Source organism: Pongo pygmaeus, chromosome 2 (genome assembly GCF_028885625.2).
Source record: "Pongo pygmaeus isolate AG05252 chromosome 2, NHGRI_mPonPyg2-v2.0_pri, whole genome shotgun sequence".
NCBI classification, from domain to species: Eukaryota; Metazoa; Chordata; class Mammalia; order Primates; family Hominidae; genus Pongo; species Pongo pygmaeus.
In genome coordinates this window covers 186993821-187137999 of record NC_085930.1, presented here as the reverse complement: position 1 = coordinate 187137999, position 144179 = coordinate 186993821, and the positions used below count along the sequence as shown (strand labels likewise).

At 38.1% G+C, this 144179-nt stretch overlaps 1 long non-coding RNA gene across 1 annotated transcript; it reads right to left on the bottom strand.

The window, feature by feature from the left end:
* Positions 1 to 57572: 57572 nt before the first annotated feature.
* On the bottom strand, positions 57573 to 138393 carry LOC129033948 (uncharacterized). Its single transcript, XR_008501715.1, has 3 exons — positions 138261 to 138393; positions 61008 to 61171; positions 57573 to 60221 (listed from the first exon to the last, which is right to left on the bottom strand). It is a non-coding gene; the product is annotated as an uncharacterized LOC129033948 (long non-coding RNA).
* Positions 138394 to 144179: the final 5786 nt, after the last annotated feature.

Here is a 144179-nt window from a genome sequence, read left to right as displayed (position 1 = left end):
GGAGGAGACCTAGGTTACACTTTCAGAGATCCAAGGAGGAAGGCAGAGCTGGAGGTCAGGGCAGCACAGGACTGCAATGCAGCAAGATCGATTACAGAAATATCTGCAGAATATCTTAGTCCTAACGGGGAACATGGACAAGAGGCATGAGTGAGGAGGGTGCATCTCTACTTTGAGCTGGCACTGATGACAGAAAGAGCCAGCCATGTGAGGAGGGAACCCACCTAGGGGCTCTATCCACTGTACAGTGATGGCTTAGCCTGTGTTAATGGCCTAAAGCCATACTTCTGCAGACTTCCTCATGTCATCCTCAGGTCAATGTCCTTTGGGTAGCATTTGAGAGGCCACCTCAAGGAAAAGAACCCAATGAACAAAATGTGTCCTCAACAACATGAGCCTTTCTTCTGTGTCCTTCTGTCCCTACTCTGAGATGCTTCCATTTGTCTTTCATGTAATCACAGTATCCAACCACCCGCATAAAATATGGGCTCAGAAACGAGATAGTCATGTATACCCCAATGTCCACATTTTCCACCTTTTGCAAGCTCTGCCTCCTGGGTTCACACCATTCTCCTGCCTCAGCCTCCCGAGTAGCTGGGGCCACAGGTGCCCGCCACCACGCCTGGCTAATTTTTTGTATTTTTAGTAGAGATGGGGTTTCACCATGTTCACCAGGATGGTCTCAATCTCCTGACCTCGTAATCTGCCTGCCTTGGCCTCCCAAAGTGCTGGGATTACAGGTGTGAGCCACCACACCCAGCTTATTTTCCTCCTTTTGGTAAGAGTGTCAAAAGGCTTCATCACCCAATCAGAGAGATCAGGAAATACTTTGGAAAAGCAAAAGATCCACACTTGGTAGGATATCCCCTAGAAGCCTAGTCCCAGATTTAATTTTTTTTTTTAATAGAACCTGCCTTTCTCAAAACTATTCCTGCCCCTAATCTGTCACTGGTTTGCATGAGTTTGGCTCCCTTTTGGTTGAAAACATTGAACTTCCCAGAAAGGAACACATCAAGCCACCATCACCGAGCCCTATCTTAGCTTAAATTGTTCTGTCACCATGTAGGCAAACTCATAGTCAGTGGAGACAGTCATATCAGTAAAAGGGTGGAAAGAAATGTCTAGCATCATGATTTTCACCTTGGCTGTATGGTAAAATTCCCTAGGGAAGAGTGAAAAATACAGTTCCCTGACCTGACTCCAGACCAACTGAATCACAATCTTTTATGGTGGGTCCTCAGCATTTCGTTTGTTAAAAGATCTGTGGATAATTTGATGCACAATCTAGTTTTGGGAACTCGACATGGGATAAAAGAGCTTGAGTAGAAATTGCAGCAGCTAGAAAATCATAAGCATATTGGTCTGTAATTCAACGTAAGCCATACTATTTTCAGTGCTGGAGGGGTGAGGCAAGGCCACTCGATGTGCAATGCCAGCACAAAATGTGTGCATCTTAGGATGTCTGCGGAGCCCCAACTTCATCTTCCATGAGCATAGGCAAGAGACAGAACCGCAGATAGAGAATCTTATTTCTTATTCCAAGTCTGCAAATAAGGTTTTGAATGTAAATAAAAAGCTAGAAATAGTAAAATAGTCAAACAAAATTGAAAAAAACCACTTAAATATCCTGCAGTGGGGAGGAGTTGATTTAGTTACAGTGTTTCCATACAATGAGAATAGTTTAGGTGATAGTGAATAAATACATTTATATACTAAAAGATGTTATAATATATAATACACTGTTGATGAAAAAATGTTATAAATATGACATAAACATTATATATGCTATCACTGATATATGCTTAAAATTATACATACACGCACACATGGCAATATAGCTAAAAAGATTACAAACATTTTTATTAAAATATTTCCAAATGTTTGCTGTGGTGATCAAGGGTGATTTCTGTTTATTTTTTTACATTGTTTTCTGATGTGCTTGCAAGGAACATGCATTTTTTTATAGTTGACTTAATTAAAGAAAATAGCACAATGACATTTTAAAGGCTCTGCAATGAGCTCATGCTCTCAGCATCTTTCACCTAAACTACCACAATAGCTTCCCCTCAGTTCTCTTCACTTTTGATCTTGACTGTTTTCAGTGAACTTCATCAACATCTTAAAATGCAGGCCAACTGGTATTCATCTTCTCCAAATTCAGTGACTTCACATCGGCTACCAAACCAAGTCTAGCCTCTTCACAGGTCATTCCAGTTTAGTCATGATCTTTCTTCAATTCTGTTTCTCACTTTCATTGCTCCATCCATCTCCCCACTGTGCTAGGGCTCTAATCCCATCAGAATACCCCTGGTGCACCCAGCACACAAAATATTTTGAATGTTAAATGCCTTTTGCACTTTCTTTCTTTACTTTTAAAATTATATTTATTCTTCAAACACTGCTCAGAGATTACTACCTACATCAGGCCTCAGCAGCCACACCCTCAGAATTCCTGAACTTTACTTATTTTTTAAATTGTATTGAGTTTAATCAATTATAATTGTATCTATTTATGAGGCAAAAAGTGATACTGTGATATATGTATACAATGTAGCATGATTGAATCAAGCTAATTAGCATATCCATTATTTCAAATACTTAGCATTTCCACTGTGCCTACACTGCAGATTGGTTGAATGTACATGTACCACCCATGTTTATTATTTTTTGTTCAACATTTACAGGCCTGCTTCCACTGAGGGACTGAAGGCTCCTTGAGCAAAATTATCTACCTCTTCACCTTTGGATCTTTCACAGTTCCCAGTTCAGTGTACTACAGATTGTACTTGCTAAGTAAAAAATCATTGTCATGGTTTACCTAAATGCCTGAAGTGTTAATAATCCAAATAACCCCTTTATTCCCTCCCATACACTTTATAAATCTACAGGATCAGAGAAACAGAATCACCTAGACATTTCTGGTGGTAATGGAAAATTGTTCAACCACTCTGGAAAATTGTTTGGCATTTTCCTATAAAACTAAACATGAAATTACCATATGATCCAGAAATTGCACTCCTGGGCATTTATCCCAGAGAACTGAAAACTTAAGTTCACACAAAAAACTTGTATTATCCGTGTTTTCATGTTTCTGTATCTGATGTTTTGACTTCTTAGGCCTTGTTAGTAGGAAGGGACTGCCCCTCCCACAGGTTTAGCAGTTGGAATTCCTAGAGTTAGCAGAAGGCTTTTTGACTCTCATTAGAGTGTGCCTTTGTGTGTTAGTCCATTTTCACGCTGCTATTTTCTGTATCAGCCCATATCACGCTGCTATAAAGAATATCTGAGACTAGGTAATTTACAAAGGAAACAGGATTGACTCACAGTTCCGCATGGCTGGGGAGGCCTCAGGAAGCTTACAATCATGGTGGAAGGTGAAAGGAAGCAAGGCATTTCTTATACAGTGGAAGGAAAGGGAGCGTGAACAATGCAAGTACCACACTTTAAAACCATCAGATCTCATGACAATTCACTCGCTATCACAAGAATAGCATGGGAGAAATCACTCCCATGATCCAATCACCTCCCATCCAGACCCACCCTCAACTCGTGGGGATTACAATTTGAGATGAGATTTGGGTGGGGACACAGAGCCAAACCATATCAATATGTAAACAAACCAATCCAAAATCCACACCCCTGACCTGCCTGTTCTTTCAGGGGTTCTTACTCTTGTAAGACACTATTCCCCACCCTAATCACCCCAAGGCCAAGCATCAGCCAGCTTCAACACCCTGAAGCATACTGAAATTATTCATATTGGCCAATTCTAAACTTGCTTAGCCCATTTGCTTTAGAGCAAATGACCCATTTCTTCCAAGAAAACTATAGTAAAAGATTTCCCGAAGTTTCCCTTGCTCTCTCTTTGCCTCCAACTGATGTTGTTGTTCCCTAGTATGGTCCTGCAAGGAATGACACGCTACCCTCCTCTTGGGAACTTTGAATAATAAACTTTCTAATGGCACTCTCTCCTGATCTGTTGGGCTCATCGTACCTGAATAAAGACAAAACCCCAGGTGTATTTTAATATAAATCTGCACATGAATCTTCACAGTAACTTTATTCATAGTAGCCATAAAACTGGAAATAACTCAGATATCCTTCAAAGACTGAATGGTTAAGCAAACCACCATATCCAGCCATGGATTATTACTCAGCAATAAAAAGGAACAAACTATTGATACATGTAACAATTTGAGTGAATTTCCAGAATTACTCTGAGTGAAAAAAAAAAGCCAAATCTAAAAGGCTACATGCTGTATGATTCCCTTTACATAACATTCTTGAAGGGACAAAATTATAGAAAAGAAGAGATTAGTGGTTGCCAGGGCATAGGCAGGGCAGAAAAGAGGTGGATGTAAACATAAAGAGCAGCATGAGGGATTTTTGTGGTGATAAAACTGTTCTGTATCTTGACTGTATCAACACCAAGATCCTAGGTATAATATTGTATTATATCCTGGAGAAATGTTACCATTGGGTGAAATTGAGCAAAGGGCACACAATTGTACATGAATCTGCAATTATTTCAAAATAAAAATTGTAATTAATATAAAGCATGAAACTGTTCAAGAAATAGCTCATGACTGTGACTATTAGTATCTTTTAATAAACATAATCATGTATCCAACATCGTCCACCTAACAGATAAAATCTGCTCCTGGTTACAACATTAGACCAAATAATAGCTATTCAATTAAAACATATGCATATAAATATACACACAAATCCACACACACACACACACGCATTTTAAAATACTGCTTATCATAGATCTTCATATGGCAAGGAGAAGAAAGATGATGGAAATTATCTATAACCCATGTCATAGTATCTGATCTTGAAGAAAACTTAAGAATAATATATATAAGTGATTAATAGTATTAGTATCAGAGTGATTATTTATTATCCCTTTTTTTAGAAAGAATCATTAAGATGAGACTAATATAGTCAACCAAAGATTTTAATCACAAAAGGATATAATTGCTATAACTGTATAATCAAGAGACCAAGTAAGACTATGACGCAGTAAGGAGTTACAAACCAGAGTCAAGGGCACAATTATGTACAGGAAGACAGTACTTACACACTGAACAGTTCGTCAAAGTCATGACCAAAGCAAAACGCGTGCTTGTATCAGTCAAAGCAAATTCAAGTGGATGCTAGATGCTTAAAAAAACTGAAGAGGAAAAAGAGATCTGTTCAGAAAGTGGTGATAAGTCTACCAAACAATCAGAGACAAATAGGAGTCTGAAGTATGTAAAGGGCGAGGATGGGATGCTTACAGACATGGCTCTCTGGAATGGGAAAGATGAAGGCCTTGGGAATCAATTAATGGGACATGGAAACAGTAGAAAACATGGAACAAAATAATGTAGTGTTAACTAGGCAATAAGTGACCTTACTGACCATTAATCAGAAATGGGAAGGTGGGTGCAGGACAGGTACTCAAATACTGAAAAATAGGTTCAGCAATGGCTGCTCTGGCTGTGGCTGCATCTTCCTTGGGAGGAGGGACTTTTTACCGATTGTTAGAAGTTTGGCTGGCTCCCTTGGGCTATGAGAGGGCCAAGGTGTGACATGCTTGTTAAAGAAAAATATTTCTTAATGCTTATTTCCCACCTGCAGTCTATTATTCCAATCTTGGATTTATTTAGGGATAATAGTAAAATGTCTCAGGTTTTTATTTGCAGTGGATCTAGGCTACCATAAGGGAGCTTTGGCCTCTTGGGGATATTTTCTTGGAGAAAGTCAAGCTCCCATTGTATATTACTTTGCAAAGACTGCTGTAACAAGGTACTACAAACCGGGTGGCTTCAACAACAACAGTGTATTATTTCCTGGTTGTGGGGACTAGAAGAAGTCCAAAAATCAAGGTTTTGGCAGGGTTGTTCCTTCCAAGTTCTGTGAGAGAAGGATCCATTCCATGCCTCTCTCCTTTGCTTAGAGTTGGCTGCCTTCTCCCTGTCTCTTTATATCATTGTCCCTGTATGTGTGTTTGCCTCTGTGTCTACATTTCCCCTTTTATAAGAACACCAGTCCCATTAAATTGGACCCTCCTCTGATAGGCTGATTTTAACTTGATTATCCCCATAAATACCCTGTCTTCAAATAAGGTCACATTCAGAGGTCCTGGAGGTTAGGGCTTCAACATATGAATTTGGAATTCAAATCATAACACATGGGAAACCACAGATTAGGCATTAACAATTATTTAGGCACTTAGTGTTCTAGATTGAGTTAATAGTGTTGATGAAGATAACCTGCTAGATAATAAGAAACTGACCCAAAGATTGGGGAAGCAAGGGGCTCAAACTACATTAACTCAATTTCAGACAGGCAAGCAAGTTACTGTCCTACCAGACACTTGGAAATAAAATCCACCTGGATTCTGCTAATGGAGTATTGGGTGGTTTTACAGTGGGGAAGGGAAGCTAAGGTGGCCTTGTGGGTGTGACCTTTTAAAAATGTAATGCACTATTGCTTTTGCTTCTACATCTGAATGCGGAGGAATCAATGTGTTACATGTTTTGCTGCTCCATATATTCCAGAGGGGACTCTTTAATTCAGGAAGACCCACAGGTAGAGAAGTAGCAGTGTGACATATAAATTGCCCCCTAACTCCCATTTATGACAAGGTGCTCCCCAAGATGCACTTTCTTTGCTACCAGTAAGTCACTCACTGTCTTTTTCTACCAGAGAGTCAGTCTGGATTTAGTACGAGTAGCCCTACCCAAAGCTTTCATTCCAATAACACCCCGTTGATTGGTGAATCAGAAGTCTTGGTCACCACAGCCTAAACTGTGGTGTTACCAAACCTCCACCAACAGTGGGGGGACCTGATGGGTGGTGACCTGCTTGCTGATATAAACAAACAGTCCTTAGGGACACACTTACAAAATAAAGCTTCTTGAAACCATGTGGGTAGATTTACAATGCTGAGTCCCTCTGGGAGTCAAGAAAAAATGCTCTCTCTATAAACCTCCACCATCCAAAACGAAGCTGAGTACCTTATTACACTTGTCGGGTATTGAAGAGACAGCATATGCCTCATTTGGGCTTTCTATTTTGTCTTTTACATCAACTAACCTGCATATCAACATCTTTTGAGAATAGACCCAAAGCTGCAAGAAGCCATGTGGGGAGTTGTGCAAGCTATGGCACGTGTTCCACTCTTGAGACCCAAAGCCCTAATGACCCTATTGTGCTGAACGTCTTTGTGACTGATGATTTCACCAACTCAGGCCTCAGGCAAAAGGAGGCACCCTCCATCTGGAGGTTCCCCTTAGGGCTGCTTCCCTGACAGGGCTACTAGGTAGTTCTAATAGGTTTTGTAGCTATTAGTTTTTTTCTGTGGTTTTCTGGACATCTGACATCCGAACATCTAAAAAACGGAGGCCTTGTGACTCCAGCTTGATATTCTTGTTTTGGGGGCTGAACTCAAACTCACTAATGGCATAGGAAGGGCCCAGTAAAACTTCTTGGTCAAGTGGAAATGGTACCAGTGTTATAACTTGGCTTTACATGAAAATGTGGCAGCTATCTCTTTGAAGGAAGAAGTTTTTCTACAAACTTGGGCTTAGTTCCCTGACAGCTGAGCAAAGCTAAAACTTGATGGTATGCACTGGCTGACTGTGGCTGTTTAACCTCAGCACCAGCTATGAAGAACAGAAAATGGAAGTGGTCCCTCTACTCTGTGAGTGGAACTCAAGAGTCGCTCTTTGAACTCTAGGCAATACTCCCCTTGATGAGCTTTGTTTTATTTTTACTAACTCTTGTAATGTTGTCAATAGTCTAGCTCTTTAAATTGTCACTTAGAAAGCTAAGACTGGCAGGTTAAAGACACCCCTCTTTGAGAGTGAAAAGTGTGGAAGTAAATCACAGCTGCTAAGCAACTGTGTAGGTCACTCGTATAGATGACCACAGTGAACAGCTGTTCTCTGATGAGACTGACTGGAATCAAGCTGCCAAATAAGCCAGTACCATTTTCACTGCTATAGCTGCTACCTGACCATCATCATAACGGGCATGGAAATATATCCATCACCATAGGTTACCACAAAGTAAAGGACTTGATGTTTCTGATGCAGAGGCTGCTGTTGCATGTATGACGAGACTCCTTCCAAAATTGACCTGTTTGCCTTGGGGTGAAGGGAGTCACATTGCATGAGATATAATCCCTGCCTGGTCCTGGTAGCTCTATTACATGAGACTTTTGACCCTCTTTCAAGGCTATCAGTGATGCTCCACCACTTAAGTTTGTGGCTTGCCTTTCACACTCTTAAAGCATCTATTGATGAGTAAAAGTGTTCAGATTCAATTAACTCCAATTTATTAATTTTTCACGGTTAGCACTTTTTGTATGTTGTTTATTCAAATGGTTTTATAACCACAAAATCAACAATTTTGTATGGTTCAACCTAATACATACATTACTTAATTTTTATAATAAACCTATAGGGTAGGTTTCCCCATTTTGCAGATGATGAAACTGAGGGAAAAAAATAAAGTAATTCCCTAAGGTCACATAGTAAATGACAGTGGAATTCAAACATAGGCAATCTGGCTCTGAAGTCTGTGCTCAATCATGATGTTATATTGTGTGTTCCACTTGGCGCTGATGTATCAATTTATGTTTCCTTCTCTAGTGTATGTGTTCCTTAGGGGCAAAACTGCTTTCCTGTCTTTGTAACCATTGCATCCAGCACAGCACCTTACACATGGTAGATGTCAATTAATACTTGAGGAATGAATAGATGAATGACTAGGGAAGTCTCCACCACTGTCATCACCAGGGAATGCTGGTTTGACATTGCAGGGGCAATGGTCATCTTCTTTCAACCTGGATATATTCGCACAGTGCACCTGCAGATCTTTGAACATATATCAGGTTTTCTGAAACTCTCCCCTTTCAGAGCCTCACTCTTTAATTAACTATCATAATATTGATGTTTATAAGTAATGTGGTCACTGGAAGTGGGGATCTCTGACCTACATGGGTGAAAAGAATTCTATTGCAAAAGATCCCAGGTATTTAAAAAAAAATTATCTCAAGGATAGAAAAATGATGCATATAAAAGATAACAAAATTAAATCTTGTTTTTCCAATTCCACTGGAGAATCATTTCCACTTCCTCAAAAAAATCTGCATGATCTATTATTATATCTAGAAAAAAATGTTATGTATATAAATAAAATGCAATCCAGCCACAAAAAAATTAGTTCGTGATGTATTTGAAGTGTTATCAAATTCATCAAATAAATTTAGAAGAATACCACCATCTCCCTTTATATTTGAAAACATTGGTCTTATTTACCCTTGTTATTGTTTCATGCTATATTAGCAGACTTATTTAGGGAAGAAAATTTATGTGAGTTTCCCTAGGCAGTTCAGTGACAATTCAGATGAGTTATGTTATAATTTTTTGTAATTAGCATTTGTAAAAACAGAAACAACCTTTACATACAGTCAAAGTATAAAACTCCTTCCTAGATTTAAAACCACTAAATAAATCACCTCTAGTTTGTACCTTATAGTTGAATGCCCATTGTGATTTACTAATTCTAATTCATGTCAGTCTGGGTACAAATAATAGTTTGCAGAAACTTTAGCTTCGTCATCCAACTTAAATATCACTATAAGTGGAGTTTACTGAAGTCAGATCTGATTATTTTGCAATAACACAATTTCACTTATTCTTAGTAGTGCTTGCCAAAGTATTTCACAATTATTGGATCTGATATAAAATAAAGCCCTTTCCCTAACTTTCTAATTTGTATTCGGCTTTGAGAGAATAATTTTGTCATCACACAAGTAGCTTGTATGTGAATATGTTTCTCATAAATAAGTAAATGGTGGTGGCTTACTAGAAAAACACTCAGAAAATACTTTTAAAGACACAACTCATTTTTTTTTCATTCTATTTGGACTCTTTTAAAAAAGATGCTTTGAAAATTTCAGATGTTGCTGTTATTATTATAGTCATTTAAATGATTGATAGTAGTATATCATATTAATTGCTCTTAATGGGGATAATAAATAATAAAATAATTACAATAATAATGATTAAAAGTAATTAGAGTGAGTTGTATTTTGTAATACTTCTGAATAAGTATGTTTGGTAACATGATTAAATTTCTCCAGTATGCAATAAAAACATATTTTTGAGTAGACTACTAGAATGTACTGCAGCCAAAAATTTCATATGCACAATACAACCCCCAGACAAATTCAGGGGTGATATCTTATGAACGGCTCTGCTAAAAAAGAAATATATAAGTATTGTACTATATTACACTACTCCAAAAGTCAGAATAATAATAATAATGAAAATAATCAGAAATATCAGATACAAAGAGATTAAGGGATTCCAGAATTTCCAGATTAGAGAAGCTGAGGACTCTGCAAAACAACTTGACTGTTCACTTATTTTTAAATACACTTCTTGGACTCCAGCCCTAAGGATTCTGATTCAATAGGTCTGGGTGCAAGCTCATTACTGGCATTTTTTTGACAGGCACCTTTGAAGATCCTGGTGAAGGATGTCCCATACCACACTGAGAAGTGTGATCTGGGAAAACTGAGGTATCAGGCAGGTTGCCGAGATAAAGACTCTGACGTGTAGAGAAGTGCTGAAACCTAGTTATCAGAGTCAGGTCACGATATCTCCAGCCTGGGAGTGATGCCCCCGAAGTTGTGTAAAGACCATCATGTCCAAGATTAGGTTGGTCTTAAGGAGTAGGGTGGGGCTGAAGCTACAGGCAGGAGTGCAAGAGGTTCGGGCTAAGAACAGTCCAAGAGGCTGAGACAGGCAGCGTCTGCCTCTCAGTGCTTTTTCCTATTTCATCTCCTAGATACTCTACAGCCAAGGGAAGTATTGTTCTCCCCTCTCAAATGAGCCCAGATTTGGGGTGTGGGAGAAGCCATTCTCTTTCTTCTCAAACTTGTTGGATTAGGCCCTAGTTTTTATAAAGAGGTGTCAATTGTAACTAATGAAGAATGAGGAGGGCAGAAGAGCCTGGGCTGGGACTATGGGGACACATTGATGGGTAACTCTCCGGACTTATCAGTGAAGTGTACTTCTAATCTGCCAGTGTCACATCTGTGAGCAAAATGACTTCCTGGAGTTCACTTAAAGGAAAGAGTAGAGCTGTAATAGAAATAAGTGATTTCTAGTTTAGCAGAGCATCACTATCATTTGGGAGAACATTAAAATCTCTCTTCCTCAAAATCAAAATCAAATATTATATAAAATTCCTCTCCCAAAGATCCTCATTCAGTAGGTCTTGGGAAGAGTTTAAGAACCTGGGTGTTTTTAAATAGTTACTTAGTTAATTCTTATAGTCAGTCAGAATTGGGAACCACTATACTAAAATATGTCAGAAAGTTAACATATGCCTAAAGACTGTCTTTGGTTTATGAGGACCTTATACCTTGAAAATTCTGATAATTAATTCTATGCTTATTAATTACTACAGCCAAGTGTGTAATTTTCCAGGAGCATCTGAAATGTTGCTTCATGTTTTCATGCCTCCAATCATAATTCAAGTTAAGATGTTTTAGCTAGAGTCCACCAACAATTATTAAATTAGTGTTTTGGGGTCGTGTTGCTACTTCTGCTTTACCTAATGCTCTACGGAAGGCAACTAGAGTGTGACTAAAATTTTAGCATCAAACAATGGTTTTCAGAAAGGGAAAGGTCAAGGCCTACTTAAGCACACAAAATCAAAGGGAAGAACCTCTGGTATTCTCAAGGTCCAGATAAAGCATAATCTTTAGCAAAATGCCAAAAGTGCAAAATGTAGATTTAACATAATATATTCTCTTTTGGATAATGAAGCATTCATTAGGAGGGGGAATTTAGCATAGAGTGACATCATGTAATTATGACAGGCTGTGACACAGTGGCAAGACTGACACCGAGTAATGACCATCAGGGTTACTTAGAATTTTTCCTCAATTAAGGGGAGATGGCAAAGCAGATGGAGAGAGAGAGGCATCCAGAAAACTTGGTATTGTTGTTCTCTCTAAAAAGAGTAAAAAAATGCTAGCTGAGAAAGCTACGTTCTTGAGCTAATTATGAGAGCTGAAGACATAAAAAATAACATTTCACTTTCAAAAGGCAAGATAGATGTTAAAAAGCTTACCAGCAGGGATTCAAGGGAAAATGGCATAAAACCACTGGTTTTTGGCCGCTTTCGGCACAGACTGTAAAGTCCTATGATTCTTGAGGAAATGATGTAGCAAGCAGTGAGAAGAAAAAGTGTCATAGAGGTCTGTTCTAAAGGGCACAGAATCTACTCTGAGACTGCCTCATCTTTTGTCTGGAAACTACAGTTACTCTTCAACCCCTCAAATCCATCTATATCTATATGGTTACTATAGGGCTTCCCTAAGAGTATAATGTGACTCCATCTGCTTGTTACAGTCATTGGCCTTCGGATGGGCATCTGGCTCAGGCTAAGCAAATCACACTTCTCTGAGAATTTGGAACGGACCCAAAAGTTCCTGCTTGCTTTGGCAGCTTTCTTAAAAGGAAGTGGTGAATTTGGGGGGAATGAATTCAAAAACCACTTCCCGTCATAACTATAAAACAGAGAAGTCAAGTCTGCAATTTGAGAGAAGAAAGAAATAGAGTGAAAGAGAAGCAGAGAAAAGAGAAAGAATGTTGGTGGTATTGTGTGTCTCTGTAGCAATTATTCCTTGGGCCTGGATGCAATGTGCTCTACTCCAAGTTAGTCTAAATTGGGCATTCATTATTTCAATCAAAAGAGTTCTAAATACTGTGGAGACAGAATGCCATAAGACTGCCCAAACAAGACCAAGGCCAAATATCCAGAAAAGAAAAAGGAATCGGAAGTAACTAAAGAATTGCACTCTGGGCATGATGGCTCATGCCTGTAATCCCAGCACTTTGGGAGGCGGAGGTGGGCGGATCACGAAGTCAAGAGATCGAGACCATCCTGGCCAACATGGTGAAACCCCGTCTCTACTAAAAATACAAAAATTAGCTGGATGTGATGGTGTGCCTCTGTAGTCCCAGCTACCTGGGAGGCTGAGGCAGGAGAATCGCTTGAACCCGGGAGATGGAGGTTGCAGTGAGCTGAGATTGTGCCACTGCACTCCAGCCTGGGCGGCAGAGCGAGATTCCATCTAAAAAAAAAAAAAAAAAAAGGAAAAAAAGAATTGCACTCCAAAATAAAGCCTACTGGGCAGGGCTGAAAGCAAACTATGAGTAAAGCTGTCACCAGACACCAGAAAGCAAAAAGGAATAATCAGGCTCAAGCCTTGATCCAAGAAGTAGGGGTATGGGTGTCAAGTCCTAAGAAGTTTGGTTACAAGTGGATTGGCCAGATTGAAAATGTTTAAAATAGCTTTAGTTGACTGAGGTTGGCAAGGTTCAGCATCCACATCTGAAAAGTCAACCTCTAATTTCTAACTGAAATAGAGAAAGAAATGTTATGTTCACTTTTTAGAAGATCTTGATTTCAGTAAAGAAAAGAGAGACTCCCCTACGTGGTATAACTGCTATCTTTGCTGTTGTTACTATCTTCTAGTGGATCTGTCTCTATTAGATATTATGAAGTTTTTCCATATAAAAAAGGAAGTACATTTAGTTGTATCATTCATATGAATTTTTCAATGATCTCTGTTTTCAAGACTGAGTTAAGTCTAATCATTGAACATGGTGATGCTCACCTAAATTACAAGAATAAAGAAAGTATAGGAATTATTAACAGTCTTCTAGCAATGGGACTTGAAAATTCAGCCTATTAATTGATGACATATGTTTCTGACGACATACGTCATAGATTGTCTAATTTTACTCTTGTCACATAAATTTATCTAGTGCTAAGCATACAAAAATGGTTCTGTGAAGTATGGCCGATTTTAACATAGACGTATATTTAACCTTAACTTTCTACAGATTATTATTATTTTAATCACTGTGCTGATGTTTTAAAAATACCTAAAGAGACCAGCTGTGTTGACAAATAAATTAAATTAATACACTATTGAAACTTAGACAAATAGATCTTAGTCTGTTGATGGACATGAACATTGCTTAGGTTTTAAGTGAAATAAGGCCAGTGTAATAAAGAGTTATTCAACCAGGCCATTCCATCATGTCTAATTCTGTGTACTTGACCTTTAAGTAACTGAGAAAATATCCTAAGACAATGACATGCTGCGTAAAGTTTTATATTATAAGAGGGTACTGAATTTGGGAAATGAAGAGAAGTGATAAGAATTCTGGTTTTTCATTCTTAGTGAGTTCAAGCAGCTCAGACTCTCTGAACTTTCATTTTTAAAAACTGAAATCATGTTACTATTATCTTTCCTGCTACCTTAAAAAGGAAAAGGTGGCAGTAAGGAAGCCAAATAGTGCTGGGAAAAGCTCTTTGTTCCAAAAAAAAAAAAAAAAAAAAAAAAAGAAGGAAAAGGAAAAAAAAAAAAAAAGAACAAATAAAAATAAAAGAAACAAAAAAGACCACCCCCCACCTGCCTACACACTCCCACGCATTACTGACCCCTTTAAGTTTCCAGCAAATAACCAAGAATGAAACTGTTGGAAAGTGAGATTGGAAACAAAAAACTCAGAAATACATAGAAGTCTTCAGAGGTAGGAAAAGAGGGAAGGTATTTTTGTGATGTGACTTTCGATATGCTGAAATGGCTCCTACGATTAAAGACAAAAATAAGACTCAAGTTGTCTCCATACTTACTAATGTTCAAAATTCTCCAAAACAAAATTTATACTTTTGTAGTATAAAGTTTATTTCTGGACATCTACACTTGTTGCAATGCATTAGGAATAAAAAGGATGATTTTTATTACTCATTACACCTTATTCTAAATAAGTTAGCATGTATTGAGTACCTACTATGTGCTATGAACATAACTAAGCTACAAAGAGTAATAACGTACAGTTCTTGCTTTCAAGGAGCTCACTGGCTAATGGCAGATCAAATTTGTTTGTCAAAAGCTGCAATGCATAATGCAATAAACTCCCAAACTCATTGAAGTGCAAACTTCAATGAGAAGAAACAGAAAGGAGGTGGAGTTGGGAAAGGCTTTTTTAGGAACAGTCTTTCTTGCTTGAAGATGAGAGAAAATAATTAGCATGAGAAGATTAGGTACCTATGAAAAAAAATTCATAAAATGTAGGACAATCACAGAAATGGAAAACAAAGTTTAAGAAAAAATAGACTGCTTTGCTAGCAGTCATATGACTGGTAATCTAGGCACAAATTCTGGGACGCTTGAGTCATAATCTATTCAAGAGTTATTTTTTAAGTCCTATTACTACCTAATCAATTATAAAAGAAAAAACAATGGCAACAGAAGATGCCAAAAAGAGAATGAGCAAATTTGGGGTGATGGTACTCCTGAAAGCTGAAAATCTTAGTTGGATTAAAGAAATCCAACAGGAAATGGATACCCAGCTAATAAGGAAAAAAAGAAGAATCTAATACCATGGTAATTTCCCTGACATAAAGGGGCCCTATGTGCCTCAAGTGGTATCATATGCCCAGATCTCTTTTTGTTTTAAATACTTCCAAGTATATATTGTCAGATCAGGAAAATAATATTTATAAATCAAAAAATAGGATGATAATAAACACTTTTGCTTTATTCTTCTTGACTGTCTTGAAAGAATAACTATCATTTTTTTCCAGAATCATTTGCAGGTCATTTTCACATCAGGTAATAGTGACTGGCATCATCTCCTTTTGACAGTTGATCAAATGTAGTCCTGTCACTATCACAGACTAGCTGAGAACTCATGAAACGTCTCCTTAGTGGTCAAAATGCAAATGTCCTGATTCTTAGACTTTTATAATCATTTCTTTCGTGAGTTGCCAGATTTTTACCTCCTTGCCTTTCAATTTCATATATAAATTTTGTGGATAAAAAAGGGAAACCCCTGTAGGATTTGTCCTTGTTCTCTACTGCCTCGAGAGAATGGAATTTTGAAAGAATTTACCCAATAAAAAGAAATAAGAGTAACTTACAGTTACAGCTCCTCTAAACATCCTAGCAGTGTCCTTATTATTTGCATTCAGGTTTTTAAAAAGGGTACAGAGCAAATATAAACTAGATCCATCTGAGGTAAAACATTTCATTATATTTTATTATCCCCAAATCAATTCCTAAAGCAATGTGTGAATTCAAATGTTTTATCCAGCATTTTCAAGAAACCAATTTAAAATCACAAAGCTTAGAACAAATTGCCAGAAATGTTGCAAGCAGTCATTAATTTACTCCAAACCAATTAAACTCTACGTTTATACATGCAGTAATACACATGCACTTGCTCCTAATTTCCTTTTGTAATTAAGCATGTATACAGAGGTATAGCCTTACTTGAAAAATAATTTTAATCCTCTTGTTTAGTCTTTTTCCTGTTCTCTCTGGCCCCTGCTACCAAGTGGCAACAGTCATTGTGTCTAGCATTGCCCTTCTTTTATCATGTATGAGACCAGTTTCTTTTAAATACGCATATATACTATGTAGTGAGTTTCTAGGCATTCTGAAATTGCATTATATTTGGGAGATATTTCATTCCCAAATCTATGGAGAGATACTCCCAGAAGGTTATTCAAACATAACCCAGATGTAAGTGTTCCAAAATTTAGTGTCAATGATATATGGGAAATGAACACAAATTGCACTCGTTTATAGTCAACATTAGCTAAAATGCAACACTGCTAGATATACATTTTTGTTTACAGAAATTAACCTCCAACCGAAGATATTTAATACTGTTCTGAAATCTATTCAAATGTAAAGATTATTGACCAATTATAGGAGAATTATCACATTAATTAATAGAGTCTTGTCTGTTAGAAATTCTTGCATGGGTCAAAAACAACGACATTGAAATTTCTATAAAAATCAGTCAATTTGAACAAAACTTTTTAAACCAAGGAAGTCTCAGGTATTTAGTAAAGGGAAAGGGAAATAATGGCATTGAGCTTCTACTATGTCCTAGACTCTTAAAGTGGCTTTGCTTAACACACACACACAACTTGCTAATAAGGAAATAGATATCCAGAGAGGATTAATAATTTGCAAGTGTCACATAGCTTATGGAAGAACTGGAATTTAAATCTAGCTCTAATTCTAAACTCATGTTTTTTATACAATGCAAACTGCCTACCCAGTAAAATAAGTCTTTGCTGTTGGGGAATGTTAGCATTCATATACATATGAACATTTCACATACTTGTGTACAAATATCGCATTAAGCTTTTCCAAAAAAAACATTTTTCTATATATTTGTCTAAGCTCTAAAGTGCTAAATGTTAACATCTTTCTAATGTGTTTTCTTGCTAGTATAATTTATTTAAGCATTTCTAATATTGGGCATCCAAATTGTTTCCAAGTTCCTTTTATCATCAATAAGTCACAAATAAATTCATTCCTTCCTTAAGATTTTTGTTTCTTACGTGAACTATTTTTTTTTAAGATATAGTTTTAGGCCAGGCATGGTGGCTCATTTCTGTAATCCCAGCACTTTGGGAGGCCGAGGCAGGTGGTTCACCTGAGGTCAGGAGTTCAAGACCAGCTTGGCCAACGTGGTGAAACCCCATCTCTACTAAAAATACAAACATTAGCTGGGTGCGGTGGTGGGCACCTGTAATCCCAGCTACTCAGGAGACTGAGGCAAGGGAATCGCTTGAGCCCAGGAGGCAGAGGCTGCAGTGAGCCGAAATTGTGCCACTGCATTTCAGCCTGGGTAACAGAGTGGGACTCCATTTCAAACAAACAAAAAAACAAGATATAGTTTTAGTTGTGAAATTTATGGGACTAAAGGATATGACACCTATATAGGTACACACTGCTCCCTTTTTCCCTCAAACAGATGAGCTAATTTAAAATAAAGTATTGTTATTTTTAAAAGACCTTGTCAGCACTCACATTGTATAACGGTGAGGAGAACATCAAGCTTCAGGAATCTATCATGCAAAGTGTTGTTGTGAATTCCCCTTGAAAAAGATAGCGATGGACCTCCTCCTCTCCCCTGAATTATGTTGCATCCCAGCAGACTAGAATGGTTATTAATTTTTAATATTATCCTTATGAATGGAGACCATGATAAATGTTCTTTTGTATATTCTTGTACAGTTTGAAATCCTAGAAATGCTAAGATCTCAGGACATCTATGCTAAGCCCAGAAAACACTGACGAGCTTTTACGTTCCTGGAGGAGGGTATGTACCAGAAGTAAGAGTAATTATTAAATTACCTGAAACATCAATTCTAATCATAATAACAACTACTAATGTTTCTACAATGCTTTCCTGTTTAGATAGTGTTTTCCCATATGTCTGATGCTGAGTAGATTATACTGTGCTGGAGTTTGCGAGATACAGAGAACTGTGTGCCAGAAATAAAGGTAGTATCTCTGCCCTTATTGATGTTAACGGTTTCATTGGATTAAAAAGACATCATCACACTAAAAATAAACTATTTATTCTCAAAAGAGTAGTATTAAATATCTCGTAAGTGATATATATATGTATCAGAATGTGAAAGAAGGAAAATGTAATTACTCTGGACTTGAATATTCAAAGTAGTTAATATTGCTAAGGTGCGGAAAAAACTTTTCAGAAAAATCATATATGAGTGTTCTGGGAAGTTAAATCTTAGTTACATTCTGGCCATTTTCCTGACCTCCCATCATCACCTCAGTGTGCCTGATCCAGGTCTTTGAGCACATCCTGAGGGCTTTTCTTTAGGAAAATCAGCTGAGTGCTAGAGTCCCAAACTTTCTTGGCCATCTCTGGAAGTAGGCCCTTCTAGCAATTCAAGAGCAGAGGGTTGTGCCCAGTGATCCTCTACCACTCTGTAGCAAAATATTTCACCTGCATCAAAAACATCCATGTTTAAATACTTTGCTTAAGTCTAGGTGTGGAAAATATCAAGCTTTAATAATGGAGTGTTAAAGGAGCTATTGATCCAGGCAGACAACTAAGTACATCCATTCACTCAACAAATACTTATTGAACACTTAGAATGTATCTGGCCCTGGGTGCTTATACACATTATTGAAGTATGAAGGAAAAACTAGTATTTGATTCTGAATACAGGACAGAAAAAATCCATATAATTTAGCCGTAGTAGGAACAAAGAAATTCATTTTTTCCAAACTCTGTGTGGTGAATATCAAGAGACAAAGATCACCAAAAAGGGAAGTAACTTACTCAGTCAATAGATGGCTAGTTTTAAGGTCAGATCTTAGAACCCAGGTCATCCAATTCTTTGCCAATTTATGTTACCCAAGGGTCTCATGAAGACACTTCCATCACCTTTGCCTTATTGGAATTTTCAATTCTCTTCTCTGAAAGAAACTGTGAAAAACATCTCTGAGGGCAAATGTAATTTTTTATTGTTATTATATACTGAGACTGTAAGTTCTTCATCATCTTACATTTATTCTTCAATGAAATAAACTTGAGTAACTGGGTAAACATCTACAATGCTTCACAAACTATTAAAATGGTCTTAACAATGCTAAGACTATTAAGGCTGTGTTGTCCAATATGATAGCCACTAGTCACATGTGGTTTAATTGATTTAAATTTAAGTTACATAAAATTTTTTATTCAGTTTCTCAGTTACATGAGTCACATTTCATGTGTTCAATAGCCACATGTAGCTGGTGGCTACCATGTTGAACAGTTCAATTATAGAACATTTCCACCATTGCAAAAAGTTCTGTTGCAAAATGCTATACCATATTAAAAGAATGAGCCTACTTTCCACCTGGCACTGCAAAGAATGAATTAACCTGCAAAGTGCATTTATTCAACATTTCTGCCATGAATAATAAGATATTAACATAAGGATATGGAGAAAGAGAGATTTTACTGAGAAGTACAAGACAGATACAATCATCCTGTGTTCTTCCACTTCCCTATTTGCAAAACTAGATGCTTAAACAGCATTATTTGAATGCCTCAGATGCTCAAGTGTTTCTCTCCATATGACCGTAGTCGGAAAGATTTTTCATAAGTCCCGTGAAATTGTTTATGTAGAAATAGTATCAGTATTCACTATAGTACTCATTCCATTGTACATGTTACATATAAAACAAATGACATGTCTTGAAGAAAACACAAGAGATTATTTGAGAAGGAAAATTATTTCCAAGTGAGTATTCAAATGAAAAACCGTAAAAGACTATAGTTTTAACTATACCATTAAACTGAGCACATCTTTTTTTCCCAAATTAGAGTATTTTGGAGAAAATAAAGGAAACATAAATAACATACTATATATAATTATATTTTTACATAATAATATTTATAATAGTGAAAAAAACTTAAAAATCTGAATTGCTATTCATACAATATTACCAAACAAAATAATCATTTCCATAAAAGGTGATAAAACAATAAAAAATGTAGTCTTCTCCCAAGCAGAAACAGTGTGATTTTATATAAGGAAAATAAAAAGTGGGCATCTATCAAAAAAAAGATAAACACAAAGGTATTAATGTTGTTTACTTCTAGTCAATAGTATTTTTGATGTCTGCTATTCCATTTCTCTTTCTTGCCTGTCTTTGCCAATTGTCTTTTCTATATTGAATATGTACTACTATTATAATGGAAATGTACAGTATATCCTTTTAACTAAACAAGCAACAACATTTTTCCTACCTGGATGCCATTATCATACAGAGTTTAAATGTATGAATGCATGAGCAAATGAATAAACACATTTATTTCAAATGTAACTAACTTTTCTAACACACTTATATTTTATTTCAATACTTTTGAGGTACTTCTAGTAAATAACATAGAGTTTGTTCTTGAACTTTTTATGCAAACAAATCTGTAAGGAATCAAGTTTCACTTAGTTATTAGCCTTGATGGTATAAAAGGGCCAATGAAAAGAGCAAGGTTTAAATGGAACCTATGATATATAGATTTATACCATACCAATGTGTCCTGATGGTTATAGAACTATTCCCAAAGTTTGAGTTTTAATTAATTTTTTAAAAAACCTTAGAAGGTGAAACTTAAATGAATCAATAATGCTAAACACAGCAGTCTGCATTTCTATTAGTCTGGTTCCGGCTTCTCCTATCTCTTTAAAAAAAATATTTACTGTGCAAACTACAGGCAAAGTGAATTTTCTAAAGGACACCATTTTTAAAGAAACTGAAAAAATGTAAATTTTTCTCTTCTTTCACTTTGCACCTTAATGAGATCAGGTTCATATGGTTACTACAAATATGGGAGGGAAAAAAGAATAGATGAAGGGGCAGTGAGGGGAGGAAAAGTTCTAAACCATTTCAGTGGGGTAAAGATCAAGTTCATTTTAATATAATTTTTAATGGTTGTTCAAACTCCTATAATGTACCACACAAAAGGCTTCAGTTAATGTGTGTGTGTATTTTGAGCAGTTCCCCTCTTCGACCCTCGAGTTTAATTTCCGTCCTTCAAATGAGATGAATGGAGCGTGAAGCAGGTCATATCTCAATGCTGACACATGGGTTGCAGATAGAACTCACAGCCTGGAGAAGCAGCCAGTTTGGAGATTAAATCAAAGCAGCTCTGAATAGATGGGAGGTCAGCCAGGGCCAGCTTTGACATTTGATAGGACCTTGTGATCAATCAGGCCTTTCTTCACTCTTCCAGGCATCCTTATGACAGTGGCCCTAAAAAAACAGACGGGATATGTTACAAAGTGCAGGAGAAGCACTAGATCGTGAAGGAGATAGGTGTCAATATTATCAAAGGGACAACCGTTATTTGAAGCAGCCAGCAAATAACAAGGCCCTGCCTTGCCGCAATTGCTCCACCAAAGTGTGCCTTTCACGATGTGAAATCTGAACCTTGAGAACAGTGAAATAATTTTTTAAACTGATTTTTAAAATTTCTTACCTCCTGTGTAAACTTTGAACATTCCTGATGTCATAAGATTACATTTTAGCCAACATTCACTCTGTGGATAAACTGTATTTCCAACAAGGTCAAGCTTAGTTTGTGCTGTCTGTTTCTTTGCCTGCTAGGAAAGACACACACACACACACACACACACACACACACACCACGCACACACACACACCCCACAGGACATGATAACCTTTGGAAGAGAAGAATTAAGGGATGCTAACGCGGAGCGCTTGCTGGGCAGGGACCTGTGCGTGGTTTCAGGAAATCCCAGTCACGTCGCCAAGAAGGTCATGAAAAATGAATGGCCCCAGAGCACCACTGTGACAGACTGTTTTAGTGAGTGGTAATGCGCCATCTCTAGAATGAAAGGCTGTGTATTTATAACTGTGCAGGCCGCCGGGTATCACACCATTCATTATGCCTGCCTGATTTAAGGGAGATGCCTTTTCCGGGGGTGACATGGGAGCAAATTATTTCCAGGAATATCACAGCTCTCTTCTCCCCCTCCACCTGCCTCTCTATATGGCTCACCTCATCCCAGCAGTAAAACACACTCTCGTGGTCACACAAGCACATCCTCTGAATTTTTCTTGTCATAGAGCATTTCATAAACAGAGCTTATCTCACCCCAGCTTGTATTGGGATGAGAGAGCTGGAATGAGGGAGCTTTGCCTAAGGAGGGCTTAGACAAGGGGGGATACCACATTCTCACTCTGCTGTCTTTCCTCTATCAAGTTTCTTACTGGGAGGCTGTGGGCCGATGCCAGGTGACATGATAGACAACTACTGGGCTAATTTGCAAAGCGAATTTCTGAAGTCAGATATTTTTCTTGATATGGATTCCATCTTCAGAGAAGGTAGCATCTGATTCACACTTTGTTTCTTGTTTACAGTGGTCTGGCATTAGTTAACTGCAAAATTACTCAACCTCTCAGGAGTTTTTCTGATTAGAAATTAACCAATTGCACAAAATTTTGTCTAAGTCATTTTCCAACAAGAATGCTTTAGGAATGCTTGAAATTCTAATAAGATAGGCACATGAAACAACCACAAATTCCAACCAGCATATCACGTTATTAAAATTAATTATTAAGAATAATTTCAGGAAATATGTTGATGTAGCTATCTCACTTAATAGAAATATGCAAAGTCTCATATTATAAAAAGAGTATTTAAATCTGTCAGAAGAGTTATCATAAGGTAAGTTGTTTTAAATAAAGGATTTAGATCATTTAAGGAGTTACACAAAAAAAATAAGCTTTACATTTCACACTGGTCTGTTGAGGAAAAGATACATATAACATACTTGGTTTTCAACCAAGTTAATTCAGCTGCCACTTTAACAGAGCTGTAATACATCAGTGGTTAAAATAAGATTTCTACAACAGTGTTTTCATGGTCCGTGTCACAGGCGCTTTTTTGAAGAGATGGTACAGTTATTTTGATGATACTTTACAGAGGGGTCAAAACACATCTGAGAGACTTTTGGATTATCAAATGTGTGTGTGTGTTTAATTTACGCAAATTGTGCCCTGATTCTGGCCCCCAAGAGCTCAGATGTTTGTGAGACTTTAGAGACTATTTACAGAGAGGCACTTTTTTTCTGAATAATTTTGTCATTGAAATGTGGCAAAAATCTTTCAAAATGGTAATTCTCCCTAGCAAGCTAATCCTTCAAGAGGTTGTTTTTTTTTTATGTCTCAGAGAAAGCTGTGTGTAATCAAAAGACTCTACAAAATACATGTTGGTTTTAGTCACTCTCTATAATTCCATTTAACTATTGCCAACTCCAAATACAGCCACAATTTTCCTGTATCTTGTTCACATCAGATAAAGAATGCAGAAACAATTGGCAGTTGGCAGTTCAGTAGCCAAAAGAGGAAGGAAAAAAGCTTTGCTAGTGTTTTCCAATTAATTTCTTTTCAAGTGAAAGTTTGAAAAGAAAAAAAAATAAGAAAACTGGAAATGACCTAAAAACTCTGGTGTGATAAGATAAACTTTGGCCTGACCATCACCCTGCTTGACCGAATACATAGTCTAGGTATGAGAAACATGACCAGGAAAACATGGAATGTATTTTCAACAATTTGCAAAATTATGCTGAAACTTTAAGAAATATAAAGGATTCGATTTTGAAGAAATTAAGTCTGTTGGAAAATTAGTGAGGGAAGAAAGCAAATAAAAATAAATATTTCATTAATAACTTTGACCACAATTGTATTTTTAAAAATTGTGCTAATGCCAAATTCTTTTTTTAATCTGATTTCTCAAATAGAACAAAGACAGTTATTAATATCAGGAATTTCACCATATTTTATATTTCAATTGTCCTTTTTAAATAACGAACAAATGAATCAATGTTTGTCAGAATGACCTGAATGCATAAAGCATTTAGTGAACGCTCTGGCATGTAACAGTTTACCAAACATGCTAGTCCCTGTTTTCCCTTAGCGGGAAACAAACAGTGATAGTCTTGGTCACAGGCATAGCCAGGGAGTTTTTGTTCCTCTCATCCAAATGCCTCTTGAAACCCTCTGATTTCTCTCTTAGAATTCATGCACTCTTGATCCTGAAAAATCAGTATAACTGACCACTTCAAGTATCTCCCACATTCTGAGTAACGTTTAAGATTGCCCAAAGTTTTCTTAAAGGCAGAGGCTATAACCTGGTGACAGAGTTTATTTCAGATTGGGCGTAGACTTCTCTCTTCAAAAATGTCCTGGGCTCACATGTGACAAAACGGCTTCTCTGGATTCAAAATCCCTCATAGGCTGCATCCAGGAGGACATGAAATGGGCTTGCACAGGTTCTGTTTTGTAACCGCTGGGCCAGGGAGCAAATCCACTTATCACAGCTTATTAATTCATGCAAAGAGGCACAGGACATCTTCTTTGCCTAAAGTGATTAAGAGCTCAGGATTTCTTGAAGATAGGCAGATCTGGGTTCAAATCTCAGATCCACCTCTCACCGATGTATGACACTGGGCAACTCTCTTTAAAGGAGGAATAATAATGATGCCCGATTCAAACAATTGGTATGAGAATTGTCTAAAATGATTACAGAAAGCAAGTTTCAAAGTTCCTGGTACAGATAAGCATTCCATAAAGGTAACTTATTATTATATATAAACATAGCCTATCTTTGAGCACTCTAACCTGGGATAATTCCAAGGACCAAGGGAACACCATGCCCTCATGCCATTTTAAGCTATTGTTTTGTAATTAAAGAAAAGAATTAATCAAAAGATCAGTTAAGACAGTGGAGAGGTAGGAGACCAAACTTTATATTTCACAATATTTGAGAAATCAGATTAAAAAAAGAATTTGGAATTAGCACAATTTTTAAAAATAAAATTGTGGTCAAAGTTGGCACTCTTCAAATAGTGACTAAATAGTGACTAGAAGATTTATTGACAATGTCATCCTCTTAAAGACAGTGGAATTGCCTTTTCACAAAATGTTGAATAATAGTAATTAGAGCATTATAGCATAGTGTATCCTCTAGAATATGAGTGTATTTTTATCCATTTCTGCATAACAAATTATCTCAACATTTAGAGGCTGAAAATAGCAAACAATTATTTTTCAAAAGTTTCTGTAGATCACGAATCAAGAGCAGCTTAGCTGTGTCATTTTGGCATAGGTTCTTTCATGGGCTACAATCAAGGTTTTGGCTGAGGCTACGGTTATCTTAAGGATATCTGCTTCCAAGCCCATTCACATAGCTATGGGCAGGTCTCAGAAAGTCTATTTTCAAGTCCATTCCCATGGGACTTGCCACAGGGCTGCCTTATGCTTTATGGCATGGCAGCTGGCTTCCCCAGGGTAAGTCATTCAAAAGAGAGTGAGAGAGAGCCTCCAAGATGAAAACTGCAGCCTTTTATAACCTAATCCCTCAATTACTGTCCTATCACTTCTGAGGTATTCTATTTGTTATATGTGAGTCAATAAGCCCAGCCCACACTCAGCAAGAAGGTATTACAAAACGATGTTAATACCAGAAGGCAAGGATCACTGGGAGCCACCTTAGAGGCTGCCCACCACAGTGTATCCTCTGGTGCCCAATGATTTATTTACCTCTCAAATGCAAAATGTACTCACTGCCCCCAAAGACTTCAAAATTCTCATTCCACTGCAATATCAGCTTCAAGTCCATAATCTCGTCATCTAAATCAGGTCCAAGTATGAATGTGGTTTCTCAAGTGTAGTTCTTTAAGCACAGCTCTTCAAGTACAATTCCTTGTTATTTTTAAACCTGTAAAACAAGAGCAAATTATGTCTCCCTCTGCCAACATGCAACAGTGGGACAGATATAAGATAAGCACTTACATGACCCTGTTCAAAGAAGGGGCGGGGAATGGAAGACATAGGGGTTAGGGGTCCATGGCTGTTCTAAAATTCAGCCAGGCAAATGTTGGCAGATCCTTGATTAGGTCTCATGTCTGAAATAATTCTTCAGTTTCTCCACTCTGTCCTCTGAGCTCTTGGTTTCACCCTCTTAGTCTTCTTTCTAGTTCTGCAAAATATAGCAGGTGTTAAAATTCTGGACCTTCAAAGCCCTGTCTTCATTCTATACTGTTCTGTATTGTCCCATTCCATCCAAGTAGTAATGTTTCTGTATGTATCTCTTTTGAGAACTTTATGGGTTTCCTGTGAAACTTATCCAGGTTAAATCCACCAGGCAAAAGCCCCACCCACATACCTCTTACAGATAATCTCCCTTCCACCTTGGGCTTCTGCTGAGATGACTGGGGACAATGCCCTTAGGCTTCTTAGAAGCTCTACTCTTTGGCTGAGAGAATCTGTGTGGCACGCTCTTAATCTCCTTAAGGGGCTCTTTAGTCTGACTGAAGGTTCTCTGAGGTACCAGAGAATTGTGAAGAACTTAATAAAAAGATTTATGGCCACACCCTAGACATTATCTCCCTTTTAGCATCTCTGACTTTCTGAATAGTGTGAGAGCTTTCAGAACCATCAAGATCTAGCTTTTTGTTTAACAGTCCTTCCCTTAGTTTAACTCTCTCTCATCTCATATTTTACTATAAGCAGCAAGAAAAAAAAAAATGGTTGGTAACTAACTGTTCTGCTTGGAAATCTCAGCTACATCCCCTAGTTTATCAAGCACATTTTCTACTTTCCACGTTCCTGCAGACAAGCATATTGTTAAGTTTCTGCCCTTCCCTCCAGTTTCCAATAAGATTTTTCTCCCATTCCTTTAAGACCTCACTGCCAGCTTCCTCATAATTCAAAATGGTATGCACAACGGGTTCAAGGTACTTGATCTTTCACCAATACTCTCCTCAAAATTCTCAGTTTCCACCTTCTACACACCACCTATTTCCAAAACCACTGTCTCATTTTAGATTTTGCTATGAGAGCACTTTACTTCCACGTTCCAAAATCTGTCAGTCAGGAGTTAGAGTTCATTCAGCAGTCAGACAAGTAGAACCACTAGCAAAGTGAGTCAGTGACCGTGTTCCATTCTTGCGTTATTCCATTCAATACTCACATTCATAGGAAAACATCTCACTGTCCCAGCCTGGTTCACATGGTCATCCACTCACTGGCCAGAAGGAAGGCAGGACAGTTGGACTGACAGTGCCATCAAAATGACATGTAATAAGAATGGTTAGTTTTTCAAAAGAAAAGGATATGTTACTATCAAATGAAGCAGAAAGAGATACTGGTTGGGTGAAAGTAAAAGATGTCCACCACCTCTATCAAAAGTCTTTGTAACTGGCTGATGGTCTGCTATTTGCAAACAGTGGATAAAAAGATTACCTAGAGTGTATGGTTCCCAAAGATGTCAGGGTGCTTTACAAAAAAAAAAAAAAAAAAAAAAAAAAAAGATACGATTTTTAATTCTGTCTACAGCTCCAGGGCCATCTCCTATATCCAGGTCAGTTCATGCTTTGCTTGGTTTGTAATGTTGCATGGGAACAGGAAGTAAAAGGTACGGAAGGAAAAAAATGTCTTGACCCAGACAGAATGATTAGGGATCTCCTACAGACGTAGCCTGGGGGAGGAATTATGACTGAGACCACACAAAAGTCTGAGTGCATTGTAAACAGGATAAACATTCAGACTTTGAAATGACCATCAATTTCTGTCTTTTCTATTATTAACATTTCTTTGCCTGTATATTTAAAAAATATTAATTCAGAACATCAATCTTTGCTTTCTCCCAAAAATGTCTCGGGCTATGTGATATTTTCACACAAAGGAGCTATTTTTGGAGTTCAAAAATTGCTTTTCTTCCTGCTGGCAAAGAGAATTCACTCACTACCTACTAGTGCATAACGCTTATTTTGCTTAAAAAAAGAGAAAAAGGAAAAAGGCACTTCCTCCAAATGATATAGGAGAAAAGAGAAGATATTAAATTTGTAAAGGACAAAATTACTCCTCCTCTTTGAACATTTTCTGGAACAACACCCTGCTGCTTGTCTATTGTTTCAGAGGCTAATAGTTATATAAAGCCTCTTTAACAGCTTCTATTCCACGACATTACTATCTCTGCCATGAAAGGAGTAGGCAATGGAATAATGACTCACTCTAAAACCACACCCTTATTTATATTCAGGGCTTGTCATGGGAGAGAGTACCCCATTCTTTTTTATTTCTTATTTTTTCCTTGTTTGGCTCTTACTTCCTTTTTTAATCCTTCTGAAGTTTTGTTTCAATGTCTACCTGGGACCCCTATGTTCATACTGAAAATGAAAGTAGAAAATTAGGCTGAGAATCGAAAGATTAGAATTCTCTTTGGTCTATTAACTTACTGAGTGCTCTGAAGCCAATATTTTATTTAAAGAGAGAAACAAAAGTAGAACTTTGCAAATAAGTTTTGCCCAATTTGATGCTTAAATGGATATTATAGGTCATTATTAAATAATGAACATTTTTAACTAGATGGTTATTTTAATAAACAAAAATGTTGTTTTATTTAATCTCTCCCTTTAAGTTTTAGGTTGCATGGTAATTTAGGGCATACCACTTGTATTAGTCCATTCTCACACTGCTATAAAGAAATACCTGAGACTGGGTAACTTATTAGGAAAAGAGGTTTAATTGGCTCATGATTCCACAGGCTGTACAAGAAGCACGGCTGGGAAGACCTTGGGAAACTTACAATCATGGTGGAAGGTGAAGGGGAAGCAGGCACAACTTCACATGGCCAGAGCAGAAGGAAGCGAGAGAGGGGAGAAGTGCCACACACTTTTAAACAAACAAATCTCATGAGCACTCACTCACTATCACTGAGCATCACTGAGGGGCAAACTGCCCCCATGAGCCAATCCCTTCCCACCAGGCCCCACCTCCAACACTGGGGATTACAATTTGACATGAGATTTGGGCAGGGATGCAGACTCAGACTATATCACCACTCTTTGTTAGGAAACTCTGTAAACTTAACTATTTGGGAAAAATAAATGTATTCAATTTCTTTCACTGAACATAAGCATAGAATGACATATCATTTTTATGAGCATTTCTGTTAAATTTTCTTGGGACTTAAATTTAAAAATTCTCCAAGCCATCTTAGTTTTAAAATTAAAAGAGTAACTATCATTTATAGCACTCACTCCTGGGATACTAATTAGTGAACAATTCATCTGGAAAATTAAAGATGTTCCAGAAAGTGCTACTAAAATAGGTGGGTTTTTTTTTTAAGTCTTTATATGAGGAAAACTAGACTCAACTAATGAGCAGCTGAAAGAATACATTCTTATTCTGTAAGATTATATATTTATAACAGAAAATAAAAAGTATGCTAGTAGGGATGGCATTGCAATACGGTAATACAGTAGACAAAATCCTGCAGGGAATATGTAGTTCCCAGTTGCCTGATGCCTTCCACTAGCATGATGAGGTGATCTGGTATTATATCGAACCACGGGAAAGGATTGAAAAGACCTAGCCCTGAGGAAATCATGCATTGCCTTATATCCCCCAGAATCTCTATTTTCTCTTATGGTAGATAAAGAATTTAGAGTAATATGATTCTTCCAATGCTACAGGTTTATAGCTCTGGCAGGTCCTACCTCCATGTGGACATTCCATATTGCCCTGCTATTCCCACTACAAATCTTTCCTTTTCTTCTTTCACTTACTGGTTACTTACTACTTTTTTTTCTTTTTTCTTTCTTTCTTTCTTTTTTTTTTTTTTTTTTTTTTTGAGACAGAGTTTCACTCTTGTTGCCCAGGCTGGAGTACAGTGGCGCGATCTCAACTCACTGCAGCCTCCACCTTCCCAGTTCATGCGATTCTCCTGCCTCTCAGACTCCCAAGTAGCTGGGATTACAGGCGTGCGCCACTATGCCCGAATAATTTTGTATTTTTAGTAGAGATGGGGTTTCACCATGTTGGTCAGGCTGGTCTCAAACTCCTGACCTCAAGTGATCCACCTGCCTGGGCCTCTCAAAGTGCTGAGATTACAGGTGTGAGCCACTGCGTCCAGCCTGCAAACTCTTTTTCTTATCCTCATTCCTAACACCTCATCTCGGCCTCTTACTTCAGACCCTTGATGACCAGACCCGTTTAGACCAAAAATCATGCCTTATTATAATTAGCACCTCTAGCACTAGCACTTAGCCAAATGCCCAGTATATAGTAGAAATTAGATAAGTGCTTGGTGAATGAACGATGTATAAATAAAGAACTGGATGAATATTAAAGGGCTGAAAGATAAATGTCTGGGATAAACAATTTTTCCTTCATATCACTGAAAAAGTAGAAGATAGGTTTTTGACGAAAATTCCATTTTCAATGATAACATAGTACTATATAGAAAGCTACTACATTTTTAAAAATTAATGTATTACTCTACCTCACAAACAACATGGATAAAGTAAGCTTTTGTGGGCCTGTTTGTTCCTGTTGTGATACCTTGACACTTTGAAAATTCTGAGTTGCGCTCTCATCTTGAAAACCCTGACTAGTCCATGGCTTGTATATCTGCTTTTTGTGTTTATGAATTGGAGAATATCCGAAAGATAAAGTAGAAATTAACTTTCGGTACTATAAGTCTAACATGACTTGTAATGTTTTATGGAGATTTTAAATGCTGACAATCATGGGCTAACAAACAGAATGCAGATCTCCACCTTATCTAGGTATAGAACATGCTGTTTAGAGAAGTGTTGCTGTATGTTAAAAGGAAGAAAATTGTTCTGTGACTCCAAAGATACAGTCACGAGGGTCAAGATTTCAGGACCTAAGGTAGCAGTTGCCAGGGTCAAGATTTCAGTTCAACTTAAAGAAAGCCAAGCCTTGCAACAATGGAATGAGGCTCCTCCTGAAGTAGCCAGCTCAGCCACCATTGCCCATATTCAAGAAACAGAGATATTTGGTATTTGTACAAAAGTTTAAAATAAAACTGACCAAAAAACTTACATGTTAAACCTGAAGAATTCTGGGTCACCCTGAGGCCTTCTCTTCCCATTGAACAGCCACCCTAAAGGAGATTTTGATTGACGGTTTTCTTTACAGGGTGGTTCAGGGGCTTACCTAGTCCATTCATCCATCCTACCATTTAACCAACCATCCATTTGTCCATCCAACATCTAACCATTCATTCATTCATTATCCTTATAAAAAAAATTCCCTCTGAACCCCTCTTTCCCAGAAGCACCATCCTCATGGTTCCCATGACATTCCCTTTCCCTGTGTTCTCCCTTCCTTGCTGCTGCTCAGACATTATTGTCCTCATTTAGCACCCTCCCCTGCACACACCGTAGGATGTGCATATTCTACAAAGTCTGACCATTCATTCTGACTTCTTTCCTCTCTATGAGACAAACTCCTCAGAAATCTCTGGAATATGTTTCTTCAGCTGTCACTCACATTTATTATTTTATTTTTATAACACCCTGAGAAGAAGGCAACGTTAATATTAGTATCCCCATTTTGCAGATGTGGAAACTGAGACCCAGAGAAATTCTCTTACCTGCCCATGCTCACATGATGACAATGACCCAAACCTGGACCCTCTGGTTCCAAGCTTGGTGCTCTTTCCACCACCACAGGTGAGACAACTAGGTCCTGAGGGTTTAAATGGGGAATTTCTTTTTGAGCTAGAAGTCTCCTTCTACTTTACATATGATTCAAATTTTTAAATGTTATTTATCTATCAATAAAACTAATACGGGGCTCTGTAAATGTTCTTAACACCAATTTCTTTTTATGGAGTACACTGCAGCAGTCATAAACTCAGGGTACTATTATTTAAGTTAGTTAAGTTACTTTAAGATTATACAAAGAGGCCAATTTTATCACACCGTTATAGCTATTTTGTCACTTTAACATAGACAGGTTAATTTAAGAAAAGAAAGTAATTTCAAAGGCAGTAAGCCACAATGGTATAGAAAAGGCTTTGCCAGCTGGCTGTAATGCTCTGAAAATTAATGAAATCATCACCCCTTAAAATTTTCTCTAGAGCTGCATTGTCAGGAACATATTCTTTCTAAATTTAGCTATTGGCAAACAGTCACTCTTAAAAACTAATAAAATTTAGTAATACTTTCCATACATACCAGGGTGTGTCTTTTTACTCAGTAAAATTATAATTTGAATGTCTATTACTTTATGACATAAATGAATCAAGATGATTTGTACTAAGAAACTAGAGAAGAAACCACAAAAAATGATCCCCAGGTGTTTGTGGTAGGTAGTTCAGGCTTGGTTGAAGGAAAATCAGGGTCTTATTTCAGTCCTATATTCACATATTGCAAGTCTTTTGAGTATCCAAGTAGGATGATGATAAATGTCACAAAAATCCAGGCGGAAGGAGACTGCATAGATCATCAGTCCTCAGTAGAATCTTGCTGAAGGCCACCTTTTGGTGAATAAAATAGTCATGATCGCCATAAGTTCGGGGGCATAAAATGTGTTGCATTTACATAAAATTTACATAAAACTACCTAAATGATTTCAGCTACCAGGGGAAAAATATATGGGTATCTTCTTCCATTATTTAAATCTCATATACCTTCGAGAGAAGTGCTTAAGAGAACTTGCTTGCAAGGTTCTCTGAAGAATGCTACTGCAAAGTTTGATAGTAAAAGCTTGATTAAATAGAGTAACTGTGGAAAGATAATCTGATTAAATTTAATTCAAGTGAATCTATTTTAAAAAATCTTTGTTGTTAAAAATATGTCTAAAATATGTCCTTTTTTCTCCTTTAATTAGTTCAGTATATGGTGTTGAACATTATTAATGGACACAGGGTCATTTCAGAAACATTATTAAGAGAGAAAGCTTAGGTGGGCTCTGATTCTAGGTCTGATATTTACTAGTTTTGGAATATGAGGCAAATAGTTTAAATTATTTCATCTTCTATTTTTTCAGCTATGGAACAAAAGATGGGGGGGTTCTTTCACCTGACTATAGAAAAATAACATGGGGGCTTTGATAAAATTAAAATATTGAGAACCACCTTGAAAGATCTTGATTTGAGAGTGAGGAAAGAAACCAGAAATCCATATTTATGGTCAGCACTGTAGGTGATTTCAATACAGTTGGTCAGGGCACTGAGTTAGGAATTGCCAAAACAATCTTGAGCAAAAATAACACAGCTGGAAATATCACATGCCTTGTTTTCAAAACATATTATAAAGTGATTGTAGTCAAAGCTGCATGATAACTTGCATAAAAACAGATACATCGATCAATGGAGCAAGATAGAAAACCCAGAAACAAACCTATGCATTTGATGGTTAACTGACTTTTGACAAAGTTGCCAAGAATACACAATGGGGAAAGGACAATCTCTTCAATAATTGTTGTTGGGAAAATTGGATATCCCCATGCAGAAGAATAAAATTAGACCCTTATCTTATACCACATACAAAAATCAACTCAAAATGAATTAAAGACTTACATATAAGACACCTGAACCTGTAAAACTACTAAAAGAAAACAAAGAAGAAAATCTTCATTACATTGGTCTAGACAGTCATTTTTTGGATATCACCCCTGAAGCATAGGCAATGAAATAAAAATAGACAAATGGGATGGCATCAAACTAAAATATTCTGCACAGCAAAAGAAATAATTAACAAAGTGAAAAAACAAACCATAGAATAGGAGAAAATACTTGCAAATTATACATCTGATAAGGGGTTACTATCCAAAATACATAAGAAACTCAAACAACTTAATAACAAGAAAACAAATAACTTAAAAATGAGAAAACAGCCCAGATATTTTTCAAAAGAAGACTTACAAATGGCTAATAGGTACATGGAAAAATGCTTAGCATCACTAATTAGAAAAATGTAAATTAAAACGACAATGAAATATTACCTCACATCTGATATAATGGCTTCTATCAAAAAGATGAAAGATAACCATTAAGAGGATGCAGAAAAATTAAACTTTTATATGTTGTTGGTGAGAATAAAAATTAATACAGCTTTCATGAAAACAGGGTATGGAGCTTCCCAGAAAAACCAAAAATAGAATTACCATTCAACCCAGTAATCTCACTTCTGGGTATATATCCAAAGAAACTGAAATCACTATGTCAAAGGGATATCTGCACTGCTATGCTAATTGCAACATTGTTCACAATAGCCAAGACATGGAAACAACCCAAATGTCCATCAGTAGATGAATGGATAAAGAAAATGTGGGTACACATACATGATGGAATACTATTCGGTCTTACAAAGGAGGGAAATCCTGTCATTTGTGACGACACGGATGAATTTGGACGACATGGAGCTAAGTGAAATAAGTCAAGCACAGAAAGACAAATACTGCATGGTCTCACCCATATGTGAAATCTAATGAAGTTGAACACTCCAAGAAGTTAAAATTAAATTTAATTTGATTTAAAAAAACAAAGTTGAACTCATAGAAGTAGAGTAGAGCAATGGTTAGCAGAGGCTAGGGTGGCAGGTAGGGAGGGTTAGGAAGAAAGGGAATGATGACAGGTAATTAAAGGGTACAAAGTTTCAGATAAACAAGAGTAATACGTTTTGAGAGTTGTTTCTCAGCAGGATGACTATAGTCAATAATAATATATATTTTTAAATAACAGAAAATTTTAAATGTCTTATAAAGATAATAGGTAAGCAAGGTGATAAGCATGTTAACTAGCTTGATTAATTATGCCACATTGTATATATACATATATCAAAACATCATGCTGTACCTCATAAATGTAGACAATTACAGTTTATCAATAAAAAATAATATTAATAATAAGTTTTAATAAATAAATATGGAGCCAAAACAAAAGCACAGAAAGTTTGTTTAAATGTTTTAGTTCAAAAAGCTAATTTACTATGTAATACCACTATTCAAATACATAGCCCAATGTTGTGCAAAATGTTTGCAACAAAGAGCAAATTTGGACTAATTTTCTCTGCTTTGGGGCTTTGAAAGAACTGTCCACAGTATATATGAAGCCTTTAAAAATCTGTTTGCAATGGTCAGTATTCTAGAGGCAGTAGAAAAATAGGTTTTCTGATAAGGCATCAGTTTTTCAATGAACACAATGAAATATGTCACTTTCAAGTTGAGACCATTTTTGAAATTCCAGGCAAAGCCATCACAGCCCCTGTCATGGATGCTGGATAATTGGGATTCGTTGCACAACCTACATTCTCTGAAAGATGATTGACATCCCTGCAGTTTGTATTGTGTGAAAGTGGCCACGTTGTCAAAACCTGGGCAAACACAATCTTCTCAAAAGGTTAATTGGAATTCAGTTGAATACAAAGAATGAAGAGTTTTTCTCACATACTTTTAATACACAGTTTTAAAGTTATGATTGGAATAAAGTATTTTATCTAGATTAGCACTGACCACTATGGTAGCCACCAGCTATGTGTGGCTATAGAGCACCTGGAATGTGGCTAATCCAAAATAAGGTCTGCTGTAAGTATAAAATATGCACCAGACATTTTAAAATTGTTTTATTAAGAAAATGAATGAAAAATAACACATTAATTTTTAACTGATTACCTATTGAAGCAATAATATTTTGGACATATCAGATTAACTAAAATATAATAGTAAAATTAATTTTACTTTTTTTACTTTTTAATGTGACTACTAGAAAATATAAATTACATGTATGGCTCACATATTTCTACTGGGCAGCTTTGTTTTCAAAAAAGATTAGAGGGTGTGTCTTCTCAGTTTAATTAATGTTATTTGAAGTTCATTAGAGTATGTATTTATATCTACAGCATGTGAAATAAAGATAATAATGTCATTTCATACCAGTTTATTTTATAATAAGCCCTACTGATGCCTCTAAAATATGAAATAATAATTTCAGAATAATTTTGATTTATGTCTAAAAGGACCTTGTCATAACACAGTGCCTTACTTACAGAGTCTTAGAATTTCTAGATATCCTAAAAAATCATCTAATTTAAGCCCATCTTTTTAGAGAAAGAAACTAAGAGAAGTTTACCTGATCACCTTAATATTACTTACGAGCAAAGGGAAAACTGGAACTCAGATCTCTGAATCCCAAGCCACAAGATTTCTGTTGTACCAGTACTATTTAAATCTGACGGTGTTTCAAAAGTAGAATAAAACTATTCCTTGTTTTTTTACCCTTAATAAGTAGTCTTATTTTTTCAAAAGAACTTCAATTCAAAAGCTACATTTCTAAAAATTGCCATAATTGAAGCCACACTCATTAACCCAAAGAGATTTGATTAAGGTAATTGAATAATGTATTTTTGTTGGTCTCCTTCCCCAACACATATAGTTTTATCTAAAAAGGTTTTATGACACAAAGCAATCAAAGCAAAAAACTGACAAAATCACCAACAAGGGATAAGGTTTCTAAACAGAAGAAGATATGCAAGGAAGAAACCAGCTTGATTCAACAAAGAGTCTTAAAGCCGTGGAGCAAAGTTGGATTACCTGGAAAACTAGCCTATCAGGCTGGTTGCCTGCATAACAAAAGGGAACAATACTCATGAAGGGATAAAATCGGAAAAACAAAAAATAAAAGGACACTGATCAACTTGCAGGAGATATTTTAAAAACTGCATTAATTTCCTGTATTTGACACAAAAGAAGGTTAACAGAGAACTGTTACTCCTTTTTAGATAGGAAAAGAAAACTGCCCCATAGCTGAGCTTTCCTTGGACCCCTTCAGTTTTCCATCCAGATGCTTCACCAGTCACTCTGTCACTCCCCCGGTAGAATAAGAAATCCAGTCAAGCTTTTTACTGGTTTTGCATTGCTAATAAAATAATAACAATTGATATTCCATTTTGTGGAGGTTGGGAGGGAAGGGGACCTAAATTAGTCTTTTTGAGGTCATTTAAAAGCAGTCTCAAGATAACAGGAAAATAGTCATTCTAAATACTTATTGATCAATTGATCAATTAGTTTTGGCAAAATAATTCCATGATATATAGTGTATAAAATGACTACCACATTACCTGCAAACACTGGATGCTCAGTAAATGTTCATTATATCTGAATCACTCACAGATACCAGTGTAAATATAAGGTTAGAGATAATTAAGGACTGGGGAGAAAAAAAGCATCTGCATTTTATTTCTTCTTAACATACACTATTTTATTTTAACACTCTAATTGCAATGAATTTTCATTGTATATTAACTGAAAAATATAAATATGTAATATTAAAATATAAGGAATACTGCTGGGTGCAGTAACTCATGGCTGTAATCCCAACATTTTGAAAGGTCGAGGCAGGTGGATCATCTGAGGTCAGGAATTCGAGACCAGCCTGGCCAACATGGTGAAACCTGTCTCTACCAAAAATACAAAAATTAGCTGGGTGTGGTGGTGCATGCCTGTAATCCCAGCTACTCAGGAGGCTGAAGCAGGAGAATCACTTGAACCTGGGAGGTGGAGGTTGCAGTGAGCCAAGATCACACCACTGCACTCCAGCCTGGGCAACAGAGCAAGACTACATCTCAAATAGATAAATAAAAATAAAAATAAAATAAAATAAAATAAACTATAAAGTATAATAAAATCCTTTCTTTGTTTCATTTCACCCAATATTTTTTATCCCAGTTTCTATTCCCTTAGCATCTGATTTTATTAAACACTATTTTTCGCCACCCTAGTCTTTCTCAAACTCCATTCTCTTCACTTAGAAACCACTTTACTGAATTTGAGAATACTTGATGCTCAGTTAGGACAAAATGAAATAGCATTAACATCAGTCACCTTGGCTACCAAGGGAAGGCCAAAGTGTATCACCACGGGGTCACCAGCACTTTAACTTTAGAACTCAGTGTGTCATTGCATCTAGAAAGGATCAAGCTCCTGGGATCTGGCTCCTATTAATCAAATCATTAAGAACCTGATATAGAAACCAGCAAGTCAATTATCAACATACTAAGAGGAAAAGACCTACTAATGTTATGGGATCTTTGGGGTGTTGCTTTCCTGGCCAGAAACATCTGCGGACAATGGCACCTTGGCCTGAGTTCTTGTCCTGTGTCCAGGAAGAATGATGCAGACAAGCGGAGGGTTAGCAATATGAAGAGGAGCTTTATTGAGTGTTAGAACAGCTCAGAGGAGACCCATAGTGGGTAGCTCCTCTCTACAGGCAGGTCATCCTGTCAGTGTTCAGCTCTCAGCAGAGAGGAGGCCTGGAGTGGGTGGCTCTTCTCTGTAGGCAGGTAATCCCATCATCTCTGCAGCTCTCAGTAGAGAGGAAGCCCTGGAGTGAGTGGCCCTTCTCTGCAGCTGGTCATCCTGTTGAGTGTTCAGCTCTCAGCAAAGAGGAGACCTGGAGTGGGTGGTTCCTCTCTGCAGATAGCTTGTCCTGACAAATGTTCAGCTCTCAGCAGGGAAGGTAGCTCCTTTGTGCTGCTGGTTGTCAAATTGTTCACATCTCTCAGTAGAGAGGGGGCCTTGGAGCAGAGAGCTCCTCTCTGTAGCTGGTGGTCCAGATATCTGCTCTGCTCTGGCTGAGTCCAGGGTTTTTACAGTCTTGTGGGGAAGCGGGAAAGTGTGTGCTGACTGCTCCATCAGCAGCCATGGGTGGGCCCAGGAAAAAGCACCACCAGTTCCCCCTTCAGTCCACAGGACTGGCAGCCAGGCCCCCAGGCTTCAAGGCTTCCCCAGCTTGAGGGTGGGGCTTCACTGGGGACCCATCTCCTTCAGCCCAGGAGCCTGTTTGCCTTTCCTGCTGTTCATGGCACCCAGGCTATTCATATCAAGGGGCACCTGCAGGCCAGCACTGAGCTGCCTTCAGCCCCCACTTTGACTCCCTGCCATGCTCATCAGTACCCAATGTCTGGAGGCAGCCAAGGTGGCAGAGGGGCTGACATGTCAGTGCTGACCCAAGCATGCCCTACTCAGCAGGGCTCCCACCTTGCTCCATGATCTGAGTGGGTGCCAGGAGTGGGGAGAGGCCAGACAGTGGGAACGGGCAATTCAGAGTCTGTGGGGAGTGAGGGGTAGGGAGGCCTTCCCAGCCCCGCAAGAGCACAGAGATGCCCAGGTCCACAGCAGGGCTTGGGTGGCTGCAGCTGCCCATGAGGAGCTCCTGCCCTGCCAATTCGGAAGGGGCAGGGCTCCCAATTGTCCCTTGGAGCAGGAGGCCTGGGGACCAGGGGTGGGACTCCTGCCTGCTCTGTGGAGTGGGAGGACTGGCTGTGCCTCTCCGCCACAGCCGGCATGTTGGCAGCAGCCATTCTGGATGGGCTGCTGCTGCCATCACTAAGAAGATAAGAAAGTTCACATCAGTTGGTCAGACATTACTTTCCTGTAAGATAATATGCATGGGAAACTAAATTATAATCAGTAACTTTCTTGAGGTAGGCTGCCTTAATGCCGTGTGTCTTGGAGCTATAGAGGCCAAATGCATTTATCCACTTTGTAGAATTTGCCTGCCATAAGGTCTGGGGAATTTGAAGAACTAACAAGAACCCTGGGAGTGCTGAAGATATTCTGACAAATATTAGTTCTTGATACTTCTTTTTAATTATTCCAGTCTAACCATCTCTCTTCTTTTAACACGGCCTTTCTACAAAAGTGTATCATAAGATTGATCAAATTTAGCTTACTATACCACAAGCATCTTCCCATTCTACTTTTCTAAGACATTCCCTTGTTGGAGTTTTAGGTGTTAAAAAGATGTTCCAGTCTTACATTTACAAACATCTGCTGGTTTACCCATAGTGAATGGTAATCAAATCTCTCATGTGTAGATTTTATTAGATGAACTCCCTAAGGGTGATGCCATTTCCAAGTTCTTGGTGAATACCTCACTCATGCACCATATATTGACTGTATGAGGCCCCTTATATACTCTCCTTAGTAATGGAAGTATTGAGCCTTATTCTAAATAATTTAGGACATGTCTAAACAGATTTTTCATGAGGAATTTTGACCCACATGACTCAGTCACTTCAAAGAAAGCAATATCGTCATCTAACATTTCCAGATCTAGACAACTGGATACGTTCCTTTGAAGGGCAAATGGTTTTCTATTTCAATTCCTTCCCAGCCTTCTAAGGAAAATGGGTTTCTTATATTATTTTCCAAAGCCAAGTAAAAATCAAATGGCCCTTTGGCAAAGCTTGGGTTTATTAAGTAATGTTTCCATTTGAACTTCAAATATAAAAACCATCTTTATGTTACATTTGCCTCTACCCTAAGGATGGATCTAGACATTCACTTCAAATTTTAGTGCAGACGTAGGATTTGGTATACTGCTTTATGCTGCAGGAACATCCTGAGTTAGATACCCATGTAATTTCTGTGAAGAACTCACAGCAAATTTTTTCAAAAATGAATTCACTATGCAATATTTACAAATGTTTAATTCTTGCATTAACTACAGCTTCTAGGAAAAGTACAGATTATAATTTTAATGAACATACCATTGATTAGATTCCCTGAGATTTATAGTACATCAAACCAGATGCTGTCTTTTTCCCCTCTGCAGTCCCTAAATTCCAATCACCCTTAATGCAATTGTATTACAATTTTAATTTTAAGAAGTGTACAAAATATACAAGGAAAGGCAAATGAAGATGAAACCAACCATTCCTCACTACTAAACCCCTAATTTTGGAATATATGTTCATTTCTCTCATTAAGGCTACATTTTTAAAGAACCTCCCAGAACTCGACCCACCACTTACCATCCTACATCAAGTTATAAACCAAAAACATAGAGATGTGTAAGAGGCAGATGTGGTGGCAGAGGTGAGGCTGTAGAAATCAGGAACAGGTCAGTACATGGACTGTTCATCTCTTTGAGCTTTCTGGAAGTCCGAAGTAGATGCAGTTGTTGAAAATATGAGAGAAAATTTTAAAGTACATGAAGTCAGCTCAATAAATTGTGAAATATGTTATTACTATTAATCTTGAGAAATTATTTAAAACTTCACAATTTTTTTGTTGACATAGAAGAAGAAACAAGAAAAACTATTGGCTCAAATCATCTGGAGATGACATAGTGATTGTGTTCCCTTGCCACCATCGCATATATGATTATAGTCATACATTACTTCATGATGTGATACAATCTGAGAAATACATTATTAGGTGATTTTGCGGTTGTGCAAACATCATAGAGTGATTGTAATTACACATACCTAGACGGTATAGTCTACTACACACTACAAATTGGTACAACATGTTACTGTGCTGAATACTGTAGGCAATTGCAACACAGTGGCAACTATTTGTGTATACAAATATATCTAACCATAGAAATGTTACAGTACAAATATTTTATTAGGTTCGTGCAAATGTAATTGTGGTTTTTGCTATTAAAAGTAATTGCAAAAACTACAATTATGTTTGCACCAACCTGATATTGTAATCTTATGGGACCACCATTGTATATGTGCTCCGTTGTTGAATGAAACCTCATTATGCAGAGCATGACTGTATTTGTCTTCTTATTTTCCCATCTTTACCCCTCTTGGATTAAAAATCTCAGAATTGTTATTTATTTAGTTTATTATAATTTAAGTTCTGGGATACATGTGCAGAACATGCAGGTTTGTTACATAGGTATACACATGTCATCTTGGTTTGCTGTACCCATCAACCCATCATTTACATTAGGTATTTCTCCTAATGTTATCCCTCCCCTTGCCTCCCACCCACCAACAGGCCCCAGTGTGTGATGGCCCCCTCCCTGTATCCATGTGTTCTCATTGTTCAGCTCTCACTTAAGAGCGAGAACATGTGGTGTTTGGTTTTCTGTTCCTGTGTTAGTTTGCTGAGAATGATGGTTTCCAGCTTCATCCATGACCCCGCAAAGGACATGAAGTCATGCTTTTCTATGGCTGCATAGTATTCCATGGTGTATATGTGCCACATTTTCTTTATCCAGTCTATCATTGATTGGCATTTGGGTTGGCTCCAAGTCTTTGCTATTGTGAACAATGTTGCAATAAAAATATGTGTGCATCCTCCACCTGGCTGCTGCCCTGTCTGGGGAGTGAGGTGCCCCTCTGCCCGGTGGCCCCACCATCTAGCAAATGAGGAGCGCCTCTGCCCGGCTGCTGCCCCATCTGGCAAGTGAGGAGCACCTCTCTCTGGCTGCCGCCCTGTCTGGGAAGTGAGGAGCACCTCTGTCCAGCCGCCCAACTGACTGGGAAGTGAGGAGCCCCTCTGCCTGGCCGCTGCCCTGTCTAGGAAGTGAGGAGTGCTCTGCCCGGCTGCCCACCATCTGGGAAGTGAGGAGTGCCTCTGCCCATCGCCCACCCTCTGGGAAGTGAGGAGCGCCTCTGCCCGGGCGCTGTGCAACTCTCCAAGTGTGAAGTGACAGCCTTGTGTGTGATACTTCTGCACTCCCCAAGTTTGCATTTTCGATATTAAAGTTTACTTTTTATTAAAATATATGTGTGTGTGTGTGTGTGTGTGTGTGTGTGTGTGTGTGTGCATGTGTCTTTATAGTAGAATGACTATAATCCTTTAGGTATATACTCAGTAATGAAATTGCTGGGTCAAATGGTATCTCTGGTTCTAGATCCTTGAGGAATCGCCACACTGTCTGCCACAATGGTTGAACTAATTTACACTCCCACCAACAGTGTAAAAGTGTTTCTATTTCTCCACATACTCTGCAGCATCTGTTGTTTCCTGACTTTTTAATGATCACCATTCTAACTGGCGTGCGATGGTATCTCATTGTGGTTTTGATTTGCATTTCTCTAATGACCAGTGAGGATGAGCTTTTTTTCAAATGTTTGTTGGCCACATAAATGTCTTCTTTTGAGAAGTGTCTGCTAATATCTTTCACCCACTTTTTGATGGGGTTGTTTCTTTCTTGTAAATCTGTTTAAGTTCTTTGTAGATTCTGGATATTAGCCCTTTGTCAGATGAATAGATTGCAAACATTTTCTCCCATTCTATAGGTCGCCTGTTCACCCTGATGATAGTTTCTTTTGCTATGCAGGAGCTCTTTAGTTTAATTAGATCCCATTTGTCAATTTTGGCTTTTGTTGCCATTGATTTTGGTGTTTTAGTCATGAAGTCTTTGCCCATGCCTATGTCCTGAATGGTATTGCCTAGGTTTTCTTCTACGGTTTTTAAGGTTTTAGGTCTTACATTTAAGTCTTTAATCCATCGAGTTAATTTTTGTATAAAGTGTAAGGAAGGGGTCCACTTTCAGTTTGCTGCATATAGCTAGCCAGTTTTCCCAACACCAATTATTAAATAGGAAATCCTTCCCCATAGTTTGTTTTTGTCAGGTTTGCCAAAGACCAGATGATTGTAGATGTGTAGTGTTATTTCTGAGACCTCTGTTCTGTTCCATTGGTCCATATATCTGTTTTGGTACCAGTACCATGCTGTTTTGGTTACTGTAGCCTTGTAGTATAGTTTGCGGTCAGGTAGTGTGATGCCTCCAGCTTTGTTCTTTTTGCTTAGGATTTTCTTGGCTATGCAGGCTCTTTTTTGGTTCCATATGAAATTTGAAGTAGTTCTTTCAATTTCTGTGAAGAAAATCAATGGTAGCTTGATGGGGACAACATTCCATTTGTTTGTGTCCTCTCTTATTTCCTTGAGCCATGGTTTGTAGTTCTCCTTGAAGAGGTACTTCACATCCCTGGTAAGTTGTATTCCTAGATATTTTATTCTCTTTGTAGTAATAGTGAATGGGAGTTCACTCATGATTTGGCTCTGTTTGTCTGTTATTGGTATATAGGAATGCTTGTGATTTTTGCACATTGATTTTGTATCCTGAGACTGCTGAAGTTGCTTATCAGCTTAAGGAGATTTTGAGCTGAGGCAATGGGGTTTTCTAAATAAACAGTCATGGCATCTGCAAACAGAGACAATTTTACTTCCTCTCTTCCTATTTGAATATCCTTTGTTTCTCTCTCTTGCCTGATTGCCCCGGCCAGAACTTTCAATACTATGTTGAATAGGAGTGGTGAGAGAGGGCATCCTTGTCTTCTGCTGGTTTTCAAAGGGAATGCTTCCAGCTTTTGCCCATTCAGTATGATATTGGCTGTGGGTTTGTCATAAATAGCTCTTATTATTTTGAGATATGTTCCATCAAAACCTAGTTTATTGAGAGTTTTTAGCGTGAAGCAGTGTTTAATTTTATCGAAGGGCTTTTCTCCATTTATTGAGATAATCATGTGGTTTTTGTCATTGGTTCTGTTTATGTGATGGATTACGTTTATTAATTTGAGTATGTTGAAACACTCTCACATCTCAGGGATGAAGCCGACTGATCATGGTGGATAAGCTTTTTGATATGCTGCTGGATTCAGTTTGCCAGTATTTTATTGAGGATTTTCTCATTGATGTTCATCAGGGATATCGGCTTGAAATTTTCTTGTTTTCTTGTGTCTCTGCCAGGTTTTGGTATCAGGATGATGATGGCTTCATAAAATGAGTTAGGGAGGAGTCGTCTTTTTCTGTTGTTTGGAATAGTTTCAGAAGGAATGGTACCAGCTCCTCTTTTTACCTCTGGTAGAATTCAGCTCTGAATCCTTCTGGTCCTGGGATTTTTTTGGTTGGAAGGCTATTAATTACTACCTCTATTTCAGAACTTGTTATTGGTCTATTCAGGGATTCGACTTCTTCCTGGTTTAGTCTTGGGAAGGTGGATGTGTCCAGGGATTTACACATTTCTTCTCGATTTTCTAGTTTATTTGTGTAGAGGTGTTTATAGTATTCTCTGATAGTAGTTTGTATTTCTGTGGGATCAGTGATGATATCCCCTTTATCATTTTTTATTGCATCTGTTTGATTCTTCTCTCTTTTCTTCTTTATTAGTCTGGCTAGCGGTCTATCTATTTTGTTAATCTTTAAAAAAACACCTCTTGGATTCATTGATTTTTGAAGAGTTTTTCATGTCTCTATCTCCTTAAGTTCTGCTCTCATCTTAGTTATTTCTTGTCTTCTGCTAGCTTTTGAATTTGTTTGCTCTTGTTTCTCTAGTTCTTGTAATTGTGATGTTAGGGTGTTGATTTTAGATCTTTCCCATTTAGTGCTATAAATTTCTCTTTAAACACTGCTTTAGCTGTGTCCCAAACATTCTGCTACATTGTGTCTTTGTTCTCATTGGTTTCAAAGAACTTTTATTTATTTCTGCCTTAATTTCATTATTTACCCAGTAGTCATTCAGGAGCAGTTGTTCAGTTTCCATGTAGTTGTGCAGTTTTGAGTGAGTTTCTTAATCCTGAGTTCTAATTAGATTGCACTGTGGTCTGAGAGACTGTGTTATCATTTAGTTCTTTTGCATTTGCTGAGGAATATTTTACTTCCAAATATGTTGTCAATTTTAGAGTAAATGCTATGTGGTGCTGAGATGAATGTATATTCTATTGATTTGGGGTGGAGAGTTCTGTAGATATCTATTAGGTCTGCTTGATCCAGAGCCGAGTTGAAGTCCTGAATATCCTTATTAATTTTCTGTCTCGTTGATCTGTCTAACATTGACAGTGGGGTGTTAGGTCTCTCACTATTATTGGGTGGGAGTCTAAGTCTCTTTGTAGGTCTCTAAGAACTTGCTTTATGAATCTGGGTTCTTCTGTATTGGGTGCATATATATTTAGGATAGTTAGTTCTTCTTGTTGCGTTGATCCCTTTACTATTACATAATGTCTTTCTTTTTCTTTTTTGATCTTTGTTGGTTTAAAGTCTGTTTTATCAGAGACTAGAATTGCAACCCCTGCTTTTTTGTTTTGTTTTTGTTTTTTGCTTTCCATTTGCTTTGTTTAAGTGTTCCTCCATCCCTTTATTTTGGGTTTATTTCTGTCTTTGCACATGAGATGGGTCTCCTGAATACAGCATGATGCCAGTCTGTGTCTTTTAATTGGGGCATTTAGCCCATTTACATTTAAGGTTAATATGATTATGTGTGAATCTGATGCTGTCATTATGATGCTAGCTGGTTATTTTGCCCATTGGTTGATGCAGTTTCTTCAGTGTCTATTGTCTTTACAATTTGGTATGTTTGTGCAGTGGCTAGTACTGGTTTTTCCTTTCCATATTTAGTCCTTCCTTCAAGAGCTCTTGTAAGGCACGTCTGGTGACAAAATCTCTCAGCATTTGCTTGTCTGTAAAGGGTTTTATTTCTCCTTCGTTTATGAAGCTTAGTTTGACTGGATAAAAAATTCTGGGTTGAACATTCTTTTCATTGAGAATGTAGAATATAAGCCCCCACTCTCTTCTGGCTTGTAGGGTTTCTGCCAAGAGATCCACTGTTAGTTTGATGGGCTTCCCTTTGTGGGTAACCAGACCTTTCTTTTGGCTGCCTTTAACATGTTTTCCTTCATTTTAACCTTGGTGAATCTGACGATTATGTGTCTTGGGGTTGCTCTTCTCGAGGAGTATCTTTGTGGTGTTCTCTGTATTTCCTGAATTTGAATGTTGGCCCATCTTGCTAGATTGGGGAAGTTCTCCTGGATAGTATCCTGAAGAGTGTTTTCCAATTTGGTTTCATTCTCCCTGTCACTTTCAGGCACACCAATCAAATAGGTTTGGTCTTTTCACATAGTCCCATATTTCTTGTAGGCTTTGTTTGTTCCTTTTCATTCTTTTTTCTCTAGTCTTAGCTTCATGCTTTATTTCATTAAGTTGATCTTCAATTCTGATATCCTTTCTTCCGCTTGATCGATTCAGCTATTAATACTTGTATATGCTTCACGAAGTTCTTGTGCTGTGTTTTTCAGCTCCATCAGGTCATTTATGTTCTTCTGTAAACTGGTTATTCTAGTTAACAATTCCTCTAACCTTTTATCAAGGTTCATAGCTTTTTTCCATTGGATTAGAACATACTCCATTAGCTCAGAGGAGTTTGTTATCACCCACCTTCTGAAGCCTACTTCTGTCTGTTAGCCAAAATCATTCTCCATCCAGTTTTGTTCCCTTGCTGGCAAGAAGTTGTGATCCTTTGGAAGAGAAAAGGCTTTCTGGTTTTCGGAATTTTCAGCCTTTTTACACTGGTTTTTCCTCGTCTTCGTGGATTTATCTACCTTTGGTCTTTGATGTTGGTGACCTTTGGATGGGGTTTCTGTGTGGACATCCTTTTTTGTTAATGTTGATACTATTCCTTTCTGTTTGTTATTTTTCCTTCTAACAGTCAGGCCTCTCTGCTGCAGATCTTCTGGAGTTTCCTGGAGGTCCACTCTGGCCCCTGTTTGCCTGGGTATCACCAGCAGAGGCTACAAAACAGCAAAGATTGCTGCCTGTTCCTTCCTCTGGAAGCTTCATCCCAGAGGGGCCCCTGCCAGATGCCAGCTGGAGCTCTCCTGTATGAGGTGTCTGTCAACTCCTGCTGGGATGTGTCTCCCAGTCAGGAGGCATGGGGATCAGGGACCCACTTGAGGAGGCAGTCTGTCCCTTAGCAAAGCTGGAGCGCTGTGCTGGGAGATCCACTCCTCTCTTAAGAGCCACCAAGCAGGAACGTTTAAGTCTGCTGAAGCTGTGCCCACAGATGCCCCTTCCCCCAGGTGCTCTGTCCCAGAGAGATGGGAGTTTTATCTATAAGCCCCTGACTGGGGCTGCTGCCTTCCTTTCAGAGATGCCCTGCCCAGTGAGGAGTCTAGAGAGGCAGTCGGGCTACAGCAACTTTGAGGCGCTGCGGTGGGCTCCACCCAGTCCAAACTTCTGAGCAGTTTTGTTTACACTGTGAGGGGAAAACCGCCTACTCAAGCCTCAGTAATGGCAAATGGTCCTTCCCACAGCAAGCTCGAGCATCCCAGGTCAACTTCAGACTGCTGTGCTGGCAGCAAGAAATTTCAAGCCAGTGGATCTTAGCTTGCAGGGCTCCATGGGGGTGGGATCCGCTGAGCTAGGCCACTTGGCTCCCTGGCTTCAGCCCCCTTTCCAGGGGACTGAACAGTTCTATCTCACTGGCAAGCTAAGATCCACTGGCTTGAAATTCTTGCTGCCAGCACAGCAGTCTGAAGTTGACCTGGGATGCTCGAACTTGCTGCCAGGAGGAGCATTTGCCATTACTGAGGCTTGAGTAGGCGGTTTTCCCCTCACAGTGTAAACAAAACTGCTTGGAAGTTCAGACTGGGTGGAGCCCACTGCAGCGCCTCAAAGCTGCTATAGCCAGATTGCCTCTCTAGACTCCTCTCTGGGCAGGGCATCTCTGAAAGAAAGGCAGCAGCCCCAATCAGGGGCTTATAGATAAATCTCCCATCTCCCTGGGACAGATCACTTGGGGGAAGGGGCAGCTGTGGACACAGCTTCAGCAGACTTAAATGTTCCTGGTACCACTGGGGTATGAAAAGAAACTCCTGCAGCTAGCTCGGGATGGCCGCCCAGTTTTATGCTTGAAACTCAGGGCCCTGGTGGCATAGGCACCCGAGGGAATCTCCTGGTCTGCGGGTTGCATAGACCATGGGAAAAGCATAGTATCTGGGCTGGAGTGCACTATTCCTCATGTCAGAATCCTTCATGGCTTCCCTTGGCTAGGGGAGGGAGTTCCTCGACCCCTTGCACTTCCCAGGTAAGGCAATGTCCCACCCTGCTTCAGCTTGCCCTCCATGGGCTTCACCCACTGTCTAGCCAGTCCCAATGAGATGAGCCAAGTACCTCAGTTGGAAATGCAGAAATTACTCATCTTCTGTGTTGATCTCACTGGGAGCTGCACACCAGAGCTGTTCCTATTCAGCCATTTTGCCAGCCATTGAATTTTTATTATAATTTTGGATAATTGTGAAATTTTTTATTTGATAACTATGATTCTTTGGAAATGATGTCAAAACCAAGATATTTTCTCCTATTTCAACAGTCTTAATTCATTTCTATCTCTCTTCTTCACATAGCTCCTTGTTCTTCTCTCACACTTCTGCATTTCCTCTCACAAAGTTTAGAATTTCTGTAAGAGGTTAGCAAAGGTGACCTATGTCCAGTACGAGAAACAACCCTGTCATAATGAAGGACAGATCCAGGCTACAGTGAGTGATCTATTTACTTGCTGCATGTCTTAGTCTATTCAGGCTGCTATAACAAAGTACTTTAGACTCGGTAATTTATAAACAACAGAGATTTATTTCTTAAAGGTCTGGAGGCTGGGAAGTCCAACATCAAAGCACCAGTAGATTTGGTGTCTGGTAATGGCTTAATAGATGGTGACTTGTTGCTGCATCCTCACATGGCAAAAAAGAGCCAGGGAGCTCACTCAAGCCTCTTTTATAAGGTCACTATTCTCATTCATAAGGGTCAAGCCCTCACCTTATGACTTAATCACTTCCCAAAGGCCATACCTCTTAATACTATCACATTGGATATTAGGCCTCAACATATAAATTCGTGGGGTACACCAACTTAGAACATAGTGCTGCACCTCAACGCAATTTAATGGACTATCATCTGGTCATACCTTCTCTCTGTGAAGCTTTTTAGACCCTACTGGCTTACCTCCATTAGTGATGCTCTCTGACAATCTTCAGCTTGGCCATGTGCCTTAGTATAGGCACTGCATCCATGTTGCAACACAGTTCTCCATAGGGTTCTATATCATGAGTTATAACAGGTATGTTAAGCAAGCTAGCATGAGCTTTTAAGACTCTGAAACACACACTGAAAATCCACAAACATCATCCAGCATATGGAAAGCAAACCTAGGAGAAAATATGGAATTTGGAAAAAGGCATAAGAGAATGACATTAGCAAAATAAATAAAACAATAACAATTTGGGCAACAGCCAAAAACACAAGTAAAAAATGAGAGGTATTCTGACTCCCTAATATATTAAAATGTGTCATTCACACACTCACACTGCATGCATGATTTAGCTTTCTTTTTTCTCAGCCTCAGCAACAGCTAAGAATACTTTGTTGACAGTTTTTACCTCATAAATTTGGTTCCCTGATCTAATTTTTCATTACAAGAAAAAAGAAAGGAAAAAAACTTAAAGATCTTCCCTCAAATGAGATTCTCTTTCCCTCTGGGTTTTTATTGATTTATAATTGCACTGATATTTCACATTTCTATTAAAAAACACCATGTTCTAATGCTCAGTCTGGCAGAGGCTTCCTTTTGCATTTGACAGGACGCCCACCAAATCATTCTATTATGGAGACAGCTCAGGGTTCTGGGAAAATCAATAGGTGTGTAGCTCCTGGGAGGCAGAGAGATGGAGAAATGTGAGCAGTGGCTACCAGCGACCACTGGGATAGGAATGTCTCTAAAGGCTAAAGTCAGGCCGCAGGACTGCAAAGTGTGGAATTTTAGCAGTTATGTAACTACATTTTTAGGTTAATGATTCAGTCTCTGTGTTTTGGCTCTGTTTCCTTTAGGGTAGCTGCTCCTGAGAGAGAAGCATTGTCGTTTCACTGAGAATTGCCGCTTCACTGACCATCATTTTTGTGTGAAAAAGAAAGGCCTTTTAGAAAAAGCATATTTGTTTAAGTTTCCAAATAGCAAATCCTTGGCCCCTATAATTCACATTGCTTTGCCAGCAATTTTAGACAGTGTTCAATTACACATTGAGGCAAAGACAGGTCTTCTATTTAGTTATGTCTTGTCAAAAGCCTGCCTCCCTACTACTTGTGGTAGCTGTTCATTGTAATGATTCTGTTAGCTGTTTTTCCCCCATCTGTGCCTGAAAAATCAAATCATCTGCTCAAAAGTCAATGAAATGTCTTAAGCTGCTAGGGCAGCTAAACAAATCTGCTAACAACAATAACCTTACTGAGGAGGAATGTAAAAAAAAAAAAAAATTACTTCGTATTCCTCAGAAGGCATTCTGGTAAACAGTCACACCACACTAAAGCCCAGCTCTAAAATGCAACCTATCGTGGTGTTGGACAGATTATATTTTGTGAGCATGGCTGATGGTACACGTGTAAATCTATGGCATTCATTCGGCTAACACCCCACCCACAACGGCTGAGAGTGAGCTTCTGCAATGAACTGCTTCAGAGTGGTTGGGGCTATTATCTAACGAGATCATATTCATCATAAAGGCAAGGACCTGAGTCTTACTTGAAAAATGTTTAAGATTAAGGCTTTCAAGCAGCAAACCTTACCATCAAGGAGAAAGAATAGCCTCCTATGGGAGATAGCCAAACTTAAAATAAAATTGACCAAGCGGAAAGTTATAAATAATGTTATTTTAACAGGGTTTTGAGGTGCAGCCAAACATTTTGGAATGTTCTCAGTCCAAACAAAACCAGCATACTTCTCATTTTTTCCAACCTCATGACTGAGGCAGGAGATAAATGGAAAGGAAAAAAGCCTACAGTTGCAAAATGTAAATTTACAAGAAAAATGAATCTGGACAGTCATATAAACCAGGTGGCAGGCAAAAATCAGACTTATTTATGAAGAAATGCAAGGCATCCTGTAACAGGCAACAATTAAGGAATAGTAAAAAGCCCAAAGAACTTGAAAACCAAAACAGGTTCAAATCTTAAGTCCACCACTCACAAAAATGTGGGTGTCTGGATAAATTTCTTAGTTTCTCTGAGACTCATGGCTCCTCATCTGGAAAATGGAGGGGATAGCACTGATCTCACAGAGTTCTTGCATTTAAAGAGATTAAAAATGGAAGCACCTAGCACAGCACTCCAGCACATACAAGAATGTTAAATCTCCACTGCCTCCTCCTACTGCTTCCCAAGTCCCTCCACCCCACCTCCCACTCCAGCAAACCAGGAGAACTAAAGATTTGCCTTGGATTAAAATGCTTTAAGCAGTTTGGGTTTCGTTGGTTGTTGTTAAGAGTGATAGTGTCATACTAAAAAAATGTAACTGGGCTAGGAATCTAGAGAACTGAGTCTGTTTGATTCTGCAACTTTCTAACAATTAATTTAAAGGAGTGACCTCACCTTTTCGGGCTTCAGGTTCTTCTCTTTAAAGTGAGGCCAATGTAATAATCTATAAGGAGTATCAGTTTTAGTATTCAAGAAATTGCTTGTTATGTTATTTATGGGGAGAGATACCACAGCCTGTTGTTTTGCTGGTTTGTTTGTTTGCTTAAAGATAGGGTGTTGCTCTGTTGCCCAGGCTTGAGTGCAAAGACATGATCATAGCTCACTGCAGCCTCTACCTTCTGGGCTCAAGTGATCCTCCCACCTCAGCCTTCCAAGTAGCTAGGACTACAGGCGTGCACCATCACACCCTGCTAATGTATTTATTTTTTGTAGAGACAAGGTCTCCATGTTGCCCAGGCTGGTTTCAAACTCCTGGTCTAAGGCACGAGCCACCACACCTGACCCTATTTTGTTTTGATTTTGCCTCCTGCTGATATATTATTTCAAAGTTTTTGTATAACTAGTACTAGTATTTTTCTTTCACATGCAGAGATCTTATTGAAGGCAAAAAGAGCCTTATTTTCAGAAGCTGTTCAATACATGTTTGTGGAATGAGTAAGTTACACTAGTTAGGATAAAACAGAATGTTGTTCTTAATATAAAACCTTGGTCCAATCCCAGTGCAGTGCTCCTCCTTAATTATAGCTCTCCTGCCCACTCCTCCGATTTCTTTGAAAACACCAGAAGCATTGCCCCTTAATATTGTCAAATGAGTATGTAGCAGGTGGTTTAAAAACTGTTGCTTTTGTACCTTTTTTTAATCAGTGGTTCATGAATCTTTCACTGTTATGTGAAGCTTGAGAGATTCAGAAAAATAATATAACTCTCTCTCTCCCTAAATAATATAATTATCTCTCCCAAAATAAATTTAAAAAAATTGTAAGCCATTCTTTTCAATAATTCCTGAGAAAGAAAAAAGCCTAAACTTATGAACTCTGACTTAAATGCTCTTTATTAAGACCACAACTAACTGTAGTATCACCTTTCTCTCAGGCCAAAATGAGCAAGAAAGCAGAAGAGAAATTATTTCTTAGACAACAGGACTTTCTGACCTTGTGGGGTTTCTGTCAAGCATATGTCAGGCCTACAGAACATAAAAATGTCTGGATTAATCTATAAATCAAAGTACTTTTATTTGTATCTTGGGAATTTGTATTCAGTGGGGACCAAAACCTTAAAATCATGCTTTTCTGTGAAAGAAGAATCCTGCTGCTATTAATGTTTAAGATTTGTGGGAGGAGGAATATGTATTCCTTCCACTTTCATTGATGCCTGGATTGCTTATTGATCAAGATTGGAATTTACATGGCTGAAAAGAGAAAGAGGCATTGGCTGGGATTTCCATCCCTCTGGCTTCAAGGTGCACGCATGTGTTATTGCTGTCACTGTACCACATTTGCATTCTGGTATTTGTGCATCACCAGACTCAGTCCTCCTGGGGGCCCATGACAATGGCTGATATTTGGCTCTGCTTTTAGGGTGAATCCATTTCAATTCTTCACTTGTCACATTATAATTTTCTGTTTTCATGGATGTGTTTTGAATTTCCTCGGCAGTCAGTTCTTCTGTTGAGGGGATGCAATAAATCTAAAAAGGAGTTCTGACAACCCCCCCAAAATTTTTTAAATCATACAGTGTTTTACCAATGAGATTTCAGACATGTTTGTTTGGCTTTCATGCTTATGCAAATATAACCATTGACTAGACTACATCTGTTGAGTTGTCGGTTTTAAATAGATTCTCCACCTCTTGAATATGTTCCAATTATGATTCTCTGTATTTAGTTATTCATTTTCTTTTTTGCTGTCAGAAACTTAAGGAAATTTGTAATTGTGTAGATTCTGGGTGAGTATATATAAACAACAAATTTTTTTTTCCCAAATATCTCTGCAATATGAAAATTTCGTGTTTATAAATTTAGAAAGAACATTGCAAAAATTCAGGTTTTCTTTTAATATTTAGAACTATTTATTTCCAATCATATCAAAATTATCTTGAAAAGCACTGAAAAATTTATTCTGAATCTATTAGGTCATTGTTAAAAAGAAATAAAGAAGAATTTTTCATAAACACATGAATTCATTTATATTGGTTGTCAGTCAAATTTCAATACCTAAGCTGCATATAATTTAAACTTTACTCATAGCTTTGCTATAGACAGTTAACCATCATGTTAGTACACATGACCTTTGTGACCCTTCAAAACATGGTAGACAATGTTCCTTAACGTTAGTTGCCCTTACTCCCTTACCTACTATTGAGTAGTGTATATATATTTGCACCTCTGCACCTTTATCCATGCCTGAAATTTTCTACTCCTCTCTCTTTCTATGCTGGGCAATGATCTACTCTTTCAAGATACATGTGCAAGTCTTATACTTCTTTAAGACCTAGCATAGTGCAGGACATTGAGAATATCCACCAAATGTACAAGAGTGGTAACTAGAGCACTTTCTTTTCACTAATGTGTAACTATGAGGAAGTCCTCTTGTGTTTTTCTTTATTTTTTACAATTTCAATAGATTATATGTGGTCTACCATGCATATTATCTTGAAATACTATTATTGTATTATCTATTTATCCCTTCAGACTAGTTAATATTTGATTGATATACTTAGGTGCTGTGATGTTGGGTGTCTATATATTTACAATTGTTATATCCTTTTCATGAATTAACTCCTTTCTTATTATATAAATATATAATAAGATAAACATCTGTTATTTACATGAGATAAAATAGACTTTAAGTCAAGAACTGCAAAAAGAGACAAAGATATTTATAATTATATATATCATATATTTACAGTTATATATGGCATATATAATAATAAATATAAAGATACAAGGATATATATTAGATATAAGGATATACATTATATAACATAATATACATTATATACGATTATAAATTTATAGAGCTATTACGTATTATAAATATCTTTGTCTCTTTGTACAGTTTTTGACTTAAAATCTATTTTATGTTATATAAATAGCAGATACTCATCCTGCTCTTTTTTAGTTTCCATTTGCATGGAATATATTTTTTCCATCTCTTCACTTTTAGCCTATGTGTGTCCTCAAAGCTAAAATAAGTCTCTTGTAGACATCATATTGTTGAATCTTGCTTGTTTGTTTTTATCCATTTTGCCATTGTAGGTCTTTTGATTACAGAATTTAGTTCATTTATAAAGTAATTATTGATATGTTAGGATTTATTATTGCCACTTTGGTAATTGTTTTCTCTTTTGTAGTTATTGTGTTCCTTTTTTCCTCTCTTGCTCTTCCTTTGTAATTTCATGATTTTCTGCACTGGCATGCTTTAATTTATTATCTTTATCTTTAATTATTCTGTATCTACTAAAGTTTTTACTTTGTGGCTACCATGGGGCTTACAGAAAACATCTTATATTTATAACAGTCTATTTTAAACTGATTTCAACTTCGATTGCATACACTTTACATGTTTACTCCCCTATTCCACATTTTAAGTTTCGGATATCATAATTTACTTTTTTTATATTGTATATCCATTAACGAATTATTATAATGAATTTTTTTTTTTTTGAGATGGAGTCTAGCACTGTTGCCCAGGCTGGAGTGCAATGGTGCGATCTTAGCTCACTGCAACCTTCACCTCCCAGGTTCATGCCATTCTCCTGCTTCAGCCTCCTGAGAGCTGGGATTACAGCCACACACCACCACATCCAGCTAAGTTTTTTGTATTTTTAACAGAGATGGGGTTTCATTATGTTGGCCAGACTGGTCTCAAACTTCTGACCTCATGATTTGCCTGCCTCCGCCTCCCAAAGTGTTGGGATTACAAGAGTGAGCCACCGCGCCGGCAAACAGTGATTATTTTTAATAATTTTGTCTTTTCACCTCTATCCTAGAGTAAAAGTGGTTTATACACCACCATTACAGCATTAGAGTATTCTGAACTTGACAATATATGCTACCTTTACCAGTGAGTTTTACACTTTCATATGTTTTCATATTACTAATTAGCATCCTTACTTTTCCATTTGAAGAACTCCCTCTAGCATTTTTTATAAGGCATATCTGGTGGTGATAAAATCCCTCATATTTTCTTTATCTGGCAAAGTCTTTATCTCTCCTTCATTTCTGGAAGATAGTTTTGCAAGGTAAAGTATTCTTGGTTGACAATTCTTTTTTCTTTCAGCACTTGAAATATGTCATCTCACTCTCTCCTGGCCTGCAAGATTCATGCTTAGAAATCTGATAGTCTAATGGGGTTTCTTTGTATGTGATGAGTTTCTTTTCTCTTGCTGCTTTCAAAATTATCTTTGATGTTTGACAATTTGATTATAATGTGTCTCAGTGAAGTCCTCTTTAAGTCAAACCTATTTGGGTACATTCAAGCCTCATGTACCTGAATGCCCCTATCTTCCCCAAGATTGGAGAAGTTTTCAGCTATTAAAATCCTCCTCCCTTATCTATAGGGACACATTCCAAGCCTCTGGTGGCTGCCTGAAACCATGGATACTACTAAAACCTATATATACTATGTTTCTGCCTATACATATATACCTATTGTCATAGGATCCTTAGGGTGTTGCTCTGCCAGCCAGAAACCTCTGTGGACAGCAGTGCTTCTGCTTGAGTTTTGTTCATGCCCCCTGGGCTTGTTCTGTCCACTCAGCCTGGCAGGCTGCACTTGGCTCATGCTACCGGCCTGGATCGTACTCCTGCCAAGGGCGAGCCAGGCGTGGAGCAGTGAGGTGTGTGTGAGTGAGCAAGTGTGGGATCTGGCACTGCACACAGCCAGGCATGCCAGCTGCTGTGGTGGGGCAGGCAGCTCCAGGCACTGGCACAGGCGCCTCATCCATGTGAAGCTGCAGCTGGACCAGATATATCACAAGTGGCTTCTGCTGTGGACACCAGCATCTGGACAAGGGGAACACGGTGGCATCCAAAATCTCAGAGAGGCCAGGAAGTGCAGAATCCTAAAGAAGGTGTTACAGCATGTCACAGCCCTAGTTCAGGGAGCGCCAAGATCTGGCTTCCTAGAAGGGCTGCAGCTCTTTTCTCCTTCTCCTCACCCACAGTGTGGCAAGCGAGTGGGGCATGTTTGTTTTGGTTGGTTTGTGTTATAGCCCTTTCAGTTCCACCACCCCACTCAGGCCCCCAGCTCCTGGGCTGGCCCAGGCCTGCTGCTGTGTCCTGTTGTGTGGGGTGGCCACCCAGCACCAGCAGAGGGCAGGAAAGCTATAGTGTTACAGCAGCTCTGGCTCGGAGAATCTCAAGGTCTGGGCCCCCAGAAAGGTCACTACTCTTCACTCCCATAGTCCAGGAGTATGTCACCACCTGCAGCTTGGTGAGCTGGCCAGGAACACGTTACAGCTTCTTTCCCTCCCACCATTCAGCAGGTCCTGAGTTCTTGTCCCACATCCAGGAAGAATGAGGTTATGTGAATAACTGGAGGGTGAGCAAGTCAGAAAGGAGCTTTACTGAGTGACAGAACAACTCTCAGTGGAGTGCATACCCAAAGTGGGTAGATCCTATTTGCAGGCGTGCCATCCTGATGAGTGTCAGAGTCTGACTGAGTCTGGGGTTTTCATGGGCTCAGAATGGAGGAAGTACATACTGCTTGGTCCATGGGCAGCCATTTGTGGGTCTGGAAAAAGCACCATCCAATTGGCTGAAAGGCATCCATGAAGTTTTCACTCCAGGTCACAGACTGCAACCGGAACTGGCAGCCAGGCCCCCATGCTTCAAGCTGTCCCTGGCTTGAAGGTGAGGTTTCAACAGGGACCCACCCGTTCCCACCTAGGAACATGTCTGCCTCTCACTGCCATCAACATGCCATCCACAGCACCCAGGCTGTCTGCACTAAGGGGTGTCCACAGGCCCACACCTAGCTGCCTTCAGCTGTCCTGGCCTCCCCCACCATCCTTGCTCATTAGCATCCACAGTTTCAGCCTCAGAAGCAGTTTCCAGAGGGGGTCAAGGCAGTGGGGAGTCTGGTGTATCAGAACTGCCCTGAACACACACCTGACCATGTCACAACAGCTCCCAGGCTCAATTGCTCTGCCACGGAGCAGGTGCCAGCAGTGGAAAGAGGCCAGGGAACAGGAGCAGGCACTTCCAGGCCTGTAAGGGCAGGGGACTTCCAGGGCCCCTGAGATCAAAGGTATGCCTAGGGCTGTAGCCATGGCTGGGCAGCTACAGCTATGCCTGGGAGCACAGGCTCCCACCCCACTAACTCAGTAGCACATAGGGCTCCCACTAGGATTACCTGTTCGTGGCCCCCACCGGCTCTGCGGAGTGCACAGCCCCAGCTACACCTCCCCTGCTGCAGCTGGCATCCTGGCAGTGGCCACTCCAGACAGGCTACCACCACTATTGCTATGATAAAGTTTAATTTATAAATTAGGCACAGTAAGAGAATAACAATAACTAATAATAAAATAGAAAAATTATGACAATATACTGTAATAAAAATTATGTCAATATTTGCATGTTCTCTTTCACTGTCTGTGTCTTAAAACATATCATTGTACTGTACCTGAAACCAAGGAAAGGAAAACTACAGATAAGGAGAGACTGATCTAGTTCTTTAAGTTAGTTTTCTTCCCCTTTTTCTCTTTCTTTTTCTGAGACTCCAATAGTGCACATATGACTACTCTTCATGGTGTTGCATCAATCTCATAAGCATTTTTCATTCCTTTTTATTTCTTTTACTGAATAATTCCAAATGACTAGTCTTTGAGTTGACAGACCCTTTCTTCGCTTGATCAAGTCTGCTATTGAAACTCTATTGTGTTTTCCATTTCATTCGTTGTATTCTCAGCTTGAAAATCATGGTTGTTGTTTTTAATAATTTCTATCTTTTTGTTGAACTTCTTATTTTGTTCATGTGTCACTTTCTTAATATCATTAAGTTCTTTATCTGTGTTCTCTTGTAGCTTACTGACTTCCTTAAAACAATTGTTTTGAATTCTTTGTCAGACAATTTGTGTATCTCCATTTCTTTGTGGTTGGGTACCAGAAAATTATGTCCCTTTGATGGTACCGGGTGTCCTTGATTTTTCATGTTCCTCAAAGTCTTGCACTGCTGTCTTCACATCTGAAGAAAGAGTCACTTTCTGTGGTTTTTACTGACTGGATTTGAGAGAAATATCTTCAACAGTGAGCCTGACTAGGGAATCTGAGTCTCTCTCAGATCTTTTCTATGGATTCACCCAATCCACACTTCTTGGATGGGTGGAGAAGAAATTCTGATGATTGTGTGTCTTCTCTTAAATCCACAAAACCAAACTGGGTCCTGAAAGCTTTCTGTTTGTTTCCTCTGGGACAGTGCCCTGAAATGCTCAATTTTGTAAGCCTCCCAATCCTTCAAAGTTGAGCCTGCTGACTGCATGTACTCAAAAGCTGTATGTAAAGGCTCACACTCACCATCTGGAGTGCATGTGCAGGCAACTGACTATAGGGGAAAGGGAAGGGGAATATGCACAAAACATCGGGGGCGCCTATGGGCCAGTTGTGGGGAGATGCTACAGATATGGTGTCCCAAGTGGTTCATGGGTGGGCCTCCTGATGGGCTCTGTGAAATGCTTCAAAGGATACGTACCCTGTACTGAGTTTCAAGTCCTGGTTGCTGTGAGTCCTCTCCTTTCTTTCCTGCTACTGCCCTGTCCCAGCCACTTAGCCATGCTAATGCCCTCAATATTCTGAGTTGAGTGAAAGAAAGATAGGCTTCTTGGGATGTGCCTCACACAGCTGGAAAAGCTGGGTACTCACTCATTATACTCTCCTTTTCCCCATGAGAGAAATTGCCTGCTGAAGGGAGTCTATCTCAGCACTAAGAAGTGGACCCTGGGGGTGAGGTGATGCAGGTAATTGTTCTTCTTACTCCATTGAATGCATCTACTCCCAGATATTTTTCTCCAATGGTGTGCTGTTAACTTTTCCATTTAACTCCTAGACTCTGGCAAATGTATTGTCATCCACAGGTGATTGTCAAAATCAGTGCACTATGCAGATGTTATGGTAGAAAACTCCAATATCACCATTGTACTGACGTCATTTTTGTCTATAGATTTATATAATCCATATCAAGTGCATCAAGAAAGTCTGAATAAATGAAAACAATAGTTTGATATTTAGCTAGTATAATTTTTGCATAAATAAGCATACTTAGAGACCTCGTTTTTATTTTTATGCTGTCATTTTCAAATGTACATCCTTTGGATCATCAGTTCTGTAGAATGTCCCACAAATGAGGACAAATTTGATTTTATAATCAAATATTTTGGAGAAGTTGGTAAAACATAATCAAATTAGTTTCTTTATTTTAAGACTATAATATGCTAATGAACAATGTGAATTTACAAGAAAGAATATAGTATGCAATTTTTCTCAATTTATTTAACTTATTTGACTATGGTACTCTGTTTTTATTTTCATTGAGCATCCTAAGAAACTAAAGTTTAACAGACACACATTTGGGGGCAAATGCTTCATCCAAGTCTGCAATTTAGTAACCATTGTAGGAAAGCTGAGGAATACAATCAAGTGGTTGAATGTTTTCAAATATGTTTTGTTTGTAATGTTAGAATTAGAGATGTCTAGATTTAGTTTATTCTCTTTTCATGTACTCTAATTACATAGAAAATCATGGCACATATTTGAAATTAAAGACAAGCCCAATCCCTGAGCTCACTAATTTGTGATTATTTCCTATTGTTTTGATTTCTGCCACTTAATATAATGTATTACGTGTGAAGTATAAGAAAACATTTTTATTTGGCCCTGGACATACCAGAAGTCACGTTTCTAAATATGATAGGCCCTGTGGACAAAAAAAGAGACAGTATTGTATCTGTCACAGTAAGTGGTAACAGTTTAGTGAGCACTTACATGAAATAGGATCTCTTTTAAGACCCTTATGATGAGGCATGGTGGCTCATACTTTTAATCCCAGCACACAGGGAGGCTGAGGTGGGAGGATTGCTTGAGCCCAGAAGTTCATGGCAGCAGTGAGCTATGATTACACTGCTGCACTCCAACCAGGGCGATAGACCCTGTCTCAAAAGAAAAAAAAAAAAAAAGACCCTTGTTAAATGTATTAATTCATTTAATGCTTATGCTTATGAAAACCTTGAAAAGCAAATATTATCATTGTCTCCTTTTACAAGTAGAGAAATACAGAATTTAAGTTCATGAAGTCATCTCCAGAGTTTGTGCACCCAACCACCACATTAAACTATCTTCAAGCATTAGCCATAGAAATGTAATTATTTTGAAGTTTCTATTCTTGCTACTTAAAATAGATATAATAGCTCACGTATTTAAGTGTCTTCCATAGCTGCATATTGAAAGAAATACATTTGTCAAATCCTAAAGCTTAAATTTTTTTATATTAAAATGAACTCTGACATCTAACTCTGCTTAAACCAATGAAAACTCATACAAAAGATGCTTGCAAGAGGCATCAGTTTGATTTTATATATAAGAATTAATAGAAATGAAAATCTTATTCTAAGGCAAAGATATGTAACTAATTCTTCTGTCTTTTTTCAGCATAACTGACATATCCTAAAGAAGTGTTTTCACTGAATACGTTGATGTGTGGCTTAAGTATCATAAATTTAAACAAAAAAAAAAGAAGAAAAAACTTAGATTAAAAAGTGGCAGTTAGCCTGAAAATTACTGGTCTCTGAGATGTACCCTTTAATTATTTCTGAGAAGGGAACTTAAAATGAGGAACATTTATTAGTGAATTATTTTTAGCATTGAACTGATCCCTAATGGCTTTCAGAGAAGTCTTGGTTTAACCTTGGAATATATTTCATTATCACGTCTATGGACAGAACTCTTTCACAGTGCAGATTGAAACTATAATTTTGAGAAAGAAAATGAGGTAGATATGTTCTATTTAATTAGATCAATCTCATATATATGGTTAATTTCAAATTTTTGTGACACTTTATGAAGTATTAACAATAATACTAAAAGTACACAATCCAAGTTTAATAATATCCAAAACTTACAAGTTCTTTCTCAAGTATATGCAAGGGCATTATGTAATATTTTTCTTGACAATATCTTTGAAGTCCAGGCAATTGACAGGTCTTATTTTCCATGTTTTATAGAAAAAGGATCTGAGTCACAGCAAAACAAAATGACTTATTTAAGGTCAGACAGATGGTTCATGTTGATATCCCATATAGCGTTTTGTTTTGCTTTTTTTTCAAACTCCAGTTCTCCAAGTGACAAATGGAGAGATAAATGTGAAAATATTTTGTGAATTCTTTTTTCATAAATTAACAATGATTTATTTATGTGTCCATCTATTTGTTTGCTTATCCTTCTTGGCCTTAAAGAACTTAAAGATATTATTAAAACAATAATGTTTATTTTTATAGTCATATGATGAGGCTGTAGAAATTCCAAGTGCTGTTGTTTTCCTGAAGGAAATTGTTTGCGTTGCATTTACTTTAATCATGATGACAAACCTTGATGCTTGTATATCACACTTTGGGAGGCCAAGGTGGGTGGATCATGAGGTCAAGAGATCGAGACCATCCTGGCCAACAAGGTGAAACCCCATCTGTACTAAAAATACAAAAAAATTAGCTGGGTGTGGTGGTGCATGCCTGTAGTTCCAGCTACTTGGGAGGCTGAGGCAGGAGAATCGCTTGAACCCGGGAGGGAGAGATTGCAGTGAGGCAAGATTGCACCACTGTACACCAGCCTGGTGAGAGAGCGAGACTCCGTCTCAAAAATAAATAAATAACTACAGTCGATTTAAAGAAAACAGGTAAAGGGCCTCTTATTTCTCTGATAGATTTATTTGTGTTAGGGTACATATAATAATCTGATGTAATTGTCAAACACACCAGTAAAGAAAACCAAAACTACTCTAGGTATTCTAAGCAGCAAGGGATTCAATAAAGGGAATTCAGTGTTTATGAAATTGTTGGAAAGGCTAGAAGAATTGATTATGGGCTGGGCCTCCAGGAATTTTTTCTAAAGCAACAGAAAGTCACTACTTTGATACCATCATTGGAACTATTGAGTAGGAAAGCACGCCCCAGAACAGTGCTCCAGAGATCAGGAACCTGAAATTCCACCTGCTGCTGCCATTTCCATAGCTGCCTCTAGGACACAGGAAGCTGGAAAAAGGCTACTGGAATGCTCTTGTAAAGGAACATACTGTCTTCAGAATCCTGATTGCCAGTAGCACACACCCAAAAGTGACAGGAAGATACTCTTTGTCTCATTTCCACATTCCACGTTTTGCGTGCTCATCTGTTTGGCAAAACCCCATGCTTAGTTAGAACTCTAGCTACATTGAAAATTAAAAAATTTTAAGCATTGGAATTTCCATAGTACAGAGAAGCACAGCAAAAGGAGAATGGAGGGAGACTGAATGAGACACCATACAATATCTGCCAAACATGAATTAAAACTTTTAGCTATGATTAGCTTTAGACTAGTTTTCATCAATTCTAAGGCACCTTTGGTTGCATAATATGCCACTATTTTATATAGTCCTAAGAGATAAAAATTACGATCCATTCAATCCTGAAAGAGTACTAAGGTGCCTTCAATTGTAAAATGCAGCCAATTTTAGAGATATTAACATGTTAAAAGATGTGCATGTTAGAATCAATGGAATACAGTACACATTTCATGACAGATTGTGATGGTATGGCCTTTTTATGCTGGTATGCACGGGCATACAGAGCAGTTTGCTATTTTAAAGAAACATTGATAAGTTGAAATAAATTGATATTTCCATTGTAATTGGCGTAATGTGTAAAGAAAAAAGAACAAAGGGATACTAGAATGGTAAAACACTGAAAGAGATATTTTATAATCTACCAATATACAGACAATTTACTAAGTTAAATAACTGAAAACTACTTATATCTCTTTAGGTCATGAGTAGATTACATTGCAAATTTCCTTAAGAAGTGTAACCCTGTTGAAAAATGGAAAAACATATTTTGTGGATGATGTTAAAACACTTTAAATCAAACCACCAGGAGTGACTGTATTCTGTCAAAATCACCCAACTACAATTGCTATGCAAAGCGTCACCCTTCTCCCTGGGGAGGCCAATGCTTTCACAGGAGGGCAGAGAGCAGTAGAGGGCCAGGAACATGTGCAAAACTGTAACTGGTCAGTTGTGAGCTGACTGGAAGCTGATAAGACAACGAAGACCTTAGGCTAAGGCTCAACCCAGAAGAATACAGCAGGGTCTGCACACAGTATAAGATGCTAGAGATTAATCAAGTGATGTTCAGGAGAAGAAACAATCAGTCAACAGTGCTGAGGAAATAGAAAGTAAATAGTCTAAGACTGGAGTTTGAGGTAGACATTTGTTGAGTATCTACTATGTGCCAGGCACTATTCCAGGTGTGTTAGCAAACGCAGGAATTAGGGTCACATAAGATCAGAAAAGTAGTATTCAGAGACCAGAGTTCTCAGAACAAAGTATGTTAGCAGGCCTGACAAATTATTTTGATGATGTCTCTATTATCCCACTTTGGTCTTGTCAAATGAGCCTGCTGACCTGAGATCAGAACTTAAAGAGCTGCCCCCTCGGTTGCTGAGAGGGCTGAACATGTTCTGTTATCACCAGCAAGCACAAGTGTTTTTTCACAGTAATAATCTCTTCCTGGGTAGCAGCACCAAAATGTCTAGAAAAGAAAAGTTGGCCTGAGATATTCATGGTTCATAATATATTTTGCTGTCAGCTCAAAGATTGCAGATGTCATTTGCCAACAACTTGCTTATTTGATTTATGGAATAATTAATTGTATGTAAGATAAGCAGTGCACTGAAGACTGGCAGTTATAATTAATAGACCCTTGCAGTAAAAAAAAAAAAATCTTTATGAAATTGCAAATGCAAGTTCATACTCCACACTAGCAGTGTCTCTCAAATTGCTTTGCTCTTTCTTCAGGTGTAGGCTGAGGGCCATAAGTATAATAATAACCCTTTATATTCATTTCACATTTTGTAATTTACAAATACAAAGTGATTTCTGACTTGTGCTATTTTGTTAGGCCACTGCAACGCTGCTGTAATGAACACAGGGAAGACATTGTTGTGCTGGGTGCTGAGGAAATAAATCCTGAGACATAAAGTGATTTGCCCAATGCCACATGGTGTCAAAGCCAAAGAAAATTCAAGCACAATGACTTCCAAGTCTGCTGTGGGTAAGGCCATGTATTGTAGCATGTAAAGAAGAGCACTGCTTCAAACCACCTGGGTTTAGACCCTGCCTCTTCCATGCATCGCCTATGCAAACAAATCTCTCAACCTCCAGGAGCCTCCGTTTTTTCACATATAAAAGGGAACAATACAATTTCCACTGCAAGCTTCTTGTGAGGATTTGGTGAAATAAAGCATAAGAAAGCCCCTCTCTCCTCTGACTGCTTCCCATTCCCTGCCTCCCAGCCCAGTTCACATCCATCATTCTTTTCCACTGCCCACAGCTGCCTGACTTAGCTGGGTACTCAGTTCATCAAATGCTCCCCATAAATCTGCCCATGTCAAGGAAAGATCAGACAGCCTTCAAGTGCATCCTTTATGACTCTTCAAAAAAACCCTTGGAAATAATCTAAACAGATCCACTCCAAAAGAGATTGTGCTTCAGGTAAAAATAAAACAATATTTGAGCCAGGCTCATACTTTTCTATGATAAGAAATGCCCCAGTCTAGACATAGTCATGTACAAGAGGCATGGAATTTTGGTCACCATCAGTGTAGTAGCTGTACTTTCATATCTGCCTTCAAGGAATTTAGAGCCTAACGGGAAAGACATATATAGTAACATACATAAATCCTTAGTTATCTTTTCTTTAATTGAACATGGGAGCATAGCTTCTTCACCTGTTAACCTTAAATCACTGCTAAAAATTAGTTTGAATTTCCTGACAAATGAGGCAACTGTCCTAATTATAATAATAACTTTAGTTCAAAATACCAACAGTGCTTTTCTTACTAATTAATCGTAGATTCACCCAATCAAACAGCAATCGCCACTTTCCCTGACATCATTTCTGATTGCAAGTTGCAAGGCCTTTATAAAAATAGAATCTCTAGATCTCACTGTGTCTATCTCTCCTGACTGGATTACTTCCTACCTAAATCTTGCTGGAGTGTGTGTGTTTGTGTGTCTGTTTTGTCTGTGTGAGTGCGTATATACTGGAGAGTGGGAACAGATGGTGAATACAATGAGGAGTGTACACAACGGAAACCTAACGTGGAGTGCAGTTCATGCAATGGGTCAAGCAGCTCCTGTTTCATTGCTCTCTTTCGGTGCACATTTTCATCACCATCAGTAACACTTCTTTAGAGCACCGCCTCCGAGTATGTGATTTCCTCTCTAGGCTGTGGACCCTGACTGCAGACTCAGCTGCAGAACAGTTTTCCAAAACATTCGTAAGGTAGCTTTAGGTGATGCACTAAATAGGCTCGTCCATTTTTCATCAGAGACCAACAAGTACCAATTTTTCTGATCACCCCTTCATGGAGTGTGGTTTCCTCTAATCAATTTGATCAAATATAACAACTAAAATGAGCCAATTAGAATAGCTCTGCTACTGAAATCAGAAATATCTGCTGTGTATTAGAAAATGAACAGTGTTTAGTGAACTAAACTGATTTGTTTATGGTCTTGTGCTCAAGCCTGTTGAATGGCTTTGGGTACTGTATTATTTGTTTTGAAGCAGGTGTAGAAAAGGTATAATTAATTTAAAAGAGAAATGAGTAGGGGTGTAAAATATGTGAGCTACTTTTTTTTTTTTTTTTTTTTTTTTGAGACAGAGTCTCACTCGGTTGCCCAGGCTGGAGTGCACTGGCGCCATCTTGGCTCACTGCAAGCTCCGCCTCCTGGGTTCACGCCATTCTCCTGCCTCACTCAGCCTCCCCAGTAGCTGGAACTACAGGCGCCTGCCAGCACGCCTGGCTAATTTTTTTTGTATTTTTAGTAGAGACCGGGTTTCACTGTGTTAGCCAGATGGTCTCGATCTCCTGACCTCGTGATCCGCCCACCTTGGCCTTCCAAAGTGCTGCGGTTACAGGTGTGAGCCACCGCACCCGGAACTATGTGAGCTACTTTTAAGCAATATAGATTGGATGTTATTTTAACAAAGACATAATCAACACCTCCCCAGTTCATGGTCCTGTTCTGGGAAATATTGAAAGACAGACCAAAAAAAGACAGCAAGTGATCCTCATGGAGTTCACTGCCTAGATGGAGAGGCAGGAAGTCACTATCACAGTATAGTGGGGCAAGATCTATGAAAGAAGAATCACAAGAGGCTGTGGCACGTGAGAGGGGGCCAAGAAAGCATCTTTACAGAGGTGAGGGCTGAACTGAGAATGAGAGGTTGAATAGGAAACAGCCTGGGAGCAAAAAGCGAGAACATTCAGGAGAGGAAATGAAAGCTCAGCAGAGTATCATAGGTTCAGGGGACAGGACGCAGTCTGGCCTGACTGTATGTACTGGGGCCAGGGCTGCAAGAGGAAAAATGGTGAGAACTAAGGCAAGGCCAGCTCTTCACAAGCCTTAGATGGCCTGACAAAGAGAAACCTCAGAATTTCAACAGATGACATGATCTAATGTACTTTTTGAAGCATCTCTGTGGCCGCAGAGTGGAGGGTGAATTTGAAGAGGGTGAGGGAGTAGGCAGGGATATATCCAGAAGAAAGTAATCCTCTGCATTCCAGGACTTGAATTGAAACAGTCAGAGTAGAGCTGGTGAAGAGGGAACACAGTTTAAAAGTATGTGTAGGCTAATGTGCCGGGCATTTAAAAAGTAAGATTAATTTTTAAATTGAATCTCCATATAGAGAAAACACTTCATTTTCCTTTGGCATCTTTTGGTAATGCAATAGCTGGACTGTACATAAGAAACTTTAAGTTTTAACAGTAAATTCATCTTTTCATTTGATGGTGTTTTAATCGCAATAAAATCAACAGAAAGCTGGAAAGGAGAATAAAGGAGAATATTTGAGTTACTTAGGCTGACTTAACAAAGAAAGCCCCTTTAGCTCTTTCATTCTTTGCTACAGACAGTATTAGAATGGCATTTTCAGTTGTTACCATTAAATATCAGGGACATCCAACTTTTACTAGGTCTATCATTGAAAGCAAAATCTAGAAATGGCAATGTTAGTTGCCTAGGGAAAGCTCCCAGATGAACCATGTCACTAAACCTACGGAGTATTTATGAGACATAAGTGCCAGCATTATATGGGATGTGGTTACTGAGTTGCAGCCCTGCAAAAGGAAGAATAAAATATTCTCCCCAACATAAAACACTAATTTGCTTTTTTGTCCTTAAAAGTTGCTCTTTGAATTCATCTCAAAAATGTGTCACAAAAACAGATTGTTTTTCCGGCTGACTCTTCTTGCCCAGATGTCACTAAATGTTCAAATGTTCACAGTTTTGCCGTGTACTGAGCAGAAGCTGTTTGGGCTTTTTTTTTTTTTTTTTTCTGGTATGTCCAGATTACTTTTTATTCCACACTTTACCAGGAGGAGCTGAAATACATTATAGTTTTCTTCTTAAATATATAATCATACTGTTTTATATCTCCTTTCCAAAGTAGCATAGTAAAGGGATTATAACTGTTTTAAAGAACCATTAATGAAGTTTTTCTTCTTCACCAAAGACTGTTTTCATGTCAAGGGTGTTACATATTTTTATCTAATTCAGAATAATCATAGTGAGTTAGTCTGCTTATCTTTTATGCAGACCGAAAGTCCCCTTTATATCCGTGTGTACATGTGTGAGTGTGTATATGGGGGTAGGGAGGAGAAGGCTGGTGCAAGGAAAAGCATATAGTGATTTTAGAGTACAAAATTATAGGAATACAAAGCCCTATATTAGATCATTTCTTTGCCTTCCCATTAGGCTTGCTTTTTAATATTTCAAATGTAAAAGAATATAACTTATCCCCCTAGGCCCTAATCTTTCACTACACTTTAAGGAAACATGTCTCAAATGCTTGAGGCATGCCTACTGTGTGGCTACCATTTCCTCAAGGTAGGTACCAAATGTACCTACCATTTCCTCAAGACCTTTATCATCTCAGGAGATAGTGTAGGATGTAGATATTTATAAAACAAGCCAAGAGGAAGACCCTGAGAGAAACAGAAAGACAGTTCTATTTCTCAGAACTGAGATTTCCTAATCTCAGGAGAGATTAGGAAGGGAGAGAACATGTTTATTTACAGGAACTGGGGAATTCCTCATGAAGGAACTGATTTTGAACTGACCTTGAGGATGAGTTAATTTTCTATTGATGGGAATCCAGACATTTCATAGGAAGGAAGTAGCTAAGACAAAACCAAGGTGGCAGGAAAGAATGTGCTGCATTGAAAGTGCACCAAATAGGCACAATAAGCTGGAGCCTCATGTAAAGGTGAGCAGAACAGGCTTCGGGAAGGGAAAGCTGGGCCAGAGCGTGAAGTTCTTTACAAATATCCAAGTCAGAAGGACACATTTGAGTTAGAAATAGAGATCCACTGAAAGATTTGAGTAAGAAAATGACTATCATACCTACAGTTAAGAAAAATGTATCTGGCAGTTATGTATTTGAAGGAAATGGAGAGGGAAGACAGTGGATACATTAGGAGGTAGGGAAATTAGGAAGCTGTCTCTTTAGAAAGGAAGTACTGAGTAGGACCTAAAGAGAAGCAGTAAGATAAGAGCAGGTCGATGCACGCTCATTCTTTCTGTATTATGGTTATTGTATCATTTTATTGTGATTGGCAAAGGGACTTCTCTACGTATGGAAATATAATGGTTCCCTTGAGTGACAATCCAGCATCGAATATTTCAGGTGCAGATGAGTGAGTTGACACTGATAAACTTCCTGCAAGAGCCAGTTCACTAAAGATAACAATGAAGGGAAAAAAATTCAGATATTTACTACCACAAAAAAAAAAAAAAAAAAAAACTGTTATAAACTAAATCTTTTATGGTGAAAACCAGAATGAAGTGGGAGGACACTATGGAATATGGAAAGACAGAAAATTAATGAAAACTAAATGTTACAAGAGTTTGTTCTTTATTTAGGTATTACAAGTCCATGGAAACAAGGTCTTGTTTGGAACCTAGAAATAAAAGTATTACATTTATTGAATATATGTGTGGCATTGTGCTAGGCAATGAAAATAAAACAAAACAACTATGACCATTGGGACCATTAAAGAGCACACAGTGGAGTGTGAGGAATATTAACTGCAGTGGGGAATGGGTGGGCATGTCATGGCTGAAGCATGTCTGAGTGCTAGAATAATCCCAAAAGTTGAGAAACACTGGCTTGGAAGTATATATATTTTTTGAAGAAGAAGATTCAATTTTATTTATCCAAGTTGTTGTTGTTGTTGTTGTTGTTTGTTTGTTTGTTTTTGAGATGGAGTCTTGCTGTGATGCCCAGACTGGAGTGCAATGAAGCAATCTTGGCTGACTGCAACCTCCGCTTCTGGGGTTCAAGCGATTCTCCTGCCTCGGCTTCCTGAGTAGCTGGGATTACAGGCATGTGCCACCACATCCAGCTAATTTTTATATTTTTAGTAGAGATGAGGTTTCACCATATTGGCCAGGCTGGTCTCGAACTTCTGACCTCAAGTGATCCGCCTGCCTCGGCCTCCCAAAGTGCTGGAATTACAGGCGTGAGCCAGTGCACCCGGCATATTTATCCAAGTTTTGGATGAGGAGGTTTCATTTTCTTTCCTAAAGAAGGCTATCATCTGACAGAATGTAGGAGTCACTGCTGAATTAACAAGGCAGAATTAACAAGACCTGAATGGTGAGAAGGTAGGAATTTTTCAAGAATCCAGGAAGCCTTGCGCCTACAAGATCAATTCAAGGTGAGAAAGGATATCACAGTGGCTGTGTACTTTCCCTTCATCTATTCTGAGTAAAGCCCACCGGCCCTATTTTATTCACTTCCCTTTGTGTGTGCCCTTTCTCATATACACATTTGGTAGTTGATGAAAGAAAAAAAAAAAAAAGAGTAGTTTTAGATTAAGTTTCCATACTTTCCAATTTAAGCCAAAGACAAACATGAAGAGCTAAACTGCTGACTCCTCTTTTCATTATAATTTTCTTACTCTTGTAATCAAAGTTCTCTCTCCTTAACCTCAAACTCTGTCCTTTCTCACGATGAGTTCTAGAGACCGGTCATGTTACCTTAGTTTCAAGCCTTCTTTGACTAGCTTATTTTTTCATTTGTAAATGTAAATGAGAATCACTGACTCTTTACATTTTCCACATGAACTAATAGGAATATTCCTTTAAATTCTCTGCTCTTTTTCAGCACAGGAAAAGCATGTTCTGTTTTCCTTTTCTTTTTTTTTTCTGCCTCAACTCCCATAGAACCAGGCTAAATTATTAGTCTACAGCAGAAGTTCTCAACCCTGGCTTTATATGAGAATAATTTGGGGAACTTTAAAAAATTCTGATGTATAAGCCATACCAAAAACCAATTAAATCAGAGTCTCTCAGGGTTAAACTCAGGCACCAGTATTTTTAAGACTCTCATGATGATTCCAATGTGCAGCCAGGGTTGAGAAGCACTTGTCAATAGCAACGCCTAATTACTTCCCAATTCCCTAACTGGCATTTACCTTCATAATTTTCTTGCCCATTCTATCTTCTTGGCATCAAATGCCTTGCAGTGTTTTACCACCTAAATGAAACAAAACCTGCACAGCCAACAAAGTTTGAGCCAAATGCTCCCTTCTCTACAAAGTCCTCTTTTCTTCCCTATTACTGGCCTGAGCTTTTTGTTTTTCCCACTCACTCCCATCCAAGTGATTTGTATCTGTACTCAACACATACGACATTGGGCTTTAAACTCTAGTTACAGACATGTCCTTTTCCTAAATGGATTTTAAGCTCCTTAAAAATAGGGACTCAAGCTTATTCATGAGCACATAGCGAACATTCAGTGAAATATTTTGAAATCAAATAAAATTGTCAAAAATGAATGATATAAGTAAATCTATACCCTTCCTATATATAGTGTAGTGATGACTTATGCCTTCTATTAAAAACCAGTTATTCAGAAAAGCCATGATACCATTTCTTATAAAAATGCAAGATGTGATTTACTATTCCTGGCAACAGCTGCTACTCATCAATGATAAACTTTGAAGTCAGTGATAACATAATTCAGCAGACATGATGATTCTCAATCTATGCATGATGCCATATGGGCTTCAAGACCAAGACAGCATTATTCCCCTGCTCAAACAAATGCACTCCATGTTTTGTTTTGCAAAATTTGACCTAAATTAAATGTACATTGGCCAAAACATCTAAGTCCTCCCAAGGCAATGGTTATGGGTTAAATTCTAAAGAATGCATCTCTGTGTGTGTTTGTGTGGGGGTGTGTGTGGTGGCATGTGAGTGTAACACATGCACAAAATTCACTCCTGAAGAGACGACTTAGGCATGACCACATCTTTCCTGTGTTCCAAGGTGTCCCCATCTTTCCTCTCTGTTCCCATTTAAACTCTGAGTTTAATTTGATCTTCATATGGACTGTGTCCCTCCACTAGCAAATGTGGAACAACTTGATGGTAAACATTATGTTTTACTCATTTTTATTCATACATAGCATTTACCTGTCATGGTTCCTATCACACAACAGCAATCAAAAGGTATTTTTTGAATTAGTAATTGAACAAAAGGAAGAACTTTGAATGGATAAAGGAAAGTATTGGTATGAATAGCTCCCTGACTCCAAACGTCCCCTGTTGTTGCCTACAAAAAGCAAGCATATTTCATACCACGCCCACAGGTACAGTGACTTGAATAGGTTCTTGATTAGATAGTAACACCTAGAAGAAAAATAATTAAATATACCAGTAAAAATTAAAGCAAATGTTATTTGATTAAGTGATATTACTTGATATTACCTGTATAAAATTTAAGTTATAACTTTCATCTTACTGCTCAAAAATCTTAAGTTACAGTTAACTTCTAGGACTAGAACTAGGGTAAAGCAAGTCAGGTAGTCATATTGGGTGCAAAATTTAAGGGGTCCAAGTAACATTTAAGGAGATATTTTTAAAAATCTAAATTAATACAAAAAATCATGATGAATAAAATACCACAATTATAAATAAAAACATGGTCCATGTGGGATGGATTTGCAAAATATTATATGAGAATTATTATATGATGAGCTATATTATATCAAAATATTACAAAAGCATTATTATGTAATGCCATTAATAAAACCTTAAGCATAATAATAACAGCCCACAGGTTTTGATGCATGTAGTTTTAAAACTTTGGCAAGCTATGCACAGATTTGGGAGTTTTAGGAAATAGTTTAACACTAGGATGTTGTGGATTATTTTCCATAAGAAGCAGCAAGTAATTTTTCATGCTTAGGTTTTAATTAGTGGTCAAAGTGTCTAATGTGTCAGAAATTAAATTGATACTGCCCCCACTATAGTGCTCTAAAGAAGTATTTATCTAGTGAAAGATGTATGTTTCCATTTAACTATTCATCCTTTTCTCATTTCTTTAGCATCTAGTGCTGTGCCGAGCATTCAGGCTAATAGTCTGGCCAGCTTGGGGCAGACATCCTCATGAGCAAACATCGATTATAGAATACTAAAAAAGATACAAGAGAACGCAGTGCGGTTATTATGGAAATGGAAACAACAAACCAAAAGAAATTTCAGGTCAGGGTAATGTAACTAACTGGTTAACGTGTACCTTTCAAAACTGCACTGCTTTCTTCCCTAAGAGCTAGTTGGCAGTATGTATTAAATGTCTTTAAAATTCTGAATAAATCTGATGAAGCACTTCCATTTCAAGAAAATTCCCTTAAGGAAATGTCAATGGACATGTGTAAAGATTTCTCACCCCAAAAATGTTTATCATAGTTTTTTTATAGTATAATAAGAGCAAAGGAATAAACTTAACTAGCCAATTACATGACAGTGTTGAGATACATACATTGTATAATGGAAGATTTGCAGCGATTAAAAATAAGCTGGTAAGGCCAGGCATAGTGGCTCATGTCTGTAATCCCAGCACTTTGGAAGGCCAAGGCAGGCAGATCACTAGAGGTCAGGAGTTTGAGACCAGCCTGGTCAACATGGTGAAACCCCCATCTCTACTGAAAATACAAAAATGAGCCGGGCATGGTGGCATGCTCCTGTAGTCCAGCTACTTGGGAGGCTGAGGCAGGAGAATTGTTTGAACTGGGGAGGCAGAGGTTGCAGTGAGCTGAAATTGTGCTGCTGCACCCCAGCCTGGGTGACAGAGCAAGACTGCATCTCAAATAATAATAATAACTTGGTAAGGAATCAGTAATGACATGTAATGGGGTACACACCTGCTACTCCAAGTGTGTTCCCGTGACCAGCAGCATGTGCTTCCCAGGAACTTGTTAGACATACAGAATTCCAGGTCCCACCCAGACCTACTGAATAGGAATCTGCATTTTAATAAAGTTCCCCAAATGATTTCTATATGCATTACCATTTGAGAAGCACTGGCATATGCTGTGTTTTTTAAGCAAAAGAAAAATATGTATATTATGATTCCATTTTTGACTCTCTCAAGTATGACTACATGGGTAGAAAAAAAGAGTAGATGGATATACATGAAAATGTATGCAGTAATGATCTTGGGGTGCTGTACTTTTTATGTTCTTCTTTTATTCTAAATTTTCTAAATATTTTCTATATAGTCAACTAAAAATGTGTATTACCTTTGTCATAAGAAAGAAAAGTAAGTTTTATAAGTGTATTTTATCTTTGTTGTTTTTTCTTTTAAAATGATTGTTCATGGTAAGTAAATCACTTTTCTATCAGGTAAAATCAGGTTAATTGCACATTGAAGTTTGCAAAATTAAAAGTATAATTTTACAGCAATAGGTTCACATCTGTTATCATATATATAGTCTAATTGTGGTGTAGACTATTTCTTCACATTGTTTCCATAAGAATGTTCCTATCTTTCTATTCCTGTATCTTGTTCTTCTGTCTATTAAAGACACGAATATGTTTGTAAAGCAAGTCTCACCCATCTCGAGATTATGCACTCCCTCAAAAGGTTATTATTATTTTTTTTTTTGGAACTTTACCCTCTTCCATGATGTCCTAAAGCTGCTAAGATATACAAAATTTCAGTGGTTTTCTTTCATTTTGTTTTACTTTTTATAAAGCCTCTTTTCAAAAGGCAGGTAATTACCATACCAAGTTATGATTAGAATGAACACGCTTGTTGGGACTGTTCTCTGGTTTTTTTGTTTGTTTTGTTTTGTTTTGAGACAGGGTCTTGCTCTGTTGGCCAGGCTGGAGTGCAGTTGTGCAATCATTGCTCACTGCAGCCTCGACCTCCAAGGCTCAAGTGATTCTCCTACCTCAGCCTCCTGAGTAGCTATGGGACCATGGATGTATGTCACCAGGTTTGGCTAATTTTTAAATTTTTTTGTAGAGATACAGTCTTACTATGTTGCCCAGGCTGGTCTCAAACTCTTGGACTTAAGCAATCTTCCTGCCTTGGGCTCCCAATGTGCTGGGATTACAGGCATGAGCCACTGTATTCCTTAGAGGACGCTAAGGGGGTGCACACAGGAGCTGTCAGGTTTGAAGCCATAACAAGAGAAAGGAAAGATCCTAAATGCTGCTTAGGTGAGCCCTGGTAGCTGCTGAACACACTGAAGCCCACTGAACCCAAAGAGATGGAAGGTAACAGGAAAATGAGAAGGGCCTGCTTCCAAAGCTTGCCTACAGCAGTCTCAGCACATTCCAAGACATTTAAGGAACACAAGTAAAATTTCATTTTAATGCAAACCATTTTAAGGCAACATTTTGTTAATGACTCAGAATTCATTAACAAATGTACATGTCCTCTGAGAAGGCACATGGTAAATGCACTTTGCTCATCTTCCTCCGTGGATCTTACAGAACAAGTAGAGTAACAAGGCCTGTGCATGTAGCAGTCCGATTAAAGAAAACCTGACCCTGCTGGGCATCTGTCCTTTTTTTCTATAACAGGGACCATAAGTAATAGCAATGAGATGATAAATAAAACCAAGAAACTGCCTTTCGGAGTGATCATGGGTGGAGAAGATGAGATAGATTATTGAAAAAATATTAGAAGAAAACAAAATGGAGAGGAAGTCACATTTACAGAGCCTGAGGGCAGGCTCTTACATACATCATCTCATTTAATCCTCATTACAGACTTGTGATGTACGTGAGCTGGCTGAGATTCAGTGAGACTCATAACTTCTCCAAGTTCACCCACCTAATAAATAGCAGAATGAGGAATCAATTTAAGTTTAGCTAATGCCAAAGCCCATGTTCTTTCCACAATAACACACTGCCTCAAGACACAATTCTGATTATGACTCATTTACTATATACCAAAAAACAAAACTTTTTAAAATTCCTCAAAGCAGGGTTCTTCCATCCCAATTCATAGACTAACTTCCATCAGAATATCCTAGGTATCTTGTTAAAATGCAGATTCCAGATTTTCTTTCCATATAGTCTGTAGGTCTAAGTGAAGTCTAGGAATTTACGTTTTAGACATTTCCCAGGAAGCTCTGACAGACAGACCACAAACACAGATGCCTAAAAAGGACATAATCTAGATATCATTGAAAGGAGACTCCTTGTCACTCCTGGAGCAAACACCGCTCTTTCCCATCAACGTGCCACCGATAACACTGATCCCTTGGTCTGCATTCCTATTTCACTGGCTAGTCCAAGGCTCTCTGACATAGAGGAGAAGGGTCTGAAGTGAAAGGAGGTTGAGTCTTAGACCTGGCCATTAACTAGTGATGTTAAGTAAAGAAGTAACAACCTCTTTGAATCTCCATTTATTTTTCTAGAAAATAGAGACCATACTTCTGCTTCAACTGCCTCACATGGGGATTATGAGGAAAACAATAAGAAGATTTAATAAAAATGGACTCAGACTGTTACTGATTTTCCATACAGATCCTAGTAATTGGGTGAGTAGAGGATGTGAGAAATGAAGAGCCCTGGAATTGAAGTCAGATGTGAATCAGAATTCTGACTCCCCCTCTCATTAGCTGTGTAACCATGAACACTTAACCTCACAGAACCACAGTTTCTTTTTCTGTAAAAAAAAGAATGACACTCCGGGTGCAGTAGCTCACGCCTGTAATCCCAGCACTTTGGGAGGCTGAGGTGGGCGGATCACAAGGTGAGGAGATCGAGACCAGCCTGGCCAATATGGTGAAACCCCATCTCTACTAAAAATACAAAAAATAGCCAGGCATGGTAGCGGGCACCTGTAATCCCAACTACTTGGGAGGCTGAGGCAGGAGAAGGAGAATCATTTGAACCCGGGAGGTGGAGGTTGCAGTGAGCCAAAATTGCGCCATTGCACTCCTGCCTGGGTGATAGGGTGAGGCTCAAAAAAAAAGAAAAAAAAATGCATGCTCAGTAGCAGGAATGGAACTAACCTAAACTACTATCCACAGGGGACTAGCTAAATAAGGATGCTCTCTGCCTATACAGTCAGAGAGGAGTACCTTCTACTCTCTTCAGGTTTCTGTGCAAAGGAGTTTTTAAAGCACCCTGATGATCTTGCTTTTGCCCTTGACTCACTCCACCTGTGAGAAGGTGGTATCACTTATCTGACTGTTAGATCTTGTCTCAACTGTACTTTTCATTTTGGGAACTGCTGTAGGCTACACAACAAGATCTACATACACTGCTTCAGTAATAACAAGCCTGCTTGACTATTCACGTAAAACTCTAACTTCTAGTCTTGCCTCTATCTGCAATAAAATTAAATTTGTGGCCTCCTTATGCCAACTATTTGTTTTCCTTCTCAAACTCTTCAGAACCCAGGGGAAGGCGGCAAAGATAGAGGGACACTATTTACTGGTCTGTCAAAAATCCAACATATATATTGAAAACTATGTAGCCATAAACAAACAAACAAACAAAAATATAGAGGTGAAGCCATATGTACCTATTGTCACTTAAAGTACTTTAGGATATGCTGTTGAGGGAAAACTGTCAGGTCCAGAACGGTATTTGGTGTACTCTTATTTGTATAGAAATAAAAGATGCATACAATGAAATGCACGTACATTTAATTAGAATATTACCAGGAAAATAAACAGGAATCTTTTACTCTGCTTGCTCTTGGGGATAGACTAAGAGATTGAAGTGAGATGAGGAGTTATTTTTCATTGTATATGCTCTAACACATTTTTAATTTTCAGTTACACTTATCTCATTTTTTAAACAAAAAATATACAAGGCTAGGCATGGTGGCTCACACCTATAATCCCAGCACTTTGGGAGGTCGAGGTAGGCAAATCACTTGAGGTCAGGAGTTCGAGACCAGCCTAGCCGACATGGTGAAACCCTGTCTCTACTAAAAATATAAATAAAAAAAAAATAGTTGGGTATGGTGGCTGTAATCCCAGCTACTCGGGAGGCTGAGGCAGGAGAATTGCTTGAACCTGGGAGGCAGTGGTGGCAGTGGGCTGAGATCGTGTCACTGCAGTCCAGCCTGGGTGACAGAGTGAGACTCCATCTCAAAAAAAAAAAAAAAAAATACAAGAAGTGCACATCCCTCACATTGTTGTGTTGAGGAGTAAGCAATATTGCATAGTACAGTCAACAAATTTTGCTTTCCTTTCTTCATGCTTCTGCCTGAAAGTGAGCTTCCCCTTGACAATTAGTACTCCTTTGAGATTATTGGAGGTCACGTTCTTAGAGCAGTGTGCTCTGACTTCTCTTAGTCTTAATATATCCCTCATCACAGGAGGCTTTCCCCCACCAGAAAACAAGCTACAGGATAGCAAGGGACCAAGGAACTGTAGCCCTCCCAGCAGCTAGCTCAGTCTCTTTAGCATAGCAGAGAGCCAACACGTTTACAACACTCAATTGTGCACAAGGCTCTTAGTGCCCAGGCCAATCATCTACTCTGATTGCTGTAGAATTGAAGTTGGGACAAAGAAAGCCTTTGCATGACTCCACTAAGTAGAAAGCACAGCCTCAAAGAGCAGCTGAAACTTCCTGACAGAACACGGACACAGCACGTGCCATTATGTGCAAAATCACCACATGCCTGCTGCTCTTAACCACCATCCTCTCCCAACATGATATTTTAAATGGAAACATATGGCTAACACAAAACAAATCTGATTTTTTTCCTCTGTGTGTTTGGTGATTATTTATTTATCTGAGTTTAAGAAAGAATAAAATACAAATTACCAAAACAAGGGAAAATCAGTTTCAAGCTCCTTTGAAGTTTTTTACCCTGGGCATGGTTACAAAGTTATGCATTCATACTGCAGGCTGAAAAGTTTGGCTAAAGTCCATCTTAGATGGTAGAGGGCTCTGGTTGAAAGATTGAGGACTAGAAAGTCAGACAGAATGAGTTCAAATCTTAACTACATCCTAGACATATCTGTGGTATATCCTCTCTAAGCCTTGGTTTCCACTGCTCTGAAATTAGAATAACACCTACTTTGAAGGTACAAATAGAACAACATCTGTAAAACACCAGCCAGATGCCCTGTATATGGTTATAATGATTAATACAGAAATTAACTTATAAACAATAATAGAATGGAGTATGCTTATAATCATGTATTCAGTTATGTATTCAGTTATTCATTTTGTCTTTTCCACAGGTCTGTGGATCTCTTAAAGGGTGCTAACTTTCCTTTGTTCATTTTTATGACTCTAGCACTGAGCACATTGTCTTGTTATACCATTCCCCAATGAACATTTTGAATGAATGAGAAAGAGAATTGGAAGTAACTTCAAACCTGCTAACCAGTGTTACTTTTAGCCATTCCCAACATGAACCTGTGTATCCATGCCTGAGATCTCTTTCCTCTTTTTTTTTTTTTTTTTTTTTTTGAGACAGAGTTTCACTCTTGTTGCCCAGGCTGGAATGCAATCTCGGCTCACTGCAACCTCCGCCTCTCAGGTTCAAGCAATTATCCTGCCTCAGCCTCCCAGTTAGCTGGGATTACAGGCATGCACCACCACGCCCAGTTAATTTTGTATTTTTAGTAGAGACGGGGTTTCTCCATGTTGCTCAGGCTGGTCTCAAATTCCCGACCTCAGGTGATCCACCTGCCTCGGCCTCCCAAAATGCTGGGATTATAGGCATGAGCCACTGTGCCCAGCCTCCTCTTTCTTTTAATATAGCATACTCAATATCAGGAAGAGGAAGAAAATCACGCCAATTCCATGGAAATAGGTACTAACTCCTTCACGATTTCAAAAAAAAGAAGAAGAAGAAGAGAAGCAGAAACAGAAGCAGAAGAAGGAGAAGGAGAAGAAAAAGAAGGGCAACAAGAAGAAGGAGAAGAAGAAGAAAAGCTAGAAGCATATTCCTTGAGTTAAGAAACCAAGTTATCTGAAAGTATTTCTTAGCCACATGTAATTTGAATCTCCCTACTTCAAACTCATGTATTCCTTTTGGGGGTCAATTTATGTTTTGAATAACTTGTTTTGGGACACAAAAAAGAACATTTGAAAAAATAATTAAAGTATAAAATTTGATCTTGCTAAATGGGGTTTGCCATAGAAACCTGGTTATTTCAATTCCTCAAATATACACTAAACTTCTATCTGCTAGGTGTTATTAAATACAGAAAAATTCAACATGGTTAAGATATGACCCTATTTTACAAATATTATGATTGTCACCTGGTAAAAAGACCGCATCTTCCTGCTCTACTTTTATTTCTTGAGATTTGTGAAGGACTTGTTAACGTGTTTAAAACTGCTACTCCAACCCATCCTCCCTCACTAACCCACATTTCTAATAAAATTCTACATAATGCAAAAGACAATTTTTAAATTTTTTATCAATCAACAAGGATTTACTGTGCAATTATGTATTGTGAACCCAGTTTTGCTAAAATATAGACACACAGCTTATGTGCCTTGAATACCTACAAGACATCTAGGTACTAGCCTGTATATTTGCTTGTTTGTTTGTTTTTGTTTTCTGTTTTTTGTTTTGAGACTGAATCTCACTCTATTGACCAGGCTGGAGTGCAATGGCGCGGTCTCGGCTCACCGCAACCTCTGCCGCCCGGGTTCAAGCGATTCTCCTGCCTCAGCATCCTGAGTAACTGGGATTACAGGCACCTGCCACCACGCCCAGCTAATTTTTGTATTTTTAGTAGAGACAGGGTTTCACCATCTTGGCCAGACTGTTCTTGAACTCCTGACATCGTGATCCACCCACCTTGGCCTCCCAAAGTTCTGGGATTAGCCTATTTTTTAAATGCGTGTACTTAAAAGCAAAGCAATGTTTGTTTTAAAAACACATAAAAATACAGAGTAGTATCTATTTATTCAAATTAAAAATGGATTATTTATTGAAATATAATTTACATACAGTATACAGTTTGATGATTTTGACAGATGCATATACCTGTGTAAATGTCACATTCCTAACAAGATATAAACTTTTCCATCACCCCAGAAATTTCCCTCCTGCCTTATCTCAATCAATCCCCACCCTCACACTCGCCAGAGGCAACCACTGCTCTGATTTATATCATTCTATATTTGATTTATGTACTCTAGAACTTCATATAAGTAGAATTATACAGTATGCACTCTTTATAGCTTGCTTTTTTTTTTTTTTTTTTTGCTCAGCACTATGCCTTTGAGATTATTCATGGTTTTACCTATATCAGTTCTTTTTATTGTTGAGTAATATTCCATTATATGAATATACTGCTGTTTGTTTACTCATTCTTCTGTTGATGGATGTATGAGTTATTTCTTATTCTGGGCTATTACAAATGAAGACATTGTAAGTATTCTTACTGTAGCTTTATAGCAAGACTTGAGATAGTGTAAATGTGGTACTGTAAATCTTTTAAAGATTATTTTGGGCCAGGCACGGTGATTCACACCTGTAATCCCAGCACTTTGGGAGGCCGAGGCAGGTGGATTACGAGGTCAAGAGATCGAGACCACCCTGGCTAACACAGTGAAACCCCGTCTCTACTAAAAATACAAAAAAAATTAGCAGGCAACAGAGCGAGACTCCATCTCAAAAAAAAACAACAAATTAAAAAAAATTATTTTGGCTCTTTTCAGGGTATATAAGTTTTAAAATCAGTCCGTTTCTACCAAAAAAAGAAAAAAAAAGGAAAAAGCTGCTGCAATCTTGATTGCAATGGCATGGAATCTGTAGAACAATTTGGGGATCATTTATGTCTTAAAAATATTGAATCTTGCAATAATGGAGATGGTATATCTCCCTACTTAGTTAATCTTTATTTAATTTATAAAACATTTAACTTTCTTTAGCAAAGTACTATACTTTTAAAATCATGGATTTGCATATACTTTGTTAAATGTATCACAAAATAGTTTTTATTCAATTGTAAATGACATGGTTTTATAGATGAAATGTAAAACTACAATTGATTTTCAAATATTGATTTGTATCCTGCAACATCATTAAACTCATTTATTAGTTCTAGTAGCTTTTTTGTAGATTTCTTTGAATTGTTATGAACACAGATTATGTTATCTGACATTTTACTTTCTCCTTTTCAATGTGCAAAACTTTTGCTTTTTTTTTTTTTTTGCCTTATTGCACTGGAGAAGATCCCTATTACAAATCTTGAATAAAAGTGGTAGGAGAAGATATGCTCACCTTATCCGGATCTTATGGTAATCAAGTCTTTCATATTAACATGATGCTACTTTTAGGCTTTTTCAAAAATATTCTTCATTAAGTTGAAGAAGTTGCCTTCTATTCTTAGTTTACTGAGATTATTTATTTATTTATTTATTTATGTTAATCTTAAATAGGCTGTGAATTTTGCCAGTGTTGTTTATTGAGATGATCAAGGCTTTACTCCCTTATTTTGTTAACATGAAGAAATACATTAAATCATTTAAAAATATTAAATGATTCTTACATTCCTAGTGTAAATCCACTTAGTCATGATGTATTTTGCTTTTTATATATGGTAGGATTTGACTAGCTAACATTTTGTTAAAAATTTTTTATCTCTATGCTCATGAAAAATATTCATCTGTAATATATTTTTTCATAATGTTTTTTCAATTATTTTGGTATGAGGTTTACACTGACCTCATTAACTTAGCTGAAAAATTTTGACTTCTTTGTTTTTTTTTCACATTCTGTTTTTTTATTTATTATTTTACTTTAAGTTCTGGAATACATGTGCTGAATGTGAACATGTGTTACATCAGTATACATGTGCCATGGTGGTTTGCTGCAACCATCAACCTGTCATTTAGGTTTTAAGCTCCACATGCATTAAGCATTTGTCCTAATGCTCTCCCTCTCCTTGGCTCCAACCTCATAACAGGCCCCGATGTATGATGCTCCCTTCCCTGTATCCATGTGTTCTCATTGTTCAATTCCCACTTATGAGTGAGAACATGTGATGTTTGGTTGTCTGTTCCTGTGTTAGTTTGCTGAGGATGATGGTTTCCAGCTTCATCCATGTCCTTGCAAAGGACATAAGCCCATCCTTTTTTATGGCTGCATAGTATTCCATGGTGAAGATGTGCCACATTTTCTTTACCCAGTCTATCATTGATGGGCATTTGGATTGGTTGCAAGTCTTTGCTATTGTAAATAGTGCCACAATAAACATACATGTGCATGTGTCTTTATAGTAGAATGATTTATAATCCTTTGGATATATACCTAGTAATGGGATTGCTGGGTCAAGTGGTATTTCTGGTTCTATATCCTTGAGGAATCGCCACACTGTCTGCCACAATGGTTGAGCTAATTTACACTCCTACCAACAGTGTAAAAGCATTCTTATTTCTCGAATCCTCATCAACATCTGTTGTTTCTTGACTTTTTAATGATCGCCATTCTAACTGGAGTGAGACAGTATCCCATTGTGGTTTTGAATTGCATTTCTCTAATGACCAGGGATAATCAGCTTTTTTTCATGTTTGTTGGCCACATAAATATCTTCTTTTGGGAAGTGTCTCTTCATATCCTTCACCCACTTTTTGATGGGGTTGTTTTTTTCTTGTAAATTGGTTTAAGTTCCTTGTAGATTCTGAATATCAGACCTTTGTCAGATGGATAGATTCCAAACATTTTCTCCCATTCTGTAGGTTGCCTGATCACTCTGATGATAGTTTCTTTTGCTGAGCAGAAGCTCTTTAGTTTAATTAGATCCCATTTGTTAATTTTGGCTTTTGTTGAAATTGCTTTTGGTGTTTCAGTCATAAAGTCTTTGCCCATGCCTATGTCCTAAATGGTACTGCCTAGGTTTTCTTCTAGGGTTTTTATGGTTTTAGGTCTTACGTTTAAGTCTTTAATCTATCTTAAGTTAATTTTTGTATAAGGTGTAAGGAAGGGGTCCAGCTTCAGTTTTCTGCATATGGCTAGCCAGTTTTCCCAACACCATTTATTAAATAGGGAATCTTTTACCCATAGCTTGTTTTTGTCAGGTTTGTCAAAGATCAGATGGTTGTAGATGTGTGGTGTTATTTCTGAGGCCTCTGTTCTGTTCCATTGGTCTATATATACATATCTGTTTTGGTACCAGTACCATGCTGTTTTGGTTACTGTAGCCTGGTAGTATAGTTTGAAGTCAGGTAGTATAATGCTTCCAGCTTTGTTACTTTTGCTTAGGATTGTCCTGGCCATATGGGCTCTTTTTCATTCCATATGAAATTTAAAGTAATTTTTTCTATTTCTGTGAAGAAAGTCAGTGGTAGCTTGATGGGAATAGCATTGAATCTGTAAATTACTTTTAGCAGTATGGCCATTTTCATGATATTGATTCTTCCTATCCATGAGCAATGAATGTTTTTCCATTTGTTTATGTCCTCTCTTATTTGCTTGAGCAGTGGTTTGTAGTTCTCCTTAAAGAGGTCCTTCACATCTTTTGTAAGTTGTATTCCTAGGTATTTTATTTTCTTTGTAGCAATTGTGAATAGAAGTTCATTCATGATTTGGCTCTCTGCTTGTCTGTTATTGGTGTATAGGAATGCTTGTGATTTTTGCACATTGATTTTGTATCCTGAGACTTTGCCAAAGTTGTTTATCAGCTTAAGGAGTTTTTGGGCTGAGATGATGGGGTTTTCTAAATATACAATTATGTCATCTGCAAACAGAGACAATTTGACTTCTCTATTTCTATTTGAACACCATTTATTCCTTTCTCTTGCCTGATTTCTCTGGCCAGAACTTCCAACACTATGTTTAATAGGAGTAGTGAGAGAGGGCATCTGTGTCATGTGCTGGTTTTCAAAGGGAATGCTTCCAGCTTTTGCCCACTCAGTATGATATTGGCTATGAGTTTGTCGTAAATACCTCTTATTATTTTGAGATATGTTCCATCAATCCTAGTTTCTTGAGAGTTTTTAACATGAAAGGATGCTGAATTTTATTGAAGGGCTTTTCTGCATCTATTGAGATAATCATGTGGTTTTTGTCATTGATTCTGTTTATGTGATGGATTACGTTTATGGATTTGTGTATGTTGAACCAGCCTTGCATCCCAGGGCTGAAGCCAACTTGATCATGGTGACTAAGCTTTTTGATGTGCCGCTGGGTTCGGTTTGCCAGTATTTTATTGAGGATTTTCGCATCAATGTTTATTAGGGATGTTGGCCTGAAATTTATTGTTGTCTCTGTGCCAGGTTTTGGAATCAGAATGATGCTGGACAGAGGTAGAATTTGTTTAAGTCTTTAATCCATCTTGAGTTGAATTTGGCTGTAAATCTGTCTGGTCCCAGGCTTTTTTTGGTAGGTAAGCTACTAATTACTGCCTCAATTTCAGAAATTGTTATTGGTCTACTCAGAGATTTGACATCTTTCTGGTCTTGGGAGGTTGTATGTGTCCAGGAATTTATTCATTTGTTCTAGATTTTCTAGTTTATTTGCATAGAGGTGTTTATAGTATTCTCTGATGGTAGTTTGTATTTCTGTGGGATCAGTGGTGATATCCCTTTTATCATTTTTTATTGTATCTATCTGATTCTTTCTTTTCTTCTTTATTAGTCTAGCTAGTGGTCTATGTATTTTGTTAATTTCTTCAAAAAACCAGCTCCTGGATTCATTGATTTTTTGCAGAGTTTTTCATGCCTCTGTCTCCTTGAGTTCTGCTCTGATCTTAGTTATTTCACGTCTTCTGTTAGCTTTTGAATTTGTTTGCTCTTGCTTCTCTAGTTCTTTTAATTGTGATGTTAGGGTGTCGATTTTATATCTTTCCCACTTTCTGATGTGGGCATTTAGTGCTATAAATTTCCCTCTAAACACTGCTTTAGCTGTGTCCCAGAGATTCTGGTATGCTGTTGCTTTGTTATCATTGGTTTCAAAGAACTTTGCTATCTCTGCCTTAATTTCATTATTTACCCAGTAATCGTTCAGGAGCTGGTTGTTCAGTTTCCATGTAGTTCTGCAGTTTTCAGTGAGTTTCTTAATCCTGAGTTCTAATTTGATTGCACAGTGGTCTGAGAGACTGTTTATTATTATTTCCATTCTTTTGCATTTGCCGAGGAGTGTTTTACTTCCAATTATGTGGTCAATATTTGAGTAAGTGCTATGTGGTGCTTAGAAAAATGTATATTCTGTTGATGTGGGGTGAAGAGTTCTGTAGATATCTATTAGGTCTGCTTGGCCCAGAGCTGAGTTCAAGTCCTGAATACCCTTGTTAATTTTCGGTCTCATTGATCTGTCCAATATTGACAGTGATGTTGGGGTCTAAATATCTTTGTAGGTCTCCAAGAACTTGTTTTATGAATCTGGGTGCTCCTGTATTGGGTGCATGTTTATTTAGGATAGTTAGCTTCTCTTGTTGCATTGATCCCTTTACTATTATGTAATGCCCTTCTTTGTCTTTTTTTATCTTTGTTGGTTTAAAGTCTATTTTATCAGAGACTAGGATTGCAACCCCTGCTTTTTTTAACTTTCCATTATCTTGGCAAATATTCCTCCATCCCTTTATTTTGAGCCTATGTGTGTCTTTGCATGTGAGATGGGTCTCCTGAATACAACACACTGATAGGTCTTGACTTTTTATCCAACTTGCTAGTCTATGTCTTTTAATTGGGGTATTTAGCCCATTTATATTTAAGGTTAATATTGTTATGTGTGAATTTGATCTGTCATCATGATGCTAGCTGGTTATTTTGCACATTAGTTGATGCAGTTTCTTCATAGTGTCATTGGTCTTTATATTTTGGTGTGTCTTTGCAGTGGCTGGTACTGGTTTTTCCTTTCCATATTTAGTGCTTCCTCCAGGACCTCTTGTAAGGTAGGCCTGGTGGTGACAAAAATCTCTCAACTTTTGCTTGTTTATAAAGGATTCCATTTCTCCCTCACTTATGAAACTTACTTTGGCTGGATATAATATTTTGGGTTGAAAATTCTTTTCTTTGAGAATGTTGAATAGTGGGTCCCAATCTCTTCTGGTTTGTAGGGTTTCTGCAGAAAGATCTGCTGTTAGTCTGAGGGGCTTCCCTTTGTAGGTAACCCAACATTTCTCTGGCATCCTTAACATTTTTTCCTTCATTTCAACCTCAGAGAATCTGGCAATTATGTATCTTGGGGTTGCTCTTCTTGAGAAGTATCTTAACGGTGTTCTTTGAATTTCCTGAATTTGAATGTTGGCCTGTCTTGGTAGCTTGGGAAGTTCTCCAGGATAATATCCTGAAGTGTGTTTTCCAACTTGGTTCTATTCTCCCCATCATTTTCAGGGATACCAATCAATCACAGGTTTGGTCTTTTCACATAGTCCCATATTTCTTTCAGGCTTTGTTCATTCTTTTTCATTCTTCTTTCTCTAATCTTGTCTTAATGTCTATTTCATTAAGTTGATCTTCAATCTCTGATATCCTTTCTTCTACTTGATTGATTTGGCTATGATACTTGTGTATGCTACATGAAGTTCTTGTGCTATGTTTTTCAGCTCCATCAGGTCATTTATGTTGTTCTCTAAACAGGTTATTCCAGTTAGCAGTTCCTGTACTCTTTGTCAACGTTCTTAGCTTCCTTCCATTGGGTTAGAACATGCTCCTTTACCTCAGAGGGGTTTGTTATTACCCACCTGCTGAAGCCTACTTCTGTCAATTCATCAAACTCATTCTCTGTCCAGTTTTGTGCCCTTGCGCGGGAGGAGTTGCAATCATTTGGAGAAGAGGCATTTTGGTTTTTGGAATTTTCAGCATTTTTGCACTGGTTTTTCCTCATCTTTTTGGATTTATCTACCTTTGGAGGCTGATGATCTTTGGATGGTGTTTCTTGGGTGGGGTCTTTGGTTTGTTGATGTTGATGTTATTGCTTTCTGTTTGTTCGTTTTTATTCTAACAGTCAGGCTCCTCTTCTGCAGGTCTGCTGGAATTTGCTGGAAGTCCACTCCAGACCCTATTTGCCTGAGTATCACCAGCGGAGGCTGCAGAACAGCAAAGACTGCTGCCTGCTGCTTCCTCTGGAAGCTTCATCTCAGAGGGGGCACCGGCCTAATTCCAGCTGGAGCTCTCCTATATGAGTTGTCTGTCAACCCCTGTTGGGACATCTCTCCCAGTCAGGAGGCATAGGGGTCAGGGACCCATTTGAGGAGGCAGTCTGTCCCTTAGCAGAGCTTGAGCACTGTGCTGGGAGAACTCTCTTTGTCAGGATACACTGCTCTCTTCAAAGCCGGCAGGCAGGAAAGTTTAAGTCCGCCGAGGCTGAGACCACAGCTGCCCCTTTCCCCAGGGTTCTGTCCCAGGGAGATAGGAGTTTTATTTATAAGCCCCTGACCGGGGCTGCTGCCTTTCTTTCAGAGATGCCCTGCCCAGTGAAGAGGAATCTAGAGAGGCACTCTGGCCACAGTTGCTTTGCCACACTGTGTTGGGTTTCACGCAGTCCGAACTTCCAGGCCTTTTTAGCACGGTCAGGGGAAAACTGCCTACTCAAGACTCAGTAATGGTGGATGCACCTACCCTAACTAGCTCGATCATCCCAGGCCAACTTCAGACTGCTGTGCTGGCAGCGAGAATTTCAAGCCAGTGGTTCTTAGCTTGGGGGCTCCATGGGAGTGGGACCTGCTGAGTAAGACCATTTGACTTTCCAGCTTCAGCCCCCTTTCCAGGGGAGTGAACGGTTCTGTCTTGCTGGGGTTCCAGGAGCCACTGGGGAAAAAAAAAATCCTGCAGCTAGCTTGGTGTTTGTCCAAGCAGCTGCCGAGTTTTGTGCTTGAAACCCAGAGCGCTGGTGGTGTAGGTACACAAGGGAATCTCCTGGTCTGTGGGTTGCAAAAACCATGGGAAAAGTGTAGTATCTGGGCTGGATAGCACAGTCCCTCATGGCTTCCCTTGGCTGGGAAAGGGAGGCCCCCCACTTCTTGCACTTCCTGGGTGTGGTGATGTCCCACCCTGCTTCTGCTCGCCCTCTGTGGGCTGCACCCACTATCTAACCAGTCCCAATGAGATGAGCCGGGTACCTTAGTTGGAAATGCGGAAATCAACCACCTTCTGCATTGGTCTTGCTAGGAGCTGCAGACCAGAGCTTTTCCTATTTAGCCATCTTGCCAGATCTGACTGCTTTGTTTTTTGAGTTAGTTAAGATAGTCATTACATTTTCTTACATTTGATAGAATTCACAAGTGAAGCTATCTGAAAATGGAGTTTTTCATGGGAATGTTACTAAATATAGATTAAATCTCTTTGATATGTATAGATCTACTCAGGTTTCCTGATTTTTTTCTTGTACCAGTATTGGTAAGTAATATATTTTAAGATATTTTTATTTTATCTAAGTTGTTATAGTTATTATTTAAAAATTGTTTATAATATCCTATTGTTATCCTTTCAATGTCAATAAGATTTGCAGACTTTCCTCATATTTAATTCTGGACAACTGCAATTTGTGTGTTATTTCTTTTTTCCAGTCTAGCCAGCAGTTTTTCAATTTTATTGATCTTTTCCAAGAACCAATTTTTGTTCCACTGATTTTTTTCTATTGTTTGTCTATTTACCAATTCATTGATTTTTTTATTTTATCTTTATTGTCTTTTTTCATCTTATTGTGTTTAATTTTTTTCTTCTTTGTCTAGTTTCTTAAGGTAAAACTTACAGGATTGATTGTATAACATTGCTGTTTTCTAATTAGGTTAAAACAATAAAACTCCCACTGAACATTATTTTAATGGCATCCTATCAATTTCAATATGTTGTTGGTTCACTATAATTTACTTTAAAAATTTTACATTACTCTTGATTTCTTCTTTGATAAACAGGCTATTTAGATGTGTGTTTCTTAATTTAGAAATGTTTGTAAATTTTTGAGGATTTTTTAATCAATTCCTAATTTCACTCCACTATGGTGAAAAAAAGATACATGACTTGGTTTATGACCTATCTGATTTTATAAACATAAAATAGCACGTGTTTTATCTTGTAAATGTTCTACATTTGCTTGAAAATAATGTGTATTCAGCAGGAGTTTAGTGTAATTTCTTATAAATATTAGTTATGTTCATCTTATTAGTTATGTTTAAATCTCTGTATCTTCATTGATTATTTCTGTATACTTGTTCCAGCAGTTACTAACAGAGGACTATTAAAATACAAAAGTCAAATTTTGAATTTGTCTATTTCTCCATTTAATTCCGTCCACTTTTGCCTCATGTATTTTGAAGTTCTGTCATGAGTTGCATAAACATTTAGAACTGGGGAGAGAGTGACATTGGCAATATGGTGGAATAATATGTCACAGGCTTCACTCTCCCCAAAGAAATACTAACTAGCAAGTACCCACAGACAAAAACACCTTGGTGAAAACCCAAACATGTGGGAATAAGCCAGAATCACCTGCATGATTTATGAAATTGAATAAAAATTTGCATTAAAAAGTAGGAGAAATGGTCTCACCTTGACCATGTCACCCCTCTCCCTCCCCCAAGTTGGCACAGTCCCACACAGAGAGGATTCTCCAGGGCTCATGGTTTCTACAGTGGGAAAAGAGAACCTGGGAGGTAGACATCCAGCTTCTTTAACATACTGAGATGCTTCCCAGGAAACCCATTTCATTTTTCCTCATGGGGAACAGAAAATATAGGAGGAAACTGCACAGCTAGACCACCTGTGGTCAGAGAGAAACAAAGCAAAGAGGTATTGCTCACAGAGACCAGCGTGCAGATTTTGATGTAAGCTCTATATATCAAGCAGTGGTATTCAATCAGGAGTATTAACTAACAGCATAGCCTACCTGCAGAGCTGAGCTGGTCACTCTCAGAAGTGGCTGGAAGCACTATCTGGCTTGAATCCCTAGATGGCTAACCTCCAGGTCCAGCCTCAGACCCTACCCCAGGGTTCTGGCCAGGGAGGGAGATCTACCACAAGCAAATTCCCACAACAAAAAGGTATTAGATCTGCCATATCTAAGAGCTTAATCAGTGTTCCCCACAGCCTCAAAGTCTACCACCAGACCCCACCTAAGAAGGAAGACAACCACTGCAGTTGTCTGAACCACCGCAGTTGGGCAAATAGGCACTGTTTTCCAGAAGTTTAATGTGCTCCCCCAAAGCCTACACAGGGAAGGAGGCAAATCTGAGTCTTGGATTTTTACTGAGCATAGTAGTTGTTTCATCCATTCTGATTCACTTAACCCTAGAGCCTCTCCTGCAACCCTGTCCAACTGCTGAACTCAAATATCAGTACCTCTAGCCAAGGAATATGGCCTGTGGCTCACCCAGATCAGAAGTAAATGCAGTGCCTATATAGAAGCCCAGCCTGATAGCAGAGCTCAGCTTGTGGTCTTGCCAAATAGCAGAGACTAGCCAGGTGCCTCACCTGACTTCATAGCAAAGGCGGCAGCCTAGCCATCTAGAGGATCTGAAAGGAAGCTGTGCTTTCCAGGGTTATGACCCACTGGTCTATTTAGAATCATTATCTAGACTAATTAGTGAAGGTTTTTACCTGCCAAGAACTCCTGTAAAAGCTGAAAAAAAGTGGCCTTTTCTGTAAATGCATAAATACCAATGCAAAAACACAGGGAATTCAAAGACTTTGGATATCATGACATCTCCAGAAAAAACTAACAAAGCTACAATGGACCACTATAAAAAGGAAGTTTAAAAATGACAGGAAAAGGATTCAGAATAATCCTTTTTAATAAAGTTTAGTGAGCTTCAGGAATATAAATATAAAAAATTAAATTATTTGGAAAATAATTGTGTCCATATTTTTTTTCACATGAGCTGTGACAAAAAAAATAGAAATAATTTTTTAAAAAACAAATAGAAATCCTAGAGATGAAGAATACAATGACTGAATTGGAAAAAAAAATGTAATAGAAAGCTTAAATGGCCAGCTTGATCAAGCTAAAGAGTCAGTAAATTCAAAGATGAATCATTTGAAATTATGCAAACAAGAAGCAAAATGAAAAACAGATGAAAACGAATGAAGATAGCCCATAGGAATTACAGGAACCATCAAGAGACCTAATCTGTGCTTAGTAGCATTCCAGGAGAAGAAAAAGAGAAAGGACCAGAAAGCGTATTTAAGGAAATAATGGATAAAAACTTCCTAATATCAGGGAAAAAAAGCCAAAATTCAGGTACACTAAGTACAGATGTCACAAATTAAATTACACCAAAAGAGGAGTTCATCAAGATATATATAATAATCAAACTGGCAAAAATCAAAGACAAAAGGAAAATTCTGAAAGCAACAAAAGATAAGAGAAATACATTGCATACAAAAAAGTCCCAATATGACTATCAGTAGGCTTCTCAGCAAAAACCCTGCAGACCATTTAAAAGTAAGATGATGTATTTTAAATATTAAAGGGAAAAAAACTGCCAAACAAGAATACTTTACCCAGCAAAAATGTCTTTCAGAAATAAGGGAGTAATAAAAACTTTTCCAGGCAAACAAAAGCTAAGGAAGTTCTTCACCAACAAGCCTATCTTATAGATATTGCTAAAGGGAGGTCTTTAAACTTAAACAAAAGGCTCCTAATTAATAATATAAAACTTACAAATGCACAAAACCTAATACAGTTTTTTTGTATAAATAAGTTTGTATAAATAAATTTATTTGTATAAATAAGTAATACAGACAATATTTAGAACACTTAGGACCACAATGGTGGTATATAAAATAATTTTATCTCTAGAACAAGGATTAAAGAAATTATTAATAATGACTATAGCTAAAATAGTCAAGGGAAACACATTACAAAAGAATGTAAATTTAGGCATTGAAAACATAAAATTGAGGGGGGGAATAAAAGTGTAGAATTGTAAGCAATCAAAATTAAGCTGTTATCTGTTTGAAATAGACTGTTATAAATGTAAGACATTCTATAAAAGTCTCATTATAACAAAAGCAAAAATTAAAGATTCAAAACATACCACTATAGGAAATAGAAAATTATTAAGTCATAAAGGAAGATGGCAAGAGAGGAAAAGGGGACAAAACAACCAGAAAATAATTAACAAAATGGCAGCAGAAAGTTTCCACCTATCTATAATTACCTTGAATGGAAATGGATTAAATATTCCAATCAAAAGATATCATGTGAATGCATGAATTAAAAAATGAATTAAAAAAAAAGAAAAACCAGCTTTATGCTGTTTACAAGAAATTTCATTTTTAAGGATGCACATAGGCTGAAAGTGAAGGGATGGAAAAAGATATTCCATGCAAATAGAAACCGCAAGAGAGTGTGAGTAGCAATTCTTACATCATACAAAATACACTTTAGGTCAAAAACTGTAAAAGTAGACCAAAAAAAGACATTTTGTAATAATAAAGGATTTATTTATCAAGAAGATATTACAATTGTAAATATATATACACCCAACAGTGGAGCACCTAAATATGTAAAGGGAATATTCAAGGATCTGAAGGGATAGAGTCTTTTCAAATGCACACAGAACATTCTCTAGGAGAGATCATATGTTAGACCACAAGACAATCCTTAGCAAATTTAAGATTGAAATCATATCAAGTATCTTTTCTGACCACAATGGTATAAAACTAGAAATCAATAACAGAACATTTTCAGAAAAATTATAAACACATGGAAACTAAACAACATGCTCCTGAACATCCAATGGGTGAATAAAGAAATTAGAAAAGAAAATTTTAATATATTTTGAGACAAATGAAAATGTAAACATGGGGGAAAGGGGCCACAATGGCCAACTATAGCAGTGGTGTTCAGAGGCTCCCATCAAAAGAAAAATCATTACCAGTAACCAAGGTATCCAGCTTCTCTCATCAAAATTGACTAGAAGGCTGGCTTGACCTATGGAGAGAATCCAAAAGAACAGTGTGATGCGGTGCCCACCTGAGAGCCACAAGGGAAAGGGGAACCTCCTCCCCCTAGCCAAGGTGGGTAGTGAGTTAGTGCAGTACCCAAACAGGGAAACTGCTTTTTCCACAGAACTGTGCAACCCAAGGGTGGGAAGATCCCATTTGCAAACCCACACCACCACTGGGGCCTAGTGCCCCAACCCCAGAATGCACAGATTCTTAAAGTCTCTCAGCTGGAATATGCTTAAGCCTACCAATTCCCGGTGGGAGGGGCAACCAGCACCAGTTGCAGCTGCCTGCTAAGCCATTTGAGCTCCTTAGGGGAGGGGCAGCAGCCAGGACTGGGAATCCCAACTGCCTAACACACTAAGCTCCTGGGTGAGGCAAGGGCGGCACCCATTTCTATAGCTCCAGGCTGTGCTTTTCCCTTGCTGGAGCCAGGGAGGCTAGAAAATTTGGTCCCAAGACTTGTCCCCACAACTGAACACACCAGCTATTGGCAATCGGCAGCCAGAGTGCCTCTTCAGGCTTAACCCTGACCCATCCCTCCTCATTGGGTGGAACTTCCCTGCAGGAAATCCATTGACTCCAGACAGAGGCTCAGAGACAGAATTTGGATCTCCCTGGGCCTGAGCCCCTAGCGGGAGGGGTGGCTGCAGTCTCTGCAGACCAGCTGACTTAGCCTCTCCGCTTGGTAGTTCTGAGGAATCCAGGCGGCCCAGACGAGTGGGTTTCCCCCCAGCAAAACACACCCTCTCCACCAAGGGACAAAGTGCTTTGTTAAACAGGTCCTGCTCCCCATGCCACCCAACTGAGTGAGACTCTCTAACAGGGGTTATCAGACACCCTAGACAGGAGCAATCCCACTGGCATCAGGTTGGTACCCCTCAAGGCCAGAGGTCCTGGAAGAAGGAGCAGGAACCCATCTTTGCTGTTCCCCAGCCTCCTTGAGTGACATCTCCAGGCACAAGAGTGAATCAAATGAAAAGTGCCTGAAGTGAAACCCCAGAAAAATGCAGCAGCCCTACAGAAGAGGGACCTGACTATTGAAAGAAACCGAACAAGCAGAAAGTGACAACAACAGCATCAACAACAACAGCAACACAAAAAAGACCCCCCACAAAAACCCCATCCAAGGGTCAGCAGCCCCAAGGACCAAAACTAGACAAACTCACAAAGATGAAAAAGAATCCATGAAAAAATACTAAAAACCCAAAAGACCATCTCCTCCAAATCATAACAACGTCTCTCCATCAAAGGTGCAGAACTTGATGGAGGATCAGATGAATGAAATGACAGAAGTAGGCTTCAGAAGATGGGTAATAAAAAACTATGCTGAGCTAAAGGAGCATGTTCTAACCTAATGCAAAGAAGCTGAGAACTTTGATAAAAGGTTAGAGGAGTTGCTAACTAGAATAATCAGTTTAGAGAGGAACATAAATGACCTGATGGAGCTGAAACACAGTGTGAGAACTTTGTGATGTATACACAAGCATCAATAGCCAAATCAACCAAGCAGAAGAAAGGATATCAGCGCTTGAAGCCCACCTTCCTGAAATAAGACATGCAGACAAGAACAGAAAAAAAAGAATGAAAGGGAATGAACAAACCTCCAAGAAATATGGGACTTCATAAAAAGACAGAACCTAAGATAGATTGGAATACCAGAAGGAGACAGGGAGAATGGAAACAAACTGGAAAACACACTTCAGGCTATTATCCAGGAGAACTTCCCCAACTAGCAAGACAGGACAACATTCAAATTCAGGAAATACAGAGAACACCATTAAGATACTCCATAAGAAGATCAACCACAAGACACATAATCCTCAGATTCTCCAAGGTCAAAATGAAGGAAAAACTATTAAAGGCAGCCAGAGAGAAAGGCCAGGTCACTTACAAAGCGAAGCCCATCAGACTAACAATGGATCTCTCTGCAGAAACTCTACAAGCCAGAAGAGACTGGGGGCCAATATTCAACATTCCTAAAGAAAATAATTTTTAATCCAGAATTTCATATCCAGCCAAACTAAGCTTCATAAGCAAAGGAGAAATACAATCATTTCCAGACAAGCAAATGCTGAGGGATTTCATTACCACCAGGCCTGCCCTTCAAGAGCTCCTGGAAGATGCATTAAATATGGAAAGGAAAAAACTGGTAACAGCCACTGCAAAAACACACCAAAATATAAAGACCAACGACACTGTGAAGAAACTGCATCAACTAATGTGCAAAATAACCAGCTAGCATCATGACGACAGGATCAAATTCACACATAACAATATTAATCTTAAATGTAAATGGGCTAAATGCCCCAGTTTAAAGACACAGATGGCAAATTGGATAAGGAGTCAAGACCCATCAGTGTGCTGTATTCAGGAGACTCATCTTACATGCAAAGACACACATGGGCTCAAAATAAAGGGATGGAGGAAAATTTACCAAGCAAATGGAAAGCAAAAAAAAGCGGGGGTTGCAATCCTAGTCTGTGACAAAACAGACTTTAAACCAACAAAGATAAAAAAATACAAAGAAGATAATGACATAATGGTAAAGGGAACAATTCAACAAGAGCTAACTATTCTAAATATATATGTGCCCAATACAGGAGCACCTAGACTCATAAAACAAGTTCTTAGAGACCTACAAAGAGACTTAGACTCCCACACAATAATAGTGGGATATCTTAATGCCCCACTATCAGAAAATTAACAAGGATATTCAGGACTTGAAATCAGCTCTGGATCAAGTGGACCTTGTAGATGTCTACAGAACACTCTATCCCAAATCAACAGAATATACATTTTTCTCAGTGCCACATGGCACTTATTCTAAATTTGACCACATAATTGGAAGTAAAACACTCCTCAGCAAAAGCAAAAGAACTGGAATCATAACAGTCTCTCAGACCACAGTGCAATCAAATTAGAAATCAGGATTAAGAAACTCACTCAAAACCACACAATTTCATGGAAATTGAACAACCTGCTCCTGAATGACTCCTGGGTAAATGATGAAATTAAGGGAGAAATCAAGAACTTGCTTGAAACTAATGAGAACAAACAGACAATGTACCAGAATCTCTGGGACACAGCTAAAGCAGTGTTAAGAGGGAAATTTACAGCACTAAATGCCCACATCAGAAAGCTAGAAATATCTCAAATAGACACCCTAACATCACAATTAAAAGAGCTAGAGGGGCAAGAGAAAACTAATCCAAAAGCTAGCAGAAGACAAGAAATAACTAAGATCAGAGAAGAATTGAAGAAGACAGAGACACAAAATACCCTCCAAAAAATCAATGAATGCAGGAGCTGGTTTTTTGAAAAAATCAACAAAATAGACCATTAGCTGGATTAATAAAGAAGAAGAGAGATAAGAATCAAATAAAATGATAAAGGGGATATCACCACTGACCCCACAAAATACAAACTACCATCAGAGAATACTATAAACACCTCTACACAAATAAACTAGAAAATCTAGAAGAAATGGATACATTCCTGCATGCATACACCCTACCAAGACTAAACCAGGAAGAAGTTGAATCCCTGAACAGACCAAAACAAGCTCTGAAATAGAGGCAGTAATTAATAGCCTACCAATCAAAAAAAGCCTAGGACCAGACAGATTCACAGCTGAATTCTACCAGAAATACAAAGAGGAGCTAATGCCATTCCTTCTGAAACTATTCCAAACAATTGAAAGGAGGGACTTGTCCCTAACTCATTTTATGAAGCCAGCCTCACCCTGATCAAAAGCTGGGAAGAGACACAACAAAAAAAGAAAACTTCAGGCCAATATCTTTGATGAACAACGATGCAAAAATCCTCAATAAAATGCTGGCAAAAGGAATCCAGCAGCACATCAAAAAAGTTATCCACAATGATCAAGTCGGTATGGTCATTTTCACAATATTGATTGTATCCATTCATGAGCAAGTGTTGTGTTTCATTTGTTTGTGTCATCTATGATTTCTTTCAGCAGTGTTTTGTAGTTTCTTGTAAATTCTTAAATAAATTTAACATAGCTACTTTAAATAGTGGTCAGTGTCAATATTTGTAATATCTTTACATTTATTTCCATTGATTAGTTTTCTCCAGGTTATGTGTCACATTTTCCTGCTTCTTCTAGAAATGTTGTTGAGATTCTAGATTTTTATTTTATCTTTAGAAAGTCTTAAGTTTTGCATTACTAGCCAATTAATTTACTTGTGGATTATTTTGATCCTACTTAAGCTTAATTATAGATTTTGGTAAGTTGGGTCCAGAGGAATCCTTACATCCTTACTATTACTATTTCTTTATTATTATTATTGTTATTGGTATTATATTGAGGTGGAGTCTCTCTCTGTTGCCCAGGCTGGAGTGCAGTGGTGTGATCTCGGCTCACTGCAACCTCTGCCCCCTGGGATCAAGCAATTCTCCTGCCTCAGCCTCCCAAGTCACTGGGATTACAGGCACCCACCACCACACCCGGGTAATTTTTTGTATTTTTTAGTAGAGACAGGGTTTCGCCATGTTGGCCAGGCTGGTCTTGAACTCCTGACCTCAAGAGATCCACCCGCCTCAGCCTCCCAAAGTGCTGGGATTACAGGTGTGAGCCACTGCATCCAGCCAATCCTTACTATTTCTAAGTTGTGGCCTTTCACTTGAGTCTTTTAGCACAGTGAAATATTTAGAATCACACTGCTCAGCTTACACATCCCAGTAGTCACTCTCCGCCAGGCCTCATGGAATCTTGCCTTATATGTACACATCTTAGTATTCAGCCAAAGACTCAAGACAGCCCCAGTGCAGATTTCTGGAGCTCTTTCTCCAAACATTCCCTCTTCTTCACTGCCCTGATCCACAAATTCTAGCTGCCTCACCAGTCCCCATCTACAATTTTTATTTTCTATATCTCATAAGACCACTGCTCTCTCTTTGGGCTCCACAATCAGAGACTGCAGTTTTGTAAGGACTTCCACGCAGAAAGCCTGAATGAATATGGAGCTTACCTCATGTGTTTTGCTTCTGTCAGTGATCCCAGTACTATGCTATACATTGTGCAAAGACTGAAAACACACGTTGCATGTAGTTTTTCTAGTTTTATAATATTTGAAGGGTAAGTCTGATACATCTTATTCTATCATGGCTAGAATTGCAAACCTAAGTCCAAACTATATAGTTATAAAATAAGATGTAATAAGAGCCTAAAGCAACAAAAGACAAAGAATAAAAATAGTTACCATTATTATGTTTCACAATGACAAAATTCTATAAAGCACTATATTCCAAAGATGAGAAAACTGAGACCAGAGAGGTTGAAGTCAAGTCAGTTAAATAGCAAATGACCTAGCCATGATTTAAACAAAGACAAGTCTTATTTAAGAGTCTACATTTTTTTTCTACTCACCAAAATGCTTAAAGTAATTAAAGCACACATTTTTAGATCAATTGAGAATTGAACTGACTTAGAAAGATTGATGAACTTTGGGTTGGTGAACAGGTTCCAAGAGCAGAGCACATTCTTGGTAAAGAGAATAGAATGTGGTGGGAAGTCCAAACTAAAGGCAAGACTTTGTGTGGAGACAAAGTTGAATAGCTTGGGTGAGATATATCAAGACTTTTCAGAATGCAGTTTATTTTAACATTTTAGCAACAGATTTTTTTTTCAAATTTACTGGCGACTACATAATTATATACACTCTCACAGAATCTTCCTTTTCTGTGTTTATAGTCTCACGCATACTGAAGTCTTTCCCAGTCTTATTTAAACAAATGATTAAAGAAGTCGAAAGAAAAAGAAAAGGTGAATTTTGTCTGTTTTTCTCTATTCATGTCTAGTTGCTTTCCATAGTAATGTAAATAATTTCTTCAAGCCTACTCAAATATCAAAAAGTCTTGAGTTGCTGAAATTCCCTTTCTAAGATCACAGGAGATATCTTGCCTCTTCTAATTTAGCTAAAATTTTATCTACAAAGTCTTCCCTTCAGCTCATGACCTCCTCATCCACAAGGATCAAAATCTATTTAGAACAATTGTTTGAACAATCTCTCTGCCGCAGGCAGGGTCAGACTTGCCTTCTCAACTCTTAACTTTTGAAGAGAATTCCCATTCTTCAGCTGTACAGAATTGTTTTCTTTGTAGGAAAGCTAATTTTAAAGAAAACTATTTGTTTGGTTTTAAATTTTTGAAATTTCTTTAAAGATGTACAGGACAGCTTTGGTTTTTCTATGTAACATTTATAATTTGACTCCTTTAGCACCATACTACTTGGTGTCTAATTGTCTTAATAATACCGAAGTCAGCTAACATAGACTGAGCACTTCCGTATATCAGGAGCTGTGACCTCTACAAGAATGATTTCATTTGATGAGATAGGTTCTATTATTATTATTTCCATTTCACAGATGAAAAGACTGAGGTTTGCGTAACTTGTCTAAGAATACCCAGCAGCAAATTGCTTCACTAAATTAAAGAGTTGAACTCGGAAGTTCAATGCTTGAAGAAGACAAAACCTAGTGCCCAAGCATACATAGAGACAGCAAAAGTAATTTTCTAAGACTCTGTATAACAAAGAGTTTTAGAATTGCACAAACATAAGTGGATCTCTCATTTTCCAGCTAGAGGACTTTGGGAAAATTATTTATTCTTTACCTTGTTTATTTATCTCCATAATTCAGTGAGATTAACACCTCTTAGTGAGTTTATGATGATTATATAAGATAGTATCAGTAAAGCAATAACAGTAGCTACTGTGATTTATTATTATTATGGGCTTTCATCTTTACTCCAACTTAAAATTCAGATTTCCTTGAAATGCAGTCCCCCATTTACTAGTTCTATGACCTTAGACATATGACTTAAACTTTCTAGGCCTCAGTTTCCTCTTTTACAAAGGTGATAATAATGATTACCTACATGTGACGTTTGTAAGAACTAGGTGGGTTATCCAACAGTCTCTGATATATCACAGGTGTTCAGTGTGTTACCTATTATAAGGTTTATAATGATGGCTAGACAAAGTGGTATAGTGGACTTATTCAAAGTTTAATACACATGATGATCAAAATGCATGAGAACTTGACTTCCAAGAAGTCCATAATCTTTTAAGGATATCTGTTACTTGCATATGTCTCCAGGCCCTGCCTCCATCAGCCTCCTATCTGCATCCCACCTAGAGCAGTAAAGTCTCAATGAAGAACTGTTTCTTATCAAGGCCACTGTGGACCCTCTCACTTATAGAGAAAAATCCAACAGGGAAAGAGCCATTCTTCTTCCTATACTTGGTCATTAAATTGAATGGACACTGTCTCACTGCCTCAGTAATGGAAACTGGTAGAAGAGTGGAGGTTGTGGCATAATCTCATTTGAAGCATGAATTTTGCTCAGAGTTACTTGCTTGACACTCCAGTTTCCTCGTGACACAGACCCAATTTTCTAGTGGTTTAAGTTTTTTTATTTTCTCTTGACATTGCTTAATGAGTCAACACTCGCATTTTAGAAAGGGAAATGTATTTAAGAAAGAAACATACAATTTTTTTTTTTTATTATACTTTAAGTTCTGGGATACATGTGCAGACTGTGCAGGTTTGTTACATAGGTATACATGTGCCATGGTGGTTTACTGCACCCATCAACCCGACATCTACATTAGGTATTTCTCCTAATGCTTTTCCTCCCCTTCCCCCAACCCCCCAACAGGCCTCCATGTGTGTTGTGAAACAAACATACAATTTTTTAAAAGCTAAAAAAGTTTTTTAAAAAGTTATGCTTTTTTCTTAAGTACATTTCCCTTTCTAAAATGCTAATGTGTTTTTCTACATGCCTAATGAAAGTTTGCACAAACCTGCAAGTTTGTGCTTTCCTTTGCATCCTAGGGAAATAAAGGTTTTTCTAAATGACCTAATTAATATATAAACAATTAGAAATAAGATACCATGAATTAGTGAAATATTCATTATTAATTAAAATCTAAATAATATTCCTGTAAAGAGTGTTAATTCAAGAGGCTACTATTTCAAATAAAAGTGTGACAAGTTTATCCAGTGTGATTCATACTACAAACACATCACAGAGAGAGCAAGAGACAGAGTAAACTTTACTTTTTATGGTTTTCTTTATTGTGTTTAGCTTTAGTTGTTTAAAAAAGCCGCAAAGCTATAGTCGTCTTGTAGTAGGCCTCATAAATATAACGAGTAGGGACAAGAGGTTAATTTTAAACAAAAGGAGAATGTATATATTCAGTACTGCCTAAGTAGAATTTTTTGCTCTAGCTAATTTCTCTGTAAAATAAATCTCTTCTTGCCAGAAAAAACTTTCAAAAAGGTAAATAATCTGTGAACTGATAGCAAGGTTGCTCAAGGAAATGAGGCACATGTTTCTAGAAGAAGATAACAAAATATGTTATGTCTTTTAGAATTTGACCTCACAAAGTAATGTTATTTGGCAGACAGTCTAGGGAGATAAGCTGCTCCATATAGAAAAAGCAAGGTCTATTTACTATGAAACTGATCTTCATCCAATCCCGCATTGTAGGTATCAGTGAGAATGCCTTCAGTTGCCTGGGTAGTTAAAAATGGACTTCCCCAAATCTTTCTTATGTGCCAACTAATCTTGCTAATATGGAAAATATGCTGTCAATGCTGTTTAACCAAACGATAACTGCTCAACCTTGAGAAGCATAAAATTTTTGAAGAAAGATAAATTTTCAACACATCAAGTACTTCTAAGCAGAGTCAGTACTATAATTACTTGAGAACTAATCTCTGTCAAACACTTAGAACCACGATGCTAAACACTTTACATAGATTACATTATTTATTTAACCAAAACCATGTAGGGAAGGTGTTATTATTGATCCCATTTCATAGAGATAAAACTCAGACTTGGAGAAGTCAAATAATCTATCCAAGTTCACACAATCAAGTTTTACAGGCACGAGTCTAACAGTCGGAACTTGCCTTCACAAGCTTGCTCTTATCCACTATATTATTTGTAAGATATTGTGGCAGGAGCTAAGCGGATGGAAGATCTCTAAGCCTGAGTTCCTGCTTTGAGTTATTTATAATCTCCTATCTAATAGGATGCAACACTACAGGGTAGTATCATCCCAGGTATATTGAGTTTGTTCCAAGGCCTCTTCATTCCAGTACTCCACTCATTCCAAGGCCAGGTGCTTGGACATTTGTGGAGGGAAGCATGGAGGCATTCAACTGCCTTGCCATCAAAATAAGCCAAGATAAAAGCTTAAATTTGCCTAGGAGCATTAACATGATTTTACATAACTAGCAATTTTACCTGCCACTAAGCCTTGAGATTCAGTAAAGTGCAAGTAGAGACACCTGTCATAAGCGAGGTCAGCTGGCAGCAGGGAATCAGCTTAATGGAGGAAAGGGAGCAGAATGTGCCTACTTTAAGACTCAAAGTTCCTATGATTCTGGTCATGTCAATTTGGCTGCGTTACCTGGTTAGAGGAAAGCTAGCAATTGAAATATCTACTTTCCATTTGACGCTTATGAAACTTGGCTTTAACAAAACCATTTTCATAAAGCAGAAAACCAACTCATTCCATACGTTTTCCTATTCATATGCTGTATTGTCAAGGTGACTAATAGATTAATTCTGTAGCCTCTGAAGAAAATTTTTCTCAGTGTATTTTGACTTTTCTCAGTATATCCTTTGTAGAAGTGACCTGAATTAAAATTACCTAGTCTATTACTGATTTTTCCCTCTAAAATTACAGTTGTACTATAATGTGCAAATTTTCATTGCGCTTCAACATGAAATTAAAATTACATAGTTATAAAAAAAGAACCTCAATTTACAATTTTTGAAAATAAGTCTTGGACTTCAAAGTATAATTACCTAGAGCTCATTAAAATGCAGGATTATTAACCTGAGAGCTGAAGTTTCTAGTAATAGTGGAATAGTGGATCTCTTATAAGAGTAATTATAAGAGTCATAAATATTAAGCATGAAACTAACACTCTACACTTAAAGACAAAGTGTGCTCACATCTTTACCAAGCTTAATGTGAAAAGAAGACAACACAGCAGCCAGCAGAATGTTAAAGAGCTAAGCACAAGCCCTGTGTTTGGACTCTTTATTAAATTAAGACATTATAATAAAATGATCTATGATAAAAAGTCAATGGAAAAAATACATTAGTGAAAAAGGCACCCAGCAGCAACTTAAGTTGCCTTTTTTCCTAAATTGTCCAGGCGGGGAGGAGGGTTAGCAGGTAGAAGTACTATATTTAGTATATGTCAAGAATTATATAAAAATGTGAAAAAAATGACTATAATAAAATATATGCAAATATTAACAGCAGTAATCTCTAAATGGTAGATTTAGGGTGATATTTCTAACTTTATAATAACTTTCAGCAATTTCTCAGCTTTCTACAATGAGCATGTATTTCTTCTAGCCCAGCTGTAAATTACTTTCAGCAATTATAGTTTTATTTCCAAGATTTCTAGTTCTTTTTATAACTGTCTATTCTGGTTTTACATTATTGCATTATCCTTTACATTTCTCTAAATATTAATTCGATTTACTATATTTTGTGGTTGATGTCTCTTTTCAATTATCTTCTGCATCTGTTTGCCCACATTGTCTACAGGGAGGGGTTCAAGCCACTGAAAACTTGCATAGCCCAGTGCTTTGGGTGTGTAGTTAATAGGGACAGGGGAAAGCCCCATGTGCCATTGGGCTATGTATGCTATAGCTAGTCTTCTGAGAATGAGACTTCCTTTCCTTTCCAGGTTATCATCAGCTAGCTACTAAAAGCACCACCTTGCCTCTGTTCCCAAAAGTCCCATGCTCCTTGCCCCACCTAGAGATAGACAATCTCATTGTTGTCCCTGGATTACCTCTTGCCTTTTGCTTTCACAAACTACGTGAAACATCCTTGTCCTGCATCCGCTTTGTTTAGCACTTTCCTCCCAGGATTATGATGTCTCCCTTCTCCTAAGAATCTTCCCATTTTGTAATATACCAAAAGTTGTTCTGAACATGAACTATATATTTAATCAGTAAAAGACATGAACAAACAAAAATTTTCTCTATTATTTCTAAATATATGGACTTCAGAGGCAGACCACAAATTGTGTTTAGGCTGCCATTTTCAAACAGAAAAAGTAAACAAAAGCCAATGTTTAAATGTTACTTAAAACTACCATTTCCATAGAGTTATCTTTTTTGCAAATTAAAGAAAATAAGAGCAAAGATGAAAAACTGAATGATGCATACAGCATGGAGTTCAGAAGATGACAGAAGTCCCTCCACTCTCACTACCTGGTCCTGGTTTTTGCTTTATACTATTGCTGTGGTAGAATGATTATCTTTTTTGATAATTTTCTTTTTTTCCTTTTGGTAAATAAATGAAGAATTCTCACTGAAAGATTGACTCTTCAAGCATAAAATTATAGAGAAACAGCAATATTATAGTCAAGTAATCATCATAATTAAATTAAAATTTAAAAAACTATTATGATTCCAAATGTGCCTTAGGCTTACTAATGGCTTGAGGCAATAAAATTTATGAAAAATTGCTTATTCGTTGGCCTACTTGTGGACACATCACAAAAGCTAGATCATTCCAAGAGAGTCAGTATATACTAGAGTCAGTTAGCATCTTGGAATAGGCCTCTTGAAAATGCTATTAATGTAATCTCACTTCAGTTTTCTCAGAAGCCTCTTGAAAAATCAGAAGACTCATATTTTTAATTCTGAGTTAGTCTTTACGAGTTGGGGTATAATTGATCCATATGTTTTCTATAAAACTTTACTTTCTTTTTTTTTAAATAAAAACTAAGAATCAAATATCTAAAAATAACCAGAAAAAGAAAACACCAAAATGGTTATTCTCTTAGTTCATGATTTTGAAATATTTTGAAATTTTCAGATTGAATTTTATCCCCTAAGGTTCAAGTTCTATTTACAGCCAACAAAACGAGATATCCAGATATCCTGGTTCTATCAAAAGGGGAAAGCCTCAAATTCTTTTGAACATCCAGCATGTCTTAATAAACTCCATGTGACAATTTAAGAGTAAATGAATAAAAATCAGGAAGATAGAATTTTTTAAAAAATACACATGGGTTAGAAAATAAAGGTAGAGAGAGGCTTGGCACAGAATGCTTTTCATTTTGCCGAAGCCTGAAACATTTAGGCAAAAAATAAAATAAAAATAGTTGAAACTATATGCCAAGTTCCAAATATGGTTTGTCTCTTCAATATGTAAAAATACTGGAGTTAACTTTTTCTGGAACGAACTTGAGCAGTTAACAATTTCTTAAATGAGGGAAAAAAAATAAGTATAAGAATTGCAATATGCTTGTGCTGACTAATCTTTGACTGGGTCTGACTTAAAGATCTTGTCTTCTTGAACTTACGAACTTAGGTTTGAGGCAGAACATTAGCAGAGGATTCCTCTTACTATTTAGTACACTGTTTACGTGTGGAGTTAATAAACAGCAAACTTACAAAAAGAGCCCTCCCTAAGGCCAAAACCAACCATATTCACTGGAGATACAAAGGTGAAGATCGTCTTTGAATCTGATCCTAATACTTACACTAAGGACAACCAACACCAACCTGAGCTGGACTGAGAGAAGAGGTGGGTAGAAAGTACTCTGTGGTCATCTTAACCTATAACTGACCATAAGTAACAAGCAAAAGAAATCATGTTCTCCAAATTACCAATAAACACACACACACACACAAACAAACAAACAAAAAGACGTTCAACTGTATTACCAATCAGGAAAACACTAAAGTGAAAAAATGAAATTTTATATTCAATCATTTTCATCTAACAGATTGGAGATTACAAATATTATTAGCACCTTTTTTGGGGAAGGTGTAAATAAATAGCATTTTCTTGTATAACTTCTTATTATAAATTTTCTGGAGAGAAATTTGAAAAATGCAGCAAAAGATCCTGCAATTCTACTTCTGTATTCTAGCATGCATGTATAGGAATATTCATTGAAAATGTTGTAATATGAGAAAATTATAAGCAACTCAAAAGACTTGACAATAGGGGGCTAGGTTCATGTGTTGTAATATACTCATAAGAGAGTCATACAAAGCGATATTGTAGAATATATAATAAAATGGAAAATATTCATTATATCATTGCTAAGTGAAGCAGAGCAAATTAAACACCATGTTAGAAGATGATTGTGTCAAAATGTGTACAGTTGAGGAAATTCCTTTCACATCTCTGCTTTATTTCTTTTGAAGAATTCAAGAATCAGTACTTCAATATCCCCTCAATACCAGTGTCCTGGGTGATCTCAACCAGCCTCAAGGCTTTAAACACCATGTTTACTCTACACAGTTCCCAAATAAATATTTCTAGACTAGACTTCTTTCCATCTTCTAAATCCATCTATCCAAATCTCCACTTGGATAGAAAATGTCTCAAACTTAACATGACCCAATCCTAACTCCCGAGTTCTTGGTCCCTATGAAAGCTGTTTCTTCTAAAGTCTGTCTCATCTCAATTAATGCCAACTCTATATTTCAAGATACTCAAGCCAGAAAACCTCAGAGTTATCCTTGACTCAACACTAGTGTTTATATCCCACGTATCCACTGAAAAATCCTGTCAGCCCTTTTTTCACAACATGCCCAAAGTGTAACCACTTCTCTTTACCTCCATTGATACCACTCTGGTTCAAGCCAACAATATTGCTCATCTAGGTTGTTAAAATGGCCTAATCTCCATCGTTTAACCTCTTCCTTATTGAGCGTTCTCTAAATAACAACCAGAGTCACCATATTAAAACATAAGTTAGAACACATCACTCTTCTGCTCAAAGTCATTCGATGACTTCCTGTCTCACTCCAGTTATTAATAAAAGCCAAATTATCCCCATGGGATATAATATCCTACTTGGTCTGGCTGACCTTTATCATTATGAACACCTTCCACCAATCTCTTGGTTGCTTAATATACTCCAGCTATACTTGCCTCCTTGTTTCTTAAACCTCAGGGTCCTCACTTGCTCTTCCTTTTGCCCAAAATACCTTACCCTCAAATATCTTCATAGCTCATTTTCTCACCTCCTTCAAGTCTTTCCTTAAATGTCAAAAATAGAGAATTCCCCAAATGCTCTATTTAAACTAGAATCTCCTTTCCTACATATTCTCCCTATTCCCCTTGCTTGCAATCTTTCATAGCATTCACTAACATCTATACTGTATAATTTGCTTATTTTCTGAGCCCTCCCTCTATCTGACAGAGGTCAACATAAGCTCCACAGAGTAAGGATTTTTCTATGTTTGAGTCACTGCTATATCCCCAGTGCCTAGAACAACCCCCAATATATAGTAGGTGTTTCATGAATAATTATGGAATGAATGATAAAGATGTATACTAAAGTAAGTGGTAATTATCACCGTATGGTGAAATTTGGGGTGATTTGTTTCTTCCTTTGTGCATTTTTACAATATAAATGTTATGTTTAGAGCAGTTTTAAGGTCACAGCAAAATTAAATGGGATGCACCCCTTTCCCCTGCACACTCACAGCCACCTCTCCCACTACCAACATCCCCCACCCGAGTGGTGCATTTGTTATAAGGGATGAAGCTACATTGACACATCAATTATCACTCAAAGTCCATCATTTACATTAGGGGTCATTCTCAGTGTACATTCTATGGGTTAGTACAAATGTATAATGACAAGTATCCATCATTAGAGTATCATACAGAATAGTTTCACTGCTCTAAAAATTCTCTGTCCTTATTCATCCTTCCATCCCCACTAATCTCTGACAGCTGATTTTTTTTAACTCTCTATAGTTTTGACTTTTCCAAAATGCCATATAATTGGATTCATACAGCCCTTAGTCTTTTTCAGATTGACTTTTTTCACTTAGTAATATTCATCTAAGGTTCCTTCATGTCTTTTCATGGCTTGATAATGCATTCTGTTTAGCACTTAATAATATCCCATTGTCAAGATGTACCACAGCTTACTTACCCACTCACCTACTGACGGGCATTTTGGTTGCTCCCAAGTTTGGGTAATTATGAATAAAGCTGCTATAAACATTTGTGTGCAGGTTTTTGTGTGTAGACATACATTTTCAACTCACTTGGGTACAGTTGCTGTATTGTATGATCAGAGTATTATTAGTTTTGTAAGAAACTACCAAACTGTCTTCTAAAGTGGCTGTACCATTTCACATTCACAACAGCAATGAATGAAAGTTCCTATTGTTCTATACATTCACTACATTTGGTTTTGTCAGTGTTCTGGATTTTCACCAATTTAATAGGTGTATAGTAGCTCATTGTTGTTTTACTTTGCAATTTCCTATGACATACAATTTTAAGCATCTTTTCCTATGCTTATTTGCCATCTATACATCTTCTTTGGTGAGGTGTCTATTCAGATCTTTCGCCAATTTTTAAGTTGAGTTGTTCATTTTCTTACTGAATTTTAAGAGTTTTTGTGTATTTCAGATAGCAGTCCTTTTTTAGATATGTCTTTTGCAAATATTTTCTCCCAGTCTGTGGCTTGTCCTCTGATTTTCTTATGATCAGTTTTATAATTGGTAAACATTCCACATTTTAAAATATGTGTCATAGATCTGACAAATGAGTATTAAATTATTTCAACTTATGGCTGGGCATATAATAGCTATGTTATGTTGATTATACCATAGAGAGTGTACATGAACCAGTATAGCCTGAATCTGTATAATTGGATATCCTTCTGTGCATATTTTTTTTAATGTAGCCATAGCTAGGATTCCTCATTTTATGCAGTCCATGTCACATCTCAGTTTTTATAGGCACAGCAAAAAAGTGGGACCATGTAATGCAAATGCTCTATTTTTGAGAAAAGCATCTGTCCTGTGTCTGGGATTTCCTATCTGGTAAACTGAGCAACACCTTCCCTCTTTTCCTTGAGCAGAAAGTGCCCTCAAACAGATGTTTCAATCTGCCTTGTCTTTGGACCTGTCTGTTCATGGAACAAAGCATGACTGCCTTCCCAGAAACTTCTCTAGCTCCAAAAACACAGCCACCTAGTTCAAAGCTCCAAGAAGTCCCAAAGCTTCCAATTCAACTGTCTGTGGTCAAAATGCCAAGAGGCCAAAGACCCCCAAAGACCAAAAGTCTGTTCCCCAGCCTCAGATTTTTCAATCCCTTAAAAATTCTTAGTTTCATAATATTTTCTCTGTCTCTACTAAGATCTGCTAGAGGGTCAAGAGAAATAGATGACTACCTGCCCTACTCTCAGGCCGAGAGACACTATCAACTATTTTTAGCTTCTGATGGAAAAAGAAGCTAAAAATAAAAGAATATTAATCTCCTGATTACTGTTTAGGGTTTTTAAGCAAGTTTCTTGATCTGTATGAACTTCAGCTTTCATATCTGTAAAATGGAGATAAAATTATCTTCCTTCCAGCGCTACTAAAAAAAACTAGAAATGGTCTCTGTAAAACACATTACACATGTTAAATACTCTACAAACCTCTCTTTCGTGCTGCTCTTCTTTCCTCATTGTTCATTCTAGTCACATTTTTCACTCAACTCCCTCTCCCTCTGTTCATACCTTTCTGAACTCTCAAGTCCATGTTGCACCACGAAGCTCTTCCCTGAGAAGGAACATATGAGAGGGCAGGATATTCATTATCTGTATTTGATTTATGTAAGTATCTTCGCATATGAGATGAGTTGTTCTAATTTCTAATTCCTGGCAAAGTAAATGGGGTCAATAAAGCCTAGATGTCATGTTGCACATTGAGCATGTTCAGCAGCATGGCTGGGACTTACATTCAATTCATGGACTGATTTCCATTCTAACTTTAATCGCTAGGAACCATTTTACGGTTACAGTCATAGAACATTAGAGATGAAAGGAAACTAGAGCTTTGAGAGGTCTCTTACTTCCCTGACCACGCCAATTTTCCCTGTATCACTCAGTTACACTCACTATAGTGTACTCACTACATTGCTCTGATTTACCATACCATAATAACAAAAAATTCTAATTTTCCAGATATTTAAACCAGAGGTGTAGCTGGGGTTGTAGGGATCTAGCTCAGAAGTGACTGGGCAGGAAATAGCTAGAGAGTGGGGCTTGCAAGGTTGGAAGACAATACAAAGGCACCACACTCCCACCACCTTCTCTTAATGGCCCTGGTCTTGCCGCTGTTGTGCAATCTCTGAGATCGCCTCACCATAATTTTGACAACTGCTACGTCAATCTATTTCTTTTTCCTAATTGTGGAAAGGTGCCATTTTTAAAGACTATTTTTTCCTTGATTTTCTCCTAGCTCCATGGTATCCCCATTTCTATTTTTCTGATATTTTAATTTATATTCAACAGAAATATTTAGAGATTGCTTAGCAATGTTTTCTTCAACCAAGAGTGTACGAATGACAGTGAATCTCTCTCCAACAGAGAAACACATGGTGTAGTTAGATGAGCAATTTCAAGAACCAATACAAAGCTTAGAGACTCAGCTCTGAAATTACTTGTTCCTTATATCTATACAGTTATGTGTCACATAACGTTTCAGTCCATGACAAATTGCACATACAATGATAGTCCCGTAAGATTATAATACTGTATTTTTACTTTACCTTTTCTATGCTTTGATATGTTTAGATGAACAAATTATCATTCTGTTAAAATTGCCTACAGTATTCACTACAGTTACATGCCATACAGATTTGTAGCCCAGGAACAATAGGCTGTACCATTTAGCTTAAATATGTAGTAGGTTATACCATCTAGGTTTGTGTAAGTATACTGACAAAATCATCTAATGATGTGTTTCTTAGAACATATGCCCATTGTTAAGCGACACGTGACTGCATTTGTGTGACAAGTCACGAACTGAGGCTTAGTTTCCCTTCTATAATTGTGGATAATATCAAATTTATAGGACTATGTTGTAACCCTTTGCAAATCACAAATTTCCTCTATGAATCACAAATGAGAGCTGTGATTTTGATTTTATTTAATTCTGACTGAAAAAAAATAAGAAAATAAGCAAACAGTTCTACGTATCACCAGCAGAAAGTCAACATACCCTTAAGAATGGCTTTGACACTTTCTCAAATGCACCATCCAATTGAATGATGTACCACAATGATAAAGGAACTATCAGATTCTTTGCAAAAATGCAGTGACACTGTAAAAATTATGACCATTACTAATGAATGTTTGCAGAGGGTAAACATTTTACAACTGTCAGCAAATCAAATACCGGAATGGCAGAAGGTCACTTGGTATTTGAAAGACAAACTATGATGGCTCAGTGGTAATTACAATGAAACCAACTAGAAGATTAACAAACCCCAAATGGCATAATGTCATATAAGTAGCTATTTAAAAGTCAGAATTTTAAATTCAGAAGATAGGAATCTTGGAAATCCTCTAGCCAAATCTTCCCTGAGGCCCAGAGTTGTGAAGCGATTTACCCAAAGTCACACAAAAACTTGGAATAAGAATCTCTAGATAGTTGCAGGTGATATTTAAGTTCTTATATTTTTAAAAAGTTTAACAAAAATGATTGTTTTGCTGTTATATATAATAAGCTACTAATTCTCCATTTGGATTAAGAACCAGGCATTTTAGAGAGTATTTCATATACACCATTTCTTTGTCTCCTGTCAACCCAATGAGATGAAAACTATCGTGTTTCCCATTTAAGAGGTGAGGAAGCTGAGGCCCTGGGAGGCCCTGTGGTTTGAAGCCACGGAAATGGCATGCGGCAATCACACTTCAAATCTAGACCTGTCTGACTCCGCATTGGTGCTTTTTGCCTTATCCTTCCCTTATTCTCAATTTTGCAAAGATCAGTTATTAAAGATACCAGAGTAACTGACCATGTTTGTATTTCATCCTTAGGGTATTTGTAGGATACAGCCCTTCTTACATATTATCACTGAGCCTGAAACACAGCCCTCAGCAAGAACAATGGGCACTTTTTCCATCTTGAGTCCTGTTCTGAGCTATTGGTTTCTACAAAGCTTCAGTAAAGCCATTTGAAAGCACATCAAAGCTACAGAACAAAGACATAGTCCTCTCGAGATGCATGAATATCCATCGTGTTTCTACAAATATTCTTAGAAAGAAATTGCAGGACAAACAGCCCTTGTGGTGTCATAAAAGATGTCCCAGAATTAAAGTCAGATCTAAGTACATACAAGACACAGTGCTACCCCTGCAACCTGTATGACCTTAGAAGGCTCTTAACTTTACCTGTAAAATCAGACAAGGCTTTGAAAGGATTAAATGAAATAATTCAAATATCCTTTGAAAAATTATTAAAATGAATCATCAACACTTTTATAGAATACATCATTTTGTTAAAAAAAATATATAGTATAGAGGAACCTACTTATGTCAAGTTTAAAACACAGTCCATGTGTTCAAGGAGTTGACAAGCTAGATGGTAAAGCAAATGTGCCTAGTTATAAAAACTAAACAAAAATTGGACATCCGAGTTTCTGTCCTCATTATTTCCAGGTTACGAGTAATGTTGGTATATTTGTAATAAAGCATTTCTTTTGCCTTTTGAGATTTTTTCTCAGCATACATTTCTAATGTACAATTATGTCTATATTTTACTGGTTTGAGGTATGTATCTGGTTATCTATTGCTGTAATAATAAGTCATCCAAAAACTAAGTGGCTTAAAACAACAATTGCTTTTTCATTATTCCTCACAGTTCTAGGGGTCGACTGGGCTCAACTGGGCAGCCCTGTCTCTGGGTGGTTTCAGTCAGCTAGTAGCTAGTGCTGACGTCATTTCAAAGCTTCCATATTGGTAAGGCTAGTGGTTGATGCCAGCTGCAGACTGAGATCTCAGTTGGAGTTCTTGCCCAGAACACCTACACAGGGCTTTCCATGTGTGCTTCCTGCTTCCTCATGGCATGGTGCCTCGGTTTCAAAAGCAAGCACCTCAGGAAAGCCAGGCAGAGCCAGATCACTTTTTATGACCTGGAATCAGAAGTCACGTCACATCACTTTGGCTGTAGTCACAGACCCATTCAGATTCGAGAAGAGAGAACATCATCCCTTCCTCTGAATAGGAGTGTCAATGTCATATTGGAGGAAGGGCATGATGAATGGGAAATCTTGTTGCAACCATCTTGAGAAACACCATCTACCAGAAGGCATAATAAGCAGGATTCAAGGGTCTATTATATTGCGATTAAAATCTGTTACATATATGTGCACATGAACAAAAAGAATATACAGTATAGGAAAGAAAATCACTAGTGTACTAGAGTATTGGGGTTAAAGAATCACGTAATTCTTCCAAATGTCTGTTGTAGCTACACTGTTTTTCTTTTCCAAAATGCTCACTCATGATACTACATCATCTGCATACTCCAGAGTGGCTGGACTGAAGAACTCAGGTGCATAAGTTCTCATGTGCTTCGGTGCTCTCAGCAGAAGAATAAGAGATTGAGCCTTTGTGCTTTAGATGACAGGAGACCAGAGGCAGCTCTTGAAAAGGTCAGGCAGTGTGAGGAAGTATTTTAGGAACATGTGTCCTAAACTGGATAAGGAATGGGCAAAGACATTAGCTCAGACTCCAGTGGGAAAGATCAATTGTACAGGTGTGGGGGCTTTGAAAGAAGGAGGTGAGCAAGTAAAACGTAAAAAAAGTAGAAGTGAGACCGATTTTGGAGACCAGAGGGTTGTGCAGTGAGATGGCAGAGAAGAGCTAAGGACAACTCCGAGGCTGCCAGACAGGTAAGGGAGAGTCTATGAATCAGTCACCGACCTAAACGGGCAAGGAGTGAGTTTCAGAAGAAAGGATGAGGAATCCCTTTTTTGTTTTCTTCACAGTCTTTTACTGATGAATTTTGAAGAAACAAGCACAGAGATGTGTTTGCTAATCCATGTTAATCTTGCTCAAGACATCACCTCTTTATTTTCAAACTTGTTCTGCCTCTCTCTCCCAACATTTTCTCCTTAGTCTCTATTGAATAGTCTTGTCTTATATTGTATGTCTCAGCTTAAAAACTCCTTCCTTGGGGAAGTCTTCCCTTACTCCTAGACTCAATTAGATGCTCCTGTTACACACAGGCACAGCACGCTACATGCTCCTTTGCAGCTCTTAGCACACTTGTAATTATCTAAGTGTTTGTAAAAAGACATTCGTTCCATGTTCCTCGCTAGCGTGTATGCTCTCCCGGGGAGAAGTTGCACCCAACGTGTCTCCCTTGGTATCCCGAGTGCCACCCACTGTGCCTGGCACATGATAGGTGCTCAGTAACTGCTGCCTGAGTGACTGCCCAGCTCTGCCTTCTGAGTTACTTGGACTAGGTGTTACCAATTCAAATACCTCTGGGGCAGACAGGTCAGGAGTAAAGGAGGCCAAGTGGTGAGAACCGTGGTAAATTAAAACGCAAGCCCATCCAAAGCATTCAAATTCTCACTAAAAGCAAAACAACGAAACATGTCCTCAATATCTCCAGCTCACAGAAAATCTCCCATCTCTGGTTAGACTGATGTCCTCCCAGACAAAATGACTCCTCATACAAGAAAACAGTTAATCACCGAATGCAGATCTTCAAGAGGGCACTCAGACTCAAGACAATGACCAGCATTATGACTCCCGTAATACGAATTCTGCACATTTGCAAAGGACGCAATATAAACCCTGTTCCCACATGTCATCTACCGCTCCTTTCTACAATCCTCTTCCATTCACTGAATTTACGACCTAAAGAAAAACTTAGGCATCATCCATTCTAATCCACTCATTTTACAGATGAAGAAACTGGGGCAAATGATTCACTTGAAAGCACACAGCTGGTTACTGGAGATTTGGAGATGTAAGAACTCAAACTCGTCTAAATGCTGTCCAGTGCTTTTCCCAAGCCACCACCACATCTGAACTGAAGTTCAAGGTGACTTTTGGAACTGAAACACTACGAAAATATTAGATGCAGAAATAATTTTCATCATGCATCTATTTTAATATAAAATATAAATATGCATATGAATAAACATTCTCACACATTGCTCTTCTTTAATTCTGGGCATGACCTAGACTAGGATCTGAAATTGATCCCTTGCTAATGAGGAACAACTAAAAGGCAATGATTTAATGATAGAAATTGTTTATAGTTGGCCATAAATAATGCAGTAATGGAATATTTATTGATTCCAGGTTCAGTAGCTCAAATGAGTGATGGACTAGGAAATGCCTGCCACTTTTTGATGCCTTACACACAAGCACAATCCACCCCATTAAGGAAATGTGCTAAAGCACAGAGCCAAAAATTGACTGAGCTATCTGGATACTCCAGGCTGACTCATTTGCAAGATGGTTCTTTTCTTAGATTCTCGGGGTAGAAAACACATAACATAAGTTTTTGTACATCGAAAAAAAAAATGATGTGACCTTATTTCCTATTAGTGCTGTCAAGCTGAGGAAAATCGAGAGGTGTCAAATGGCCTGAAATTTAAGTTCATTTGATGGTGCATCTGGCTCACCAAGTACCGGACTCCTCCTCTGAAGAGCCTCAGAATCTCACTATTCTTTGTTTGCATTTTAATTTCCTCAGAGCTCTAGAAATTCAAACTTGTAGCCCGGATGCCTTTATCCCTCCCCCTCACCTCCCTGGCACAAGTGCTGAACAGAAACCACCTTGCCTCCGTTTAATCACAGAATGACAATATTTCAACATAACAGAAGGGCTGTTTGTGCTTTATCTTTTACTGCATTTTTATGGGGAGCAATATATTTTCTTCCTTTTCTCCCCTGATACTGTAACAATCTTTCCTAAATTAAATATGTAACCAATTTCTCATATGACTTTATTCCCAGGCTCTTTTTAAGCCATCATTAAATATCTTGATGCTGTTTGACAGTTATTCCTCATCAGTGTGTTACCTTAGAGACTGTCTGGTGTAAACAGAGGTTTACAGTGTGTGGAGAGAGAGGGGAAGATGCCAAGGAGGAGCCCAGGCAATGGCCAGGACCACCCCCCATCAGGCAGGGACAGGGAGAGCATGGCCAGGAGAGGGTGACAGCCGAAAGGGTGACAGCCAAGAGGTACATATCTGATAAGCAGAGAGTGCGTCCCATTCATCTTTGTGTCCCCAGGACCTAACTCTGCTCCAGGCACACTGAGGTTCTCTGAAGATATTTGGTGGAGAACAAAAAAAGGAGAATAAGGAAAAATATACAGCAGAAAGGTAGGAAGAGGCAAATGGAGAGGAGGCAGGGCACTACGGTGGGGGTTGGGTGGAGAAGAGGCTGAAATTTGGAAAGATGTTCATTGAAAAAAATAAAACAGATGGAAAGCTCCACACCAGAGCAAGATTTGGGATAATCTATCATTCATTAATCAATTTGATCCAAGACAAAATATACATAATGATGTTAAAATGTGAGGATTTCAGCCACTGAAGAGAATGACAATTCTTAGAGCAATCCAAAGCCTGAGACCACGCTCCGCAGTGCAAACAGGCTGCTACGGCCAAGGCCCCAGGCCAGTGCAAGAGGCATTTGATGGGCAAGAAGGTGAACTTAAGGAAAAGGGTGTTGGGCTGAGCCACAGTGCCTTAGAGGATAGTCGCTGGATTGAATGAAATATGTACCCTGGTGAGACTGGACCAGCAGCCACGATACCCCAGAGGCCAAGAAAGAAGAAAACACTTTTAACATTTCTAATAGTAGTAATTATCTGGATTTATTGACCAACTCACTGAGCTTATCTGAAAGACAAGAAAACAAACTGGGATTTGACACTGGCTACAGTCACAGCCGCTGTGTGTCAGCTTTAATTTACAACCATTCTCTTTGACACACAGTCTTTGTGGTATTGAGCAAGAATTGGTAAGCCTTGTAAGTGGCTCATTTATATGACTTCTGTGGATATGTGGACCTCACCTAATGCACATTAAAGAAACAAGCTGGACACTTGAGCTACATTTCAGTCTCTTAGGTAACAAAGCTCTGTACAATAGTGCTATTTTGGCACTTTTTGTTTTGGTGTCAATCCAAACATGTAGAATCTTGCAAAATTAATTATGGAAGATGGGAATATTTTGATTAATCTTCAGTGAATAATCTAGTTCAGCCAACATTTCTTGGCACTCATGTACACTGCTGCCCACAGGGTTATTTTTTGTTAAACTTCCTAACAAGATCTGATATTGTACATTGTAAATACATAAGTAAAATCATCAAGGCCCAAGGTTTTTTATTTGTTTAGCATTAGGACATTTTTTTTTTCTTTTTTGAGACAATGTTAGACACACAGAAGAGTTGCAAAATAGTACGGAGAATTTTCTTAGAGCCTTCACCCAGCTTCCCTTAATGTCAACATTTTGCATAACCATCATACAATTATCAAAGCTGAGAAATTAACATGGCTACAATACTGTTTACTAAACTACAAAATTTATTCAGATTCCATTTCTTCCACTGATGTACTTTTACTGTTCCAAGATCTAACAGAGGTCTGATTTTAATACAAGATTGTCTTTTCATGTAAGAGAGGAGGTAGAGTTCTTAAGTCATGGGATCCCCTGGAAGTTAGGCTCCATGACAGCCAAGACCTTGTCAGTCTTGTTTATCTCTGCAACCACAGGCCCAGGAATAGTGCCTGGAACATAGAGACTTGAACATGTTGAGTGAAGGAATGAATGACTAAGTGACCAGTCAGAACATTCTCTTCATTTTTACAGAAAGAAACTCAACAAGACCAGATTCAAGGGATTCTTTTAAATATTTCATTTTCCCTTAATGTCTAAATTCTCATGGTTACTTTGGGATTTTTATATGGCATAGTTAGACTGGAATTAGACTTGAATGATTAAGAATATTGGAGAAACAGATAACAATCCCACCACTAACTACCTATTACCCTAACCTACAAAACTAGGCTAAATGCCATTACCTGTGTTCCCTTAAGTATATTTTATACCATATTTATTATACTATGCAATAATTAACTGTGCATTATAGAATGAACTTCTGCGTGACCGGTTTTTCATCTGATTATGCCAAATACCTAATTTATGTTAGATACATAGCAACACTGAATAAATTCATGGTTACCTTTCTTCAGTACACCAATCACCTATACACCAACATCAAACACACGGTGTTATTTACATCACATTGTTGATGCTAATAATTAACAAACTGTTCATTATTAACAATAATGTAAAATTGTTCATAAGAAAACTAAATTTCATGCCCACATTATAAACCAAACCCTTAAGGGAAAGTTTATTCTAAGACCAACTAACATATTCTGATCTTCCTTTTAACTTCTAGATATATTTGTGACTTACAAGAAGTACATTTACGTTCTTTATGTGTTTGTTAGACTTGCTCACCAAACAGAGTGAGGTGGTTTATTTTGACTATGTTATTCAAGTACTTAAAACACAGCCACATGCTATAAGCTACTCAATAAAAAGCTGTCTTTGGTGTAATCAAAAACAGAGCAGAGAATATGAAAGCCATTCACAGCCAAGCATCCCAATGATGCTTCCTAAAACCATCATTCACTCTCACACACAGTGACTCAGGCAAACCCACATCCTTCTCCGTGACAGGCGCGGTTGCCCTCCTGGCTTAATCCTACTGGGAGGCAAGACCTCATGGTGAGAGTAAAGGAGTTTAAAGGGTTTTAGATCAGCCAGCTGGTGGACAGGACAGAACTCCAAGTAATCAAAGATAATTCACTCCTGGGCGCATGTGTAGTCATGCTGTAAGCAAGTCTGTCTATCAACAAAAAACTAACACAACTGAGAAATCGCATCATAGAGAAACAAAGCTAAAAGGGCCCATGTAGAGGAAAACACAGGATACTAGAGAGGTAAAGTAACTCACCTTAGACCATGCAATGGAAGTCCCAGTTAGCGGCCAAAATATTTCAGAATGAAAATCATTCGATTGATTTTTCCAAAATCACTGCTTCAAAACCACTAAAGCTAACAGCAGCAGGTATTGCAAATCAGGCCATGTTGCTCCCTTGCTGGAGACCTTTGAATGGATTCTGGTTGGGCTGAGGGGCCAAGCTTGTTAATGTAGTTTACTAGCACTTCAATTCTCTGGTCTTGCTTGCCTGCCTGTCTCACCTGTCATCATTCCCACTTATACTCCACAGGCTCCCATCACACTGTCCTGTTTGGAGTTGATCTGTGATGTTGGGTCCATGTTCCATGTTGTCTTTGGTCTCTGTTCCCTCTGCTAGAACGAATGTCACCCTGTCAGACACCACCCTCCTCTTTGTTCTTCTTGGACCCTATATTTCCCTACTTAACACTGCTTAGGCCAGAATTGAAATTGGCCTTGTTTCTTTGTTTGTCTGTTTCTTTATTTGTTTGTTTTTGCCACTTTCTCTACAAAATGATAAAAAACTTGAGAGCAGCAGCAATCATGTCTTTCTGATTCATTGCTCTATTCCCAGGCCCTTTTACCGTGCCCGACACATGATAAGTAGTAAATACATATTTTTTCAATAAATAAATAAATATATTAAATTAAAAATTTCTTGTTAATTGCCTATAAATAATTACTAAACATCCCATGAATATCATTTCCCCCCTGGGAAAATAACACTATATAAGCCTAAAACCAAGCCATATAATATTTCATAGGGGTTGGTTTGCTATAAATTGAAAATCAGGTCATTATCATTATTATTCCCAAGCATCATGCTACATCTATGCCGTTTAATAAATTAGGTTACCAAAAACTATATCCACCCACCCTATTCCCACAAAATGATACTCAGAAAGCAGTTTCAACATTCTGGACTCTTAGACATCTGCTTCACTAATTTTGGATTTGAAGCTGTCTCCATAATAGTTGAAGAAGAAAGCTTTGAATGCCTAGCCCCTGAATACCAGGTATCTGGACCTTGGGCACTGTGACATGGGAGCCCACACACCTTCTTGCTAACCCTAAAACAATAAGCCTGCACCACCCATTATATGCATCCTTTCCACTGTAAGGATGAATTTCCTATAAAAAATGCTTTATAGCACAGTGTCATTTTATGCATATAAAAGAGCTAAACTTTTATTTTTCTCATATTCCAGCGTTTTTCTGAGGGGAGCACGTGATGATAAAGCTGTCTTTCTGCAAGTATTTACATCTCCTGTCTTCTTCTGCACGTGCATAAAGGATTGGATTTGAATCCCTGCCAAGATAAGTCTTAATTGATTTTTTTCAGGTGTTTCCTACTGCCATGGCAACCATAATCAAATATCTTTTCATGAATAGCTTTGTCAATTGCAATATAATATTCTCACTGAATACAGTCTCCAGTTCTCTTTCCACAAAGCTCTCAAGAGCTTTCTCTTCTCTGGCCTAACATCTCTTTTCCTTCAAGCCTCTAGGCCCCATGAAAATCATATATTTAAATAGCACACATGGTTTTTTAAAATGAGAACCTCCTATGATTTCCATCAGTAATAACACACACAAAGATAAAAATAGAGTATGCTTTCAAGGGTAATAGATATTTTATTACTGGCATGATTTGTCAAATACCTATAATCCCTCTCAAATCACTTTTGACGGTGTTATTTCCTTTTTTGTTTTTGTCTCCCAAGAAAAATCATTATTCATCTTAAGAGAGAACATCTTGTCAAGTGTTGCAGTTCAACAAAATAAGGAAAACATCTCTGCCAAAACGCAGCAAATGTGATTACACAAGGCCAAGGAGAAGCCCATAATTAGATCATTACCATGGAAACAACCTAATTACATGTGTAAAGCAGTGAGGGCTGAGTTGTAGCTCTGAATATGTTAATATCATTGTCTATGTTATAATATTTCTGCTATTTAGCTTTCCCCAAATATAAAATATAAACTATATAGATAAATCTTAGTTTAAATGAATGAAAAAATACTGTACATTATATGAATGGAGTTCAGAGATATTCACTCTATTATAAACATATACATATACCTTAAATGAGAAAAAAATATTTCAATGTGCATATTAATAATAAATGTACATTAGCATGTAAATAGCTGAATGGCCTTAAGTGTGCATTCTGGAATTTCATACTGTGCAAAAAATATTTGCTAGAACAACCAAAGTTCCGATAAGGTAATTTAATTTTTCAACTATATTTTATTATTTATACTCAGGAATAATTTTATATTGATCTTCCCTTAGTTATTTAGAGGCCTGTTGTTTCTTTAAGGACTTATTTGATCCCTGAAGGCTAAAATGTACATCTCCGTTCATTGTTCAGGCCACAGTTAAATAAATGTGCCAAATTCTTAGGGGCAGGGGAGAGGCTACTCAGAACTTTATTCACATAGGTGTGCATTTACATTTTTAAATTACCAAATCTAAATATCTCTTTCCCACTGCCTTTTAACACTATTTACAAGTGCTTTTGTGGCTAAATTTCATAAATACCTTCGTCACTCTTCTTAACTGTCCATTTGGAAAGCATCTTCTCCAGCAGCACCAGATATTAGCTAGGCCCTGACCTCCCCCACCTCTCCTGGAAAACAACATGGCTTCCAGAGTTCAGTAGGGCAAGAGAGGAGATGTTGCTGAGGTTCCTTCCTCTCAGCCTCTTACCCTTACACGATCATGATCAGGATCACAGAGAGGATCCCAGAGCACAGGGCTGAGGGTAAGAGTGTGATGGGCCTTGTCATTTCTGACTGGTCTGCACTTCTCATGCCACCTGTGCCTCTGACTCTAGCAATGCCCCTTTCCTACTATCATTCCCTACCCTTCTCTGCAGCTGTAAGAACTGGTCTCCTTCTGGGGAGGAGGAAGAATGAAGGAAACTGTGGCTTTTTTTGGATAAAGGTACAAACTCATTCTGGTGTAATCTTCTGCATGCCTCCCTTCGCTTTCTTTTCGTAGCACATCTCACACATGCACACACACAAGCACACACACACAAACAACATACAACCTGAGAACAGAATAGATGTGGTAAATCCATCAGCAGCACAGGTATCCAAATTACTAAGCCTCTCTTTAACAGAGGACCCAAGGGGTGTAGTGCATGAACAGGTAACTAGCTGGGAACAGAAAACAGAGCCCATCAACACAACCACAGAGTCTGAAGGAGGAAGGGAGGTGGACAGAGGGAAAATAGCTGGACTTTAAGTCAGGCCATTAGATTGCTCTGTTGTGTGAGTCACTTTCCCTCTGGGCCCTCAACTGTCCCGCTCTGCAAAGCAATAGGATGAGGCTGGATGGCATTTAGGTCTTCTACAAGTTTTGATATGCTCATTCGATGGCTGTAACATAACCTGGGTGAAGGCTGCTTCATTCAGCCTGGCTGGTCCTGGACCTGGATGCTCCTACTCCCTTTACTGTCAATCCACCCAGCCTGGAACACACACACTGTTAAGATCTAAAGAAGGAGCCTGAAATGGAAACAAGATTGCTCTATTTGTCTTAAGCAAATCCTATAACCTCTATGGGCCTTCATTGCCTTTTCAATCAAATGATGGCCATCTGAAGGGTATTCAGATGGGGTAGTGAGTAAAGGGATCTCCAGAAGCCTTCCAGCTGTTCTGATGTAACATCCCATAAAGAAGGTTACTTTTATTTGTGTACTTCTTTCAGCAGCTCTCTCCCATACTCAAAAACCTTTCATGACTCCCCATTTTCATAAATGCCAAACCCAAAAGCCACTGCCTGTCCTTCAGAGCACCTTTTAATCTAGCTGCAGTTTTCTTGCCCAAACTCATTTCACTCTATACTTATTGCCCACCATCCCTCACCTCAAACTCACTAGTCCAGCCAGGTTTTTCCACAAATCCACGTATCCTCAATCCCAGTTTTTTCCCCACTCCCATGCTGCTTCTTTATTCATGAGCCTGACACATAGTAGGCCCTCAATACAGTTTTGTGGCTTGACTGTTAAAGCATTCTCTCTCACATCCAAACCTCATCCCAGTTTTCAAGGAACAGATTAGGCCTTACGCCATCTGTGAGGCTTGCCCTGGTTGTTGTGAATTACATGATCATGCTCTCTAATCTACGGAATTTATGATGTGACACACAATTTAGGACTGACAGTCATGACCTCTTAATCACTGTTGAAAGTGTGGGGAAATTTACTGCCCCTTATGAGTAAACATTCTGAAGATGAGTAGCAAGGCTTCTATTTCTTTATAATTACCACATCACCTAATCCCACACTGAATCCTTGATAGGTACTCAGGAAATATTAGACCAATAGGCTGGGAGGTGCTCCAAGAATATTTCCTAACCAGGATGAATATCATTCCTATTGTACAATCTCCACTTGGCAAAATGCACATCTTTCAAGAAGAAATTCAAACGCCATTTCAATGTGGCCTTTTCTCTATCCTGCTAGGCAGAGCTTGCCTTTTCCCTTCTTACCAATGTCTGTCTGTACTTCTCTCATTGCTATAACTATTTGTTTATATATCTGTCCCTCCACCTAAACAATACATTATTTTCCTTGAGGAAAATAAAAAAAAAAAAATTTACTTTTGTTATAATTCCATGCTCAGTACCATTCCCATAATATAATAAATGTTTAATAATGTTGAATGAATGTATAGAAAATATGCACATACCCTCTAGGAAAACTGCATTTTTGCTTTATTTTCTCTCTCTCTGAACTTGGTGAAATCAATTTTTGACAAATTTGAGATGAAGGACTAATATGAGGCTTGGTATCCACTTTGCAAGTTTATGATCTGAGTTGCATACAGAGTTAAAGGATAGAATTATCCATAGGATTATAATATTTATGACAAGGCTTCTCACTATGACCTTTAGTAGTCTTGGGTGTCTATGCATGGATACTGCACTGTCTGGCTTTTGAAATCCACATAAAAGAATCATTAAGTATTTAAAAGCCACCATTAAGAAATTAAAATAGTTAATATATTAGAAAGTATAAAGATTTTACTTGTTACAATGTCTTCTGTGGGGTGGTCCACAGATTGTGGTAAGATATAAATTGCTTCTTTTAACACCACATGTGTACCTCTCATCATCACTATCTACTTTGAACTTTGTTTGTTTGTTTGTTTGTTTATTTTGAGACGGAGTCTCACTCAATGTTGCCCAGGCTGGAATGAAGTGGCATGATCTCGGCTCACTGCAACCTCCGCCTCCCATGTTGAACTGATTCTCCTGCCTCAGCCTCCCAAGTAGCTGAGATTACAGGCGTATGCCACCTTGCCCAGCTAATTTTTGTATGTTTAGAAGAGACAGAGTTTCACCATGTTGGCCAGATTGGTCTCAAACTCCCGATCCCAAGTGATCCGCCCACCTCGGCCTCCCAAAGTGTTAGTATTACAGGCACGAGCGACCGCACCCGGCCTCTATTTATTTTTTTAGAGATAATGTCTCTCTCTGTCACCCAGGCTAGAGTAACAGATCATATAGGTCACTGAAGCCTCAAACTCCTGAGCTCAAGCAGTCCTCTTGCCTCAGCCTCCCAGGAAGCTAGGACTGCAGCTGTGCACCACCATGCCCAGCTAATTTCTGTTGTTGCTGTTGTTAGAGAGAGGGTCTCACTATATTGCCCAGGCTGGTCTTGAACTGCTAGCCTCAAGTGATCCTCTGGCTTCAGCCTCCTGATGAATGTAGTTTATTAATGTATTACTTATATTCTTTCTTTAATGCATATTATTTGAGAGCAGGGATAGTTTGAGACACGTCTCTCTTCTCTGTAGCACCTAACACAATAATTTCTGTGGGTCAGAAACTATTTCAATAAACAATTACAGCATGAATGTATTAAAGACCATATTCCAAGTTCCTGGTTTAATATTCAAGTTTAATGCTTAATATTCTGGTGAATACTAAAACTGAGCAACATGGCAGAAATTACTCTTATCACAGTATCAATAATGGATGTCCTCTGCCTAAGCAATGAGTTTGTTTTACACAATCATCTTCTTGAATTATATTACCACTCTTCATTACCACTTGTAGCAAGCATGAGGGATTCAAGATACAATTTCATATTCAAAACACCATCTCCTTCTTTTCTACCTTTGTTTTCCATTTATCTAACTTTTCCTATTAATTTAAATTTAACATCATTTTACTATATATAATATGCTTCTTTGTAAGCTGTCTTAAATTACTTTCAGACCAAACAGGTCCTCATGAACATAAATAAAACAGATTCATAGATATAACAAATATAAATGAATAATAAAATAAAATCTGAAATTTTCTTGGTTAAAACTAATTCTTGATTTAAATTATTTTTACATTTGCTATTGATAGATTTCTTTAAATTGTTATTACTGAATCACAACTTTAATCACTCTATAGATTGTTCATAATTTTGCTCATGCTTAAAAGATAAATTTTGCTTTCCATTTAGTCATCTGGCCTTATTACTACACACTTTCAACTTAGCTAGTGGCTAATGGGGAAAAAAGAATGAGAAGATGAATAATTGTCTTCAAGACAATCTCTGTATTTTAAGATCTGTGATATATAATAATATGATCAACACATACAGCACTTACTATGGGCCGGCATTGTACTAAAAACTTATCACCATTGAATCCTAACAACAACCGTAAAAGATGACACTGTCATTATAATTCCTTATTAGAGATAAGCAAACTGAGGAACTCAGGCATTTGGTAACTTTCCCAAGATCACACCACAAGTATATGACAGAACCAGCATTGAAACTAAGGCTGGCTGGATCCAGAGTTGTGCCCCTAACCACTTTGCTACACTGCCTCAACTATGCTGTCTCTTCCGAGTCCTTAACATTGAAATATTAGCCCCAGCATTGTTCAAGAACTACTGCAAGTAATAAGAGGTAAATGGTGAACAGATGATCAGTTATGCCGCTGCAAGTAAAAGACAATTGCCCCCACAAATCCCACTGTTCTTAAGATGACATTTCCCAGCACTCACCCCTCCTAGCCAAAGCATTAACGGATGATGCTCTAATATAAACTTTGTGGATTTTAAGAAATCCAAATGCTATTTAAGTGAAAGGCATTGTGCAAAGGGGGAATTTTCTTTCACTCTCAGTGGCAAAATTATTCATTGCCTCCTGCTATTATGAGTCATCTGTTGCTTCAGTCAGTGCTGCCCAGGGCTTTATTTGCCATCTCTGTGTTTGAGCTTTGAAATGAGGTTATCGATTTATGATCAGTGTAACTCCTGGCTGACTCCTCGATGTTAAGATACAATAATAGAGAGTTTTGTGGAAAATCACCAGCTACACTTGAAGGCCAGATCTACATCTTGTTCATTTTTTTGTCACTCCAGCATCTAGCACATAATAAACACTCAATAAATATATGCTGGACAAGTGACTGGTTTCATAAATTACTCTATGGCTATAGACTTTAAGTTTATAATGGCTACAGACTTTAAGTTTAAGTTTATAATGGATAAACTTACCATCTTATATAGGGCATCTGTTTACCATCTTACATAGGGCTAACGTTGAACAATACAGATATGATAAAGTGAATGAACTACTTAGAGTTTTAAGAAAAATGGGAAGAAGGGTTTATGTGTTGCTGAAGTCATATGCTAGGAGACACATAAAAATAAAAGTTCTGCCAACTACAAAAATTTATTTTAAATCCTATGAATCCTATTTCATAAGGAACCAGCTACTTCATAATTCATTAACTAGAGATTTAACTTTTGTTATTTCTTCAGTGACATAAAAGGATATTAAGCTTTCTCATATTCCCTATTTTAAATCTCCATCACCTTAAATATATAGTGACTCCCAGGTATAATAGATATTAGAAAAATAAAAGACATTTATCTGGGAGATTACTTAAAAGATTTCTGTTCTTCTGTTTGACTGTAAAGGGCCAATTATGATGCCATTCACAGGAGGTTTCACCATAAAAAGTGTGAATGAGGTGAGGGGAGACAGTCCCAACCAGCCTGGAATGGAAATCCAGGAATATCTGGCTCTGGCTTTAGAAGAAACTGCTGTCCATTATGGTGTTTCTATTCATCTGGTGATTTACATGGTAGATGTGGAATCTTCTAAAAAATTGCAAGATGTATTCCCAGTTGGGTATTAGATCTATGCAGGAACAAATAGGGGACTGGGAATGGCATGGAGAGAAAGCAACCAAGGTGCCAAGAGAATCTGGCTGAATCTCTGTGAGAAAGTGTTCTAGAGAGGAAGGAGATAGCCCTGACAAGCCAGCCTCAACCATAAGGCTGAGCAGGAGGAGGAAGAGGGGTCAGAAACACCAGCTGGTCCTGGTGCTGCCTCAGTGCCCCGCCCCACAAGTGCCGTATGCATGAGCTACACCGTGCTCCCCAGTGCCACCGAGGAGTCCACTTAACCAGGTGTAACTGCACAGCCAGGAAGCCCTTCCCTTCTCACTTCCCAAAGGACTGCCAGCTTGTGAGCCATGAGCACTGAGCGGTTTGAAGGTAAACTGCGAGGTCAGATCTGCTCTTCAGCAGGGTGGAGGCTGGGGAAGCAGCAAGGGCACTGGTGAGGGGAGCCCTCAACTGGATCTGTGAAGGCACATAAAGTTACCACTTGGGGCCCACAGAAACATCAGGGATGAATTTTGCAGGGATTGGCAAGCCTGTGTGAATGAGCTGAGCTTACAGCCAACAAAATGTTCGTTTATCGACTGCAAAATTCAGGTTTAACTCTAAATGTGAAATCACCTGAGCCCATATGCTGGGGAAACCTAAACAAACTCAATTTATAAATTATCCTGTAAGAGAAAATAGAAATAAAATTATAAATTACTGTATATTTTTAGGCCAGGTATGGTGGCTCATGCCTGTAATCCCAGTGCTTTGAGAGTAAAGGTAGAGGGATCACTTGAGGCCAGGAGCTCAAGACCAGCCTGGGCAACATAGTGAGACCCCATCTCTTAAAAGAAAAAAAAAAAATTAGCTGGGGGTGGTGGCACGTGCCTAGAGTCCCAGCTCCTCAGGAGGCTGAGGCAGGAAGATTGCTGGAGCCCAGGAGTTTGAGGCTGCTGTGAGCTGTGATAGTACTGCACTCCAGCCTGGGCAATAGAGCAAGACTCTGTCTCTAAAATAAATAATGAATATTAATAATTTTTTTTTTTTGAGACGGAGTCTCTCTCTGTCACCCAGGCTGGATTGCAGTGGTGCAGTCTTGGCTCACTGCAACCTCTGCCTCCCAGGTTCAAGCCATTCTCCTGCCTCAGCCTCCTGAGTAGCTGGGACTACAGGCGCGTGCCCCCAGGCCTGGCTAATTTTTTGTATTTTTAGTAGAGATGGGGTTTCACCATGTTAGCCAGGATGGTCTCGATCTCCTGACCTCGTGATCTCCCCGTCTCGGCCTCCCAAAGTGCTGGGATTACAGGCGTGAGCCACCATGCCAGCCCTAATAAATCTTTTTAAGATATAAATCACTATATATTTTTGACGGGCACCATGCTTTATGATTTCATAAGCTTCTCATTTCTTTCTTACAACCACTCTGGCAAAAACAGTACAGGTATTATCCTCATCTAATAGCTGAGGAAACTGAGGCTCAGAGAGGCCAAGAGATTCGACGTCGATCCTACAGCTTATGTAAGGTGGGTGGCTAGTTGGGGTAAAGTCGAGACTGTGATTCCAATGGGGAAGTGCAGAGATGAACTCCTCCTAGCACAGATCACTCTCCAACATGAATTGTGATGTTCTTTTCTTCTCTTTTGTTTTCTCTTCTCTTCTCCTTCTCCTGTTTCTCCTTCTCCTTCTCTCCCCTGACAGGCGCCAGGGATGTCCTGCCAGAAGCATAGTGATTCCTTGGAGGAGAAGATGGAGGAGAGACATACAGAGGGAGAAGGATGACAAAAGGCAGAGAACAGGACAGGACTGGCAACAGCTCTCCCCATCTCCTCTCCTCACTCTGTGCTCTTTAGAAACACTCCCTGATTCATTTTCTTTTTAAAATCTCATTTCACCAGAACGTGTAAACACAATTAACCAAATGCAGTCATGTACTTATTGAATAAAGAAAAGCTACATTTTCACTTTTATAACTAATTTTGTATTTATAATTTTATATTATTAAAGAGGTTCCCAACATTGTAAAAAAAAAAACAAAAACCAATAAATTTATACCTTTTTTGAATTACCTCAAAAAAAAAAAAAAAGAAAAGAAAAGCTGTGGCAGCTTTTCTGGGAAAAAAAAAAAAAAACAGTGCAACAACCCATTCTCCGGCCAGCAGTAACAAGGACTTGGAAGTCTAAGACTTTTCAGTATTAAGTGGGCTTTTGGCACTTTTTCCTGTCCCTCAGCCCCCTTTCCAGAATCTATTTGCATGTCTTCTCTATGTTCCTGCAGAAGCCAGTCCACCAAAACAATATACGTGGGCTGGCAGGCAGCCTGACAGGCATCACACATGATCTCAGTCTGCCCCCAGCACTCTCACATCAGGGCTGGATGAATCCAGTGAGGGAAATGCCTTCTAGCTGATATTTCTGTCTTACGAAAAAAACAGAGAAAATGAAGATCGCCAGGGCAGATAGGTTGGAAGAGAAAGCCCGGCTCCCAACTACTGCAGTGAAAGGCTTACACTGGGGTCAAGCAGAGTCCTTTTAGTTTCTGAACAATGGAAAATGTTGTCCCCATTCTAGTGCTCCCTGATCAGGCCGAGGCCACCTGCCCCTCCTCCCACAGGGCATGTGATTGCACCCACCCTGTAATAAAGGTCAGAGGAGTTGGTTGCATAAGCCTGATTAAACAGTTTGGACAAGCACCATGAGCTTTGGGGAATGAATCAGAGCTAGCCTTTGCCACTGTTCTTCAGCAAATTCCATTCCTCAGAGATTTATGGAGTGCCTGCTACCTGCAAGGTGCTATACTGTAAATTAAAATTTTAAAGGAATTTTTGCAACCTCTATTGCCTTTGATGGATAACCCCTGGGCAGGTAGAGTTACTCTTGTTATCAAATGATGAACTGAGGCCCAAAGAGGTTCTGTAACAGTGATGAGGTAGAGGAGTCTCTGAACCCCTGAGAAGAAATGCTTTGCAGCCCTGGCTTTCAGCAGGCCAGTGTAGGAGCTGTGCAAGTCTTTCAACCACTTAGCCCTCAGTTCTTCAGCTATAAATAGGAGGGTTGGTCGGGTGCAGTGACTCGCACCTGTAATCCCAGCACTTTGGGAGGCCGAGGGGGGCTGATCACCTGAGGTTGGGAGTTCGAGACCAGTCTCACCAACATGGGGAAACCCTGTCTCTACTAAAAATACAAAATTAGCCAGGCGTGGTGGCGCATGCCTATAATCCCAACTACTCGGGAGGCTGAGGCAGGAGAATCACTTGAACCTGGGAGGTGGAGGTTGCAGTGAGCCAAGATCATGCCATTGCACTCCAGCCTGGGCAACAAGAGTGAAATTCCATCTCAAAAAGGAAAAAAAAAAAAGAGAGAGAGAGAAGGAGGGTTGAGCAAATGGTCTCTACAAAGATGTCTTATAGTTTGTTTTTATCTTTTGTAGCTAATATTTATTGAGTACCTATTATGTGAAGTGAGTACCCATTTACACATATTGATATTTTTAACATTCTATGATTTCTAAAGATCCCATATATTTAAAGCAATACTATATAAATTGTATGAGGAAACTTATTTACATAGAAGAAATAAGGGAAAAGTGAGCAGTATTTTCTTTCCTTTCTCAACTGGTGTTTCTTTAAGCCAAAATTTTGTCTCACCTCACCCTTCACTTTTAGTTTTATTGGGAATTTGGTGTCTCAGCCAGAACATCAACACTTGTAGCATAATTTTTTGTTGTTATTTTTGGTTTTAATGTAAAGAATAGTTGCAGAGAGAAGACAGTTTCGGGTCCATCCTAGGGGTGACCCAGAAGGTTATACAAGCTTTCAACAAGTAGAAACCAAACATTCACCCTTTTAAAATTCCATTGTAAACAGGCTTTATGATGTATATATTGTTTTCAGCTGTCACTGTGCATGTCTGTTGCAGTTTGCATTTGGAAAGTATTTTTATAATTATTTTGCTGACTCTGGTGATAACCTTCCAAATTAAGACTCAGCCTCAGTAATGGATGTTTTGACCCCACTTGCCAAGTCCACAAGCAGGAAATGAGTGAAGACCTCTGGTTGGAAAAGAACTTTTCTGTGTGTTTCTGGCAAGTAAACTGTCATCACATTTAATTGAGATTTGAGAAATGGGTAGCAAAACAGCAGTGAATGATGGCATTTGCAAATTAGTTGAAGCCAAGTGAATTTTTGCCTGGAGTGTTCTGACTGAAAAAATAAATATAAGGAAAATCAATGTTAGCAGAGAGAATCTTTCTTGTTTCCCTACTGATTTTCCATGAAGTAAAGTGCACATATTTGATTCAGCTTAGAAATCACTATCTTTTTTTTTTTTTTTTTTGGCCCCCTTTAAGGGAATCTGTAAATTTCAGATGAGATGTTGTAGTGGAAACAATGTTTGAACTTACTGTACTGATCATATTAATGACTCAACCTGTATCTTCCCCTACTCAGCCCCTAATATAGATTTTTCTTTTCCAACGAATGATTTCAAATGTTTCCAAAGAGTGAAAGAAAAGCTCTTCAATTTTCCTCCCTTTCCACTGTGATATGGACTAAATCATCAATATCTATTTCTGCCAGTAATTCACACTCATGGTTATCAATGAGCTTATGCCAAGCTCTGTTCTCAGCCATTCTTGTTGTGCTGTTATAAAATTTAAGTATGTGAGGTCAGTGCAAAAGCAACAAACAGTGAAAGAGTGTTACCTAACAAATGCTTTATTCTAAACATAATCATCTATAATATATATGTCTAGAAATCTGTAATAAGACAGTTCTCTCTATCCCCGGTGCAAATGTTTAGATTAGTTAGATTTTTAGAAAATTTGCCATATAGTTAATATTAATCTTTGATTATATTAATATTAATATAGTTAATGTTTGAGAGAACATTTCATATTTTCCAGATAACTCAGTATAGTGTTTTGGCTTTATAATTACTTTAAATCAGCCATATGGAAAGATGATTAAGAACCTGTTTGTCTTTTCACATTTACATATACGTACAGAATATGTATACATATATAAAAGTTAAAATTTTCTCTGATCATTCTCTAGATCAGTAAGTTACAGTAAATATTAAGCTTCACAAAGTAATGGGATTTTTTTCTATATCTAATTTGTTCTCAAGTCCAATGATAAATAAGAAAAGAGATGATAATCCTTGTCATAAAGGACAATTGATCTTTTCTTCTTTCTTTTTTTTTTTTTTTGAGACAGAGTCTCTCTCTGTCGCCCAGGCTGGAGTGCAGTGGTGCGATCTCGGCTCACTGCAAGCTCCGCCTTCCAGGTTCACGCCATTCTCCTGCCTCAGCCTGCCCAGTAGCTGGGACTATAGGAGCCCACCACCACGCCTGGCTAATTTTTTTTTTTTTTTTTTTTTTTGTATTTTTAGTAGAGACGGGGTTTCACCATATTAGCCAGGATGGTCTCGATCTCCTGACCTCATGATCCGCCTGCCTCGGCCTCCCAAAGTGCTGGGATAACAGGCGTGAGCCACCACGCCCGGCCTCTTCTTTCTTTCATCTTTCTAGCTTGCTTTCTTCTTTTCAAGGTCTGTGGCTAGATACTAGAATTTTAGAATCAGCATTTCCACTATGATTCTATTTAACTTTCCAGCTTTTACAGTGGGTAAGTCTCTTTATAAAATCAAAGGTGTTCTCATTTAAAATTAAGTTTATTTCCAATGCTGACATAAAAGTTCTCACAATTTTCATTGCTATTTTCAGCCATGGAGCTGCAATAAACCCTTCTAAGTTTGTGTGCATAACAGGTATGGAATATAGTCATCTCCCCTACCATCAACAAAACAGGAAAAGAAAAAAGGGTTTCAGGAAAAAAAAAAAAAATGAAACATGTCTCATTTTTACAGGTCAAAAGTCATTTTCATCCCCTGAAAATGCTTTGAAAGTGGTCCAGACCTCAAATTACCATAATTTTCACCTACCCCTATGTAAGAAAAGGGAAGTAAAGGCAAAAGGAATCATAAACATCTCAGTGCAGGACATTCTTACTTTCCGTAGAATCTTTGTTGTTTCCAATCCCTGCATGACTTCCCAGCACTTCTGCATCACTCTTCCCCTTATTCTTCTCTAATATGTTGCACATTGATTTTTTTTTTCAATTCTCTGCTGACTGCACATTCTGAAGATGCTTTGACCTTAAAGTCAAGGTCAAGTTTGCATTCCTGGAGTAAACAAGAAAGAAAGATGGAGAAGAGAACTTAAAAGAAAACCATTTGACCAAGAAAAACTATGGAGCAAAATATGTATCCTAAGAAAAGGGAGAAAACAGTGTCTTTCTTCTGAGGTTTCTCTTTTTTTCTAAATTTGGCATTCAAGATGAGGAATATTAATATAAACTACCAATGAAAGAAGAGAAAATTTTCCTCAAGTACTATTTGTATGGAGACTAGTCTGGCATTAACCATTGCTATCACTATGTAGAATAATAGATCTGTTAGAATGAAACTTCTAACCATACTATTACACTCAGGTAGTGTACTGGAAAAGCAAGAACCATACATTATGGCTCCAAGAAAAATAGAAACAAATTAATGCTGGAAAAATGTGTTTAAAAACCCACAAGTTTGAATAATCTTCTAAAATTGTTTTAGGATTTATAAAGACTTTATCTCTGTCTCAGGGCCTAGCTACAGTAATCTGACAGTTAACTGCTTAAAAAGAAAGTACATCTTGAAACGTTCGTAACTTTTCATTTATAACAAAGGCAGAAAAACAATCACATTTATAAGAAGATATTTTTTCTTTTTATATCCTACTCTGAAGCAAAATTCTGACACAACTAACAGAAGGTACTTTAAGACTCCAGTGTGACACATTAAATGTGGACATCCATTGCAGGATTAACTCAGTTGAGTATCCAGGAGAACTTTTTTTTTTTTTTTACGAAGTCTCTCCACTGAAATACTGTGTCTTTGCAAAAGCCTTTTCATGATCCAAGTTTTCATTTAATGTGATATTATCCAGGAAGCAGTTTCAGTAATAGGTTTGCATTCACATGGACTACCTGGTGTGGCTTAGACGCTTGTCATAGAGTATGTGGTAGATCTCTCTCCACTGGAAGCATGTTTTTACTTGGATTAGAAACCTACATAGGATATTTGGTGAATAGTATTGGTGCTTACCTGACATTCATTGCCTCTTCTTTCTTTTTCTAATAGAATCTAATTTTGTCCAGATATCCATCTTTCCTTCTCATAGTCATGAACCTCAACTCCAGGGGTAGTCTCATTGGAATATAGATTTACTCGTTGGTCTTTATTTCCCTTGCCAGTAATTAATTCAGGAATGGCCATGTGATCTAACTGTGGACAATGAGACATGGGGAGAGGCTGTCAGAAAAATTTGAGAAAAAGAGAGAAGCGGCCAGGTGCAGTGGCTCACGCCTGTAATCCCAGCACTTTGGAAGGCCAAGGCGGGAGGATCACTTGAGGTCAGGAGTTCAAGACCAGGCTGGCCAATATGGTGAAACCCCGTCTCTACTAAAAATACAAAAAATTAGCCGGGTGTGGCGGCGTGTGCCTGTAGTCCCAGCTACTTGGGAGGCTGAGGCAGGAGAATTGCTTGAACCCAGTAGGTGGAGGTTGCAGTGAGCCGAGATAGCACCACTGCACTCCAACCTGGGCGACAGAGCAAGATTCCTTCTCAAAAAAAAAAAAAAAAAAAAGAGAGAGAGAGAAAGAGAAGCCTGAGAAGTGACTCTTTCTTCTTCTTCCCCTGGGTATTATTGCCCATAAGTATACTGCTTAGATCTGGCATAGCCTTCTTGCTACCATTCTAAAGAGGAAACTAGCTCAAAAGATAGCAGAGTGAAGAAAAATTTTGTGTAAAAACCTAAATGTCATTGAGTCACAGTATCAACCAGCCATGAGATTCACCCTACGGGAGTCTTAGCTATGGGAGAAGTTATTATTGTCATTTTAGATACTTGGCCTCTGGGATTCTATTCTTTGCGGCCAGTAGCAGGCTAACCAATTTCTCTTGGTTTCCTTCAATTGTATCCACCTTCCTGGCTTAGGCCTTTCAGAAGAAGAGAGAGTCCTAAGCCAATGTATTTACCCTTGATTTTAACTTGAAACTTTCTGCCATTAACATGGGGAACAAGATAAATTTATATAAATAAAAATAATATTATTTAACAATACCAAAACATTAATATCTGAAATGTGTCTTGGAGGGATTGCTTCATGTGCCTGGCAGTGTTGTCAGAGTCAGGCTGCCGAGTAGAGATGTGAACGACAAAGCATTTAAATGATCTGTGTTGTCATTTTTGCAACACAAGCTCACGCAGATGATGGTCAATTTAATAAATCAAATTGGACAAAAAACAATTCAGTTTGTCTCCACAACCTTTCTCAAAACTACTGTCAGAGTTTTCTTCTCCCCTCAATGACCTCTTGGGCAGATCCACAACTTTTTGTTTACTTTCAAGTACTATGGAACTTATTTTCAGGAATCAAAAAACTCTAACCCAATCAGATACCAAAACTTCAATTTATTCTTGAAATCAATGTTTTTCCTCCCCAGCTCAAGTGCATTTGTGTCTTTCTTTGTTGTCAAATGCCCTGTGTAGGACAGATGTTCCAAAAAGTCTTTTTCATGAAGTACCTCTGTTAATTCTTTGGAGACCCTTTCAGGGACTCATACATTTAACATTTCCTGATGCACTCAAAACACTCTCTCATTAATCTTCTGTAAGAACCTTGACTCCCGTACCAGAAGGTGCTTGGGATTCCTTCATTCCAGCATGCACCCCTCTTGGTGTGAAATGGTGGGAGGCCCTTCAAATAACTTGCACTAACTTGCATAGTGCTACTTGTCCTGCAGGAAAATGAACACATCCTTCCCCATCATGTTCTCAAACTTCAAGCACTGCTGCCTTTTGGCCTCACTCTGTCATGCTGCGCATCTTCAGCCACCTCATACCTGTGATTTCTCCTGCAGAGTCAGGCACCAGGCCCTGTGCTGCCCACACTCAAGCACTGCCTGGCCAAACACTGAAGCCATTAACCACATGTGTCCATTGAACACTTGAAATGTGCCAGTCCAAATTGAGATCTCAAAGCTTTAGTATTAAACACACACACACACACACACACACACACAGAGCAAGATGTCTCATCACTAATTTTTATATCAACCACGTGATAATATTTTGGATATATTGGCTTAAATAAAATGTATTAGTAAAATTAATCACCTATTTCCTTTCATTGTTTTTTAAATAGGCTACTAAAAAATAAATTACACGTGTGGCTCACATCATATTTCTATTGGCCTGTACTTCTCTAGAGCCTTGGACACAAAGAATGCCCCCGACCAGAGCACTGGCATTGCCAAGGAGCCTCTTAGTTATAGAGAGCTTGGACTGGCAGTAATGCTCACAATTGTCATTTTAACCAGATCTCTAGGTGAAGTTCTGATGTAGGGTAGAGGTACTTATTCTGAGGTCTCAACACTCATGTTGATTCTTAACAGTCTGTTACCAGTTCATGACAAAATAAGTGCAGGAATTAAGAGTACTGTTCAGAAATTTTTATAGCAATTTGATGTTACAATACAGAGTATGTAACCTCTGAACATTGTTTCCATTTCATTTTTCTAAAAATTCAGTTCTAGTAAATCTATAAACCTGTCACTCCATGATGGATCGGAAATTAAAACAGGTTGGTCCTTTATCACAGAAAGTTTGCAAAGTCCTGCTCTAAAGGGCACCCTTCAAACTCTCTGAGGAAATTTCTCGAACTCTGTAAGATGGCAGTATTCCCCAATAGTGAGCCTCTCTGTCCTCACCACCTTTGCTCCAGAGGGTTTTCCCTCAATTTCCTCCCTTGAATCAAGACAAAGTCACATAGCAGCTTACCCTTCCGTGCCACAGTGCTCTTTTTTCCTACAATTTTCTTCCCAGGCTGTTAAATGTGTTCTTTGGAGTGACAATATTTGATGATTGGCCAACACCTTAACACATCCTATGGGGAACATGTCTAAGTACCTTTCTTAAGAATGTGCAATGCAATTGTCACAGGTTACCCTCAGTTTTGGACGTTAGCCCAAATTCCAAAGCAATGAGAAAGTTCCCAGTCTGTATCCAATCAAGGCAAAGACTCCCAGATTCTCTGGGGAACTTATTTTGGGCTCTGGCATTTTCTGTTTTGTCTTTTCCCCCGTCAAAACACTCCTCCAATTTCCCCACATGAGTTGAAGTAGTCTTGGCAATCAATCCTAATTTGAAAGTTTTAACTGGAATAATATGCAATCTTTCTTAAATATTATACTCTAGGCTTCTTCTGCAATTTAAGGAAAATCTTGTAGATGTGCCCAACACATTCTATTAAAATATAGATATACATAAGTTAGTACATATCATGTATTCCTGGTATGGGAATTTAAACCTCTTTTTTAGTCAATTTAATGTCCACAAGCAGTTCACCATTTAATCTTATGGCTTATTTTGTATAAAGAAAGTCTTCTGCATTAAATGAAGAACCACTTTCTAATTTTCAATTTTAACAACATAATCACAGATTTCCTTGCACCAAATTTATTTAAAGAAAAATACACCTGAGTTTTCAATTTATACCCATACTAGTATTTTATTAATAGTTTGAATGTTAGGTGGCAACCACATTCCAAAAACCCTGAAAAATTCATAATTTCTTTATGGTTTTTAAGAGCTTTGCTTCTTGCCATGATACTTTCAATAGATTTATAAGTGTAAGCAATTCATTTTTTTAAAGAAAGTAATGGATATTTATTGATTTCTTAATATGCACTAGGCACCCTATTATAATGTACTCTTCTGTACTAAATCTACAAAAATGAATAAAACATGTCCTTCCCTTGTGGAACTCAAGAGTCTGGGCGATGAGACAGACTCCTACACAGAAAATACAACACAATGTCAGGGGTTATAAGACAGTATTTTGTGCAAGATTCTGTGGAGGTAGAAGGAAGGGGCCCTTAACTCCTAAGGAGATTAGGGAAAGGCTTCCTGGGGAAGATGATGCCTGGAACTAGAACTAGAGGGAATCATAGTAGGTTTTTCAGGTTAAAAAAAAAAAGTTTGCAAAACATTCAAGGCAGTGGGTACTGCATGATTAAATATTCAAAGGCATGAAACAGTCTAAAAGTTTTAGAGCTAAGTAGGTTAAAATGAGGCCGGAGAACAGAGAGAAACCAGGTGATGGAGACCCTGAATGTTACACCTAGAAGCATGAACTTGACTCAAGAGGTGTTGTAGGCTATGAAAGTGGTTCAAGCTTCTAACGCCATAGTTGCCCATTAGTTTCTCTTCTGGTCTAATTTTGCAATGATTTACATAGAAGATCTTTAATATAAACCTTTGTTGAGTTCAAGGCCACATATAAAAATCAGAGAGAATGATAGTGTCAGTGAAACAAGCAATATATAAAAGAAGCAGGAATACTCTCTAGCTTCCTTCATGAGTAAGAATAATTGCCTTAACTGTTTTTGGCACTAAGATCTGTTTTCATATGGTATTCTATTTTCTAGAGCGACTTTGTGACATAGATTAGGCAGATATCATTTTTTCCACTACAGTTGAGAAAATTGCCACCAAGAGAGATAAAGTCAGAACAGTAGTAAATGGCAGAGGAAGAAGATGGAACCAGGTCTTTAAGCTGCAAATTCTTTGCTCTTCTCTTTCACCAGGAAATGGAATCTATGTTATTGAAATTCCTTGCCAAATTTAAGAGGTAATTGTTGATAATGAATGCCATAGGTAACATTACCCTGACACACATATTTTGTAAATTTGTCTAAACTAAGTTTGCTATGTAAATGATACTATTAATAATGATTAAAAACTAATAATTTATTGAGCACCAGAAAGTGACTATTTTTCTTCCTTTGTTAGTGTTTTATTCTACAAATTTTCCTCTAAGAATCGCTTTAGCTACATCTCACAAATATTGATATTTTGTGCTTTTATTATCATTTAGTTCAAAATATTTTCTGACTTCTCTTGTAAGTACTCCTTTGATCTATGGGTTATTTGGAAGTGTGTTGTTAATTTCCAAATATATGAAAGTTTCCTTGAGATCATTTTGTTATTTATTCCTAATTCAGTTATACTGCGGTCAGGGAACATACTCTGTAAGATTTTGGTCTTTTCAAATTTATTGAGATTCCTATTAAGGTCCGGAATATGATCTAGGTGAATAGTCCATGAGTACTGGAAGGAATGTGCACTCTGCAATTATCACGTACAGTGTTCTGTCAGTAGTGATTAGGTTCAGGCAGTTGGTGATGTTCAGATCTTCTGTATACATAGTATTCCTCAATTTTTTGTCTGCTTATTCTGTCAATGAGCAGACAAAATTACTGAGAGAAGATTTCTAGAACATCTAACTGAAATTCTAGATTTATATGTATTTTCCTAAAGTTATATCAGATTTTTACTTCAGGAATTATGAAGTTCTTTTATTTGATGCCTACACATTTAAGAGTTTTATGCCTTACTGATGAATTGGGCCTTTTATTATTCTGAAAGTATCCTCTTTACCTCTGGTAATGATCTTGGTCTGACAATCCACTTTGTCTGATATTAATAAAGCCAGGCCAGCTTTCTTATGTTTACTTTTGGCATGGGTTATCTTTTGCCATACTTTTATTTTTAGTCCATGCTATTGCCCTTACTTGCAGCATCCACTGGGGATGTAGAGAGTTGGAAAGAGTGCTGTTCCATCTTTAATGCAGAAACAACAGCAACGAAGGACATATGTATCATTTCCAATGCTATTTACTCCATTCCACAGTCCTAATTTCATTTTCTTCAGGTGGAAGAACTTTCCTGAGTATTTCTTACAGCTTAATTCTGCTGGTGACAAATTCTCCCACTTTTTATTTATTTATTTATTTATTATTATAGTTTAGGTTTTAGGGTACATGTGCGCAATGTGCAGGTTAGTTACATGTGCATACATGTGCCATGCTGGTGCGCTGCACCCACTAACTCGTCATCTAGCATTAGGTATATCTCTCACCTTTTGCTTTGTGAAAATGTCTTGTAATGCCAGTCCACTAAAGATGAATTCTGAACTCTCTCAACTTCTGCTTATGTGAAAATGTCTCCACTGCACCTTTAGATTTTATTTTTATTTTTTAATGACAATAAGGAAATAATAAATGTATGAGGTAATGGATATGCTAAATACCCTGATTTGATTTTACACAATGTACACGTGTATCAAAGAGTCACACTGTACCCCATAAATATGTACAATTTCACCTTTATTTTTGAAGGATATTATATTAGTTTTCCATTGCTACCATAAAAAATGACCACAAATTTAACGCCCCAAAACAGCAAAAATTTATTATTGTACAGTTCAGAAATCCAACCTGGGTCTCACTGGGCTAAAATCAATGCGTCAGCAGAGCTGTGTTCTTTCTGAGAGCTCCAGGACAGAATCCATTTCCTTGTCTTTTCAAGCTTCTAGAGGCCACCTGCATTGCTTGGCTCATGGCCATCCTCAAAGCCAACAATGTCGCATCTCTCTGACCTTTCTTACATAGTCACGTCTCCCTCTGGCCACAGTTGGGAAAGATTCTCTTCTTTTAAATACCCATGTGATTGTACTTGGCCCACCAAGATAATTCAGAATAAATATCCCCATCCCAAAGTCTGCAACCTTAATCACATCTGCAAAAGTCCCCTTTGTCATGTAAGGTAACATATTCATAGGTTCTGGGGATGAGACTATGGTGGACATTTTGAGGGGAGGGGAGGGGGGTATTATTCTGCCTATCACAATATTTAATCAGAGCATAAAATTTAAAGTCACAGATTTTTCCCCTCCTTTCAACACTTTTAAAGTGTTATTTCATTGTATTTAAGTCCCCACTGTCTGAGAAAGCAGCTATCTTTTGTATCACTGCTCTTTTGTATTAATAATTACTTTTCTCTTTAACTTTGGTTTCCAGGAGCTTGACTATGTTATGCCTAGGTGTGGTTTTATTTGTAGCTATCCTTGTGTTCAGCTTCTTGGATTTATAAGCTGGTATGTCCTTTGAAATGTAGGTATTTTTTGGTTTCTACTTCTCGGATACATTTTCTACTCAGTTCTCGTTTGCCTCTTTCTCTGGGATTTCAAATCCACATATCTTGCACCAGTCAATATTGAGACCAGTCACTGAGACCACCACTCGACCTGGCTCCTCCCTGCCCAGTGGCAAGGTGCCCCCAAGGGAGAAAGCACAGCCCATCGTGGCACTAACTTCTCAGGCTCTCAGTACTACATTGACTGTTTTCCAATGCCTGGAAAAAGTTACCTCATGCATTTTGCTCTGTTTTATAGTTGGTTTTTGGCAGGAGATATGGATTGGTACCAGTTATTCTGTCATGGATGAAAATAGAAGTTGCCAAGAGTAGTTTTTAAAGAACAGTTTATAAGCTGATCTTACGGTCAGAATAGGAAATCAACTTTTCTCTGACGTTCTTACCAGCAGTTCAATTCACCCAAGCCATCTTTCCATTTCATAAAATTGACAGGCAATGTCATAGATAAGTGTAGGTTAAGGAATGTTCTAAACAGTAATTTCATGGCAATAACAGATAAAATTTTTGCATATTTGCATACAACTCCAATATCAAAATTTTTTATCTTCTTTTTATTCCAAGACAAAAGATATTTTTACAAAAATCTCTCATAAACAAATTTAGAGACAACCACAATATTGACACATCTCATCTATAATTTTGTTCCACCAACCTAGCAAAGTATCTGTACTTCTTACTGTAACCAAAAAGACAAATAGATAAAATGCAGTGCTCACATTTCAGATAGCTTACAGATGCAGTAAAAAAAAAATTACAGAAAGAAATCAACAATATAAAGTGAATTTATCCAATTTACCAAACACCATTACCCTTTCCAGCTACTGTGACCTCTGACTCAACATGTAATTGTTAAGCATCTATTTTTCACAAACCACAATGCTAGGGGCTGTACCGTGTATGTGACTGGATTCTGCCATAGCCAAAGAACAGTCTTTAAAAACAAATCTTAGTTTGGACACTGGTTTCACTGTAACCTAGGAATTTAACCTCCTTGGGCTTTCACCTTTAGCTCTCGTAATATCAGCCTAAACATAACTACCCTGTATGGTTGTGTAAAGTTAAATGCAATAACTTCACACCAGCACCCCCTTTCTACCCACAATCCCCTAGAAGTTATGATTAGGATAATTATCTTCAGTCTGTTACCTATTGAGTTCTAGCATTCCTCTTAAGTGGCTGTTGGGATGGCAGGAGATATAGACACTGTAAACCTTTTATCTCTTTATTGTATTCTGGGTTGACATAAATTTTTTAAAAATAGATTCCAGTCTTTTATTTATGTATTTATTTATTGGAAAAGACATTTAAGCTGAGTGCAGTGGTGCACACTTGTAGTCCCAGCTACTCAGGTGAGTGAGGCAGAAGGATCACTTGAGCCCAGGAGTTAGTTGAAAGCTAGCCTGGGCAACACAGTGAGATGCCATCTCAAAAAAGAAAAGGAAAGAGGAAATTTCCTACTTTTCTCACTATTATTCATGTCTGTCTAGAAGCAAATACTTGTAGAAAAGTTAGAGATAAGGGATAATAATCTTCTTCCTCTTCGCCTCTGTTTCAGTCTCTCTCGCCTCTTTTCTTCATGGATGAGTAAGCTCACAATTCTCCCTTCAACATAGATACTTTACAGGAGCAAAATGAGGAAGTAAAAATTACTACAAGAAGAAGGTACGAGATCAGACCATATTACCCAGCATTAACAAAAAA